The sequence below is a fragment of the Dreissena polymorpha genome, chromosome 16 (assembly GCF_020536995.1).
Source record: "Dreissena polymorpha isolate Duluth1 chromosome 16, UMN_Dpol_1.0, whole genome shotgun sequence".
NCBI classification, from domain to species: domain Eukaryota; kingdom Metazoa; phylum Mollusca; class Bivalvia; order Myida; family Dreissenidae; genus Dreissena; species Dreissena polymorpha.
This window is the reverse complement of record NC_068370.1, coordinates 4,908,992-5,030,887: the sequence shown is the minus strand read 5'-3', so window position 1 is coordinate 5,030,887 and position 121,896 is coordinate 4,908,992. Positions and strand designations below refer to the sequence as shown.

The window sequence follows — 121,896 nt, the reverse complement described above, 5'->3', positions numbered from 1 at the left end:
GGCTTTATGCATGTGCCTATAGTACAGTCCCAGATTATCCTGTACAGTCTGCACAAACTAATCAGGGATGACTTCCCTGATAAGCATGTAGGGACTGCAAAGGCTTATCTGGGATGATACTTTACCAAAATGCAACAAGTCCAGTTTTCCAAAAGTACAGCTCAAGTCCATTTAACAAAACGCAACACAATATAGACTGACAATAACATATACTAGTACACAAAATGAAAGACAACACATACATGTATACCATATGTGAAGTACATATGATCAAATACCGGGTTATCAAATTTTAACACACAAAATATCTAAGATAATGTTGCTTACTCAAGATCACACACAATATACCAATAAAGATGTAAATGATTTTTTTGTTATATTTTATTATTGTATAAAATAGCACATTCCAACATCATATCTTACATTACAAAAGGGACTTAATGTCATTATGAGTATACAGTAATAAACTTGTGAAAAAAAGCAAATAAGGTAGTTGCCTTTAAGGTCTGGTTAATTAAACAGAAATCATGGATTTTATTTAAATCCATTGAATGAGAAAACGGGGCTAAATACATGTGCATAACATGTTGTGTAAGATTTTTCACGGATGACACTTTCATGACATTTTATGTTCAAAGGATGAATCTTTGAAATGCAGATCCAGTCTGGTGGAAAGTGTTGTCCAAGCTTAGCCTATGCGGACTGCACAGGAAAATCTGGCATTACTCCTTATAACATGCATGAAGCCCCGTCTTTTCAGAGCCCGGCTCATATGAATTTAACCCTTTGCATGCTGGGAAATTTATCGTCTGCTAAAATGTTGTCTGCTGAATTTCTACAATTAGCATTTCTTCGATTTTTTTCAAAAAATACTATCAGAATAGCAAACAGTTTGGATCCAGATGAGACGCCACGTTTTGTGGCGTCTCATCTGGATCCAAACTGTTTGAAAAGGCCTTCAAAATTCGGTTCCCGCACTGAAAGGGTTAACACATTGTCATGTTACATGTAAGCCCTAAACGGATCCAGAAAAATATAACTACATTACTAAATCAATAAGCTTAAAATGTACTCAACATCATGTCATATGAATAACTGGATGTATTACTACTTACCTAATGGATTTAATGAGCTCATATACATTCACCATGAAAATGAATAACTCATTGTGTGACAGGGGCACGTTTGAAAAGTACTATTAACACAGTTGTCTCTTTAAAGCGTGAGTATTACTGGCTTTCAAAGTATGACGATTGCGTATTTTAAGGCACAGTTTTCATGTGCATATACAAGTAGAGAATATCCAACTGAACAAGTACAACACGTACAAATATGCATAAGACTACAAACACATTGAAGACAAGATTAAGTTAATCTGCTATTGGATCAACAAGGTCAAGAATATAACAAAGCTATTGTCAAGCAATATGGTCCCCTACCGGCTCCACCATTATCAGAAATTCCACCATTTTCAGAATTTATTTTTTTTGGTTGCCATAGCAACCACAATTTATGCCGTAGGAACAAAATGAAATGACGAGCATAATGTCCATATTGCCATTAATCCATGTTTCAAGAAAAAATATGAAGAACTTTTTAAGTTATCCCAGGATCCAGAAAAAGTGACGGACAGACAGACAGACAGACAGACAGACTGACTGACTGACTGACACACAGAGCGCAAACTATAAGTCCCCTCTGGTTTCACCGGTAGGGGACAATAAATATAGTAAAAGCTAAGTAACACCGGTTATTGGAACATTTTGACAGTTGGGGGCTCTAAGAAATTTTTTATGAAACTTTTTCTCTTCTTGTTCATATATCAAGGTTTGTTTAACACATCTTTGATGAAATATATCATTTGATGGAAATCTGTTAGTTTTCAAAAAACATATGTACACAAAACAACTTAAATTTTTTTAAATACATTTTGCAAGCCTCATTTGTGAAGTAAATACTCATAATTCTAAAAACAAGAGGGCCATGGTGGCCCTTGGTTGCCCACCTGAGTAGTATTTACGTTTAACTCAAGTGATTTCTATAGCCATATCAGGAAAACTGTCCCGCCCCCTGGCAGCCATGTTTTTCAACGTTACAGAACCATTTTGGAATTTAGCTCAGAAATCATTAGACCAAATGCTCTGATGAAGATTAGCCATAAATTTAACTTTTATGAAGATTGGACTCAAAATGTGACTTCTACGTAGTTAACAAGGTTTTATTATAGCTAATAGAGCCATTTAAGGAAAACAGCTATGCCCCTTGGTTGACATGTTTTCAACAGACCAAAACCATTTGTAAACTGTGTTAAGATATCCTTAGGAACTATGCTCCTACCAAGTTTCATGAAGATTGAACTAAAAATGTTATCTTTTATATTGTTAACAAAGTGTTACTATAGCTACTATATTCATTTAAGGAAAACTGCCCCGTCACCTGGTGGCCATGTTTTTCAACAGATTGCAACCAATTTCCAACTCTGCCAAGATATTCTTAGAACAAATTCATGTTCCTACAAAGTTTTCTTTGTTCCTAGATTACCAGAACCATTTTCAAACTCAGCTGAGATAAATTTAGAACAATTTTGCTGACCAAGTTTCATAAAATGAAATGAAAATTTGATTGAAATTAGACTTCTAAAGCGTTTACAAGGTTTTACTACAGCCATAATTATAAGGAAAACTGGCTGCCATGTTTTTCCACAGACCAGAAACAATTTCAAACTCAGCCAAGATTTCATTAGGACGAATGTTGTAACTAAATTTCATGAAGATTGGATAATACATGAGGCCTCCAGAGTGTTAACAAGGATTTATTATAGCCACTTTATCCATATAATAATAAAAACTGCACCGCCCCCTGGTAGCCATGTACTTCAGCGGACTGCAACAATGTTTAAACATGCCCAAGATATCCTTAGAACAAATGTTCTTAACAAGTTTCATGAAGATAGGACTAAAAATGTGATTTCCATATTGTTAACAAGATTTTACTTTAGCTACTATAGCAATATAAGACAAGGGACAAAATTGTCACAAAACGAGGTTTTCAGTTGAAAAAACGTCTGATAAAGGGAGACAATTCAAAATGTGTATTGTTAACCCCCTTGTGTAAAATTGACCTTGACTTCAATAAGAAAAAAAGTCTGATAAAAAGACAACTCAAAATCAAAATGTGCATTGTTACTGATTGTTCATAGTTACATAGTTGTTTCAAAATCAATCTATTTTAAGTTGTGGCGACCTTGACCTTGGAGATATTGACGTAATTCTTTCGCGCCACACACCGTCCAATAATGGTGAACAAATGTGCCAAATGATTTAAAAATGTCACAATGAATGACATATTAATGGCCCAGACAAGCTCATTTATGGCCATTTTTGACCTTCATTTTCAAATTGTGACCTTGACCTTGGCGATATCGACGTGAATCTTTCGCGCGACACACCGTCTAATGATGGTGAACAAATGTGCCAAATGATTTTAAAATCTGACAATGAGCGACAAAGTTATGGCCCGGACAAGCTCATTTATGGCCATTTTTGACCTACAAACTCAAATTGTGACCTTGACCTTGGAGATATCGACGTAATTCTTTCGTGTGACGCACTGTCTAATGATGGTGAACAAATGAGTCAAATGATTTTAAAATCTGACAATAAACGACAAAGTTATGGCCCGGACAAGCTCATTTATGGCCATTTTTGACCTTCAAACTCAAATTGTGACCTTGACCTTGGAGATATTGAAGTAATTCTTTCGCGCGACACACCGTCTAATGATGGTGAACAAATGTGCCAAATGATTTTAAAATCTGACAATGAACGACAAAGTTATGACCCTGACAAGCTTGTTCCGCCCGCCAGCCCGCCCGCCGACACTGCCAATTTTATAACCATTTTTCCTTCGGAAAACCTGGTTAAAAAACTGTCCCGCCCATGACAGTCATGTTTTTCAACAGACTGGAACCATTTTCGAATGCGGCTGAGATATATTAAGAACACATGCAAAGTTTCCAGATGATTTAATTAATGATAAGACTCTTACAGTGTTAACAAGGTGTAGCTATAACCATATTAGGAAAACTGCCCCACCTCCTGACAGCCATATTTTTTAACGGATGGGAACCAATTTCGAACTCAGCCAAGATATAATTGAGGAAAATATTCTCACCAAGTTTCATAAAGATCCGACAATACATGTGCCCTCTTGAGTGTCAACAAGGTAAATGTTGAAGACAGACAATGGACATAGGAGAAACGGCGATCACAAATACTCAACATCAGCATATTCTGCTCAGGTGAGCTTAAAATAAAATAAATATAGCTCATACTTGTAACAATAACTCTTCATACTCTAAGCAATAATTTTGTGTGAGAGCACCAACATACATGAATACAAACCACAAATTGTCAATTACAAATGAAACATATGAAAGATGACTAGCCAAACAAATACTGAGAAATTTTCTTAATATGTGTACAATTTCACAACAAAGGGGATTTAAAACAGGCTTTTAGTTCACATTTAAAATAACCAATTTATCTGTAAATGTATATTATGAATTCAAAAAAACAAGAAATGTTCCCATCGTACATTAATGCCAACAGTAAATGCCACTGGGCACATGAATGAACGTTGGGTGGACAGTCATCATGTAAATTTCTTGTCATAAAGGGCTATAACTCTTAAATATGGGAGCAAGAGTTACGATTCTTGTGCACTGCACAAACCCTCAATAAGTTCTATTTAGCTATGAAGTTTCAAGTTGATACCTCTTTCAAATAACCAGATATGGTCGAATTAAAATATAAATTAAACAAGATATGTTTGTGAAACACTATGTCCCCCATATATTTGACCTTTGACCTTGTAGGATGACCTTGACCTTTCACCACTCAGAATGTGCAGCTCCATGAGATACACATGCATGCCAAATATAAAGTTGCTATCTTCAATATTGCAAAAGTGTATATTAAATGAGCGATTTTGACCCATATATTTGACCTTTGACCTTGAAGGATGACCTTGACCTTTCACCACTCAAAATGTGTAGCTCCATGAGATACACAAGCATGCCAAATATTTAGTTGCTATCTTCAATTTTGCAAAAGTCATGGCAAATGTTAAAGTTTGATGCAAACCAACAAACAAACCACAGACAGGGCAAAAACAATATATCCCCCACTATAGTGGTGGGGGACATAAAAATAGGGAAATTACTCTTAAAATATTGAAGCATCACCATAATGAGATCTACCTACCTGGTGGAATTAGGTAGGTTTTTCAACTTCATTTTATGCTAATTAACATTTTCAGATAGTTTGCTCAAGATCTAATTGCAAATGGTTGAGCATTGACCAAAATGTGTGGAATATACAAAGCAGAAACTATATGAATCACATTGATGGAATAAAAACAAGGGTATAATAGTTTTTCTTTATATACTGGGATTCCTAAGAAGTCATATTTGAAAAGAATAAATACTATTTATGTGGACTATATGCACTTCATGTTAAGATGTTACTACAAATAAAGGCAATTACCTCATTTTTTTAAGCGTTAACGATATCAATTAAATGCCTGTGTTGGAGCTCGAAACTACAGTTCAAGATAAAGTGAAATAGCTTCTAAGCTCAACAGGCTTTTATACATGGGAGTGTAAACGTAATTATATTGAAGTGATAAATTTGTTCATTTTTAAATACACACTTGTTTTGTCAAATTTGATGTTTATTTATAAACAACATTATTATATTTAAATAGTATACAATAAATTTTTTGTGAGCCTTTTTCTGTACCTGGATTTCAGCTCTCATTTGTAAACCATACAATTTACTGTTTGAAATTTTTGACAAAAATATTGTTAATTTAGAATCAACAAATCTTTGAAAAGGCGCTTGTAATAGCTGGTACATTAAAATCCTCTTTCCCAAGAGTGACATTAAGAAAACCTTACAATTAAATTATCATTTACAAAGTCAAGAAAAATCTCATAGCACATTTCAGTCTATAAACTTGTAAATAAAGTCAGACTGGTTTCATCCTCTATCACATTGGTAATGTAAGTCACACTTGATGCTCAGGCGACTGGGGTACAGAACTGCTACCCGCTGTTTGCAGCAACTGGATCGTCATCATCATCACTACAACACTTACTGACCTTACTGCATTTGCAGCACAAAATGCACGGTGCTGCCAGGAGAAGAAATGGCGAGGCAACCAGTAGAAGGACACCGAACCCAGCAAATATCCCTATCACCTGAAAGGCCAAACAATTATGATGTTATAAGCCTTTGTCTGGATGCATGTGTGTAAAGTGTTGTGTCAGATAAGAGTGTTAAGTCCACACAGACTTATCAGCACTTTCCGACCTGACTGGATTTTCATTTACAAGACACGAAAAATTCCAAAAAGGGGACAAATTTTGACGTCCCTGATTTGCCTGTGCCAGTTTAAAAGGCTAATCTGGCACAACACTTTACACACTTCCATATAAATATAAATAGGCAATAATGTTCTTCTGCTTTGGTCAAGTGAAATGCAAGTGATAATCTTTATATAGACAATTCAATATCATGGTAACTATCATGCTACAGCCGTATAAAATGCACAAGATAATCATTATATGGAAAGTTCAATAAACTTGTGTGACTTGGACCTTGAGTGTCTGTGACTGGCTTATGCCTTGTGCATGTTAGTCTCAATAAGCAAAACATATGACCCCAGTTAAATGAAAACCCTTCAAAGGGTATGAGGGATAAGCAGTGGACACAAATAACGGACACAAAAAGGAACTCTAAAATTTTTCCCTGTAAGTTTATGTGTGACCTTCACCTTGAGATGGTGATAAAGCCTCATGCCATCTGCAAAAGTCTCAATGATCTAAACATTAGAGCAAAGTTTCATGAAAAACTTTCAAAGGGTAAAGGAGATATAGAACAGAAACAAAAATGTCATGGGCACATTCGCGGACGGACTGATGAACAAGGCTATTCCTTTAAGCCCCTTCCCAACTTTTCAGCAAGGGATTAATAAAATTTTTTTACAGTATGGTAGATAATTAAAGACTGTGTAAGACCATTTATCTTAGTAAGATAAAACCAAAACAGTATTAACCCGTTGCATGCTGGGAAATTTGTCATCTGCTAAAATGTCGTCTGCTGAATTTCTAAAATTAGCATTTTCTTCGATTTTTTTCAAAGAATACTATCAGAATAGCAAACAGTTTGGATCCTGATGAGACGCCACGTTCTGTGGCGTCTCATCTGGATCCAAACTGTTTGCAAAGGCCTTTAAAATTCAGCTCCAGCGCTTTAAGGGTTAACCATTTACAGATAAGATACTTATTTAAATGGGTTTGCTGTCCCTAAGAAAATAAAAGAAAATTAAAAACCTTTTTTTACTACGTTCAAGACTTCTTTTCCAACCCTAATCTAACTTATGAGCAGAAAACAACATAAAGCCAGAATAGACTGAGTTACTCGCAGGTTGCATATAGTCATTTTCCCCTGGCTTTAAGCGTGGAAGGGTGAATTCATTTATGTTGAAATATTTTTTTCAAACTGTTTCTTTGCCATTTATATTCTATGAATAATATGCTACCTGAGTGCGGTGCCATATCACAGACGCTCTGGAATGACCCAGTTTGTTCTTGCACGGACCTTTGTCGTAGTGTCGCAGGAGAAAGTCATCCTGAAAAAAAAGAGACATAAAATTGAGCCACCATGTACCAACTACATCTTCATGTTTAAAGCCAGTATCTAATTTTTATATGGTTCCAGACTGTGTTTCAAATTTGATTATCAGAACATACTGTTTGAATAAAATATAAATAAACTGATAAGGTCTTTTTCAATAAAGGCTACTTAAAAAAAAAAGCCTCGACTAATTGACTTGACTGTATTTAACACTTACCTTATGATCTCTTAATATCGATCTACATATCAAACATGTAGGTGATATGTGTTGGTTTTGGAGAATTATCCACAAAAATTTTTAAGAGTGGCAATGGAAAAAAATATTTTCATGTCCGGCATAAGACCCGGTGTCAATTAAATATATTTATGACAACTAGTGAAAAAAAGTTATTATTAACTGAAAGCAATAAATATTTTGTATCATTAAAAAAATATCACTTCTTAGATTTTCATTCTAATGCAATTTTCTTTACCAACTAAATTCTTCACAAATTAGCCTGTGCAGTCTGCCCTGCTAATAAGGGATGACACTTTCCCCTTTTATGTTTTTTTTTAAAGGGAGCCTCTTCTAAACAAGAAGAGGACCAAGATGGCCCTAGTCCGCTCACCTGAGAGGAGTCGGTTCATTCAATCTTTACCAAATGTCAAACTTGACCTAGATATTGTCCAGACAAACATCCTGGTCAAGTTTCATCGTTGTTTCATCTGCGAGTCATGATCAATGTACCTATGAAGTTTCATGATCCTAGGCGTAAGCATTCTTGAGTTATCATCCGGATACCATTTTTCTAAGTTGAGTCACCGTGACCTTGACAGCCATTAGGTGAATACTTTTTTGGCACTGTGACCTTGACCTTTGACCAAGTAACCTGATAATCAATAGGGGTCATAAGCCTTCTTGAGTTATCATCTGGAAACTATTTTACTATTTTGGGTCATCGTGACCTTGACCTTTGAAATAGTGACCTGAAAATCAACAGGGGTCATCTGCGAGTCATGATCAATGTACCTATGAAGTTTCATGATCCTAGGCATTAGCGCTCTTGAGTTATCATCCGGAAACCATTTGGTAGACGGACGGACCGACATGAGAAAAACAATATAACCCCTCTTCTTCGAAAGGGGGGAGGGGGATAATGAGAAAACCGCCCCCCTCCCAGCAGCCATGTTATTCAACTGACTGGAACCATTTTTGAACTCAACTCTCGTATCAAGGAAACAAATGTTCTGAGCAAGTTTCATGAAAATTGGGCCAAAAATGTGACTTTTACTGTGTTCACATGTTTTCACTATATACATATAGAGAAAAATGCCCCGCCCACTGGCGGCCATGTTTTTTTCACCGATCCCGACCATTTTCAAACTCATCCGAGATATCAATAAAACAAATGTTTTGACCAACTTTCATGATGATTGGGCAAAAATCGAGACTTCTAGAGTGTTTACAAGGTTTCTCTATAGCCAAATAGGGAAAACTGCCACTATATACATATAGAGAAAAATGCCCCGCCCACTGGCGGCCATGTTTTTTCACCGATCTCGACCATTTTCGAATTCGTCCGAAACATCAATTGAAACAATGCATTGACCAACTTTCATGATGATTGGGCAAAAATTGTGACTTCTAGAGAGTTTACAAGGTTTCTCTATAGCCAAATTAGGAAAACTGCCCCGCCCACTGGCTGCCATGTTTTTCAATGGATCGGACCCACTTTTGAACTCAACCAAGATATCATTAAGACACACATTTTGACAACCTTACATGAAGAGTGGGCATGAAATGTGACTTCTACAGTGTTTACAAGGTTTTTCTTTTTTTTGACCTAGTGACCTAGTTTTTGACCCGGCACAACCCAGTTTCGAACTCGGCCTACATTTCATTGGGACAAAGCTTCTGACCAAGTTTCATGAAGATGGGACAAGAAATGTGGCCTATAGAGTGTGCACGAGCAAATGTTTACTGACGGACGGACATACGACGGACAAAGACCGGTCACAAAAGCTCACCTGAGCAATCAGGCGAGCTAAAAAACCAGTACAGTAGGAAAGTGTCTCCCCTGATTATGCACTACACACCATTCTCCTAGAGCGCAGCATACAATTTACAAGATTTCTTACATCCAAAGACGTGAGGCAGTACCAACAGAAGACATGTTTACAACGCTTGCACATCATCTGTGCGCAGCCATCGTTTCTCTCAATTGGCACATGGCACACTGGGCATCTCTTGATGTTTGACTCTGCCTCACTTGTGAATGGGATCCTGTAAAGAAACCCATCATGCAAACAATGTACCAATTACTGTTTGAACCACATTATGGGAATGTGCTCAATGCCTGTGCATAAAATGTCATCACAGGTGAGCATTTGCAGCAAGCAGGGGCTAATAAGGGACGACTCTTTCTGCTTGTGGGGATTTTTTTTAAGGAGTTATCTTTTAACCGAAAATCCAGTGTAGGCAACAAGTTTTGTCTTCCATTAGCCTATGGGGACTGCACAGGCTTATTTGGGAACATACTTTGAGAACATGCATTAAGCACAGTTGTTCCCAAACCAAGGCCCATTTATTCACCAATAGACAGTCACAGTTATAAATGACTTATTTACGACAAGTTTTTTAATGTTCTTTCCTGTTTATTTGTGCCTTACAAGTATTGTTTTCTCATATTGTATCTTTCGCAACAAAGACCATTTTAGGGATCAAGAAATCATTATCAAGACAAATTTTGTTTAGCTTAACAAATATGCTATTGTGAAAATACAGTTTTGGACCAATACAAAATTACAACATATGTTAAGAAATAAGGCATAACCAGATAAGACCCTAAATTAATTGAAGTGGCATCTTGATAGAAATGTGCAATTAACAACTTACACAGGTATAATGAGCTATCACAACTTATAAACTTTTATGAAACCTTTTTACTGACATTACCGGATTTGCAGTTGCAATGCTTTTCATTTAATAGACAGTAATGTCCTGCATATTAAACCTTCTTTAATGTTATAAAATATTGCACAACAGTTCATAACTGATTATATGTCTAGCTTCTCCTACTGTGAAACCACAATTATTCTAACCAAATCATGCAAAAATGGGTCTTATGCCATATGCGTATACTGTAGCTCCAGACAAGCTCGGGCTTGATAAGTGGCTACCAGTTCCCTAAACATGTACAAAGTTTTGTGGTCCGATTAGCAGACAGGGTAGATCATGGCCAAACTGAGAATGCACGGGCTGGTCTGCAGCTATGCTGGCAAAATATCGCATAAAACACATTTTTTGGCATGACAGATTGTTGTAGATTTTCATGGATCTCCACAACCATGACATCATATGTTAAACAAAGGTACACGTCCAATGTCTTAAAGCATACATTACAAAAAAGAAATTTAAGATGTGAAAATATACTTTTTAATAATTGTCTGAATGAATTGTTAAATGCAATGAATTTTAGTCATTCTGATATTACCCTTGGTCCTCTAATCGTCCCGACATGACCACGTCATTGCAGGACTTTGTGTGATGCCATTTGGACTTGCACACTGAGCAAAACTGTAGCTTGCACTGAAATAACAACGTACATTAACTCAAAGTAGTGAATGCTTAATAGCTTGCACTGAACTAAGAAGTCACATAACCAATAACCAACAGTACATTGTAGATCGCAGTGAATTCTTGAAAGATGAATAAAACACATGTTTTTCCTTGGTTATTCGACATATAAAAATCCTCAGGTGCAACTCGTGCGAAAGACATCGGACCTTGGACTAATCTGATCAATTTTGCTGTGGTCTGACACTTTTCAGTCCTTGCGTCCGACAAAAAAAAATCCAAAACAATATCTAATAAGGGCTGTTTGTAAAACAAGAATGCCCCCCATATGGGCTGTCAGTTGTAGGGGAAGCCATTGTGTGAATACGTTTTTTGTCACTGTGACCTTGACCTTTGACCTAGTGACCTGAAAATCAATAGGGGTCATCTTCCAGTCATGATCAATGTACATGTGAAGTTTCATGATCCTAAGCATAAACATTCTAGAGTTATCATCTGGAAACCATTTTACTGTTTTGAGTCACTGTGACCTTGACCTTTGACCTATTGACCTGAAAATCAATAGGGGTCATTTGCCAGTCATGATCAATGTACCCATGAAGTTTCAAGATCCTAGGCGTAAGCATTCTTGAGTTATCATCCGGACACCATTTTACTATTTCGAGTCACTGTGATCTTTGACCTAGAGACCTGAAAATCAATAGGGGTCATCTGCCAGTCATGATCAATGTACCTATGAAGTTTCATGATCCTAGGCCTAAGCATTCTTGAGTTATCATCTGGAAACCATTTTACTATTTCGAGTCACTGTGACCTTGACCTTTGACCTAGTGACCTGAAAATCAATAGCAGTCATCTGCCAGTCATGATCAATGTACCTTTGAAGTTTCATGATCCTATGCCCAAGTCTTTTTGAGTTATCATCTAGAACCATCTCGTGGACTGACTGACATGTGCAAAACAATATACCCCCTCTTCTTCGAAGGGGGCCTAAAAATTTGAATAAAAATGAACACGAAACTATGAATTTGTAAAAAATAAGGACTATTTATTGTTCATTTTACTTCGATAGATTATTTAACTTTAAAATAAAACAGATTTTACCAACAAGTCAAACTGGTAATATTTGCTGCTGACGTAATATACTCCAAGCCCGATTCTTAGAACCAGTCAATTATTGCAGCTTGTTTCGGGACGAAGGCGACACAACACATTTTTGAGTGGTTGAAATTGAACTTTACAGGTTAAAAATTTTTTCGAAGCGGGATCACAAAATTACAGCTCCTGCCAAGTAGATTCATAGCGAGTTAAGTCGTTATATAAAGCGAATATTAATACGAAATAAACGTGAATCACTTTCTTACTGATATTGTTGGGAAATGAGCGGCATTAAGAATAAACACAATAAATAAAAGGGTATACAACGGCGAAAAACACAGGTTTTGGAACAGACATGGCCATCTTGAATGTCATGTGATTACCCTCTCTGTGAGTACTAATATTTTATATAGCAGTTTAAAATTACTTGTAAACCCATTAAAACATCACAAAGCTTTCTTCACTTTCAACTTCAAAATAAAGGGTTTAAATTAAGTTGTTATTTTATTGTACTTAGAATTGTTTAACATTCTGAACCTCATAATAATAAAAAAAACTGTAGACACGGTATTTACTATTGCTTATTGAAGAAGAAGTCCGGTTAATTTTAAATGTCATCGGGCCTCATGTCTGGTAAGATTTTTTTGTCTGTCGCATGGGTTGAGTTGTTTATGTTTACTGATTAAATCCACACAGGCTATAGACCACTGCAAGCGGTCTCATCTTATACCAAGAAATGTCGTAAACATTTTTAGTATTGGATGAACTGATGAAAAACACATGGTGCTATCACAACCCAATTACTTTTAATGACAAACAATATGTCATGATCTGTTTTAGGTGCATACTTTGTGAAAACAGTTGGTTAACAATATTAATTATAGATGTTTGAAGAAATCCAGTATATACATTCTGTTTGTAAGCTGAACATTGTATAATAAGAATAAAATTCAAAGCATTTAAATATATGACAAAAAATAATATAACAACGAAGACTGTCCTTGTCTTGTTAACCTTTTGGTAAACAACGCAATTTACTGATTTGCCATACACTTTACCAGACAAACACAACTAAAAATGCCTGAAATTATTTTTGGTTCAATGAATTTAATTAACAAACATGGTAACTTTATGCAAATACCCCCAGTAATTGTCATCAGTGTGAAGATGTTTTTTTACATGCCCCCTTCTTAAAAACAAACAATTTAATTACAATACATAAAGACACTTGATACAAATGCAATTAACCCTGTTCAGAATGTATGCATATGCAAGTGCTGATAGTAACATTCACCAGATGTTGTCTATTGAAAATTCTACCACGGCACGTGACTTGTTTTCTATATACAAAGAAGAAAAACTACTGTTGGTTATTACCCCGATATACCAACGGTTGTTTAAAGTGATGTCACTTTGATTGTCCGCGCACATTTTATGAATGAAGACGACGTCATTTGATTGTAATTGTTGTGGTGACGTCACGTTTTCGCGGAAAAGTGGAGGACGTTCGGTTGATATAACTCTCGTTTATAACCTTTAAATTGCGGATAACTTATTAATGAAAACGTGTTAGAATCGAAATAATCCACGGGTAACCGTTGATTATTGCGGTAATAACCAACGGTATGTTGTTCCGATGCTTGTTATCAAACCACTCGGGTAAGCCCTCGTGGTTTAATTCATACGCATGGGAACTCCATACCGTTGGTTATTACCGCAATAACCAGCGGTTACCCGTGGATTATTTCTTAAGTAATTGATCAGTCATTTTTAGGTGGATTTTGGACATTTGATCAGTAATAATTCATAATAATCAATCATTTTGCATATTATTGGTACTCATTATTTTTAATCATGACCTTTACTAAAAGAATAAACCATAATGACTGCAAATTATGGCAAATATTGCAGATCTACATGTATAGTATATATATATGATCCAAATAGTATACCGATATCAAATCAGACCTTTTTCTGTCTATTTGGGAAAAGGTACCTAGCAAAATTGGGATTTTTCGAGTCACGAAATCTTCCAAATTTCCAAACAGCAAACGGATATAGGTTTGCCCTACCTTAGGACAGTCTACAGGTCTAGGTTTGCTGAAGGCCTACCTTAGGACAGTCTACAGGCAGTCTACAGGTGTAGGCTTGCTGTAGGCCTACCTTAGGACAGTCTACAGGTGTATGTTTGCTGTAACCTGAGAACAGTCTACAGGAGTAGGTTTGCTGTAGACCTACCTTAGGACAGTCTACAATTGTAGGTGTGCAGTAGGCCTACCTTAGGACAGTCTACATGTGTAGGTTTGCTGTTACCTTAGGACAGTCTACAAGAGTAGGTTTGCTATATGTCTACCTTAGGACAGTCTACATGTGTAGGTTTGCTGTTACCTTAGGACAGTCTACATGTGTAGGTTTGCTGTTACCTTAGGACAGTCTACATGTGTAGGTTTGCTGTTACCTTAGGACAGTCTACATATGTAGGTTTGCTGTAGGCCTACCTTAGGACAGTCTACAGGTGTAGGTTTGCTGTTACCTTAGGACAGTCTACAGGAGTAGGTTTGCTATATGCCTACCTTAGGACAGTCTACATGTGTAGGTTTGCTGTTACCTTAGGACAGTCTACATGTGTAGGTTTGCTGTTACCTTAGGACAGTCTACATGTGTAGGTTTGCTGTTACCTTAGGACAGTCTACATGTGTAGGTCTGCTGTAGGCCTACCTTAGGACAGTCTACAGGTGTAGGTTTGCTGTTACCTTAGGACAGTCTACAGGAGTAGGTTTGCTATATGGTCACCTTAGGACAGTCTACATGTGTAGGTTTGCTGTAGGCCTACCTTAGGACAGTCTACAGGTGTAGGTTTGTTGTTACCTTAGGACAGTCTACATGTGTAGGTTTGCTGTAGGCCTACCTTAGGACAGTCTACATGTGTAGGTTTGCTGTAACCTGAGAACAGTCTACAGGAGTAGGTTCGCTGTAGACCTACCTTAGGACAGTCTACAATTGTAGGTTTGCTATATGCCTACCTTAGGACAGTCTACATGTGTAGGTTTGCTGTAGGCCTACCTTAGGACAGTCTACAGGTGAAGGTTTGCTGTAGGCCTACCTTAAGACAGTCTACAGGTGTAGGTTTGCTGTAGGCCTACCTTAGGACAGTCTTCAGGTGTAGGCCTACCTTAGGACAGTCTACAGGTCTAGGTTTGCTGAAGACCTACTTCAGGACAGTCTATAGGTGTAGGTTTGCTGTAGGCCTACCTTAGGTCAGTCTACAGGAGTAGGTTTGCTGTTACCTTAGGACAGTCTACACGGTAGGCTTGCTGTAGGCCTACCTTAGGACAGTCTGCAGGTGTAGGTTTGTTCTAGGCCTACCTTAGGACAGTGTACAGGTGTAGGTTTGCTGTAGACCTACCTTAGGACAGTCTACAGGTGTAGGTTTGCTGTAGGCCTACCTTAGGACAGTCTACAGGTGTAGGTTTGCTGTAGGCCTACCTTAGGACAGTCTATAGGTGTAGGTTTTGTCCTAAGGTAGGACAGTTTACAGGTGTAGGTTTGCTGTAGGCCTACCTTAGGACAGTCTACAGGTGTAGGTTTGCTGTAGGCCTACCTTAGGACAGTCTATAGGTGTAGGTTTGCTGAAGGCCTACCTTAGGACAGTCTACAGGTGTAGGTTTGCTGTAGGCCTACCTTAGGACAGTCTTCAGGTGTAGGTTTGCTGTAGGCCTACCTTAGGACAGGGAATAGATGTAGGTTTGTGATACCTTAGGACAGTCTACAGGTGTAGGTTTGCTGTAGGCCTACCTTAGGTCAGTCTACAGGTGTAGGTTTGCTGAAGGCCTATCTTAGGACAGGGAATAGATGTAGGTTTGTGATACCTTAGGACAGTCTACAGGTGTAGGTTTGCTGTAGGCCTACCTTAGGACAGTCTACAGGTGTAGGTTTGCTGAAGGCCTACCTTAGGACAGTCTATAGGTGTAGGTTTTGTCCTAAGGTAGGACAGTCTACAGGTGTAGGTTTGCTGTAGGCCTACCTTTGGACAGTCTACAGGTGTAGGTTTGCTGTAGGCCTACCTTAGGACAGTCTACAGGTGTAGGTTTGCTGTAGGCCTACCTTAGGACAGTCTACAGGTGTAGGTTTGCTGTAGGCCTACCTTAGGACAGTCTACAGGTGTAGGTTTGCTGTAGGCCTACCTTAGGACAGTCTACAGGTGTAGGTTTGCTGTAGGCCTACCTTAGGACAGTCTACAGGTGTAGGTTTGCTGTAGGCCTACCTTAGGACAGTCTTCAGGTGTAGGTTTGCTGTAGGCCTACCTTAGGACAGGGAATAGATGTAGGTTTTTGATACCTTAGGACAGTCTACAGGTGTAGGTTTGCTGTAGGCCTACCTTAGGACAGTCTACAGGTGTAGGTTTGCTGTAGGCCTACCTTAGGACAGTCTACAGGTGTAGGTTTGCTGTAGGCCTACCTTAGGACAGTCTACAGGTGTAGGTTTGCTGTAGGCCTACCTTAGGACAGTCTACAGGTGTAGGTTTGCTGTAGGCCTACCTTAGGACAGTCTACAGGTGTAGGTTTGCTGTAGGCCTACCTTAGGACAGTCTTCAGGTGTAGGTTTGCTGTAGGCCTACCTTAGGACAGGGAATAGATGTAGGTTTGTGATACCTTAGGACAGTCTACAGGTGTAGGTTTGCTGTAGGCCTACCTTAGGACAGTCTACAGGTGTAGGTTTGCTGTAGGCCTATCTTAGGACAGTCTACAGGTGTAGGTTTGCTGTAGGCCTACCTTAGGACAGGGAATAGATGTAGGTTTGCTGTAGGCCTACCTTAGGACAGGGAATAGATGTAGGTTTGTGATACCTTAGGACAGTCTACAGGTGTAGGTTTGCTGTAGGCCTACCTTAGGTCAGTCTACAGGTGTAGGTTTGCTGTAGGCCTACCTTAGGACAGTCTTCAGGTGTAGGTTTGCTGTAGGCCTACCTTAGGACAGGGAATAGATGTAGGTTTGTGATACCTTAGGACAGTCTACAGGTGTAGGTTTGCTGTAGGCCTACCTTAGGACAGTCTACAGGTGTAGGTTTGCTGTAGGCCTACCTTAGGACAGTCTACAGGTGTAGGTTTGCTGTAGGCCTACCTTAGGACAGTCTACAGGTGTCGGTTTGCTGAAGGCCTGACTGGAGGAGGTGCTACACACGTGACACACAGTCTCACACCCCGCCTCGGGACAAAACGTCCTGTCAGGATCTAGGTCAACTTCTGCAACACAGAGTCCATTCTTGCTTTCAGTAGAAAAAGACTTAAAATTATTAATTTCAACAGTTAATGATAAATTGGCTAAACGTTACCTGCTAACCTGTAATCACATCCTTTAAACCCAGTTAAGATTTAAAACTGACGCTCATTCATTGACAGTTATTATCATGTGTGCAGATTTTAAACCCTTCAGTGTAAAAAAAACTTATTTGATCCTTTTTGCAAAAGTGTCAAAAGTGTCATTAAAAGAAGAACAATTTCAAAGAATAAAACCCCACATAAGAGCACTGACATAAAGGAAGTTTTCTTTAACATTATTACACATTATATGCTAGATGATAAACAGCAAACAGTGAATTTAACAGCTATCCTGTGTACTAAAGAACTACATGTATAGGCTGATGAACTCTTGGTAATTATTGGGGTTAAAATTGACACATTTTTTGGATGGGGCGTGTGCTCTTTTATGTCACGTTATCACAATGCATTAATATGGATTGCAACACTGATAACATGTGTTGCAATCCTCATCCAAGCAAAAACTATCAACCCCGAAACAACTAACATTCAGGAATACATCTACATTGTAAAGCAATAACCAATGTTGGCATGGTTATAATTTCTTGAGTGAAATGCAAATTTCACATATCTTCTGATGGATGTTGCAGGAGAGGTACTCTAAACCAATAGCTCACCAACCATGTTAAATTCATGCTAGCTGCAAATCAACATCTTAACTTATAATACCTTTCTGGAATTTCAGTTTTCTGTATCTGGCAAAGTGTTTCTCATCTACCAGGGTCTTCACCTAAAAAAAAAGTTAATATTTGAGTCTTGGATAAAAAAAACTCAATGCATCTATGTTAAGTATATTTCAATATTAGCATGTGCAGTCTACACAGGCTAATCAGTGAGGATACTTTCTGCCTGGACTGGATTTTCATACAGAAGAGACTTTCCTTTAAATGAAAAATTCATTAAAACGACTGCAAAAACTGACACTTTACACATATGAAATGAGTCCTGTTTCCCAAACACAGACTCATAAAGTTATTAAAATTTAAAATCATTTTGTTGACACCAGGTAAACTGGTAACATGAGTTTGTGCAGAGAAAGGCGTGTGCTGAGAAGTATTTAATTCAGCAGACTCTTGACTGGAAACAAAAGGCTACAACTTAGTACAAGATGTTTGAAACAGGATATGAACAGGACACTACAAAGCGCTTTATATGAAATTTGAACTTTATATTCACATACTTCACCACTTGTGAGCATACATTTGATACAATATGCAGGATTAGCATGGGGCAAATGTACAATCCAACAGAATATGATTTCAGCAGGAGACCAGAAAATGATGCAATAGTTTGTACATATAGTGAAACATGTCATACTTTGAATACTATTACATTAACAGAACTTTAGTCATTTCATCTATATTTGTCTACCTGCAATAACTAATATCTTCCTACATTGGAAAATAAATGGGCCCAAATAAGCACATCAATTTTTGATGTTTCTGCACGTCTTTTTTATATCGCATTCATACCACTTTACAGATCTTCAAAATTACACTAAGCTAGATAAACAACCATTGATTATTATTATAAACACTTGAGGACTATCTCAAACAAGTGTTCAAAACTAAGAATCAAGATCATTGAACAACACATTATTATTTGGTGTTACCTCTGAGAACAGTATTTTCCCCTGTTTACGGCACTGAGCATCAGGACATGTGATGGAGACCACATTTCCCTCGTAAATCATCACCATTACATACTGCTGGACACACTGAGAGGTAAAATGTGAAATTATCTTACATATGCACAATTCACTACAAGTATTATAAATATCATATCTGTTAGATCTACTGTGTACCTATGTAATGTGAGCAGCATTCTAAGGAACAACTATGTGTTATGTTGTTGTTTTTTTGTGTGTTTTTTTTGTAAATCAAAACAAACAGGTGCAAAAAAACATATTTGCAACAAAGGCTGATTTGCCTTGTGCCTAGCAACAGACAAGATACAAATTAAACATAGTTATAATAATTGTGTGTGGTCTTTAATAATGATGTTTGTTTTACGAATGTCCATCATGGTCGAACATTTCAATTTACAATACACATTACAAGAATGAACTCTTTGAGTACAGTAATAAACTCTGCAAAAGATGCCATGTTTTTGACAGCTATCATAACAGAGAAAAGCAAATGCTGTTTTGGTTTATTTTTTGACAAGTGAAATTCTTATCTACAGTATGTGGAATTCAACATTTGCCACACAATCTTAGATGATCAAACAGATAAAAAGATAAAAATAAAAACGATTAAAATGGTTTTTATTGTGATTTTATCAAAATGTTAATGAGATACATCAATATAATAAGCAATAAAAAACACGCATTTTGGACATTATCTCAAACATTAAAAATAACAATAAAAAAAATATACATAAATATTTATCTAGCAATCATGCAGATGATAATAATATGAAAAATGTCACTTAAATTATCAATGAAATGATAATGTACACTGATTGCAGTAGCACATGTATAAAAGAAAGAGCATCTCATCATAGACATTGCTTCTTTAACCCTAACACAACTGTTAATCTATAATTGTCGGTTTCCCAAGGATGTGTCAACAGGTATGTGCGTAATCATACTATATACATTAACATGTATCTTTTTCACACCTGTGAATATCAACTGATTTGTTAAGGTACCTATACAAAAAATTTATACAAGGTTTATTTATCCTGAACATTTACACTTAATTTAAAATAACATTTTAATTCTTAGTTTTTTTATATCACACGAAAAGGAAAGGAAGTATTTCAAAAGATCTTAACTACAATAATACATTACATAACGCTTTATATTATCATTTAAAAAAATTAAATGCACAAATACAAACTATGTGAGATTTATAAACAAATTATAACAACTTTTTATAACAAGAGTTACTCATTCATCTACTTTGCAAAATTGCAAATGCATCTTCTCAATGTACTAAAATAGCAAAAGGGTTTATAAGTGGGAACACTGGAACAGTGTTCTAGCAGTAGAATGCTGACCTAGAAATGGAAAGGTCCCTGGTTGAATCCTACTGACTCAGACCATTACTATTTGTTGGGGGCAAAGCATTTATTCCACGCCCACTCTTATCCACAAAGGTGTATGAATGGGTGCCTGTGTGAATTATAAGTAAATGTGCAGTGGCTGCACCCTATGCCAAGTGTAAAGGGATGACTTAAACCCAGTGATCAAGGGGTTAAACTGACAGTCAGGTGAAGATGTACCATCACTTAAAGACAATAAACCTGATCCTTACCTTTTTCCAGTAGACATATTTATTTATACATACTTCTTTACAATAAAGGCATCCACAGTCTTGAAGAGTATACATGTCATGTGGAGCATACTCTGATAGGCAAAGACGGCATGTAATTAACGGGTCTATAGCAAGGTCCACCACCGTCATGCTGGTGGAAAAAGTTGCCATTCTGTAAAATACATAATTAAAAAATACATGTCAATACATGGAACATGTTATTTGCATTTAAATATAAACACACAATCATATTGATTTGTTTTACAATACATTTAAACAAATACTGTTGATTGGAAAATTAATGTTGAATGAAAATGCTTTATTTGATTGTGAAAGAGATCTTTTTTATTAAGCCAATAACAGACTAGTTCCTGCATTTCATTAAATTTTGTAAAATGTGAATATTCTAACAGAATGCTATCGATAAGTGAAAATTTTAATTTTGCTAAATGATCACATTTATTGATAGTCTAGCCTTTTATCATGTTTACAGTAGGCTTTCTTGAAGTATTCTCCATTACTGCAAGGTGTAAATTACCCATACACATTTCTATATAATCAAGAAATGCCAATAACACAAAAACCAAAACAACCCATGCACATGTTTCTATTTTGACCATGGACATTTGATAACAATTTTTATATGATTTTTGTCCTAACCACATGAAGCCTTTGACGCTTTAAAAAAACAAAAACATTAATAAAATGAAACTGAGACCCTTAAACTACCTGAAAAAATAAGTATATGGTCAATTTATATCATTAAGATAATAGCCTAGTTTTTTGCTTTTTCATTGTCCAATATTCAAGTTGATAAGTGCTTATGTCTGAAAGTAGAACTTAATTGACACGTTTGTACTTGTATACATTTTATGTTACCTGTTAATCTTGAACTGAATTTAAGAATTGTTTTGAAGCGAAATATTTCTTTTAAAAAGAATAAACCAGATAAAATTTGTGGTCATTTTTTAAGGTTTCCAGCTGTCAAAACATTTTTTTGACTGTACGTAGTATAGTGTCAATGTCAAAAGGCGTTTTTGAATTATTAAAAAAAACCAGTCTCTTTTCCCCAGTCTACTTTCTAGCGAATCAAAACAACGTTAAAAATGCATTGTAACCGTAGTTTTGATTGGTCCAAAATTGGAGTCGCCATTTTACCGCGATTATTTGCCGCAAACAAAAAATAAACGTTGTTTCTCTTTTAGCGCAATGTCAGATCAGGATAGTGAACCGTCTTCCCCCAAAACGGTATTATTTAATCGCATAAACATATAACTTTCTCTAAACTATTATTATAACCATGTTTTATTTTTGTAACTTTCACTTCATTAAATTGATTAATGCATGCCCGTGGGTCGGTCCAAAAATCATTAATAACATTAATGATCGCAAAATATTTTATTGAATTGGACCTGCTTACTTTAAATGGTAACATTGCATCAATCTTAATTTCATATTCTTTTTAAGAACAAATATTGTTTTATTACAAACATGCAGTCGCTTTCAATATGCGTAACTAGTGCACTAGTTATCTGCACCTAAAAAAAGGCAACAATTTTGAGGCAAATCCATTTAAAAATTGCATTGCCAAAACAATGATCAAAGGTTAATAAGCTCCTCTGTTTTGACAGAGAGCAACAAAACAATAATCACTGTTTGATGGGGTTTCGAATCTCCTTATACAAATGAGGTTGATGTACATGCATGTCAAGGGTGCACCTCATATCGTTTAATGTCATTTTGCAATAGCATTGTGCCAACATAAAGTAATGTTGAAAGCTTTAACAGCTGCGAATTCACAAAATAGCGCAGAATAATAATGCAAGAATTATTGAAACATACATTATAAAAATGTTACTTTAAATTGCATTAGAAGAATTTTTTTAAACAAACAAGTAATGATATTCTAGGTCTGAAAACACTACCACTGTTCCAGTTCGGTACCTGTTTCAATTCCATTTGTTGCCTTATAGCGCTGTCTCAATTGAAAGTTGCATAGTGTTAAGTGATTGGTTGGTTAGAAATAACTTATTTTTCATACATTGGATTGGATTTAGGTGAAATGAATAATTTGGTAATTCACGTGGAATGTCATATCAGGGCCCTTGCTCCACTTTGGGGGATTGGGGCCGGAGTCCTTACAGGGGGGAATTTCGCGTCATTTTGGGCAAAAAGGGGAATTTTAAAAGAACATTTCTCCATCCATTCAACACTTAAAATTGCTATATTTTAATGTAATTTACATAAACCTACATTGAATCAAAGGTTAATAGCACAATACCAGCTGGCAACATTTTTTTTTTGAGGGGGGAACTTTAAGCTGAAATAGGGGAAAAAAGTATACTATTTTAAGGGGGGAATGGGGCCTAATTTCGGCCCAAAAAACAGCCAAACGAGGGCCCTGCATCAGGCCTTTTCCGCCCTATGCCACGGGTCCGAATATCGGCCCCATTCCCAATGCAATCTGGTTGTTTTTTCCCCAATCAGGGTTTTTTTTTACTAAGAAAGTGACGCCGATATTCGGCGTCTTCCCCTACCAGAATTTTTCCCCTAAAAATACCATTTCCCCTCCAAAAATATAATTTTTCACCAAAATATAATATTTTACCCTCAAAGAAATGTTTTTTTTTCTTTTGGGAAGTCGACACTTATCCAATTTGTACTATGTACAACGATCTCGCTCTCTCTCTCTCTCCCGACGGACACTCAAATCTGGGAATCCCAGTGATTCTATATATAGCTCTTAAATTACGTCATGGAAACCGGGCAACTAATCGTATTAATCATGTGACTATTTTACCGAATTCCTGTCTTGCGCGAGAAGGGTGTTTCGTCAATTAATTACCGGAAACCAGTCGAATTTTCATCCGGGTTATGTGAAAGCCAAGATATAAACGTTAAAACAGAAAAAAGTCTCACAATTGGCGTTCATACACGAACAAAATAAAACGTTCGGACTCGGAAAATATTAATTGAGTTGGCGCATTTTTCAAGAATGAATCATCAAAAACCGTTGAAACCCAGCAGGATTCGGAGGTACATGTAATCAACATCGATTAATACTGTCGGATTATTGTGAAAGTGAAAGTAGACAATCGGCAACTGCCGCACCTTTCCTTTCCAATACTGTAGCTGATCTAGATCGTCAACCCATTCATAATGAAATTGAAATCATAATATTGACATCGTTCCCCGGCCCCAGTTGAAAACATTTCCCATTATTAGATCTACACCTGCAACTTTATTTAGGACTTTGACTTTAATATCATACTTGTTCATGTGTTTAAGAGCAAAAAGGCCAGAGACATGCCTCTTTTTCTTAAAAAAAACCCCTTAAGTCTGTAGGTGAGTTATAGACATTGAAATGAACAGTTTATATTTTTCCCCAAATATGTCTCTTTCGCGCTTGATTTTCCCCTTTTACCCAGCGTCCAGCGTCTTCCCCTCTTTCTAAAAAAAACCCCTGCCAATTGAAAAAAAAATCACAATTCCAAAAAAAATAAATATTTTTATGTCCCCCACGACTATAGTGGGGGACATATTGTTTTTTTCCCTGTCTGTTGGTTGGTTTGCGCCATTTTTAACATTTGCAATAACTTTTGCAATATTGAAGATAGCAACTTGATATTTGGCATGCATATGTATCTCATGGAGCTGCACATTTTGAGTGGTGAAAGGTCAAGGTCATCCTTCAAGGTCAAAGGTCAAATATATAGCTTCAAAGCAGCGCAAAAGGGGACATAGTGTTTCTGACAAACACATATCTTGTTTTTTTAACCTTTAAATATATAAGTTAACCTGATCCAGTGAAGAAAATAGAAAAATATTGCATACTTGAATTATCTGTTGCATTTAATGTGTTTAAAAAACAGTAAAATATGTTAAATTGATTATTTAAGACTTTCCTTATTTTCCCCTAAATCCGGCGTTTCGTGCGATTTTTTCCCCTCAAAAAGGCAAGGCCCTTTCCCCAAAATCAGATAAAAAACCTGCACTTATCACACATGTTCATAATATTTCGTAAAATATTAATACTATGTTATCAAAATACTTGTTATTTACCAGTTAACGGCTTCTTTGAAATGTAAGAAACACTATAAACAAATTTAATATGCAATTATTTTTCCCAATTGAGTCAGTTTTGCTATTAATTTTATTTTCGATACTTCTTGTTACTTTAGTTTACGTTGTTAAGTATAGTTTTACCAATAACATGCCATGATACATATTTCGTTGGATGATCATCATCCAATATGTCGTTTTTATGTTGTTTTTTTCGTAGCGGCTAAATTTTCTCCGGACCGGACACATGCTCCCGGTCTCTTACAGAATAAGAGAGATCACTGCGCAGGAGAGTGCCCGTATTTTAGCTTCATTGCTCCACAAATTGCACTGACAATGTAATCGCGTGTCAACATCCGGTTTTGTAAAAATTAATTACGGCTTAAATTCAATGTTTTTTTTGTATTCCTCGACCCGACTGGTTGTCCAGGGACAACTTAATTGAAAAAGATCAGTTGCCCAGACAAGCAATGTACGACTCGGGCAATTCGGACATTTGATTTCACCACCCCTGAAAAGGCGAGGGCCTTTCCCCAAAATCAGATAAAAAAACCTGGACGTAATTGGTAGATTATGCCTAATAATTGAGACTAGGATTAGAGACTGCCCCAGTATTCTCAAATATACCTGTTTTTATTAATCAATATTTCATAATTTTTTTCTGACTTAATACAGGTTGTTTTTTTCCCACTTTTTGGACAGATAGCCCATGGCTTTGGAATTGGGAATTTTATTGGTATTTTTATGAAATTGGGAAAATAAATTCATTAGCCTTTTTTTCCACACGAAAAGTCCACTGATTAGGGAAATACTGAATTTGATATAACTCTTTATAATCATTCAAATTAAAAGAACAAAATCATATAATACTTTGTTAGATGCAATTGAATTAAAATTGAGATAAAAAACGCATTAGACACTTCTTTCTAAAAAAAAATATTTTTTGGGGGGGGGGGGAAATTGGGAATTTTTTGCCACATTTTGGGAAAAAAGTATACTTTTTGGGATTGGGAACATAGCCGAATTTCGGCTATAAAATCGGCCAAAACCCTGTAATATAATATGGGATGTTATGGTATTATTGTGATCCTGTATGTTTACCAAACAGAATCTGGACTGAGGTTTCAACAAACAATAGTTACATTAAGATTATTGTTCACAGTTGTATTTTAAAATCGTACACTTAAACACGATTTGCAACCTTCAGGCAGAACAAAACAAAATGGAGACTGAAGAAAATGGTAGCAATAAAGAGGAGCCCATATCAGACACAAATGAGCAAAGTTCTTCAGAAAAGGAGGATCATGATGAATCGATTGGGAAAGATGAAGAAAAACAGAACACATCATCTGAACAGGACGGTGAGAAAGACAACAAAGATGAAGACGATGAGGAAGAAGAGTCTGATGATGAACCCCAAGGTATGATCTTATAATCTCAGATCTCTTTGTCTTAATACACTGCTAGAAATCTTATTTGTTTTAATGTTTAAAAGGCAGTTGTTTTTCTTATTATTAACTTGGGAACAATAATTGTTACAAATCAACCTACATACATCAAACTGAGAATCATCAATCATTGTTTAAAAATAATCTATGATAATGAAGATGATTCAGAATCAGAATATTAATGAAGAAGAAATAATCATTGGTGAATTGTATATTTTGTAACATTTTGTTATAGTTGGAATGTTAGAGAGACCCTTGATCATCGAAGATGGAAAGAAACGAGAAAGGAAAAAGGTGGAAAGGATGTCAGATATCATGAAGGAGTCATTGGATGCCAAGCCCGTCGAGATATTGGAAGGGAAAGGACGAGCTCTGGGAGATATTCCATTCAGTAAGAAGCTTGATTAACAGGGTCTGTGAAAGTTTGAACTGAGCATGTTACCAAGAGGATTATAAGAATGTTTTATCAGGGATCCTGATGCCTTTATTATCCACTATTTATTATTATTTAATAATTTTCGGTAAACAAACGGCATAATGCAATGTATATTCATGGCAGGTTATGATTTAGGAATGTCAACAAAATGGCTCTTAGTTTCAAAAAGTTGCGACAGAATTGTAAAATGGCATCAATGGGTGCCAAAAGAGATTAAAACCCATCAAGAGCCCTGGTTTTATGGTTAGCTGAATATGGTTAGTTTTCCATTGATTTCAGAAATATAAAAAAACCTTGTAAAAGTGAAATGGCAACACAGCGTAAGAATAATATGGTACTGAAATCAATGAAACTGTACATATATTAGTACTAAGTGATATAATGTAACTTTTTTTCAGTTGAGCACAAGATCAGCCGAGCAAAGCCAGAAGATCTGAAACTTTTATATCGGGTTCTGTTTAGGAAACCTGGAAAGGTATAAACCTAGTTATCAGTTAATTGAAGAAAATACTTGAAAGGATGTTTGTGTTATTTTACTAGTCCCCTACTGGTGTATCAGAGGAGACAATAGGTTTTCCCTGGCCCTTGCGTCTTCCCGTCCAATGGATACCTAAAAAATTAATAAAGCTACAGTGCTTTGGCAAAGTCATGAATGGAAGGTTACAGCAGCACCCTTCCACCTCTGACCCCTCCCAGCCCTTTTTTTATGTGATCACATCATACAGACAAATGTTAATTGATTTCAAGTTCAATATATCAACTCAAATGCTCACAGTGAAACTAGTTTAACAAATTATGTTGAGAAAGAAAACCTTAAAATATAACTAAAATTGCATGTTATATGAATTATAATTATGTCACAAACATCATATTGAGGAGATGCCAGAGGGATAGTATGACTGTACTCCCTTAAGTGCCCCTTTTGACAAAAAAAACATTTTGTTTCTCAAATGGAATACATTATTTTTATTTATTTTTTAGCTCGACTATTATATATAAAATATATAAAGTGAAGCTATCCTACTCAGCCCGGCGTTAGCGTTCCCGATAGCGTGCGAATGTTAAAGTTTGCGTACCACCCCAAATATTCTCATTGTCCCTTGACATATTGCTTTAATATTTTGCATACTTCTTGACCAACATGACCCCAACCTATAAACAAAAGCAGACAACTGTATCAAGCATTTTGTAAGAATTATGGCCCTTTTTTCACTTACACTATGCATATTATTGATAAATCTATGTTAAAGTTTGGGTACCACCTCAAATATTTTCATTGTCCCTTGACATATTGCTTTCATATTTTGCAAACTTCGTTACCAACATGACCCCAATCTTTAAACAAGAGCAGACAACTGTATCAAGCATTTTGACAGAATTATGGCCCCTTTTATACTTAGATAATTGAACATTTGGTTAAGTTTTGTGTTTTGGTCCATTTTACTCCTAAAGTATCATAGCTATTGCTTTTTAGACTTGGGAAACTTGCTCACTATCGTAAGGGGATTATACAGGGCAAGTTGCATAACTCTGATTGGCTTTTTGATGGACTGATGGCCCTTTTTTGTCTTCGTTACTTTGAATATTTTGTTAAATTTTGTGTTTAAACATTACTTCTCAAGTATCAAGGCTATTGCTTTCAAACTTCAAATACTTTCTTGCTGTCACATGTTACTGTACCTGGCAAGTTGAATTTGACCTTGACCTTTGAATGACCTTGACTCTCAAGGTCAAATTAATAAATTTTGTTTAATTGCCATAACTTCTCTATTTATGATCACATTTGATTCATACGTTGACAAAACAACACTTACCTGACATACCACAATGGACTCCACCCAAACCATCCCCCACGTCCCTCCCCAGAATCCCCCCCCCTCAAAAAAAATAAAAAAAAACACTTTCTTTTTTATGAAAGATCATCTATTAAATGACCACACTCCCACATTATACCCCCCTCTCCATGATGGCTTACGTTATACTGTCAAGCACTCGGAATAGTCGAGCGTGCTGTCCTTTGACAGCTCTTGTTACTTTATTTTGCAGCAATTAGAACTCCGGAAACACATACGGCAGTTCTCTGGATTTCCATTCCCCAAGACTGATGACGAGTATAAGAAGCGATTGGAAATTTTGAAGAAACTGTAAGTGAAAATGTTTTAACACCTTTCTGCCAGTAGTAACAGTGCTTTTCATCAGGAAATTGGGAAGAGGGCTAGCCTTTTAAATTGAGAATATCATGCGCGATAACTGCTCATTTTGGGAAACTGTGTTTTTAAAAGTTTTTGGAACAGGGTCTTTTTCATTGTGCAGAAGTATTAAAGACACATTGTGGTGCATTCTTAATCATATTAGAGCTAATTGCTTTCAATTTGGGAGATGCCCAATATGTCTAAGTAAAAAACAATAAAAAATGTTGTTTTGTTTTACAATTTGGGAAACTCCTATCAATTTTAGGAAAAAATGACCTTATTTTTAATTGGGGAGGGGACGAATTTCGGCCCCTTTTATATAATAAGGGTGAAAAGCCCTGAGTAAAAATTAGCACAATGACATACATAGAGTTACTGTACTTTAAACTGGGCTTGTTGAGTACTCATTTTCTTGGTGGTGTTTGTGAGGTTTCCCTGCTCTCAAGTAATAGATTGTATACATTTTGTCAAAAATAGGAGAATATAATTTGAGCTGCGTTCTTGGTGTAAAGAAAAGTGAACAGACTATTCAGGGATGACACTCCATTTTTATTAAATTATTCCTTTGGATTAGGTCTTTTTTAAATTAAAATTCAGTCATCACTGATAAGCCTGTGCGGACTGCACAGGCAAATATGTGATGACACTTTAGATACATTAATTATACCCCCACAAACAAAGTTTAGGGGGTATATAGGAGTGAACTTGTCTGTCAGTCGGTCGGTCTGTCTGTCGGTACGTATTAAGTGTCCGCTCTCTTATTTAAGTAGTTTTCATCTGATCTTCACCAAACTTGGTCAGAAGTTGTATCTAGATAATGTCTAGGCCAAGATTAAACATGGGCCTTGCTGGGTCAAAAACTAGGTCACAGGGTCACTTAGTGCGTTTTAAACATTGAGCATGTTGTCCGCTCTCTAATTCAAGTAGTTTTTATCAGAGCTTCACCAAACTTGGTCAGAAGTTGTATCTAGATGATGTCTAGGCCAAGTTTGAACATGGGTCATGGCAGGTCAAAAACTAGGTCACGGGGTCACTTAGTGCGTTTTAATACATTGAGCATGCTGTTCGCTCTCTAATTCAAGTAGTTTTCATCCGATCTTCACCACACTTGGTCAGAAGTTGTATCTAGATGATTTGTAGGTCAAGTTCGAACATGGTTCATGGCAGGTCAAAATCTAGGTCACAGGGTCACTAATTGGGTTTTAAACATTGAGCATGGTGTCTGCTGTTTTTTGTGAAGACAACATGCAAAATATTCTAAGTCAATGCGGCATGTGGGGGTATTCGTCACATCTGTGACAAAGCTCTAGTTTAGCTGAGAGCAATGTGGGGGTATTTGTCACATCTGTGACAAAGCTCTAGTTTAGCTGAGAGCAATGTGGGGGTATTCGTCATGTCTGTGACAAAGCTCTAGTCAAGCTGAGAGCAATGTGGGGGAATTCGTCATGTCTGTGACAAAGCTCTAGTTTAGCTGAGAGCAATGTGGGGGTATTCGTCACGTCTGTGACAAAGCTCTTGTTAAGCTGAGAGCAATGTGGGGGTATTCGTAGCATCTGTGACAAAGCTCTAGATTAGCTGAGAGCAATGTGGGGGAATTCGTCACGTCTGTGACAAAGCACTTGTTTAGCTGAGAGCAATGTGGGGGTATTCGTCACCTCTGTGACAAAGCTGTAGTTAAGCTGAGAGCAATGTGGGGGTATATGTCATGTCTGTGACAAAGCTCTAGTTTAGCTGTGAGCAATGTGGGGGTATTCGTCACGTCTGTGACAAAGCTCTAGTTAAGCTGAGAGCTATGTGGGGGTATTCGCAACGTCTGTGACAAAGCTCTAGTTTAGCTGAGAGCAATGTGGAGGTATTCGTCACGTCTGTGACAAAGCTCTAGTTTAGCTGAGAGCAATGTGGGGGTATTCGTCACTTCTGTAACAAAGCTCTAGTTTAGCTGAGAGCAATGTGGGGGTGTTCGTCACGTCTGTGACAAAGCTCTAGTTAAGCTGAGAGCAATGTGGAGGTATTTGTCACGTCTGTGACAAAGCTCTAGTTAAGCTGAGAGCAATGTAGGGGTATTCATCACGTCTGTGACAAAGCTCTAGTTTAGCTGAGAGCAATGTCTGTGACAAAGCTCTAGTTTAGCTGAGAGCAATGTGGGGGTATTTGTCACGTCTGTGACAAAGCTCTAGTTAAGCTCTAGTTAAGCTGAGAGCAATGTGGGGGTATTTGTCACGTCTGTGAGAGGGCTCTAGTTAAGCTGAGAGCCATGTGGGGGTATTCGTCACGTCTGTGAGAAAGCTCTAGTTTAGCTGAGAGCAATGTAGGGGTATTCGTCACGTCTGTGACAAAGCTCTAGTTTAGCTGAGAGCAATGTGGGGGTATTTGTCATGTCTGTGACAAAGCTCTAGTTTAGCTGAGAGCAATGTGGGGGTGTTCGTTATGTGACAAAGCTCTAGTTAAGCTGAGAGCAATGTTGGGGGTATTCGTCACATCTGTGACAAAGCTCTAGTTTAGCTGAGAGCAATGAAGGGGTATTCGTCACGTCTGTGACAAAGCTCTAGTTTAGCTGAGAGCAATGTGGGGGTGTTCGTTATGTCTGTGACAAAGCTCTAGTTAAGCTGAGAGCAATGTTGGGGTATTCGTCACATCTGTGACAAAGCTCTAGTTTAGCTGAGAGCAATGTGGGGGTTTTGTCACGTCTGAGAAAGCTCTAGTTAAGCTGAGAGCCATGCGGGGGGTATTCGTCACGTCTGTGACAAAGCTCTAGTTAAGCTGAGAGCAATGTGGGGTTTTTCGTCATGTCTGTGACAAAGCTCTAGTTAAGCTGAGAGCAATGTGGGGGTATTTGTCACGTCTGTGACAAAGCTCTAGTTTAGCTTAGTTTTGTCAGACTGAGGCTCTGAATTTATTTCAGGTCCTTCACAAAAAATATGATCCAGCATTGCTGTGAAATCCTAGATGTCCCCAGGACTGGAAATAAAGAGGAGTTGATAGATAGACTCATGGAATGGCTAGAAAAACCTGCTGACTCTGGCAGAAATGTTCCAAAATCAAAAAAACGTAAAAGTACTTATTAATATTTTACGAATATATTTTCTACATCATATTTTAGTGGACACTTGAAAATTAATATTAGTATGCGGGTATTACCATGAACTTCTGTATGTTTGTCCCTCTGTAAGTCAGTTGAGAATTGTACGACTAAAAAAGTTCACCTATGCTTATCAACAGAACTGCATTCCAGCTAACAAGGATTATGATATGATGTTGTACATGTGCCATATTTATTGTCCTATAAGAACAATTATTGTCCACTTTAAACTTAGTTTTTCATACACTAAAATCAAAAAGATCTATTTGACTTAAACCACAAGGCTTAAACGTTTTCACTAAAGGCTACATTTATTACACAATTTTAATTAAACTTATAACATTTGGCCCAAAAAGTATTTTTGCCTTATTTGAAACTGGGTCATGTGGCTTTGATTTCAATCTTGAAACATGGAAATCATGAAAATTTGTCCCATAGCCACCTGGAGGCAGGGCAGATATTTTCAAGTATGGCTAATGTAAAACCATTTTAATTTGCAACAATTCACATTTTATGAAATTTCTCAAAACAGTTAATGACTAGACTAGTAGTTGCGTAGGTGGTACAATTATTTTTTTCATTTGTACAATGAATATAATTTTTTTTATAAATTGTAAAAAAATAATTACTCTTACCTGTGCCAAAATTTAATGCTGCAAGTTCAGATTTGGCTAGAATAGTATTCTTTATCCCTCCTCTACACTTTATTGACTAAATTGGGTACTTTTTTTAGGAAGCAAATCTACAGATGGAAAGAAGAAAAAGGGGGCATCAAAGGGAAAGAAAACGGACAAGAAGACCAAGAAATCAGATAAGGCTGAAAGCAGCGATAATGAAGATGATGATGACGCTGATGGTGATGAAGAAGAGGAAGAGAAGGAAGAGTCTGAAGATGAGGCTGAGAAATCAGAGGAAGAGCAAGCATCAGACAGTGAAGATGAGGTAAGTTTATATGAGCCTCATTCTGGGAAAACAGGGCTTAATGCATGTGCCTAAAGGGTTGTCCCAGATTAACTTGTGCTGTCTGCACATGGCCCATATTCACAAAATCATAAAGATTACAGATTTTAAAAATACTTGGGATCCTAGGTGCAAGCTTCCTATTGCTATTGTCGTAAGGCATAAGCAACTGGGCCAAAAACAAGTCCATGTGTGCGAAAATCTTAGACATCTATACCTGGCTAAACATTCTGAAGCTCCATCCAGTCAACCTATGGCCCCTTCCTTAGTAGGATACTACTAGAAAGAAATGAATGAACTATTTATTAAAAAGGAGAATTTGCCAAAGACAATAATCATGGACTTATCCCCACACAAAATATTCTTAAGCATATGCATGTGAAATAGACATTTATAGGATGACTACTTTTAGTTCTTATTCCTGACATAAGAACCTTACTAGAGTTTACTTACCTCTGTTATTGTTAGCTCACCTGAGCACAACGTGCTCATGGTGAGCTTTTGTAATCGCTTTTTGTACGTTGTGCGGCGTCAACATTTGCCTTGTTAACTCTAGAGGCCACATTTATTGTCCAATCTTCATGAAATTTGGTCAGAAGATTGGTTACAATGATATCTTATATGAGTTCGAAAATGGTTACGTTTGCTTGGGGCGGGGCATTTTTCTTTACATGGCTATAGTAAAATCTTGTTATCACTCTAAAGGCCACATTTATTTCTGATCTTCATAAAACTTGGTCAGAAGATTCATCCCAATAATATCTTAAATGAGTTTGAAAATGATGCCGGTTGGTTGAAAAACATGGCCGCCAGGGGGCGGGGCATTTTTCCTTATATGGCTATAGTATAACCTTGTTAACACTCTAGAGGCCACATTTATTTTCCAATCTTCATGAAACTTGCTCAGAAGATTTGTCCCACTGATATCTTGGATGAGTTAAAAAATGGTAACCTTTGCTTGAAAAACATGGCTGCCGAGGGGCGGGGCATTTTTCCTTATATTTGGCTATATATGGCTATAGTAAAATTTTGTTAACACTCTAGAGGCCATATTTATTGTCCAATCTTCATGTCACTTTGTAAGAAGATTCATCCCAATAATATCTCGGACGAGTTCGAAAATGATGTCGGTTGGTTAAAAAACATGGCCACCAGGGGCGGGGCATTTTTCCTTATATGGCTTTTTATTGTAAAACATTGTTAACACTCTAGAAGCCACATTTATTGTCCAATCGTGATGAAATATGGTCAGAAGATTTGTCTTAATGATATCCTGGATGAGTTTGAAAATGGTTATGTTTGCTTAAAAAACATGGCTGCCAAGGGGCAGAGCATTTTTCCTTATATGGCTATAGTAAAATCTTGTTAACACTCTAGAGGCCACATTTATAGTCCGATCTTCATGCCACTCAGTCAGAAGATTCATCCCAATAATATCTTGGACAAGTTCAAAAATGATGCCGGTTGGTTGAAAAACATGGCCACCACGGGGGCGTGGCTATTTTCCTTATAAGGCTATAGTAAAACCTTGTTAACACTCTAGAGGTCACATTTATTTTCCGATCATCATGAAACTTGGTGAGAAGATTTGTCCCAATGATATCTTGGATGAGTTCAAAAACTGTTTTGGTTACTTTTAAAACATGGCCACCAGGGGGCGGGGCATTTTTCCTTATATGGCTATATATGGCTATAGTAAAACCTTGTTAACACTCTAGAGGCCACATTTATTGTCCAATCTTCATGAAATTTAGTAAGAAGATTGGTCTCAATGATATCTTGGATGAGTTAGAAAATAATTGTTTGCTTGAAAAAAATGGCTTCCAAGGGGCGGGGCATTTTTCCTTATATGGCTATAGTAAAATCTTGTTAACACTCTAGTTTATTATATCCTATCCCATATTTGTATAATTAATAATGAGGCAAACTTTTTAAATGCTTTCCTTCGTAATTTTTTTTTAGCTCACCTGATTGCTCAAGTGAGCTTTTGTGACCGGTCTTTGTCCGTCCTCCGTCCGTCCGTTGTCCACATTTGGTTTGTAAACACTCTAGAGGCCACATTTCATGTCCCGATCTTCATGAAACTTGGTCAGAAGATTTGTCCCAATGATATCTCGATCAAGTTCGAAACTGGGTCATGCTGGGTCAAAAACTAGGTCACTAGGTAAAAAAAAAAAAAAATCCTTGTAAACACTGTAGAAGTCACATTTCATGCCCAATCTTCATGTAACTTTGTAAAAATGTTTGCCTTAATGATATGTTGGTCGAGTTCAAAAGTGGTTCCGGTCCGTTGAAAAACATGGCCACCAATGGGTGGGGCTGTTTTCCTGATTTGGCTATAGAGAAACCTTGTAAACACTCAAGAAGTCACAATTTTTGCTCAATCATCATGAAAGTTGGTCAATACATTGGTTTTATTGTTATCTCAGACGAGTTTGAAAAAACATGGCCACCAGTGGGCTGGGCATTTTTCTCTATATGTATAAAGTGAAAACATGTGAACACTCTAGAAGTCACATTTTTGGTCCAATTTTTATCAAATTTGGTCAGAACATTTGTTTCCTTGATATGAGAGTTGAGTTTGAAAATGGTTCCGGTCAGTAGAATAACATGGCTGCCGGGGGGGGCAGTTTTCCTTATTTGGCTGTAGAAAAACCGTGTTAACCATCTGGAAGTCACAATTTTTGCCCAATCATCATGAAAGTTGGTCAAAACATTGGGTTTATTGATATCTCAGACGAGTTCGAAAATGGTCCAGATGGGTGAAAAAACATGGCTGCCAGTGGGCGGGGAATTTTTCTCTATATGTATATAGTGAAAACATGTGAACACTCTGGAAGTCACATTTTTGGCCCAATTATCATGAAATTTGGTCAGAACATTTGTTTCTTTGATATGAGAGTTGAGTTTGAAAATGGTTCCGGTCAGTTGAATAACATGGCTGACTGGGGGGGGGGGGGGGGCAGTTTTCTTATATTTATATAGTAAAAAAAGCTTGTGAACACTCTAGGAATCACATTTTTGCCCAATCATCATGAAACTTGGTACAAAGATTGGTTTAATATATATCACATAATTAATGCCATAATCATTGCCCTTAGATTGTCCCAAGTTTCATTATATTATACAAAATCCTTGTGAACACTCAAGAGGTCACTATTTTGTTTCAGATTTTATGAATCTTGGTCATAATATTCATTTTTGTAAACAAAGTTTGATGTTTGGTAAGGGGGGGTCAACTCAAAATATAGGTCACCAGGTCAAATCTTACAAAAACAAAAACACTCCATATGCCAGAGTTTTGGTTCAATAATGATGAAACTTGACCAGGATGTTTATCTGGACAAAATCTAGGTCAAGTTTGACGTTTGGTAAAGATTGAATGAACTGACTCCTCTCAGGTGAGCGAACTAAGGCCATCTTGTTTTATAAGATTACAGAAAAAAATCTTACCAAAAAAATAATATTGTGAACAATAATAAGCTTAATATCTAAATACATTTATTTTTTAGCTCACCTGAGTAAAACGTGCTCATGGTGAGCTTTTGTGATCGCCTTTTGTGCGTTGTCAACATTTTGCCTTGTGAACACTCTAGAGTCCACATTTATTGTCTGATCTTCATGAAATTTGGTCAGAACATTTTTCCAGTGATACTTCGACTGAGTTCGAAACTGGGTCATGCTGGGTCAAAAACTAGGTCAAAAAAAAGAAAAACCTTGTGAACACTGTAGAAGTCACATTTGATGCCCAATCTTCATGTAACTTTGTCAAAATGTTTGTCTAAATGATATGTTGGTTGAGTTGAAAAATGGTTCCGGTCCGTTGAAAAACATGGCTGCCAGGGGGCGGGGCAGTATTCCTTATATGGCTATAGAGAAACCTTGTGAACACTCTAGAAGTCACAATTTTGCCCAATAATCATGAAACTTGGTCAAAACATGGTTTCATTGATATCTCGGACTAGTTCGAAAAAGGGCCAGATCGGTGAGAAAACATGGCCGCCAGGGGGCGGGGCAGTTTTCCTTATATGGCTATAGTAAAACCTTGTTAACATTCTAGAGGCCACATTAATTGTCCAATCTTCATGAAATTTGGTCAGAAGATTGGTCTCAATGATATCTTGGATGAGTTTGAAAATGGTTACGTTTGCTTGAAAAACATGGCTGCTAAGGGGCGGGGCATTTTTCCTTATATGGCTAAAGTAAAACCTTGTGAACACTCTAGAGTCCACATTTATTGTCCAATCTTCATGAAATTTGGTCAGAAGATTGGTTTCCATGATATCTTGGAGGAGTTACGTTTGCTTGAAAAATATGGCTGCTAAGGGGCGGGGCGTTTTTTCCTTATATGGCTATATATGGCATAAATAAAATTTTGTTAACACTCTACAGGCCACATTTATTGTCCTATCTTCATGAAACTTGATCAGAAGATTCATCTCAATAATATCTTGGACGAGTTTAAAAATGATGCTGGTTAGTTGAAAAACATGGCTGCCAGGGTGCAGGGCATTTTTCCTTATATGTCTATAGTAAAACCTTGTTAACACTCTAGAGGCCACATTTATTTTCCAATATTCTTGAAACTTGGTCAGAAGATTTGTGCCATTGATATCTTGGATGAGTTCAAAAACGGTATCGGTTGCTTAAAAAACATGGCCACCAGGGGGCGGGGAATTTTTCCTAATATGGCTATATATCGTGCTTTAGTAAAACCTTGTTAACGCTCTAGGGGCCACATTTATTGTCCGATCATCATGAAACTTGGTCAGATGATTTGTCCCAATGATATCTTGGATGAGTTCGAAAATGGTTCAGGTTGGTTTAAAAACATGGCCGCCAAGGGGGTGTCGCATTTTTCCTCATATAGCTATAGTTAAACCTTATTAACACTCTAGAAGCCATATTTATTGTATGATCATCATGAAACTTTGTCAGATGATTTGTCCCAATGATATTTTGGACAAGTTCGAAAATGGTTCCAGTTGCTTGAAAAACATGGCCACCAGTGGGCGGGGCATTTTTCCTTATATGGACTTGTGAATCTTCATGAAACTTTGTCAGTATATTTGTTTAAATGATATCTTCGATGTGTATGAAAATGGTTCTGGTCTGTTGAAAAACGTGGCTGCCAGGGTGTTCACTAGTCATAAAAATTGGTAAGAATATTTTGTTCAAATGACATCTTGGGCTGCACAGAACAGGTCAATTCCTTTGAATCTCAGGTGAGCGACTTTGGGCCTTTCAGGCCCTCTTGTTTCAACACAAACTCCTTATGCTCAATTAGTTAAAATCTGGCTTATTGTTAATATAACATATATAATATGTATAATATTGATGTTTCTGAATCAAGGCGCCTCCTAAAAAGAAAGCTAAGAAGGCGACACCAAAACCTAAAGCTGCCAAGAAAGAGAAGAAGGAGGCATCCAAACCAGCTAAAGAGAAGAAGAGTTCACCCAAGAAGAAACCTACCCCGAAAAAGAAGGCGGCAAAGGGTATGTTTTTGAGCTGCATTCTTAGAAAACTGGGCTTGATTCATTTGCCTTAATTAATAAGTGTTGTCCCTGATTAGCCTGTGAAGTCTGCAAAGGCATATCAAGGACTTCATTTTGCTTGTAAACTGGTTATTCACTAAGAAGAATATTTCTTTAAACGAAAAAATGCAATTAAAGGCGCAAATGTCGTCGCTGATTAGACTTTGCAGACTGACCTGGCTAATCTGGGACGACACTTTAAGCACATGCTTTGAGCCCGCTTTTCCTAGAGAGCGACTAATTTTATAAGCTTAGCACCGTTGTTATGAACATTTTTATTCTGTGTAATTTTATGCCCCAATAGGGTAGCATATCGAAGTTGCACTGTCTGTCTGTCTGGAAATATTTTCTGGAGTTTTTAACCAGGTTTTTCGAAGAAAAAAACTGGTTATTAGATTGGCGAATGTCGGCGGGCTGAACAAGCTTGTCCGGACCGTAACTTTGTCGTTCATTGTGAGATTTTAAAATCATCTGGCACATTTGTTCACCATCATTAGACAGTGTGTCGCGCGAAAGAATTACGTCGATATCTCCAAGGTCAAGGTCACACTTTGAGTTCAAAGGTCAAAAATGGCCAGAAATGAGCTTGTCCGGGCCATAACTATGTTGTTCATGGTGAGATTTAAAAATCATTTGGCACATTTGTTCACCATCATTGGACGGTGTGTCGCGCAAAAGAATTACGTTGATATCTCCAAGGTCAAGGTCACACTTTGAGTTCAAAGGTCAAAAATGGCCATAAATAAGTTGTCCAGACCATTACTATGTCATTCATTGTGCAACTTTTAAAAAAATCATTTGGCACATTTGTTCACCATCATTGGAAGTGTGTGTTGCTCAAAAGAATTAAGTCAATATCTCAAAGGCCAAGGTCATACTTTGAGTTCAAAAATCAAAATGGCCTTAAATGATAATTGCATAAAAACTGTAACTCCAATATAGCGCGGTCAATGGGGTCCAAGCCGCGAAACAGCGTTATAACGGATCCGCGTTATAGGTTTTGAGCTCATTTACTGCAGGGCGCTATAAAAAAAACAGGTATAGAATAGCCTATAATATATGTCATGTATATTGCCATGCTGTGTTGACGCAAACACATGCATATAGACCTAATCGTATCGATAACAGTATACATACCGCTTTTCTTATGTGCACATTTATGCTATAATCCAATAAAATTGCAACATCACTTAAAAAATAATAATCTTGAACATTAATGATGATATATGTTTAAGAAATTCGTAAACACAACCGTACACATATATGCCATTTTTAGAAGTGTTAAAGAGTACAGTGCATTATGGGGCAGAGCTTTTATTGGACTAGCGACTTTAAATTTTGATTGAATGCAATAGGACTCATGTACAAAAAATTGTTTTATTGCGTCATACGCATGCAAAAAACTTGTTTCCCGGGGACTTTCTGATACCGCGCGAAAATGAAAGTGAAACTCTGTTAACAATTACCGGTACACTGCGTTCGCATGTAAATAAATCGTCTGCATTATTTAATTTCTTATACAAGAACTGAAAGATTAAATGACATATAATACTAGAATGATAATGAAATGACAGAAAAAATTGTTTTATACAGTAGGCAGTATATTTCACAGCCGCTCATTTAAGATAGTCAAACTGCAACCATATCAAAGTAAGAATGTTTCAATCGTTTTGAATTACTTTAATTGTATAACTATCCCGCTTGCACTTAACTTATGGAAATTATCGCACTGAACCAGTCTGATGAGGAATACATGTAATAAACACTGACACGCGAGATTTTCACACCTTTACTGACATTACACAACAGATTAACACCAATTAGCTGTCTGTGTTGTTTAACCTCGAGGCGATTATAATCGGTTCAACGGACGGTTGAATAAAGCAATCAACAGGTGATTGCCGCCATCTTTGAATTGTCTGAAAATACATAAAGTTGCATAATACGGATTTGAATCAGAAATCAAATGGAAGGTTGGAGAAAAAATGGGATCCAAGCACCCTCCGCGTTATATTGGATTCAGCGTTATAACGAGCGCGTTATATTGGAGTTACAGTGTAATTCTTAAAAATCGCCACAAATTAGCTTTTCTTGTTATGTGAAGACAGCATGCAAAATATTCTGTGTCGATGCAGCATTTGGGGGTATACGTCAAGTCTGTGACAAAGCTCTTGTTATAAATATTTTTTATAGAAAACCTGGTTTTGTGACAATTTTGTCCCTTGTTTCCTAAATGCATCAGATATTTGCCTGATTTCTGTGATCTGATGTGCATGGCTTACAGATTAGGTTTAAGTTAAGATCTGTTCCATTGATTTTGAGTGAAGTTATGGGACCGCTAATTTTTCTCTAGAAGACAAATTTCTGGACTTTTCTTAAACCCTTGCAGATATTGACATGATTTATTTGTGTGAGTCGACCTGCATTTGTAACCGATTATGTTTGAGTTTCATTCTTTTGACTTTTGGCGAATTATGGGCCTTGGACATAACAATTTTCTCTTTAAGGAAGGACGAAACTTATGGCTTGTATAGAATTTTGCTTAAAGGGAGTCTTTTCCTAAAAAATCTAGTTTAGGCTGTGTGGTCCAGGGGTGGTATTCCTGAAGCATCTTAAGTTAAATTTTACTTTTATCCTTAAATTGGGAATTTTTCTTAAGTGTTTCATTTCATACTGCAATAGTTAGGCATCAAAAATTACATTAAAATAACATCAGTATGTCAATGTCATTTGAGAAATACCGAAACAAACATGCCTGTCTTTATTTTGTAAAGAAATACAAAACATTGTAATTTTGAACTAAAGTGAAAATATTTAAGAAATGACTTAAGATGTTTCTGGAATATGACCCCAGGATAAGACTTTAGACATATGCACTTAGCCCAGTTTTCCCAGAAAGAAGCCCAAATTCAGATTGTATATGTGTTTACCCATTGATTGTATATGTGTTTACCCATTGGTATGTTCAGCTAAACCAGCTGAGGATGAAGAGGAGGAGGTGTCAGATATCAGCTCGGATTCAGAAGACGAACCTCTTGTGAAGGAGAAGGAGAAGAAAGAGACCAAGAAAAAACAGCCACCTACAGTAAGGCTTTAAGTATTTAAACGTGTCAATGAGATGCATTTTCGGATGTACTGTTCAAATCCACAAATAGTAACCTGAATGAAAACTTGCTTTCAGTTTGTTAATTCTTTATACAATTAAATGACTCAAAAATGCATATTAAGTCTAGCAAAGCCCATGCGAATGTCCTTACTAAATAGAGATGCAACGATTCGATCCGTTGCATCGAAAATCGGTTTTAAATGCGTCAATTCGATTACGATACCAACCCTACCAAAGTCGATTATATTCTTTAACATATAGACATAGATACGTAAAGCGTGTTGTACTCTGACTATTTGATACGGGAAGGTATAGGTTTTATATTTACCTGTAATTATGACGCGCGCGATTGGTTACTTATTACTTTAGTCATCCAATTAATAAGCGTGTTAGGGTCTACTTTCGGAAAAAGCGTCAAAATTGCTGAAAAAGTTGTGGCCAACTAATTGAAATTATCAGATGCGCCTAACAAGCTAAAATCAAAAGTGTGGCAGTATTTTGGGTTTCAGGATGGTAGCCCTACCAATAAAGCTATGTGTAAACTGTGCTTCACTCACGTGGCGTACCCAAGTCCCGCTCAACCACTAATCTAATGCAACATGTCAAACGCAAACATAACGTTGATTTAGCAGGAGGTAGCACCCATGCAACTACTCAAGTCGCCAGCCTTATTATTATTTATTGTATTATTGTGTAGTCAACACAATCTTCTAGTCAGAAGTTTATTGATGTGTTTTATTGAAATATTGACAGAAAATTGGCAGTTTCTTGCTAAATATTTCTTACAAATGTTAATTTAACCTACTTTCAACAGATTTTAAAACACTGTTGAACCAACCAAATTATATCTAACAAACACACAAATGCCCAAGATATCTAGGTATGCAACACATTTGAACAGAAAAGTTTATTTTGAGGCAGAAGAGTAAATATATGATAAAACTAGGTTGAAAGATGAATCGAATCGAAACAATCAGTATCAGGGCTCAACATTAACTTTAAAACCAACCTGCCCTGCCGGGCAAGTACTTAGAAAATCTACTTGCCCTGAACGTAAAGCCACATTCCCAAACATGAAATATCACATTAACTGTAAACCTCATATTTTTTAATAACGATCAAAATGATACACAACAAAACATTTTATATCTTTGAATATTAAACAAAATGATTACAGCAATTAAAGTCTTATTTAAGTCTAAATTAAATTCTCTTTGTTCTTTTTTGCACTTGCCCGAGCGGACAACTAGATTATAAAATAACTTGTCCGGACCCAACTTTTACTTGCCAGGGGCAAAAGGACAACCGTTAATGTTGAGCCCTGAGTATCAGACTGTCTGAAATCAAATAGATTCGGGCTGTTGGTGAATCGTTGCAGCTCTATTACTAAACTGGTAAAGTATTCAAAATGTGTGATATATGTCAGTTATCTTTCTTGAGTAATGAGAATCACATTGTCTCTGTAGATAGTGGGCTTGGTTTTAAAATTGTGGATTTGAATAATGGTCCGTGCTCTAAAAAAAATGTCCTTATTATAAACATATATTGAATTGTTTTTTACCAGAGAACAACATAATGACCAATACGATTCAACAATATCACAATCAAACTCTCAATAAAAAGACAGTGATTCCAAATAATTGGAGCCATTTAGAATCTGGTCGCCCCTTTGATTCCAAGGGAGACTATTAGAGAGCCACTAAATTGCTTAATCCTATCATGATTTTAAGTTATATATGTTTTTCTTATTGTTTAGCTTTATAATTAATAACAAAAAAAATGCTTGCTCACTCTGGCCCTTCAGCGCTAATTTCAAGTAGATAAGAATGATCGTCTTACCCAGTTGCATATTTGACCTATGTCATGATAGAGGGTCTTGTAACATTTACTACAATCATTTGCACTGTCTGGTCAGGTGCTAACATGTCCGTTTGAAAGTCATGCAAGGTTTACTGGTCTAATAAGCAGACAGAGTTGCTCCTGACCAGACTGAGCTAACCTGGCAGCATTTGGCATAAGACCCAATTTTCTCATCGATTAAGTCATTCCTTGTTGTGTTGTAGAATGAAGAAATCAAGGATCTCATTAAGAACATGCTTGATGATGCCAATCTGGAGGAGGTTACCATGAAAACAGTGTTAAAAGATGTAAGTTACTTTGTGGCAGTGTTTTTACGGACAACAATTCAGTGCCAACAACTGGGCCCTATACCTCTATTTAAACAGAATTTATTTTCCCTTGATATAAAAATTTAATTTCCTTAAGTACGTACCCTTTTACTTAAAAAAAAGAACTTAAGTTCAGTTAAAAATGTAAATAAATACCACTATGTGCTTCATTCACATTTTGTAAAAAAAAAAGTTGATTAATTTTGAAAATAATGATTATTTTAATAAAGGCAATATTGTATCATGTGTATATAATACACATTTTCGCTTTTTCAGGTTTTTGCAAAATACCCCGGTTTTGACTTAACAGACAGAAAAGAATTTATAAAAAATACAGTGAAAAAGGTAAATATTATTTAAAATGTGGTTATGATAGAGCTAATTTTTGCTTTCATGGATGCAGTGTTTAGTACCATAACATAACTAAGTGAACAATTTGAAATCAAACATTAATTTCTGTAAGTTATCATGTGCTTAAAGTTGAGCATTATATCTTAGGTTTTAATTAAGTTTATTTCGCTTGAGTAAAGACATCTGATGCACATGTAGTAGTGAAATGTGCATCAAAGTTAGTAAAAAGATATAGTAAAATAGACTTTGAATTTATCAAATAATGAGCACACTATTGTTTGCATATATAAGATTGATGTGGCTTCTGGTTTACAAACTGCAAACTCTACATTCTACTACTACTTAAGCTCTTACTGTTCATGTTTTTTCAGCTCATCTCATGAAGTCTTAGTGCTACAACATGCTCTCGGACATAGGTGTCCTCTCACTGAAATACGATGTTCTCTACCGGCAGCTCAAAGAGTTGCCCCTTGTCCCCAGCTTTCATGCTGTGGGCAAACAGACTAAATAGAGCCATAATTTAAGAACATCTTGGAAATATTTATAAAAATATGTGTTGATTTTTCATGTCTAGACTCGGATCTTGAAATGATGTTTATTTAAGATGTCTTTTAAATATGTGTAAGAGTGCCATTAAGATTGAAATGGTTGAAAAGGTAATGTTGAAGTTGTTCGATAATTTAAAAAGTGCAACTGATTTCTGAGCTCTTATTGTCACATCATGTTAAATAAATCGTGTCACATTTTATGACAAGACTGTTGATTATATTTTTTCAAAACCATGGGGGGACTTTTTTTTTACACAGTTTTTAATTCCTATAATTAATAGTGTATATGTTTTATATGGTATTTTATCAACGTGTATTGTCTGTGTGATTGTGTTGCTTCATGTCTTCTGCTATTGTACAGATATGTGTCATTTACTTATTTTCGATAGGTTGAGAGTAACTGATATGGCATACATATAATATTGATTGTGTGTAGAGTTGAGTAATATTCAACATACAAATGTAGTACAAGACAAAATGTTTAATTTGATTCACATCTTGCAAAAATGCTCCATGTCATATGCGGCCTGCTGGTTCCAGACCAGCCTGTGGAATCATGAAGCTTGGTCAGGAGCTATGCTGTTCGCTGCTTAGTCACACAAGGTTCGATGGTCTTTTTAGCGAACATGGTTGCCCCTGAACAGACTGCTTGCCTGCGCTGGTTGGTCTGGAGCTATCCAGGCTGCATAAGGCATAAGACACATTTTCGCATGACGCTGCTCATTTGTACTGATGATGTCAATATGTCAGCATATTTTTTAATATACTGGTCTTATTATTGGTCCATGAATCTAATTATGTTAGAAAGTGATGTTATTACTACTCAGACTTTGTGCATATCATTTCTCATTATATAAGTTGTAAGCATTTTAAAGTGTCTGTCTGCCCTACTTAAGAGCATTCTTGTAGTTAGTAATGGTCTTATTATTGTCCCATGCTTATATAACATGCTTCTAACACCAATTAAAAAAATTGTAAATAACAGATTTTTGTGAGTAAGGTATCTCTGCATAGTATAAGTACATACACTTCATTGTATGAATTGGACAAAATGTTGTGGTAGTGCTACTTACAATAAATAAATGAAGGCAGTAATTCTTATTAATTTTAATAGGTGTGATTTGTGTTGTTCATATTAGTACATCAAATATAAGTACATCAAATATTTCTTGCCATGCATTTCGCAGTCAACCCTTTTGGAGCAAGTAATAAATAGCATATTGGTATTTTTGCTGGTAAAAATTATTTATAATCTAGTAACGGTCTTTTATGGTAAGATACCATTTACAATCAGTTATCAGAACTGCAACAACGTGTTCCTAAATTTAACAATTTGCTTTTTAATATTTATAATGATAGGAAGTTTGCACTACACTGTATTATCAATTAGTATGTGTTCTTGCATTTCTATATCATTTTTCACTCATTTATCATTTAGCAATGTACAATTTTCATAAAAATAAATACACAAAAGTGATTGTTTTGTATTGGAAGAACAGGTCAATTAAGACAAAGGATACTTGTCGCTACCTGTAAGTTATATATAGATTGCGCTATATCTGAATAGATTTGATCTCGCATCTGTGGAAAAACTTGTCCGGACCATCAATATACAACATAAATGGACACATGCGTGCCCACTTAACAAGTTAAGAGATCGTCAGTGTCTTGCCTGAATATTGTTCATAAGGTCTTACCCACATGCGGCATGTGATTTAAAGCTAAAGAAACACAATGGATTTAAATTCTTCCTGGTTTCAATATTATTTTCAATCGGACAACTCAATTGGAATCCATTAAAAGGCAAGGTGGTACTCGGGCGGATAAAGTCAAAATTAAAAGAAACCCTTTATTTACCGAAGTTTCTTAAATTTATCAAAAACCTAGGCCTTAATAGTTTTGTACTTCCCGCTGGGTTTGTATTTATTGCTCAGATAATGTTGTTGGTAGTAAAATTACGCCTATTGTTTCATAAATGCCGTCTATGTTTATGCAAAGAAGGCGTGGTTTTCCTGACTGTTAATATGCTGGCGAAATGCAGACAATTGCTATTGTTAATGCTAAAAACAATACAAACAAATAATTAACATAAACGAAATTGTTTCAACATTGAGCACATGTGCCTATGACGCCAAGATTAACGGTGCATACAACATATTCATTTCCGCAAAGAAAGAAAGCACTGTAACGATGAATCGATTGTATTTATGCCCCCGAAAGAGGGCATATAGTGATTGGACCGTCTGCCTGTCCTTCTGTCACACTTTGCGTTTAGGTTTTGAAAAATGGTCATAACTTCTATGTCCCTTCACATAGCAACTTGATATTTGGCATGCATGTGTATCTCATGGACCTGCACATTTTGAGTGGTGAAAGGTCAAGGTCATCCTTTAAGGTAAAAAAAAACAAAATCAAAGTGGCACAGTAGGGGGCATTGTGTTTCTTACAAACACATCTCTTGTTGTTTATGCCCCGGGATCGAAAGATCGGGGGCATATTGTTTTTTGCCTGTCTGTCTGTCTGTCATTCATTGTGTGTGTCACAAACTTTAACCTTGGTTAAACTTTTGCAATAACTTTTTGAATATTGAAGATAGCAACTTGATATTTGGCATGCATGTGTATGTCATGAAGCTGCACAATTTGAGTGGTGAAAGGTCAATAGTAAAAAAAATCAAAGGGAAGTAACAAGTTTTGAAAGGGAGATAATTTCTAAACCTGCTAAATGATATATTGAAATTTTATTTCAAAGCGGCGCAATAGGGGGCATTGTGTTTCTGACAAACACATCTCTTGTTTTATAAATATGATTGGTGACTTGGTATCATGTTCTACAAGACGAGTCTGATATGGCGGGACCAAAAAACGATCAGTCATTGCTATGTTTAAAGATGGTGTTCTCTTAAACAAAATAGTGGAAAGAACAAGAAACTCTCGGCTAATATGGTATCTGGAGTTTCATTGTGTGCCATATAAAACGTAATAAATATTTTAAAAAAACTCTTCGGCAGTAACCACGTAATCTCTATATGCCACGGCATATAATTGATATAAACCGGTACTTGCATCCGACCTGCGACGTTACAGAACTTAGATCAGTAAATAGGATAGACCTAATGACCTCAAATGCTGCCATTCACCGTGTTCCGATTTACGAACCCTCGTTTGATATGTAGAGTCTAAAATCATCTTACGGTGGAATAAAAATAGCCTTGAGGTTGTTTTCTGATGAACTTTTGATTGGTCATAAATTGAACGATGGTTTCAATTAGAAATCGTACACATTTTGTTTAAGTGACATGTCAATCACATTAGCCCGATCTGCAGATCACAGATGACTGTCGCCCTTTTAATGTCCGACGTAGAAATGAGCCTTTTGCTTTTCCGAACTTGACATGGCAACTATCTGCGTGACCTAGCTTCGAAGATAAAAGGTTAAGGACATAAAAAGGTGTCAAGGGTATATCCATCGGTCGATAAGAGTTTGCGTGGCTCCAAAACTAGGCCAGAAACTACCAGTTGTTGCTAAACAAAGGTCGCCTAGGGTGATATACCGATCTGGTTGTATTAAGCCTATACTCAAACTTATACTCTAGATTAAATAGTTTTGCTTCATAAATAATAATACATTGTTTAAAAGAAAATTGATGAGTGACAAATAGTGCTATATTGATTCTCTTTTACTGGCAAAATACATTACAAAACACATATTTTATGCAGTTGATATGATATGATATGACACCTGCAAAAACCCCTGTGTTCTTCAATTTATTTTTTAGAAAGGTAATTCAATATATATTTTTCAAATCCTGATATGTGACGAATATCTTTTTTTTTTAAAGATAATTATAATTCCGGCGGAGTTTTTCTGATATCCAAAAGCGCATTCTGCTTTCATTGAACTCTTTTTCAATGTCATTTAGAAAAAAAAGATTTGTTAGCAGAAACAAACGCTCTATCATGCTATCATTATTAAAATTATGCTAACTCATTATCGATAGGTACTATCAATATATTTCTGTGTCGTAATATAGTGTTATTTCTTCGCTCCTTTATGTACTTTTTCACAAAATATTTGATTTTTTTCGCCAATCCTTTTAAGAAGCTAGGTCGACACTGCATCCTCGGAGAGGGTGTCAATTTCTTTGCTAATGGATTCTATAATTTCTATATCTCAATACATTATCCAGTAGTACAAAATACAAGACTGACGAGTTAAAATACATCGGATTGTATTATATTGATTGTGTTGATCTTAATAGTCAATCTGATACCATTCCGTAAAATTCTTTGACAAAGACCTTTAAAGTCAGATTGAGTAAATTGAAACATTTACTTTTTCAATGTTCTGCGCAGTCACAAGAGAACATTGGTCTTTACAATTGTTCTGTAAAAAGCCTTATACGTCTGTTTTTCACGGGACCCGTCGATTTATGATTGTTTACAATTTTGCTCGGTCGTATTAACAAACAGAAATTCACATGCGAAAATGTACTTTATGCAATAACGCGAGATTTGTATTTCTATTTTACAATCATATTTTTAATAAGGTGAGTGCTCCATTGCAGAATATATAATAAATTATTTATTTTTTACGATCTCATTGCCACATGTTTTCGTTTCATGTAACACTGATCGTTGCGCACAAATACAACAAAACCACAGATATTCAAGTGAAAAATGTTCGGCTTGAGGTGGGTATGAAAAAAAGATTATTTTCTTTTTATAACTACATTTTATATCGCGGAAGGCTCCAAAATATTCTCATTTTCATGTCTTATTTAAGGTTCCTAATACATGCCTTTCTTTTCCACAGCAGAAATAAAGATAATGAAAACATATATAATGACCATTTAATGACTGTTAAATCAAATGTAATGCAATGTAGGTAAATTCAAAACTTGTTTTACACACTCCTGTCTTCCATGTAAGTTAATTTTACCGGAACTCTGCTAATACGCACCGTATTGTTTCTAACCTAATAAATGTCTGGTGAAATAAAATAAACGCTTATAAATGTTATATTATTTTGTGATGAAATAATTGTTTTTAGTGATTTTAGTAGTCGTAGTAGATGTTGCAGAATTTTCCGTATCAGTAGTTAACAGAATAAGAAATAGTAGGCTTATTTGTTTTTCTTATATTTCTTATATTTAAGTTTATTTATATTAATACTACCGATAATATAAACTAACATCATTTTACTCATTTGATCTTTTTTTTCGATTTTTTACGCGATGAATGCGCCCCGCGGCGCTTTGGAACTATCTCTTTTAATGAATTGTTTTTACTTTTTTTTCTAATAAACAATCCAAAACAAAAAAGCCATTGAGTGATGTAACACAGAAAACTGTTAACCGTATGCTTCGATAACTTAATAGTAGAACATTCACAATACATTCAAATTTCTTGTCAGATTTAAAGGAATCTGGTGTAATGCAATATACTTTTGCTCTCGGACATAGGTGTCCTCTCACTGAAATACGATGTTCTCTACCGGCAGCTCAAAGAGTTGCCCCTTGTCCCCAGCTTTCATGCTGTGGGCAAACAGACTAAATAGAGCCATAATTTAAGAACATCTTGGAAATATTTATAAAAATATGTGTTGATTTTTCATGTCTAGACTCGGATCTTGAAATGATGTTTATTTAAGATGTCTTTTAAATATGTGTAAGAGTGCCATTAAGATTGAAATGGTTGAAAAGGTAATGTTGAAGTTGTTCGATAATTTAAAAAGTGCAACTGATTTCTGAGCTCTTATTGTCACATCATGTTAAATAAATCGTGTCACATTTTATGACAAGACTGTTGATTATATTTTTTCAAAACCATGGGGGGACTTTTTTTTTACACAGTTTTTAATTCCTATAATTAATAGTGTATATGTTTTATATGGTATTTTATCAACGTGTATTGTCTGTGTGATTGTGTTGCTTCATGTCTTCTGCTATTGTACAGATATGTGTCATTTACTTATTTTCGATAGGTTGAGAGTAACTGATATGGCATACATATAATATTGATTGTGTGTAGAGTTGAGTAATATTCAACATACAAATGTAGTACAAGACAAAATGTTTAATTTGATTCACATCTTGCAAAAATGCTCCATGTCATATGCGGCCTGCTGGTTCCAGACCAGCCTGTGGAATCATGAAGCTTGGTCAGGAGCTATGCTGTTCGCTGCTTAGTCACACAAGGTTCGATGGTCTTTTTAGCGAACATGGTTGCCCCTGAACAGACTGCTTGCCTGCGCTGGTTGGTCTGGAGCTATCCAGGCTGCATAAGGCATAAGACACATTTTCGCATGACGCTGCTCATTTGTACTGATGATGTCAATATGTCAGCATATTTTTTAATATACTGGTCTTATTATTGGTCCATGAATCTAATTATGTTAGAAAGTGATGTTATTACTACTCAGACTTTGTGCATATCATTTCTCATTATAAAAGTTGTAAGCATTTTAAAGTGTCTGTCTGCCCTACTTAAGAGCATTCTTGTAGTTAGTAATGGTCTTATTATTGTCCCATGCTTATATAACATGCTTCTAACACCAATTAAAAAAAATGTAAATACCAGATTTTTGTGAGTAAGGTATCTCTGCATAGTATAAGTACATACACTTCATTGTATGAATCGGACAAAATGTTGTGGTAGTGCTACTTACAATAAATAAATGAAGGCAGTAATTCTTATTAATTTTAATAGGTGTGATTTGTGTTGTTCATATTAGTACATCAAATATAAGTACATCAAATATTTCTTGCCATGCATTTCGCAGTCAACCCTTTTGGAGCAAGTAATAAATAGCATATTGGTATTTTTGCTGGTAAAAATTATTTATAATCTAGTAACGGTCTTTAATGGTAAGATACCATTTACAATCAGTTATCAGAACTGCAACAACGTGTTCCTAAATTTAACAATTTGCTTTTTAATATTTATAATGATAGGAAGTTTGCACTACACTGTATTATCAATTAGTATGTGTTCTTGCATTTCTATATCATTTTTCACTCATTTATCATTTAGCAATGTACAATTTTCATAAAAATAAATACACAAAAGTGATTGTTTTGTATTGGAAGAACAGGTCAATTAAGACAAAGGATACTTGTCGCTACCTGTAAGTTATATATAGATTGGGCTATATCTGAATAGATTTGATCTCGCATCTGTGGAAAAACTTGTCCGGACCATCAATATACAACATAAATGGACACATGCGTGCCCACTTAACAAGTTAAGAGATCGTCAGTGTCTTGCCTGAATATTGTTCATAAGGTCTTACCCACATGCGGCATGTGATTTAAAGCTAAAGAAACACAATGGATTTAAATTCTTCCTGGTTTCAATATTATTTTCAATCGGACAACTCAATTGGAATCCATTAAAAGGCAAGGTTGTACTCGGGCGGATAAAGTCAAAATTAAAAGAAACCCTTTATTTACCGAAGTTTCTTAAATTTATCAAAAACCTAGGCCTTAATAGTTTTGTACTTCCCGCCGGGTTTGTATTTATTGCTCAGATAATGTTGTTGGTAGTAAAATTACGCCTATTGTTTCATAAATGCCGTCTATGTTTATGCAAAGAAGGCGTGGTTTTCCTGACTGTTAATATGCTGGCGAAATGCAGACAATTGCTATTGTTAATGCTAAAAACAATACAAACAAATAATTAACATAAACGAAATTGTTTCAATATTGAGCACATGTGCCTATGACGCCAAGATTAACGGTGCATACAACATATTCATTTCCGCAAAGAAAGAAAGCACTGTAACGATGAATCGATTGTATTTATGCCCCCGAAAGAGGGCATATAGTGATCGGACCGTCTGCCTGTCCTTCTGTCACACTTTGCGTTTAGGTTTTGAAAAATGGTCATAACTTCTATGTCCCTTCACATAGCAACTTGGTATTTGGCATGCATGTGTATCTCATGGACCTGCACATTTTGAGTGGTGAAAGGTCAAGGTCATCCTTTAAGGTAAAAAAAAAAAATCAAAGTGGCACAGTAGGGGGCATTGTGTTTCTTACAAACACATCTCTTGTTGCTTATGCCCCGGGATCGAAAGATCGGGGGCATATTGTTTTTTGCCTGTCTGTCTGTCTGTCTGTCTGTCATTCATTGTGTGTGTCACAAACTTTAACCTTGGTTAAACTTTTTCAATAACTTTTTGAATATTGAAGATAGCAACTTGATATTTGGCATGCATGTGTATGTCATGAAGCTGCACAATTTGAGTGGTGAAAGGTCAATAGTAAAAAAAATCAAAGGGAAGTAACAAGTTTTGAAAGGGAGATAATTTCTAAACCTGCTAAATGATATATTGAAATTTTATTTCAAAGCGGCGCAATAGGGGGCATTGTGTTTCTGACAAACACATCTCTTGTTTTATAAATATGGTTGGTGACTTGGTATCATGTTCTACAAGACGAGTCTGATATGGCGGGACCAAAAAACGATCAGTCATTGCTATGTTTAAAGATGGTGTTCTCTTAAACAAAATAGTGGAAAGAACAAGAAACTCTCGGCTAATATGGTATCTGGAGTTTCATTGTGTGCCATATAAAACGTAATAAATATTAAAAAAAAACTCTTCGGCAGTAACCACGTAATCTCTATATGCCACGGCATATAATTGATATAAACCGGTACTTGCATCCGACCTGCGACGTTACAGAACTTAGATCAGTAAATAGGATAGACCTAATGACCTCAAATGCTGCCATTCACCGTGTTCCGATTTACGAACCCTCGTTTGATATGTAGAGTCTAAAATCATCTTACGGTGGAATAAAAATGGCCTTGAGGTTGTTTTCTGATGAACTTTTGATTGGTCATAAATTGAACGATGGTTTCAATTAGAAATCGTACACATTTTGTTTAAGTGACATGTCAATCACATTAGCCCGATCTGCAGATCACAGATGACTGTCGCCCTTTTAATGTCCGACGTAGAAATGAGCCTTTTGCTTTTCCGAACTTGACATGGCAACTATCTGCGTGACCTAGCTTCGAAGATAAAAGGTTAAGGACATAAAAAGGTGTCAAGGGTATATCCATCGGTCGATAAGAGATTGCGTGGCTCCAAAACTAGGCCAGAAACTACCAGTTGTTGCTAAACAAAGGTCGCCTAGGGTGATATACCGATCTGGTTGTATTAAGCCTATACTCAAACTTATACTCTAGATTAAATAGTTTTGCTTCATAAATAATAATACATTGTTTAAAAGAAAATTGATGAGTGACAAATAGTGCTATATTGATTCTCTTTTACTGGCAAAATACATTACAAAACACATCTTTTATGCAGTTGATATGATATGATATGACACCTGCAAAAACCCCTGTGTTCTTCAATTTATTTTTTAGAAAGGTAATTCAATATATATTTTTCAAATCCTGATATGTGACGAATATCTTTTTTTTTAAAGATAATTATAATTCCGGCGGTGTTTTTCTGATATCCAAAAGCGCATTCTGCTTTCATTGAACTCTTTTTCAATGTCATTTAGAAAAAAAAAGATTTGTTAGCAGAAACAAACGCTCTATCATGCTATCATTATTAAAATTATGCTAACTCATTATCGATAGGTACTATCAATATATTTCTGTGTCGTAATATAGTGTTATTTCTTCGCTCCTTTATGTACTTTTTCACAAAATATTTGATTTTTTTCGCCAATCCTTTTAAGAAGCTAGGTCGACACTGCATCCTCGGAGAGGGTGTCAATTTCTTTGCTAATGGATTCTATAATTTCTATATCTCAATACATTATCCAGTAGTACAAAATACAAGACTGACGAGTTAAAATACATCGGATTGTATTATATTGATTGTGTTGATCTTAATAGTCAATCTGATACCATTCCGTAAAATTCTTTGACAAAGACCTTTAAAGTCAGATTGAGTAAATTGAAACATTTACTTTTTCAATGTTCTGCGCAGTCACAAGAGAACATTGGTCTTTACAATTGTTCTGTAAAAAGCCTTATACGTCTGTTCTTCATGGGACCCGTCGATTTATGATTGTTTACAATTTTGCTCGGTCGTATTAACAAACAGAAATTCACATGCGAAAATGTACTTTATGCAATAACGCGAGATTTGTATTTCTATTTTACAATCATATTTTTAATAAGGTGAGTGCTCCATTGCAGAATATATAATAAATTATTTATTTTTTACGATCTCATTGCCACATGTTTTCGTTTCATGTAACACTGATCGTTGCGCACAAATACAACAAAACCACAGATATTCAAGTGAAAAATGTTCGGCTTGAGGTGGGTATGAAAAAAAGATTATTTTCTTTTTATAACTACATTTTATATCGCGGAAGGCTCCAAAATATTCTCATTTTCATGTCTTATTTAAGGTTCCTAATACATGCCTTTCTTTTCCACAGCAGAAATAAAGATAATGAAAACATATATAATGACCATTTAATGACTGTTAAATCAAATGTAATGCAATGTAGGTAAATTCAAAACTTGTTTTACACACTCCTGTCTTCCATGTAAGTTAATTTTACCGGAACTCTGCTAATACGCACCGTATTGTTTCTAACCTAATAAATGTCTGGTGAAATAAAATAAACGCTTATAAATGTTATATTATTTTGTGATGAAATAATTGTTTTTAGTGATTTTAGTAGTCGTAGTAGATGTTGCAGAATTTTCCGTATCAGTAGTTAACAGAATAAGAAATAGTAGGCTTATTTGTTTTTCTTATATTTCTTATATTTAAGTTTATTTATATTAATACTACCGATAATATAAACTAACATCATTTTACTCATTTGATCTTTTTTTTCGATTTTTTACGCGATGAATGCGCCCCGCGGCGCTTTGGAACTATCTCTTTTAATGAATTGTTTTTACTTTTTTTTCTAATAAACAATCCAAAACAAAAAAGCCATTGAGTGATGTAACACAGAAAACTGTTAACCGTATGCTTCGATAACTTAATAGTAGAACATTCACAATACATTCAAATTTCTTGTCAGATTTAAAGGAATCTGGTGTTATGCAATATACTTTTGCTCTCGGACATAGGTGTCCTCTCACTGAAATACGATGTTCTCTACCGGCAGCTCAAAGAGTTGCCCCTTGTCCCCAGCTTTCATGCTGTGGGCAAACAGACTAAATAGAGCCATAATTTAAGAACATCTTGGAAATATTTATAAAAATATGTGTTGATTTTTCATGTCTAGACTCGGATCTTGAAATAATGTTTATTTAAGATGTCTTTTAAATATGTGTAAGAGTGCCATTAAGATTGAAATGGTTGAAAAGGTAATGTTGAAGTTGTTCGATAATTTAAAAAGTGCAACTGATTTCTGAGCTCTTATTGTCACATCATGTTAAATAAATCGTGTCACATTTTATGACAAGACTGTTGATTATATTTTTTCAAAACCATGGGGGGACTTTTTTTTTACACAGTTTTTAATTCCTATAATTAATAGTGTATATGTTTTATATGGTATTTTATCAACGTGTATTGTCTGTGTGATTGTGTTGCTTCATGTCTTCTGCTATTGTACAGATATGTGTCATTTACTTATTTTCGATAGGTTGAGAGTAACTGATATGGCATACATATAATATTGATTGTGTGTAGAGTTGAGTAATATTCAACATACAAATGTAGTACAAGACAAAATGTTTAATTTGATTCACATCTTGCAAAAATGCTCCATGTCATATGCGGCCTGCTGGTTCCAGACCAGCCTGTGGAATCATGAAGCTTGGTCAGGAGCTATGCTGTTCGCTGCTTAGTCACACAAGGTTCGATGGTCTTTTTAGCGAACATGGTTGCCCCTGAACAGACTGCTTGCCTGCGCTGGTTGGTCTGGAGCTATCCAGGCTGCATAAGGCATAAGACACATTTTCGCATGACGCTGCTCATTTGTACTGATGATGTCAATATGTCAGCATATTTTTTAATATACTGGTCTTATTATTGGTCCATGAATCTAATTATGTTAGAAAGTGATGTTATTACTACTCAGACTTTGTGCATATCATTTCTCATTATAAAAGTTGTAAGCATTTTAAAGTGTCTGTCTGCCCTACTTAAGAGCATTCTTGTAGTTAGTAATGGTCTTATTATTGTCCCATGCTTATATAACATGCTTCTAACACCAATTAAAAAAAATGTAAATACCAGATTTTTGTGAGTAAGGTATCTCTGCATAGTATAAGTACATACACTTCATTGTATGAATCGGACAAAATGTTGTGGTAGTGCTACTTACAATAAATAAATGAAGGCAGTAATTCTTATTAATTTTAATAGGTGTGATTTGTGTTGTTCATATTAGTACATCAAATATAAGTACATCAAATATTTCTTGCCATGCATTTCGCAGTCAACCCTTTTGGAGCAAGTAATAAATAGCATATTGGTATTTTTGCTGGTAAAAATTATTTATAATCTAGTAACGGTCTTTAATGGTAAGATACCATTTACAATCAGTTATCAGAACTGCAACAACGTGTTCCTAAATTTAACAATTTGCTTTTTAATATTTATAATGATAGGAAGTTTGCACTACACTGTATTATCAATTAGTATGTGTTCTTGCATTTCTATATCATTTTTCACTCATTTATCATTTAGCAATGTACAATTTTCATAAAAATAAATACACAAAAGTGATTGTTTTGTATTGGAAGAACAGGTCAATTAAGACAAAGGATACTTGTCGCTACCTGTAAGTTATATATAGATTGGGCTATATCTGAATAGATTTGATCTCGCATCTGTGGAAAAACTTGTCCGGACCATCAATATACAACATAAATGGACACATGCGTGCCCACTTAACAAGTTAAGAGATCGTCAGTGTCTTGCCTGAATATTGTTCATAAGGTCTTACCCACATGCGGCATGTGATTTAAAGCTAAAGAAACACAATGGATTTAAATTCTTCCTGGTTTCAATATTATTTTCAATCGGACAACTCAATTGGAATCCATTAAAAGGCAAGGTTGTACTCGGGCGGATAAAGTCAAAATTAAAAGAAACCCTTTATTTACCGAAGTTTCTTAAATTTATCAAAAACCTAGGCCTTAATAGTTTTGTACTTCCCGCCGGGTTTGTATTTATTGCTCAGATAATGTTGTTGGTAGTAAAATTACGCCTATTGTTTCATAAATGCCGTCTATGTTTATGCAAAGAAGGCGTGGTTTTCCTGACTGTTAATATGCTGGCGAAATGCAGACAATTGCTATTGTTAATGCTAAAAACAATACAAACAAATAATTAACATAAACGAAATTGTTTCAATATTGAGCACATGTGCCTATGACGCCAAGATTAACGGTGCATACAACATATTCATTTCCGCAAAGAAAGAAAGCACTGTAACGATGAATCGATTGTATTTATGCCCCCGAAAGAGGGCATATAGTGATCGGACCGTCTGCCTGTCCTTCTGTCACACTTTGCGTTTAGGTTTTGAAAAATGGTCATAACTTCTATGTCCCTTCACATAGCAACTTGGTATTTGGCATGCATGTGTATCTCATGGACCTGCACATTTTGAGTGGTGAAAGGTCAAGGTCATCCTTTAAGGTAAAAAAAAAAAATCAAAGTGGCACAGTAGGGGGCATTGTGTTTCTTACAAACACATCTCTTGTTGCTTATGCCCCGGGATCGAAAGATCGGGGGCATATTGTTTTTTGCCTGTCTGTCTGTCTGTCTGTCTGTCATTCATTGTGTGTGTCACAAACTTTAACCTTGGTTAAACTTTTTCAATAACTTTTTGAATATTGAAGATAGCAACTTGATATTTGGCATGCATGTGTATGTCATGAAGCTGCACAATTTGAGTGGTGAAAGGTCAATAGTAAAAAAAATCAAAGGGAAGTAACAAGTTTTGAAAGGGAGATAATTTCTAAACCTGCTAAATGATATATTGAAATTTTATTTCAAAGCGGCGCAATAGGGGGCATTGTGTTTCTGACAAACACATCTCTTGTTTTATAAATATGGTTGGTGACTTGGTATCATGTTCTACAAGACGAGTCTGATATGGCGGGACCAAAAAACGATCAGTCATTGCTATGTTTAAAGATGGTGTTCTCTTAAACAAAATAGTGGAAAGAACAAGAAACTCTCGGCTAATATGGTATCTGGAGTTTCATTGTGTGCCATATAAAACGTAATAAATATTAAAAAAAAACTCTTCGGCAGTAACCACGTAATCTCTATATGCCACGGCATATAATTGATATAAACCGGTACTTGCATCCGACCTGCGACGTTACAGAACTTAGATCAGTAAATAGGATAGACCTAATGACCTCAAATGCTGCCATTCACCGTGTTCCGATTTACGAACCCTCGTTTGATATGTAGAGTCTAAAATCATCTTACGGTGGAATAAAAATGGCCTTGAGGTTGTTTTCTGATGAACTTTTGATTGGTCATAAATTGAACGATGGTTTCAATTAGAAATCGTACACATTTTGTTTAAGTGACATGTCAATCACATTAGCCCGATCTGCAGATCACAGATGACTGTCGCCCTTTTAATGTCCGACGTAGAAATGAGCCTTTTGCTTTTCCGAACTTGACATGGCAACTATCTGCGTGACCTAGCTTCGAAGATAAAAGGTTAAGGACATAAAAAGGTGTCAAGGGTATATCCATCGGTCGATAAGAGATTGCGTGGCTCCAAAACTAGGCCAGAAACTACCAGTTGTTGCTAAACAAAGGTCGCCTAGGGTGATATACCGATCTGGTTGTATTAAGCCTATACTCAAACTTATACTCTAGATTAAATAGTTTTGCTTCATAAATAATAATACATTGTTTAAAAGAAAATTGATGAGTGACAAATAGTGCTATATTGATTCTCTTTTACTGGCAAAATACATTACAAAACACATCTTTTATGCAGTTGATATGATATGATATGACACCTGCAAAAACCCCTGTGTTCTTCAATTTATTTTTTAGAAAGGTAATTCAATATATATTTTTCAAATCCTGATATGTGACGAATATCTTTTTTTTTAAAGATAATTATAATTCCGGCGGTGTTTTTCTGATATCCAAAAGCGCATTCTGCTTTCATTGAACTCTTTTTCAATGTCATTTAGAAAAAAAAAGATTTGTTAGCAGAAACAAACGCTCTATCATGCTATCATTATTAAAATTATGCTAACTCATTATCGATAGGTACTATCAATATATTTCTGTGTCGTAATATAGTGTTATTTCTTCGCTCCTTTATGTACTTTTTCACAAAATATTTGATTTTTTTCGCCAATCCTTTTAAGAAGCTAGGTCGACACTGCATCCTCGGAGAGGGTGTCAATTTCTTTGCTAATGGATTCTATAATTTCTATATCTCAATACATTATCCAGTAGTACAAAATACAAGACTGACGAGTTAAAATACATCGGATTGTATTATATTGATTGTGTTGATCTTAATAGTCAATCTGATACCATTCCGTAAAATTCTTTGACAAAGACCTTTAAAGTCAGATTGAGTAAATTGAAACATTTACTTTTTCAATGTTCTGCGCAGTCACAAGAGAACATTGGTCTTTACAATTGTTCTGTAAAAAGCCTTATACGTCTGTTCTTCATGGGACCCGTCGATTTATGATTGTTTACAATTTTGCTCGGTCGTATTAACAAACAGAAATTCACATGCGAAAATGTACTTTATGCAATAACGCGAGATTTGTATTTCTATTTTACAATCATATTTTTAATAAGGTGAGTGCTCCATTGCAGAATATATAATAAATTATTTATTTTTTACGATCTCATTGCCACATGTTTTCGTTTCATGTAACACTGATCGTTGCGCACAAATACAACAAAACCACAGATATTCAAGTGAAAAATGTTCGGCTTGAGGTGGGTATGAAAAAAAGATTATTTTCTTTTTATAACTACATTTTATATCGCGGAAGGCTCCAAAATATTCTCATTTTCATGTCTTATTTAAGGTTCCTAATACATGCCTTTCTTTTCCACAGCAGAAATAAAGATAATGAAAACATATATAATGACCATTTAATGACTGTTAAATCAAATGTAATGCAATGTAGGTAAATTCAAAACTTGTTTTACACACTCCTGTCTTCCATGTAAGTTTATTTTACCGGAACTCTGCTAATACGCACCGTATTGTTTCTAACCTAATAAATGTCTGGTGAAATAAAATAAACGCTTATAAATGTTATATTATTTTGTGATGAAATAATTGTTTTTAGTGATTTTAGTAGTCGTAGTAGATGTTGCAGAATTTTCCGTATCAGTAGTTAACAGAATAAGAAATAGTAGGCTTATTTGTTTTTCTTATATTTCTTATATTTAAGTTTATTTATATTAATACTACCGATAATATAAACTAACATCATTTTACTCATTTGATCTTTTTTTTCGATTTTTTACGCGATGAATGCGCCCCGCGGCGCTTTGGAACTATCTCTTTTAATGAATTGTTTTTACATTTTTTTCTAATAAATAATCCAAAACAAAAAAGCCATTGAGTGATGTAACACAGAAAACTGTTAACCGTATGCTTCGATAACTTTATAGTAGAACATTCACAATACATTCAAATTTCTTGTCAGATTTAAAGGAATCTGGTGTTATGCAATATACTTTTGCTTTTATTCGACTTTAAATGCCACTGGTGCATTTAACAAGGCTGAGACTATTTAAAATGAACATAGATGCTGCGTCTTTCAATCAAACATTTAAAATATTTGTAAAAAAAATCTCCCACAAATTTAACCATACACAGCTTTGACGAATCTATGAATCGAATATGTAAATATTTGAGTTGTATTTTCCGTTGATCTTTACACTTGACCACATGCTGACCAACTCACCCTTCTCTAGCGTTTTTGCGATGCTGCGAAGCAGCTCGTCTAAGTTATCATACCATGAAAAAATTCTTCACAATTGCGACCTATGTAAAAGACCGAGCCAGTCCGATTGAGATAGCTCGATTTTTCTAATCGGAATACCTCGCTGATAATCATTGATAAAGGTATAGGAAGCTCAACTAAAAATAGGACAGCATATTCTGGGAAATTGATTTAATTATAGTTTGAAAACGTTCATTTTAAATCGGCTATATATAACAACTATGCATTTTCTGTAATGTATTTGACATTTGTCGTATTTAGTAAATAAATTTTGAATTAAAACGTGTATAATTAACTTTCAACGCGATCATGAGTGTAAAGAAAACGAATTATTTCGAACCTGCCATTTGTAAACGTTGTAGCGACTATGGTATATAAACAGCATAACAGCCTTACGACGTCTGTGAAACTCGCTCTTATGCGTGCTTTCTCTTTTTGCATATTTAATGAACTTTTCAAACAGAAATTACAGAGCCACATCAGTGCACATACTGTGTTTGATGATTCATTCGTTTGTTGGATATTGTTTGCTGTTTTAAACACATATTAGGTCGTATCGCGGAGATTTAGTTAACCTTACCATGTGTTCATGGGCGAACTCACGTATTCAAGTGCTCTTACGACTATGTGCTCATACCTACTTTCGGGAATCATCATGCAATTATTGCCGTACTTAACGAACAAACATGCCTAAGCTTATTGAATTAGAGAAAAAAACAATAATCAAAAGAGAAAAATTATATGTTCATGCACATGGGCATGTGAAATCACGTCCGTACACATAGAGTCATTAACTTAGGAAAGGAATCAAAGAAATATAACGTTTGTTACGATATACATGGGAAATGAAAGGGCATGATGTAATTAAAGAGCAAGTCAAATTTTGAATTTATATGCTGAAACGTAATGTTATAACCCACAAACGTTTTACTGTAACATAACGTTTTTTTAAGATAAGTGGTACAGAAAGTACGCGTCGAATATCTTTTTAAAGATATTTCTTGTTATATTTGATCGAGAATGTAACCCGCCTCCCAGTTTCGCTGAATGGCTCAAGTTCCCCACGGGTACTACTTAGACGGTGGCATAGAGGTGACATTCACTTCTCTTTTTACGATGGCATAGTGCAATTAAAAAAAAGCGGTGCAGTAAATAAAGGCAGAGTGCATTAAACAAAAGAGGAGAGAATTTTCGCTGTCTCGAGATCCCGAGTAAGTCAGCCAATCAAATTTTGCTTAACATGTGTAAATATTCTGCACGCATATATAGCTGGTCAAAGCATGCAATGACCACACCTCCACACTATACACCCCTCTCCACTCCACCCCTCCCTCCTTTGTGAATAAAATTGAGATAGGTCCCTTCACCTTTAAAGAGAAAAATAGATGAGCGGTCTGCACCCGCAAGGCGGTGCTCTTGTTTAAAACTTGTTATGCCGGAAGTAACGTCATGACGTCATATGTCGTTCTATAAACGTTATAATCGTATCTTTACTTCGCGCTGTGAATACAACGAAACATAAATTAGGACAAACATATTATTAAATACCGGGTAAAAATAAAATCAAAAAAGTTAAACATAGCTTGCATTCTGATTCACCTTAATTTGAAGTGCTCAAATTCAGTGTAAATCGGAACTTGCTCTCCGTTGAAAGTCGTCTACAGTCGTCTGCAATTTACTATAGTTACAATATGCTGCTTGTGCGGGTTAAGGGTAATGCTATTGTCGATGGCGACGATGCTGATGACAGTGTTAATTTGATGTGCTAATTAAGTTCTGGTAATATTTCTGATGTCGGTGGTGGTGATGTGGATTTCAATCGCAGTGCTTCTGATTTATGCTGTGATGCTGTTAATATTTATGCTGATTTAAGTGCAGGTGGTGCTTATGTCGGAGATTGCGACATTGGTATCGGATTTCGGTTGCCCGGAAGCTGATGTTTCCAAACACTGTTTTTAGATTATCAGTTGTATAATACTTATTAGTGTATGTCATTCCTTAAAAAAATATTATCGTATCAATATTTCGTGCTATGAATGCAAAGAAAAATAAAGTTGGAAAACATTCTCACAAGCAGGTGTTTTACATCGCTTTGTGTACTACTACCTCAACCGAGATTTCAATAAAATAGTGAAATATATATAAAATATAATATATAAAATCCCTGTAGTATATGAATCTTTACAAATTGAAAATTAAACGTTTCCGTGACTTTTATTATGTAGTAAGTAACTGAATACCCGTACTCACACTGTTCTCTGAAAAGAATGACAAATAAGGATAACGTTTTCACCGATTTATTTAAATGACGCAACTAGAACATTCGTATGTCATGACCGATACATTTTTATTATTTGTTTTCGCCCATGCAAATATCCTTATTCCGCAGCAGCGCAATTAAGCATATACATTGCTTAATACTTTAATTGTGTTGCATTGTGTTAAACATTCTAATATGCAAAATTATGATTTTGTTAGCTATTAGTTTAATCACCTAAATCATCGCTACGGCAACAACTTTTATTATTTCCACGACTTTAACCTCTATTACTAAGAATACTCTCAGCTTGATTGAAACCCAGTTACCTGCAAATAAGCAGAATTTTGCCCTTTAGTGAACTGCAAAAGTTTGTTAAGGAAAATATTCAACTTCTTCATATCCCTTTGCCACTAAAGGTATTCATTTGAAACTTCACACATGTGTTCGAAAAGATTGTGTGAAGTAACTTACCAGGTGTCATTAATCTGTCATGCAATTTGGCAGAATTACGCCCCCTTTTGCAATTATAAATTGTGTTGAGGTCAACGTAAAACTTCTCCATATCACTATGTCTACTTCAGGTATATAATAAAAACTTCACAAATATGGTTCAGTTAATTGTGTGAGGTCGATGCTTATGGTTGTTTGTTACTCTGGAACATTATTTAGTAGAATTATATAAAAAAACAACAGCGAAACTCAAGAAGCTGCAGCAGTCACAATTTGTATATTGGAAAAGGAAAACGTGCAATTTCTCAATATCACCGTTTTTACTAATGCAGGTCTCCTTATTCTGATCAGCAATTTTGAAGAATACTCCCCTTTTGTACTTATACAATACTGGCTAAATTCTTCGTGCATCCACTTCATAGGATCATACAAAACATACACTGACCAAGAAAAATTACTTTGACAAGCCTTTAATCACGAGTATGTCCCCTTTTTTATAACGAAAAGTCAGGTTAACGATTTATTAGGTTTTTAAAAAATATATATATTTATATATATAAGTTTGTATGAAAACATTGTAACGACCGACTAAAATTGTTACACTATACTTAACACATTGTTGTATTGAAGTACTGGTACATGTGACACTGGCATATGTTATCATTTATAAACGAATACATAACATGACGTAATATAAGTACTGTTCATACTAGAAGCATTAACTGTATTACAGTTTAATCATTGTGCTTTAATATTAACAACAAATATCTTTAAAAAAGATATACGGCGTTGATAGTTCAATGAATGAGATCAAGGATAGCGAATGTCTTTTTCTGTGCAGTTCTTAGCTGCATCACACGCAGTACGGGATGTTACGCGGAGTTTTCGCGGCTTATTTTACATTATTACATATTGCTGGTCATAAACCTATAGATACAAAACGGAAAACCAAAAGAAAAATGGAAGTGAAATTAAAACATATGAGTCAGCCGGCCACACGCGAAGTATCCGTATTTATAGGCGCGTTCTTCGAATAAACCTGTTTTAGTGGTTTGTCGGGCATTGCCATTTGATTCGATTATTAACAGTATCGAGAATAATCGCACTCATGCTTAATAATTAGTCAATATGGTGGAATAAGTATTGTTAAATTAATCAAAAATAATATTTATCATTGTATTGTTGAAATCAAATTAAAAATCTATTATTGACATACCATAATTATATTGCTTAATATCTTCATTTAACATATTTCTGGTCTAAAGAAAATTCCAGATCACCTAGTTCACGAAAGCGTCTTTAATATATAATGATTATTTTAACTGGCCGCGAACTCCGGTGATGACCTGTATATAAACTCTAACATTCACACACTGGCCGCGAATTGACCCAATACCTCGCGGGTTGAAATGCAATGCATTAAAGTGAGGCCTCGCTTCCACTGCTCTTTATACTTTTACATGTTTTTAACATGTTGACAGGAATATGGAAGTAAGTACTAAATATGAGAACATAGCCATTAAGTATAAACACTTTTGCCCTGGCAATCCTCTGAAAATAAAAGATGCAGCACAAACTGTATTGATGCTAAAAAGCATTAAGTTTATAATGGCATCCCGTTGAAGGGATCAACGGCACCAATCATTCTTATGAACATACCAATTGATTGACTTGATCATCACTGCAGTTGTGTCTGATGCAGTGATATCTTCTTGAAGTGTCGCATTTTGAATCAGATGCAGATGCCCTTATTTCTACACAGCTGCAGTCATGCGCAAAACATTGTAACTATTTGATGCACGATGAAATGAAAAATAATTAAGTTTCGGGATTGATGACATATGTGCCTCTATTTTATCAAAGGCGAGACTTAATTATTGTTTATTTCATCATGGGCCCCAGAATGCGGTTTAAACCAACGAGGCTCTATCTTCACAAAGATATAGGTACCTGAACTTTCATAACCGATTCAATTGCCCAATTTACCAACTTTCATCAAAGTCTAAATTATTTAATATACTAGGAAAATATCTGAATTTTAAATGTGATATTTCTTACAAAACTGGCGAAATTAACGCTTCAAAATAGAAAATTGACATAAACTGCTTTTATATTTAACTTTGATCAACATGGAGATAGATACATAGTTAAATATTTTAGTGAACAACAAAATTTACATATTAAACACATAAATATGTACTCTTTATGTTAAATCTCAGACGCACACAACTAAGGCTGTTCTATGCCATAGTCGGGTAACATGTTACCAATAGCAGCTAATGTCCATGTGGAATGCACCTTTTCCCTTGTGTTTTACGAAAAAAGGGTAACATTATTTATTTACACAGGCCCGTTTTTTACTAACTCATGAAGACAATTGACACAGATATTCACCGAAATTATTAATGTTGACAGCCAAAATTACTTCCTTATATTTAAAATTCACATACTATGATCAGTGTCAAGTATAGTTCGTCGATAGCGAAAAACAATGCCAGCTTATCCAGCATGTATTAATATGTGCACAGAAGGTTAAATAAAAAAGCTTGAGCGCGACAAGAGGTCTTCTAAACAATGGTGTGTACCATATAATACCTGGTAGTTACCTGGTTATAAGTATATATAAATGGTATGATCCTCGTCGGCTGGCAATTTTTGACTCTAGAGGCGTCTAAATCTCTGGCCTTGTGGTTTCATAATAAGAATTTAAACTTATCAGTCTTTATAACCTTGTGATCCTCAGATAGTGACCGATGTTTACCCCAGGGGCATAATGTATCAAATATCGAGAGGACAACTATACGATGGTACTGACCAAAATTTAAATATGCGCGAAGTTTCTTTTGCTAATAGTTTATGTTTAAAATCATGAAGTAAACGATTGTCTTAGTTGACAAAGAGCCATAACTTTGGTACTTTTTAACGTACGATGATAAAAATGGCATATAAAACACTTCATGTCATTGGAAAAAGTCCCAGCAAAAAAGTTAAGAAGACCTATAGAGTGATAGCAAAGTTTTATAAGATTTGACCAGGTGATTTAGTTTTTCGACGCATCGAACAAAGAATCAAGCCCAGCATAGATAGTGTCAAAATAATAAGTAATGTTTAATCATGAGTGAGTCATAAATGTAATCTTTAGAGAAATAACTTAAGTTTCATCGATAGTGGTGACAAGATTGGTCTCAGATTTGTCCTGATGACCTACGTTTTAAACGCAATGTCAAGCATTCTGACAAATTTTCTTCCTGATGTGACCCAAAGGGTCGTTTCAAGTTTTCATCTTAAGATTTGACATAATTTACTTGTTTGAACGCTCATGATCCACTTTCGAACTCGGCCTAGATATTGTCATGAACATCATTGTGATCAAATGGAGGTTAAGTCATAAAAGTGACCTCTAGATTTTTTTTCAAGGTTTTTTGAAAACATAGTGTTTTTTTTATTAAAATGATCAAGATTCGCGGTCGACCTTAAACTTTTTTAGACATAGTCTTTAGACAAACGTAAATAAGATTCCAAATCGGCCTATATATTTTCAATATCGACATTCTGATTAAACTTCATCAAGATTGAATGAAAAAAGTGGTCGCTATAGTGGTAACGAGCTAAAAGTTAACGACACTCACCGCACACCGACGGTTACCTAATAATCATAAAATGGCACAATAATACGATTGTAATAACATGAAAATTCTAGCTGGTCGATGTGTATAATAATGTTATATTAATGGTGCTCTTTTGTTTACATACTTTGATAATGTATTCATTGCATAAAAATAAATAGCGAATTTACTATTGTTCGGACAACTTAAACCAAGCACGGAACACCCAATTTCAGCTGCTCCTTTCTTGTACTTTTTCTTTGAAAATCGAATGGCTTGGGTCGCACTATTTCTAAGCTTACCATAATTTTGATAGTCACTATAACTACGACTGTATGCCAAACGTTTCCAGGCTTTATACCTTTTCTTTACCTTCCTGACACAATAATAATCCATCCATTTAGGTTTTTGTATATCCTTTGTTTTGCCAAATTTAGGAATGAAATTCTCCTCACAATGTTTAATATGTTTTTGAAAAAAACAGCCATGAATTTTCTACATTCATCTCTACCATTACATTCCAATCCACAATACTCAAATAGTTTTTTTTAATTTTAGTATAGTCTCCTTTGAAATAGTGTGCCCTGCTTATTGGTTGAACATCCTTTTTTTCCAATAAAAGGAATCTCAAAGATTATTGAAACATGATCACTGGCACCTTATTTGCTATTTAGTGATAGATTTTCAATTTCTGTTTGATTGTCAGTTAATAACAAATCCAAGCAGCAAGGGTCTTGACCCTGTCTATATCGTGTAAAGCCACTTATATGTTGGCTTAGATAATTATCTCTAACACATTCAACGAATAAAAATGATGGATGTGTTATGCTTTTGTTTACTGACCATGTTTCCCAGTTAATCTCTGGAAAGTTGAAATCTCCTAAAATAATAAGATGATCAAAGACCATATTAGAAGCTTGTGATATTAAGTTGTTTAAATTCTTATGATAATCTAGATTACTAGAAGGAGATTTGTATATTCCACCCATTAATATGTTTACAGTCTTAATTCTCAGTGTGCACCATACAGATTCACAAACTTCATTGTCATTTAATATTTCATAATAATCAGCTGATATAGCATCTTTAACATAAATGACTACACCTCTACTGTGCTCCTTCACTCTTGCTGTAAAACACTGGAACCCTTTCAATGCATATTCCTGAGGGTGAACATTTGTCGGTTTGATATTTTTAGGAAACACTTCGGCTATAAGCCCAATGTCTATGTCCTTCAATAACATCATTATTTCTAATTCATCCAACTTGTTCAACAAATTGTCAGCATTTGTGTAATAAAATTTCAGTTTATTTCCTGAGCCAGGCCTTGACATAAACGAATTTTCAGAGAAAAGGTCTGTAGAACTTGTATTCAATGAGTTTGACCCTCCGAGAATAAAATTTCGGCAAAATTTTCTGTAGAACTTGTATTCAATGTGTCTGTCTCTACTGAGAATGAACTTTCAGCATACCCATTCATGTAATTACTAGTATAACTTAGATTTTCTGTAATATCTAAATCAACAATTTCAGTGTCATGAATAAAACTATTTATTAACGAACTGGACTCTGAAAAACTTGAATTTTCAGAATATACATTCAATGAAAAGTCTGAAATACATGTATTATTTAAACTATATGATTTACTATCAGAAACCGCGATCAACTCGATCAGTTAAAACATAAAAACTAGAACTTTCAACATATGTACAGGTTGGAAAATAAGAGTCAATTTCCTTGAAAAGGACGCCGGTTGGGGACATAGTTATGGTCGCCCACACCGTTTCCTACAACAGGTAGTTTGACAATTCTGCCCTTTCTAATGGCTAGGTTTTTTTCGCCATTCTTTTCTCTCCTCCTCTTCTAAGTTCGTAGGTCAAAATAATTTTTTCTTTGGGCTGGTGTCAGGTCGGGAGTCAGATATATACCTGAATATTTTTCATGATTTTTTAGTTAACTTGCTGCACTCAGGATTGAACGTTTATCCTCAAAATTGCTTACTGTGAAACGATGGTGCCTCGGGCGCTGATGAGTTGTTGGGGAAAATTTACCCAATCTAATAATCTTATCTACTTTTACATTCAAATTCAAAGTATCATTAAGAATAATGTTTACTTCCCTTGTGTCCCGCTCTTTTTGTCCTTCGATGCTCTCATTGAGATCCTCTGGAAGAGAATTTACCACAACATTCAGTCTTCTAGATTCACGATCCTGTTCTTCCTCATTATCCTCTCGAATAATGTCTTTAATGATATTCTTGTCACATATTCCATTTCCGAGCGATTTTTCCAACTTGTCCACCCTAGTTTCTAAGGATTCCATTTTAGTTGTTATTTTCCGCATGAAGGGCATCGCGATCCTGCAATGCACACATGAGAACAGAATACTTTCTTCCTTCCCTATTTCATTGAAGATTTGTGTTTTCAATTTAGTACACTTTCGACAGTAAGAGTTTTCACAAAAGCCATATTCAATCCCCTTAAATTTCTGACCAAACGGCTGGTTGCAGTCCTTACATGCGGTCTTACATGGCGTAGTCGAACTATCTCCATCATCCATTTTTGAGCCAACACAATCACACTCATATAGTATTCTATTTATCCTACAATATTTTTTTTTAATTTAATATATTTCTGATGCAATAAAAATAGAAGTCATTAATTTATCAAATAAAAGCAAAAACACATTAAATTAGCTGAATCTAACATTGCGTAGTAATATTAATTGTGATCTTTCCCGTTTACGGAACTCTAAATAGTCCTTAAGAATTCCACGCAAAAGAAGAGTAACGAGACAAAATATCGCTTTACGCCTCGATTCAAATTTAATCAGCGTTCCAACTGTTACACATTCAAGTAGAACACAGACGGTTGTGTTCAAACTACAATCCTGGTTTCATCACTGTGTCACAGGTTGACATTTTTTATATGTCCGTGTTTACCTATATTGAATTTGCATGCGCCGCTCCATAGTTAAAAGTGCACGCGAACGTATAATTGTCATCGCGCATGCGCCGACTTTTCCGTTTGTCCTCGTTTGTCTTTGTCAAGGTGATTTGTCATTGTGTCGTCTGCTGTTGTTGGGTGAATCGGAATACTTCGGATTTATACATTTAACAATGTATATCTACGAAGTCGGCCGAGGCTATCCAACTGCTGCACGTGCTTTCGTGTGAGCACTGTTTACCGTAATTGTTCTTTATTTTTTATGTTTGAATGAAAGTAAGATTGAGAGAAAGGTTCCTATTGGGCTGTTCGTTCACCCTTTTCTTCCTTCCCCGCCAAATTCCTTCGTCCCTCACAACCCTTCAGAACTTTCACAAGTTAAGAGGTTTAGAAATCTGTTACTATTTATATTATTATAAAGGAGATTTATTATTATTAAATAATCGGACACTGTGGCCCGTTTTATACGGATAAATGTAATAAAGATTCTACGCCAGGACTTAGTTGACATATGAAAACAAACCGGTGACATTGGTGGCCATTGGGGTTTCCGTTGGGCCATAGTGTCAGGGACGGCAAGATCCGCGCCGCAGAGGATCGGGCTGGTCAGACGTCGGTCCGGAGGAAGTCTCAAGGCCATGAAGAAACCATGAAACGGTTTTGTAACGTTTCTGGACTTTGATCTGGGTACCAGCGGATGCAGATCCACAGGCGTACACAGGCTCGGGCAGAAATCGGCGCAAGATAATGAGGAGTGTAATCTGCGTGGGGTTCACCTTTCTATTAAGAAACAAAAAAAAAATCACTTACTAACTATTCTTTTCAGCAGAGAAACCCTAAACCTCTTTGTAAGATCAGGTATTGAGGCAACTAACACAGAGTGTGCCAGTATTTTCCATTCTTACTGCCATTACAGATCTTGGCCCACATTGTGTTCTTTTGTCACGTATTTTCGCGACCTTCAATTTTTTTCTTTGACCTCTAAATTTTCGTACTTGTACGATACCTGAAGACAATTATGTCTGCATATACTCTGTGTGTGTTGGGGCTATTGCTCATCCCTCTTCATATTACAAGTGAAGACCCTGCATCTAGTTACATGAAAAATATTCATGAAGTGACAGACCCATCTCACAGTATCAGTCTTTGGTTAAACTTTCCTAAACAGATACCGACAAAGCAGGCAGTTGCTTTATTGAACCAATTTTTCCAGTTAATTAACCATCATAACCCAAATTTAAATCTTAAGTTGTATTTCGGGCTGTGTTCAGGTCTGCTCACTAGAAAAAAGAGGCAACTTTTTGGCAGGAACCGCCTCACTTTATTCTACTTATGTGTATTACTCATCCTATTAGGAAATAATACAGAATCAAATCCAGGTCCAGTTAGTTCAGACTTATGTGGCACTTGCAATTTAGCAGTTAAATGGCACCCAGATAGAGGAGTCTTTTGTGAAGACTGTAATACATGGTTTTATGCAGAATGTCAGGGCATGAGTTCACTTACATATCAGTATCATTGTGATCACTCAAATGAACCATGGCAATGTACAAACTGTGGTGTATTTCATTTTAACTCTACTTTCTTTGATCACACAAAGTCTATGCAAGCAGATCATTCATTATCACATGTCAGTACAGCCAACTCATCCGTCTTTACATGTATGCAATCCCCAGGCCCTGGGCAGCAAGCACCCTTACACTGTAGCACACCAGTCAGTAAACAAACATGCATAACTACAAACACTCAATCTATGAGACACAACAAATTACCAACTCACAAATCACAGTATGTACAACACATAAAAATTGTGACTGTAAACTGTCAGTCTGTTAAGAAGAAAAATTTAGCTTTCCAATCTATGCTAGCTACTGTAAAACCTGATGTTGTTCTGGGTAATGAATCATGGCTCAAGCCTAAAATAAAAAATTCAGAAGTGTTTCCATCTGATTACGATGTTTACAGAAATGATCGAAAAGGCAGGACAGGAGGCGGGGTTTTTGTACTGGTTTCAAATAAGTTTAGAAGTCATGCTCTTGTGGAATTAAAATCTTCATCTGAAATTATTTGGGTAAATATAAAGCAAAATGGTAAAAAAGACCTGGTGGTCTGCAGTGCATACCGACCTGACAGAGATTTTACATGTATATACGAGCTGGATCGTACCATCAGTCTGTCTGATAAATTAAATAGTACAACCCTAATTCGAGGCGATTTTAACCTTGGGGAAATCAATTGGAAAAATAAAACTGTAGACTCTAATGCTTCACACCCAGAAGAATGTAACAAAATTTTAAACTTTGCAGATACTCATTCATTTAACCAAATAGTTGATGAACCAATAAGACTATCTGATACCACTAAGAAATGTCTTGACTTGTTTTTCTTGTCTAATCCTTCTTTAGCCAAAACAGTAAAGGTCATTCCAGGTTTTAGTGATCACTGCATCCCTTTTGTTGATATTTTATCCTCTGCTAGAATAAATCGGAAAGAGAAACGGAAAATACTTCTGTTTGACAAGGCTAACTGGTCGGAAATAAAAACTGGTTTAATAAATTTTATAGATGTAAACAATATTAATGATATGAATGTCCAGAAGCTTTGGGACAAATTCAAAGTCTGTCTTAACACACTTGTTGAAAAATACATACCAACTAAAACTGTTTCTGGCAAGCAGCATCTACCATGGCTGAATTCTGACATTAAAAAGCTATTGAAAAAACGTGACCGGACTTATAGCAAAATGAAAAAGACTAAAAATTACACTTTACTTCCAAAAATTAAGAAGATCAGATCATTAATACAAAAGAAAATTCGTAACTCTTACTGGAACTACATGAACAACATAATATGTGATGAAACAGAACCTAAACATGGGACAACTAAACGTTTTTGGGGGTTCATAAAAAGCTTAAAAAATTACTCATGTGGTGTAGCAGCCTTGAGGGATTATGGGGTCGTAAAATCTAACCCCAATGAAAAAGCTGAAGTCTTAAATTAACAATTTTCTTCTGTTTTTACACATTATACAAACAGCTCATATCCAGATCTTGGTAATAGTCCGTATAAAAACATGCCATCTATTAATATTACGGTAAATGGTGTTAAGAAACTCCTACTCAAACTGAATCCTTACAAGGCCGAAGGGCCAGACCAAATCAAACCCAGAATCGTACGGGAATGTGCAAATGAAATTGCACCTATTTTTACAATTCTTTTTAACAAATCACTTATTTCTGGTTCTGTCCCTTCTGACTGGTCCATGGCTTTTGTAGCTGCTATTTTTAAAAAAGGTGAAAAGTACCAAGCTAGTAATTATAGACCAGTCTCATTAACATGTATTGCTTGTAAATTGCTGGAGCATATCGTTGTTAGTAACATCTTAGACCATCTTGACAACTTTAATATCCTGGTGGACAACCAACATGGCTTTCGAGCCCGGCGGTCTTGCGAAACCCAACTTGTGGGTTTTATCCATGACTTAGCTTCTACCATGCAGAGAGACCAGATGGATGTTGCCATCATGGATTTTAGCAAAGCCTTCGATGTTGTACATCACGGTAGATTGTTGCTGAAACTAGCCCATTATGGCATCACGGGCATTACACACTCTTAGATTCAAGCTTTTCTTGGTAACCGTAGTCAACAGGTTGTTGTAGATGGGGCAACTTCCACCATGGCCTCTGCAATTTCTGGCGTACCCCAGGGATCAGTTCTTGGGCCTCTCCTGTTTCTGCTCTACATTAATGATCTACCTTCGTCTGTGAAGTCAAACGTCCGTCTATTTGCGGATGACTGTCATGTACAGATCCATAAAAACTTTGGCTGACACTATTCAGTTTCAGAGAGATCTAGATAGTCTATCATTGTGGGAGCTGAAATGGAAGATGTATTTTAACATAGAAATGTCATATCATGCATGTTAAGAGAAACCGTTAACCATTAAAAACAGCCTACACTCTTCACAACCAACCCCTGTCTGTTGTAAACTAAGCCACTTATCTTGTCGTTGAAGTAAGCTCAACTGTAAACTGGTCACCTCACGTAAATAAAATTAGTAGTAGAGCAAGCCAGAGCTTAGGATTCTTAAAACGAAACATTCATTCTTCTAAAATGGAAACTAAGGCAGCGGCATATAACAGCATTGTTAGACCATCCTTGGAATATTGCTCTAGTGTGTGGGACCCTTACCATCAGAAAGATATTGATAAAATTGAAAATGTTCAGCGTCAAGCCGCCAGATTTGTAACGAATAATTACAGCAAGACACCGGGCACGGTAACAAATATAATTAAGGATTTGAATTGGAATACCTTGCAATCAAGAAGACAACAAGCTAGACTCATTTTGTTCTATAAAATAGTATATAATCATGTTGATGTCAATCCCCATCACTATCTCACTCCATACATTAGACACTCACCCCATCACCATCACATGGCATACCAAATACCACCAAGTACAGCTGATTACCACAAATTTTCTTTCTTTACAAGAACAGGTGTACAATGGAACACACTTCCATCTTATGTAGTCAGCGCTGATACGATCCCTGGATTTAAATCAGTGCTGTCTACATCAGTGTTCCTTCCTTAGATCACATGATTCTGCTTTTATCCTGTTTTTAACTCGACTAATATTCTCACCACACGCACAGTTGTATATGTATATTTTTAAGTCTTAAGGGCTAAAGGTGTTAGGTTTTGCACCTTATTTTATCACTGTTGATAGGATTTTCCTGAGTGGATTGAGTAACTCGGGAAACCTTTCAATCTATTTCTTTTTAACCCCCCACGCATGGCCATAATCTATCAGTATTGAACATAGCCATTATTATAAAAGAAGAAGAAGAAAGAAGATAGAAGTCCGTAATTGGAGATACGGAAGAGCGAGATCGGGATTGCACGGAGTCAGGTTCGTCAATCGTTGACATATCTTTCTTCGTTGGAATTTTGGATCCATATGGATTTTCCATGATGCATCAGAGTTTGTTGAATTTTTGAAAGCTAGCTAGTGATTTTTTAAGTGCGCGCACTGGTAATTGAACAACTACGGTAACACTGGAGCGATTATCACAACGTGTTATTCTATCGGAGGAACAGCGGAGGACAGTTGAACTCATGGAATTGAATTTCTGAACTTTATAGATATTTGCAGGCATCTCCTGTAGATTATCGGTGTAAACTTGTGTGATTTTAATTGATTATTGTGTATATTGACGGTGAGTTGTGTACTTTGTGTATTTTTCATGTTGTCACGTAATTTGTTGTTTTGTCACATGTTTTCATGGTAAAATTTTGAGTTGAAAAATTTCTAAGTGGAAAATTATTGGTTTTTCTAGTAAAAATTTAGTGTGATTTATAAGATATTTTAAGGAAATTTTGAGCAGTTTTGATAAGATTTTGCCTTAATTTTTTGTCCCAGTAACTGGCCTAAGTTATCATTGCCCAACTATTTAGCACTCTTTCTATACAATACCTTTGCACTGCACCTACCCCAGAGATGTATGATTGAGAAGAGGAGCAAGTGAGGTAAGTGATATATGTTCTGTGTTGTGGTGTCCATTTGTGTTAAAGCTACGTTTAAATCAGACAAGCGTATAATTTTATATATTGTCCGTATTTTTAGCACATCGGTTGTTCGGCTAAATTATTCGACTTTGGCGCCTGAAAATATTATCGCGTGATAATATTTGTGTTTGCAACGAAGGTCTGATATAAATATTATAGCAGAATTTTTTTGTATTTGTTGTGCTTGGTAAGAATACCATACACACGTCTTAAATTTTGGTAGTATTTAAAAGTTGTTTCATTGTAGTATTATTGCAGTTAGTCGATGACTGAACACCATGTAACTGGGTTGTGGATAAAGTTCAGTCAGTCAGTGTGTCGTGTGTACTTTTATAGGGTACTGCAATTGAAGAAAGTTATTTCAATGGAATTTTGTTTCAGGGATATTATATAATTTATATATATATATTAATTGATGAGGAATTCTTCAAGGAGTATATTCTATAGTGGTCTCCAGGTCATATTTAATTCTATTTTCAAATTTCAGCAGCAGTAATATTTTTTCTTATTGCAGCTATGTCCTAAATATTCACACATGTACTTTGAATTGTTAATATTTAATTTTGAGTGTATTTTGTGTTAAACAGTTTGTACTCTTTGAGTCATTGAAGGTATAAACAATGGCAGACAAGAAAGGATCCGATGGCATCATGGATCCAGAGCAGATGCTGATACCTCTTTGTCAGAGGCACAATTAAAGCAGATTTTAGAGGCACTTAAGAAAAGTGGTGATTATGTTGTTTTAACTGAAGAAGAATATTTTTCTATACAGAAACCGTTGTTTACGACAAGTACACCTGGATTTGGGACACATGGTCATGCAGGACCTAGGAAGCCACTTACACAGTCTATTAAAGGGATTATTTCACCATCACATTCTTTTAATAATTCTCAAAATAGTTCACATTTACAGGTGCCCAGGTATGAAACGCCAAAGCTTCCTTATTTTTCAGGTGAACAAAAACCTATGAAGGGCGATGAAACATACGATGTATGGCGGTTTGAAACCAAATGTTTGATTTCAGAGAATTTACCTGAACATGTTGTTTTACAGGTTATCCACAAGTCTTTGCGTGGTTTACTGCCAGACGTGCTCTTATTTCACTTGGTGAACATTCAACCAGTCAACAGATATTAAACAAACTTGAGATTCTTTTTGGTGAAGTTTCAACTAATGAATCTGTTATGCAGACTTTTTACAACGCATCTCAGAAAGTTTCAGAGAATGTTATCGCATATGGATGTTGGCTGGAAGCTTTACTATAAGTTGCAGTAGAAAGCGGTCATGTTTCTTCTGTTGCTAGAAATGATATGTAACGTTCAAAATTTGGACCGGTTAACGAGACGAGAAGCTGAAGATACTAACCAGAAATAAAGATGACTCTATTTTTGATTACCATAGGTTATTAAAAGAGGTTCGATCAGTGGAGCAAGAGTTGTCAGCTCCTATTAGTATTTCAGCAACAGTTAATACAGCTCAACAGTCCACAGCAGTAGACAAGAAAACTGTTGATGAGCTTACCAGTAAACTGGACTTACTCATGAACAAAATGCTTTCTCTTGAAAAACAGATAAAAGAGGAACCAAAGGATGCTGGTTCCAGTAATAATGATTTTTATTGTAGGGACAATAACCAGAACAGACTAGGCAGGTATACACCAAATTGTGGTAATTATCATGGTGCAAATCGTGGTAGTTACCGTGTTACGGTGTAGGAAAGCGTGGTAGATACCGTGGTGGAAACAGCCAGCGAGAGGGTAGTCATAATAACACATCTCAAAATAACCCAAAAGCCTAGACTCCTCAGTTGTTGGGAAAACTGGGGAAGTCAATATTGGAAATCGCCCATAGCAAAGATGAACTTGTTAGCAGACAGGATGGTAGGAAAGCCAATCAAGGCTCAGCAGTAATTTGTGGTGTTACAACAAATGTACTTGTTGATAGTGGGTCAATGGTGGCATCAGTTTCAGAGTCGTTCTACAATTCTCTTGGACTGAAACCAGATTTATGCAGTATGCCATGTTTCAATTTCGATCTCGTTGGAGTGTGAGGTACAAGTTTACCATATTTAGGTTACATTGAGGGTGACATTTTGATTCCTTCTATTTTAGAACCCAGCATTATTGTATCTATTTTGATTGTTCCAGATACAGAATACCGACAGAGTGTACCCGGTATTATTTATACTAATGTTTTGCGTTTTTGCAACAGGGATAAAATTTCAGAAGATCCTTACAGCATTGCTTTAGATGCTATGAATTGTACAAATTATGTTTCAGTGAAGACAACCAACAAGTTTCCAATAGTCATTCATCCTAATGAAGTTTCAACAATTTCAGGTTTTGTTCGGAAACAGAAAGGTGTCAAAACAGGTCTTACAGAGGCAACTGACAAACCTCAATTATCTGGATTGACTGTATGTCCCTTGAAGGTGAAGATGCTACTGCCAGAGTTCCTGTTTGTGTTTGCAATATTACTTGTAAACCTATTAGACTATTACCAAACACAACTATATATTCTCTTTCAGAAGTCAAAATTGTTGACTCATGGAAACATGAAACAGTGACTACTCCTACACCTGTTAATAAAACTTATAACAAATTACAGGAATTAGGTATAAAAGTCCACAAAGAGAACTCAACAGTAGAACAGTACGTTCGAACACAAAAAGTGTTAGGAAATTGGGAGAATATCTTTACAAAATCATCCACAGATATTGGCAAGACAGACTTAGTTCAGCACCAAATCAAACTTAATAATGATACACCTTTTAAACAACCTTACAGGAGAATACCACCATCCACGTTCGAAGAGGTTAGACAGCACTTGCGGGAGATGATTGATTGCGGAGCCTTCAAAGGAAGCAGTTCACCATATTGTAGCAATGTAGTTTTAGTAAGAAAAAAAGATAGCAGTTTACGATTTTGTTCAGATTTAAGGAAACTGAATAAGAGAACCATCAAAGATGCATACAATTTACCGAGAGTTGGAGATATGCTAGATTCACTTGCAAATTCAAAATTCTTTTCAAAATTAGACTTACGCAGCGGATACTGGCAAGTTGAAATAGCAGAGGAAGACAATGAAAAGACAGCCTTTGAAGTAGGAGGATTGGGGTTCTACCGATGTGAGTGGATTCCGTTTGGGTTAACAAATGCATCCAGTACTTTTCAGAGACTCATGGAAACATGTATGGTTGATCTGAACCTTAGAGAATGTCTTATTGTTTTAGATGATGTCCTTATTTTTTCACAGAATTTTGAAGATCATGTCACCAGGTTAGAAGCTTGTTTTGAACGTCTTCATCTCCATGGTCTTAAACTTAAAGCTTCTAAGTGTGAATTTTTCAGCACTTCAGTTTGTTATCTAGGACATGTGGTATCCTCTAACGGAATTCATACAGACACTGAGAAAACAGAGTCTTTGACTACTTGGCCAGTTCCACAAGAAATAAAGTCCCTGAGAATTTTCTTTGGTTTTACAGGGTATTACAGACGATTTGTAAAAGGCTATGCAAAGATTGTCAAACCGCTGAATGACCTTCTTGTTGGTCATCCCACCAACAAAGCTTCCAAGAAGTCCAAGAAGAAGAAAAAACACCATGGATATGGGGAGATGACCAACAGAAGGCCTTCGAGACTATTATACAGATACTTACTAATGCACCTGTACTTGGATATGCTGATTGTTCTAAACCTTTTCTTGTCTCAGTCGATGCGTCTACAGAGGGTCTTGGCGCCGTACTATATCAGGAACAGAACGGTTTGGAGCGTGTCATCAGCTTCGCTAGAAGAGGTCTTCGTGCCAGAAAGAGGAACTACCCTGCGCACAAGCTGGAGTTTCTGTGTCTGAAGTAGGCCATCTCAGAAAAGTTCCACGACTACCTGTATGGAAACACCTTCATCGTGAGAACTGACAACAACCCGCTCACCTATGTATCTAAAACAGCCAAGTTAGATGCGATAGGACACAGATGGTTAGCCGCACTGGGCAACTACAACTTCAAGGCCGTGTACACGGAAGGCGTGTTGAACCGTGATGCAGATGGATTGAGTAGAAGACCACAGCAGCAAGAAGAAGAGGTGTTGTTCACAGATGTCATCAAAGCCCTGTGCTTCGAAGCCATAGCCAGGTCAGATGGACATCCACTGGCAGAGTCTTTCGTCATTACAGACAATGGTAACCTTGGGACAGACACAGAGGATTCTACCTACCAATCTACAGACATAAGTGAGGTCAACTGTAAGGAGGAACAAAAGAAAGACCCAACCATTTCCAGGATTCACCATATCATTGATAACAGACTTCTACTACCGAAGGACCAACTGAAAAAGTAATCCAAGGACATACAGAAGTACCTGAGGCATAGGAGCTCTTTTACCATCAAAGACGGTATTTTATACAGAAAGTGGCAGATAGACGATCAGGATGTGTTACAGCTAGTTCTACCAGAGAGCTACAGAGACTGGGCCATGAAAGGACTCCATGATGAGGTAGGTCACCAAGGGCTAGACAGGACACTTTGGTTGGTGAAGCAGAGGTTCTTCTGGCCAGGCCTGGAGAAGGATGTAGTGAGGAAGGTTAAAACCTGTCCCAACTGCCTGAGGAGGAAGTCATCTACCAAAGCCCAAGCACACCTGGTACCATTTACAAGTACTCAGTCCCATGGAGCTGGTATGTATTACTACCTTTTGCTTAAGAAGTCCAAGGGTGGATACGAGAACATCCTCGTCATCACAGACCACTTCACTCGCTACGCCTAAGCTATACCAACACGCAACCAGACTGCACAGACGATGGCCAGAGTACTGTTTGAGAATTTCTTGTCCCACTACTCGTTTCCAGCAAGATTGCATAGCGACCAGGGAATCCAGTCACCGAGCGCTTCAATGCGACACTACTTGGGATGTTAGGCACTTTGAATCCAGCCGAGAAATGAGTCCCCAGGCTTCTCACCACATTATCTTCTCTTTGGATGGCACCCGAGACTGGCCATAGATGCGTTCCTTGGTGTGAATGACTCTTCAGCTTCATCCACCAGCAAGAACAACTATGCAGCCAAGTTGAAGAAAAAACTGGACTTCGCCTACCAAACAGCCAAGCAGAACTCCGAGAAGCAGTCTAGGAGCCACAAGGCAATATATGACAACAAGGTTCGCCATCCCACGCTCGAGATTGGTGACAGGGTACTCATCAAGAATGTGACGCCTAAAGGGAAGCTGGATGACAAGTGGCGGCGAGAACCATACCTTGTGATGGACATCCCAGACCAGAAGATACCAGTCTACAGAGTGAAGAAGGAGAGTGGCAAGAAACCAGTGAAAACCTTACATAGTAATCTTCTACTTCCCCTGCACTCTATCCCTTATGAAGACACTATCCCGGATATGACAAAACCACCCATACCAAAACAGAAGAGACCAACACCGGAAGTCGACACGACCAAGGAAATCAACTTTCCATCAGAGTCAGAGTCAGACAGCGGTTCTGAGACAAGTGAGGCAAGCCTGAGGTGTATCATACCACATAGGAGAAAACCGTTACCACAGCCCTGTGTCAAGTTTTCCCGACCAGTGTTTCAATAAGTTGAAAATGTATTTTCATTTCACTTTATTATTGAAAAGTTGTAAAATGTTTTCAATTGTCTTATTTTGTAGGTCTGATCTTTTTTAAGTTTCAGATTAAATACAATTATTTTGTGTCAGTTTGAAATTTTCACTTCTTCTGATTATTTTCAGACATCTAAGATGAGTGTCTAACACAGAGATAGTATGTTAACATTCATATATGGTGATTATGGCTACTATTGCATACATTGTATTTTATGTTAAATTTTTAGCCATAGAATGTTTTAACCTTCTTTTACAGTTATTTTAATGTATTGTTTCATTGCAGATGTTTCAAAGGAATATTTACACATAATGTTTATATGATATGTTTTTAATATAAGCCGTACCATTTATTTCAGAAAATGAGCATGCACCTTTAAGAATAAGTGAATATCAATCTTTAATTTTAGGTACTATGTGTTACCACATTTAATTTCATGTGTTTGTGTACCAGTCTTTAAAAGACTTAAATTTAGGGATATAACCTTGAAATATCTGTTGCATGGAAATAATTCCTGTATAAAATGTTGGTATGTCTATTGCAGTTACTTCCCTTGGTTGTTAACACAATCCAATACTAAGCTGAAGAATGTGGCATTTCACAGCATCAACTGATATTGTTCAATTCTTTTCGACAAGTTATTTCATTATGTTTCGCATATACGTATACTGTTTTGTACTGTTTGGGCAATCGGTCACTTGCCTTAAATAAAGGACCAATTAATTGTTTTAATGAAAATTCAATACTGCTCCAGGCAGCTGGAGTTTTACTTCTTTATATTGATATTAGTAACCACTGGAAGAAACTATTTTCAAATGCAAATACTTTTTGAGATATAGTTTTACATGTAATTCAGTTTGTCATTATCTCAAGTTGATTAGTTAATCATAAAGTCAAACTGGGTACTGTATAGTTGTATGTTTTGTAGATATTGTAGGTATCTTATTAGTTAGAGTCATGAAATGTCAGGAGACATTTTTTTCTCTTGGCAGAGGAGAATGTCACAGTTTGATATTTTCTATATGTCCGTTTTTACCTATATTGAATTTGCGCCGTTCCATAGTTAAATTGCACGCGAACGTATAATTGTCATCGCGCATGCGCCGACTTGGTCTTTATCAGGGTGATTTGTCATAGTGTCGTCTGCTGTTGTTGGGTGAATCGGAATACTTCGGTTTTATACATTTAACAATGTATATCTACGAGGTCGGCCGAGGCTATCCAACTGCTGCACGTGCTTTCGTGTGAGCACTGTTTACCGTATCCGTCCAATTGTTCTTTATTTTTTATGTTTGAATGAAAGAAAGATTGAGAGAAAGGTTCCTATTGGGTTGTTCATTCACCCTTTTTTTCCTTCCCCGCCAAATTCCTTCGTCCCTCACAACCCTTCAGAACTTTCACAAGTTAAGAGGTTTAGAAATCTGTAACTCTTTTTATTAACTATAAAGGAGATTTGTTATTATTAAATAATCGGACACTGAGGCCCGTTTTACACAGATAAATATAAGTAAGAACCTACGCCAGGACTTAGTTGACATATAAAAACAAACCTGTGACAACTGTAAAATACCGAAAACAAAAATGGCTTCCATTTTGAAATTTACAAAATGTGTAGAAACCCACGTGAAGTTGTGTAGATCTTTTAACCATGTTTATTTTCGTAAAGTTTAAGTTGCTTCCACGACGAGTTAAAATTCTGGAAACATTTCTTCATCGCCATCCATCTTTTCCATTTTAACGCAAGCAGGAAATTCTTTGTGAATAGACATTCTTTGATCGACTGACAAAGGAACGACTTATTAATCAAAGAAATTACCCTTTTAAATCAACATCGATTCCCTTTGAACAGTTAAAGAACAATTCACTGATACTTTTCTTAAATTTAATCCATCAATTGTTCAACAAAACATCGCGTTATTCGAGTACATTCGACATTTTAACGAATTCGAAAATGCAATCTCACCATTTTCATTTCAGTTTTATATCCCAACACTGTTATTCACATTCATAATCCATCGTAAACGCACACACTAATCGTTCGATGCTTAAAAATATTAAACTGTTAAGTAAAAACCATCCAAGTCCGAATTGTTGTTGTCCTTAAATCAAAGCGTCTAGCTTGTTTCGTCATTTAAATTACGTCACATGAGATACTTCATAAATTGCGTAATCAATTCAATGAAAATAGAGAATACTATTATTTAATTTATCCCACGAGTGAAGAAAGGTTTACATGGCGAGGCTTGCCGAGCCTTGTAAGCCTTTCTGACACGAGTGGGATAAATTTAAGTACACAATCACACTAACATAGTATTCTATTTATCCTACAATATTGTTTTATTTAATTTATTCCTAAAATAAGAGCAAAAACACATTAAATTAACTGAATCTTACATTGCGTAGTAATATTTATTGTGATCTTTCCTGTTTGAGGAAATCGAAATAGTCCTTGAGAATTCCACGCAAAAGAAAAGCAACGAGACAAAATATCGCTATACGCCTCGATTAAAATTTAATCAGCATTCCAAATGTAACACACTCAAGTAGAACAGGCGGTTGTGTTCAAACTACAGTTCTTGTTTCACCACTGTAAAAAACCAAAAAACAAACATGGCTCCCGACATTTTGAAATTTACAAAATGTGTAGACACATACCGTGGCTACGTGAAGCATGATTCAGCATTTATTCCCGCCGATATTGTTAATTTTAGTCTTTAAACAACTCTTCTTTTTACACACTTTATACTTACTTACATAAAATTATTGTTCTACTCACCGAAGTTGTGTAATAACCACGTTCATGTTTATTTTCGTAATTTTTAATTTGCTTCCATGACGAGTTAAAATTCTAGACAAATTTCTTCATCGCCATCCATCTTTTCCATTTTAAAGCACTGGATGTAAGCAGGCAATTCTTTGTGGATAGACATTCTTTGATCGACTGACAAATGAACGACTAAACCATCAAAGAAATTACCATTTTAATTCAACATCGATTTCCTTCGAAAAGTTAAAGAACAATTCACTGACACTTTTCTTAAATTTAATCCATCAATTGTTCAACAAAACATCGCGTTATTCGAGTACATTCGACATTTTAACTAAATCAAAAATGCTGTCTCACCAGTTTCATTCCAGTTTTATATCCAAACACTGTGTTTTTCACATTCATAATATTATAGTAATCCATCGTAAACAAACACACACTCGTAAACTCGTTAAACGGCTGCGTACCCAATGACCTAAATGACGCAATCAGGGGTGAAAGGCCAAAATAACTAGTCCCTACGTAATGTTCTAAAAATAAGTGTGGATGAAACCTGATCTAAAAAAACTGTGGAGAAAACCTTATCTTTTCTTTATGAGTCGTATTTGTTCTATAAAATCATATAGCTGTAGGATAAATATAAGTACAGAAAGCTGGTTCTTCCTAAATTTTAGTGAAGGACCAAAATAGTATGATTGTATGTTTCAAAACCTGTGCCCATCTATAATGTAGTATAAAAGTTAGATATATATTATAGACGTTAAATACCCGGCTGAGCCGGGCCGGGCAGTGATAATCTGCCCCAGGTCGCTAAAGCCATCGGGCCGTTATGCTTCCTGCGGGTCGATTATCACTGCTCGGTCCGGCTCAGCCGTGTATTATCCTCTTAATAATCAATCGCGAACGCACACACTCGTTAACTCGTGCAACGAATGCGTACCCAATGACCTGAATGACGCAATCAGAGGTTAAAGGCCGAAAAAGTAGTCCATATGTTCATAAAATATCTGTGGAATTAACCTTATCTAAAAATAGCCGTGGAGAAAACCTTATCTTTTCTGCATGAGTCCTATTTTGTTCTATAAAATCATTAAGCTGTAGGATAAACTTATATCCAGCATGCCTTAATAACTCTACGTTTTTGGACTTTTACAAATTATATCCAGTCCAAAAATTTAGAGACAACACATATTTAGGAAAAATACAGGTGCCCGAAGATTTAAAGACAAAAAAAATAAGATTTTCGAGAATTTCACATACGTGAATGCAACGTGTGTAGCGTCAATTCTTTCATTAAATTTAAGCACGCGCATGTAAAATGCCACGTAAAATAGTATAACTTACTTTTATGGATGTTTCACATTAAGCTTTTGGGTGAAACCATTGTCTATTACCGGAACAAATGTACATAGCTATTTATCCAATAACACATATATGATGGTCTATGGCCCAAAAGCATTAGCCTGCCAGGTTTTATTACATTAATCCACTTGTATAAACGCATGCTAAAACTAAAAGTGTCACCAGAAAAGCGCAACAGAGAAGATTTTTGGTAACATAGCATTGTACAATAAATTGTCCAGAAATTTAGTAGCATTAATTATAGACGAAAACCCGTATGTGCGGTAATCATCATCATCATCATCATCATCATCATCATCATCATCATCATCATCATCATCATCATCATCATCATCATCATCATCATCATCATCATCATCATCATCATCATCATCATCATCATCATCATCATCACATACTCCTCCTCCTCCTCATCATCATTATCATCATTCATTATAATCCTCATATTGATCCTCATCCTCATCATCACCATCCTCATCATCAACAACATCCTTATCATCCTCCTCCTCCTCCTCCTCATGATCATCATGATCATCATGATCATGATCATCATCATCATCATCATCATCATCATCATCATCATCATCATCATCATCATCATCATCATCATCATCATCATCATCATCATCATCATCATCATCATCATCATCATCATCATCATCATCATCATCATCATCATCATCATCATCATCATCATCATCATCATCATCATCATCATCATCATCATTATCAGCATCATCATTATCATCACCATCATCAGCATCATCATCATCATAATCATCATCATCATCATCATCATCATCATCATCATCATCATCATCATCATCATCATCATCATCATCATCATCATCATCATCATCATCATCACCATTATCCTCCTCCTCCTCCTCCTCATCATCATCATCATTATCATCATCGTGGTCGTCTTCATGGAATCGGATATAGCAACATTAGCATTCAAAACTACCAAAAGACAATACCAAATGCCCCTATGCAAAGCCCAAGAACACAACAGCCAAGTGGTATCCTCATGTCGTCCGGTCCTCACTGTTGCTTTCGCAATACTGATAATTTCATTAATATTAACCGAAGTAATTTGATAACCGTAGTTATTTACATGGTTATGTTTCAGCCGTAATTTTTTCTTAGTATAAACGATGGTTACTGTGCGGTCACCTGACCATTGAGTTTCGTTAACTTACCACAGTAAAATTACCTACAATTCACAACTGAAAATGACACCATATGTCACCTGAGACACATTTAACATATATGGACCGTGATATGTGAAAAGGGGGTTTATTGCATAAAGGGTCGTCCCAGATTAGCCTGTGCAGTAGGCACAGGCTAATCAAGAACGACACTTTCCTCCGAAACTGATTTTTGCTAAGAAGAGACTTTCTTTAATATAAAGAAGTGAAACTCCAGCTGCTGGAGTAGTATTGAATTATTATTATAAACAATTAGTAGGTCCTTTATTTAAGGCAAGTGACCGATTGCCAAAACAGTACAAAACAGGACAATACAGCACAATACAAAACAGCATAAACACAAATAAGAATAAAGCTGGGGTCACCGCCTTGGAACGATCAATGCAAAGCATTGGGGGTTTAAACCGGTTTTTGAGCGCTCAACCTCACACTTGGCCCAGCAATATTCGTGTGTGTGTATTTGAGATTTATTTACAGGTCGTCCAGCGTCTTCTCGACTACAGATTTACCGACCTGCCCCTGTGACCCTTCAGGGGAGAAAATAAGGTCATATTATACATCATAGCACGATGGCCAATGAGACCTTAATGTGACTAGATGCTTTTTTTTTTTTTTAATGGATTATATAGTGGTTTGCCTTTTATCGAAATGGTTTTTGCAGTATTCCTATTATTTCTAGATTAGCATTATCCTTATTGGCATTAATGTTAATTCCTTATAGTTTGTGTGTGGTTTTTGTGCTCTCCGCCCCAAGAGGTGTTAGTGGGGGTTCGAGCGGGATACAGAGGGCGCCCCGATTCCAGAGGCGCCCCTGGTTCTTTTAAGTGCCCGGTGTACAGCACCGATACACTGCACCCCCGTTTAACGTCCCTCGCGGAGGACTAGTTAGTACATAAACATAGATTAGTACAGATATTACTCTACTGCCCTGTGTCTTGGTGTAAATTCACATGGGCTCTCTCTGTTGTGCTATTGGATATTGTCAGGTGTTTTAATGGTGTTGCAAGGGTCAGAATAGTTTTGAAAGGTATTTTAGTTTAATATAGTAGAAAAGGGGCTGCGTTTGTGTGGTTGGACCGAGATGACTGGTTGGTTGTTGGGGGTACAGGGAGGACAATATCTGGTTCTACACTTTCTTTCTTTGGGAGACAACCAGCAATATTCATAATACATGTACGTGTAAATAAAATTTAACCTCATAGCATTGTAACTAAAATTAAACAATAATAAAAGGGAATTAAAACGCATTCAATTTAATTACCATTTAATTACTCAATGGTATTGAAGACACCAAAGCAACAGAGTTACAACTTTTTGAGGAACGATGGAATGAATCATAAAAGCGGATCGCAACGAACAATTACCATAGGTACACTATACATTAATATCCAGGGTTTTCTCCAGGAGTTATTAAAAGAATGCCGGACCTAGACTGTGTGTGTTAGGTAGTATTAAACCCACCCAAGTTGTTAGGACATATAACGTTTGAAGATAATAATGTGTGCCCTGTGGATTATACTGTGATTATACTGTGTTCAAACTTAATATTTGACTTGTGTGCATAACAAATTATATAAACCCAAATCTTTCGCAGATCAAATGTATGAGTCTTTGCATATCTTTGCATAAATACTGATACTGATAGCGTAGGACAGATTTGAAGTTGCTGAAAAAAAGTGATTTATGTGGAAAGAGAGAGATGTTGATTTCCAGACTGATCTTATAGTTTTGAAATCATATCTTACTTTTCCGATTCTGGCTTTGATGTCTGCGTCAGAACTGCCTGTTGATGACACGACGCTGCCTAGGTAAGTGAAAAGTCCACATGCTGGAGTTCATTGTCTCCCATGATTATATACTCCCGTTGTTCTTTTGTTTACGGCCATGGTCTTAATCTTTTCCAGGTTAATACAGGTTCTGCTGTCCGATTATTTCTGTGGCTCAAATGACATTACAGCAATGGATTTTTCTGTGCTTGATGACAGAGTTTCTCGATTGCAGGCTAGAGTTTAATTATGGAAAAATGATCTGAAATTAATATTTTACAAATACACGCTGACATGCATCCTCCCTTAAAGCAATATAAAACACGGTATAGTAATTAGTTGCCACATGTCACATGTGAAATGAGGCATGTTAATATTATATCATTCTTAAAATAACATATAATGCAACTTCAGGGCTATTGAACATCTGTGTTTGAATAAAGGCATTCATTAAATATACTATCCCTCATAAAGTTGGATGTGGGATTATATATATGTATCTATGTACATGTTCACCATATGTTCCCTATTCATTTATGCACATTTTTAAGGCCTCTTGGCATGAAATTATACCAATTTTAATGCAGCACATGTATTGTCCTATACCGCGAAAACTGATAAATAAATAATATTTTGATGCTAGTATTACACACATGTTAATATATCAGCTTTGAAATCTAGCCATGGCTGCCATTGAAGCATGTAATCTAATTAGGGTGTACACAAACTTATTTTTAAAACACGAACGTCAGGCGTCACCTGTCTACACCACGCTCAGTTTTGCGATGGTAAGCGATCTTTTGCAATGATATACAGGTATATCCAAATTACAAATAGTTTGCAAAATCTGCGCAATTGCATTATATTGCATGAACACAATACGATGTTCAACACCAAATGTCAATCCATGACCCATGTGGTTCAAAAGAAGATTTATTAGTTATGTTCTGTTTGAGTCAACATATATTTGTATGTTCCCCCCCCCCCTTCGAGAAGAGGGGGTATATTCTTTTGCTGGATGTCGGTTGGTCGGTAGGTTGGTCGGATGGTCGATAGATCTGTCTGTCGGTACACCAGTTCGTTTTCGATTAATAACTCGTCAACGATTGACCGATTGGCTTGATGGTTCAAATATGCATTGGTCTTGGACAGTAGATGACCCCTATTGAAATTGGGATCACCAGGTCAAAGGTCAAGGTCACTGTCACAATAAGTGTGAAATAGTTTGCGATCAACAACTCGTCAACGAATCGATCGATGGACTTGATATTTTACATGTGCATAAGCCTTAGACAGTAGATAACCCTATTGAACATTGGGTCACTCGGTCAAAGGATAAGGTCACTGTCACATTAAGAGTGAAAATCGTTTCCGATCAATAACTCGTCAATGAAATGACCGATTGGCTTGATACTTCCCACGTGCACTTGCCTTGAACAGTAGATGACCCTATTGAACTTTGGGTCACTCGGTCAAAGGATAAGGACACTGTCACATCAAGTGTGAAAATCGTTCTCGATCAATAACTCGTCAAAGAATTGACCGATTGGCTTGATACTTCCCACGTGCATTTGCCCTGGACAGTAGATGACCCCAAGTTATAATACTATAATTTTCCCAACCCATTTATTTTAACGATGATTTAACAGAAGTGCATAATTCTGTGTCAGCTAAAAACTTATTTAAGTGGCTAAGTCACACTTATATGATAAGATTCACTCCTATGGTCAGTTTTAATGAAGAAAATCTTTTGTCAAGGCCCTGTTTGGGGGGAGGGGGCATTTGTTTCCGACGCAGAGCCCTTGAATATTGTGTGACCCTTGCGCATGGCAAATTTTGACCACATAGGCATGATTTGGTAGAATTGGTACAGGACATATAACTATGTAAATCTATATAAATGTTGTTACCCTTGTGGTTTCATAGATTTTATAAGCAATTAGCTAAATAAGTCTCCATACATATTTCGACCCCTGGGGATGACCAGTTTTAAGGCATGATTTGAACAAGATTGTTAGAGGTCTGTCATGCAATTCCAAAGGACAAATATCAAACCTTGCGGTTTAATAGATTTTTAAAACGTTTTCCAAAATACAAATAAAAGTGAGAACTAGGGCGGGCCCAATTTGGACCCCACAGGCTTTATTTGAAAAAACTTTGGAAAGGAAAACTACACAATATTACATACCGAATATCAAACCATTGACTCTTACGGTTTCAGATAAGAATATGTCTAAGTAATCTACTTAATACATGTAATCTACGGAAGACTAGGTCGTGGCCAGTTTGAACCCCAGGGATTGATTCGAAGAAACACAGAAAAAGACAACTTGATGATGCTACAAACCAAATATTCAGGCCCAATTCGTGTGGTTGTAGAGAAGATTTTTTAAGTTTTGATGTTTTAAAATTATTGTTTGCTCCAATGACCTTTATATGCAATGCACCAAAACGATTAAAAGGGTCATCCAAGGATCATTCAAATGTTGTCTAATTAAAATCTGACAAGGGGTTATAGAGGAGAGACCCATCAGCACTTTTATAGTTTAAGCAGGAGCAGGACATTGAAAGAATAATTGACAATGGAATTACTATAAACATAATTTTGAAATTGTGTTTTCCTAATGCAAAGTGAAATTTCTCTAACCTTACGTCTACATTTTTTATACAGGGCCTTTCGCATGATTTTGACTTGAGGGTGGTCGAGGGGGTAACCAGGGAGCTTTATTTTTTGAAAAAGGTACTTTTCAAGGCTAAGTTTAATGCTAAAACAACTTATTTTGTTATATAAAGTTATGGAATATAACAAGTAAATCAGCACCTTTCTAAAGTTTTAAGCTTTAAACATTGGGTGAAATTCACAGCAATGTTTAAGCTTTAGATTTCATAAATATATGTCGTTTATGAAGAAGGAACGCAAACTTTGAAAATCAAAACATTAAAAAATGTATCTTAAAGTCCGACTGACATATAACCATAAAAGTATTTTCTCTATGAGTTTCACAGTAAATTCATTATAAAATGTTAATCATATATTACACATTTTGACTTTCACCATCACCTACACAGATGAACAAACCATCACAATTGTCTACAATTTCGAAATTAGATTGGACTATTTTCTCTACAATAACCGTTTTCCGGAGGTTATTCACGCAACGCGTAATTTTAGCTAATTTTGGGTTTGTGAGTCTACCTTTATGATCTACCGATGAAGTGTGAATTTTTTTCCGGTCTATTGAGTTTTGGCGAACTTATGGCTTTTGACTTTAACACTATCTATAATAACCGTTCTCCGGGTGATTTTACGCAACTATTTAAGATATTGAGCTGTTTCGACCCCCCTTCCCCCGGTAGGGTGGCATAAAACAGTCGATCTGTCAGTTCGTCCGTCCGGTTATTCATTTTTCGGTCTTTTCAAAACGCTTTAAGATAGTGACCTAATATTTGGTGTGGGAGTCTATCTACAAGAATTTCGTTCTGGTTCATTTTTGCGAAGTTATGGGCCTTAGACTTAGATACAGAAACTGTACGGTTCAAATTCAAGACTATTGATCTTATAACCTCTCTACTTGCTTCTAACATTATTTGGGTGTTTTTTTTTAAAACAAATTATTAACGTCATCAATTTTCAGACCTACGACCTCCTGTATCAGTTGCTCCCATTTGCTGCTTCTCTTTCATTGGGCAATCAAAAGACGTGTTGTACATCAACCACCGATAGATGAATAATTCGGGATCACAGGGTTACTTTACTGATCTGTGTGTACAAGGCGATAAAAAAAGTGCATCTCCAGTGGAGAGTAAATCAGCTCCAATCAGCTTGTTCATCAGGGACACTAAAACACCTCTGCTCTTTTGAATTGAGGGAAAGTGCTCTGAGGGCCCTTTCATGGGTGAACATTTGCAGTAGGCCTATTATGACAAAAAACATTAACTCGACAGCCAGCTAGGGGGAGGCGGGCTGTTATGAATCAGTTATTTATTTGTGAATTTTTACCATAACCTAATTTTTATTACTATTATTATCATCCATGCCATTACACTTCTTTTGTTGTTTTGTTCATTTGGCTGTAAAGCAATTATATGCATAAGAGCTTTTTTATTGTTGATGTTATTTGGTATTGGATAAAAAATAACACGGACTTAATCCGTGTTTTTCAAAAAATCACAGGGTAATGCATATGATTTATGATTTAGGGAAAGTAAATCTACAATCATAGATCGAGGAAAAGCTTCAAGTTATTGTGGCAGAAATTGACACTCGATAGCCTTGTGGGGAATCCATGTACAGCTTTTTGACTTTGACTAGTAAATTAATTCTTATCGTGATACACGTTATTGTTTGCTAAAGTAGTACTTGTAATGAATGTTTTTAAATTTTAAGCAATTATTTTTTGTGAACTTTTTTGCATGTGGTATAAATATTCAAATTCATTTGCCTATACATTCAAACAAGTCCTTATCACTCATAGAACATTAAATGTATCGCATAAGTAAAGTAACCAATAATATCTATACAATCTGTTATCTGCTTGAAAAAGCAACTCTAAACTGCACGTGAACGTCTTAACAGTCAGCGGGAGCTGTAATTTAATGACCCTCTAATTTATTTCGCAGCGAGTAAAGTCGAGATGTAGATGGAATATAACTTCGATCTAAACGCTAAACACATTTCTTGCCGATATATCCGGGAAGTGAGCGGCATTTTAACAATTAATAAAAGTATTAAAGAGTACAAATATCTGCTAAAAAATGCTGTCTCGGCATGGACGTCACCATTTTGTTTGTCACGTGATAACTCCATCTGTTAATAGTTTTACAAATTTCATCCAAAGTAAAATAGCAGTAACGTTTAAATACTAATATTCTGGTTTGTGCTGCTTTATCCCCCGCCTTTGGAAAAGTGATGTTGTTTTGTCGTTGTCCCTCCGTATGTCCATACGTTCTTCTATTGCCTTTTGTTTGTCCAGAACATTTTTGTGTCTGGAGCCATATCTCGGAACTGCTTGGGCCGATTTTACTGCACCTAGTTATGCGTGTATATATGTATAAGAAGAAGATGCATGTCAAACGCTGTAGCAATCCTTTTTTCCAAATAACGGAATCATAGTCCTTTTTAACATTAAAAAACACATGTTTATTCCTGGAGCAACATGCGGGATCCTCTTTAGCAGTTTTAATTGAAACTTGGTATTAGTGTATATATGGATAAGAGGATAATGCACGTCACATTTCAACGCAAAAAAATTGTAAAAAACGGCGTAATGGATTTTTTCAAATTGAAAAGTCCCCTTTTATATAGGAGTTTTTTTTTCTGTCTTGATGTGTATCTCCAAAAACAGTTATACAACTTACCACAGTTGTTCTCGATCATCTGGGTAACATGAAATATACATTGTCATAGAGGCATGGTCAATGTCAAACATTGAAGTCAAATATCACAATTTCAATTCAATTTTCATAATAGATGCAAATATGCATCAAAGTGTACTGTTATTACAATTGTTCTCCCCTGCATGGCCGTTATTCCGTTGAGCCACCTCTTGTTTGAGATGCAATAATAAATAAGCCAATGCAACTTCCAAGGCGGCGTTTAGGACCGTATGTTTTTAAATTATATTACGAATACAAAATGGTGAGTTTGTTTCTTTTTTTATACATACATTGTATATCGTTTAATTTAAAAACCCGGACAGAGTTGTGCGATTACAACTATATTGGGCATATAATCACAACCTATTTGGAAACGTTAGGACATCTATAAGACAGACATAGAGTATTTAAAAGCAAATCGATGTTTTGCGCATGTGTGACGACGTTATTTCCATCCAATCAAATCCCTAACGACATCAGACGATTGCTTTCTACATACAACGGAGGCTGCATTCACAAACACATTGGCTTCTTGCCGATGAATAGATAATTTTGCATTTTGCAAAAAGATGAAACGGCAATGCAAATAAGATGTCACTTACAACAGGAGGAGGCGCAAATGCTCAATATATATGATTTTACAAGCGGATTACAATTATATAATCACATGACTTAACTTTTATAGACAAATGCTCCTTTTGATATCATTTTAGTTTTATTGTTTAACGTAAATGCATTAAATCAAATCTATACAGAATAAACACGCGTTCTGTAAAACAAAAATATGTATTTTTTTAAATAATTTAGGAACAACATAAGTTTAGAAGTCATAAACATGAATACATCAGATTGTTAACCCCACATATGTTATACTTCATATGTAACATTATTTTATTAGCCTCATTTTTTAAGTCCAATCGAATATTTAATTACAGAGATTGAAAGATTTCTGATTTCTCTGCAACACATGTTTCTTTATAATTATTTTGTTTTATTACTATTAAGTTTGCGATTTTAGTTTATACTGATAAAATAAATAGAAAAGACCGAAAACTCAACCAAAAGAGTTCGGAAAGCAATATTTACACGAATGTATAATGCTCTCTAATTGTTGGAAGAAATCAAGCAGTATAAGTTTTCCAGACTTTTTCTCTGCATTTTATTGTTATAAACGGAGTTAGCGAAAAATATATCCTTTATGAAAGCATTGAGGTCATATATGATTACCGGTTATGTGAACATTTATGCTCTAACACATGTTGTCGTGTTATAATATATTGTATCAGACGAGTTATGATGCAACGTGCTAGAAATCGGCCCTTCGGCGAACTTGTATTCAAAAGATATTTGTGGATATAACCCTTTTTCTGAAACGTGAACAAATTAATAAACCCTGAAATAGTTCCCATGTTGTCACAAAATGTGTTCATATACATGCGTATTCAATTACGCGTTAATTTAATTTTAACACAGTTGGCTCCGTACAAATATATGTCCTGGAAATCATAATGTGTAAAAACCCTTACATAAATATTCTTCAAAATTTAAATTGACGCCTCTTAATGTTTTAGCGCCTCCTCCTTTGCATTGGCTTCATCTCTTTTGGAATAATTCAAAATTATTCATATGATCGACAAGTTAATGTGTTTGTGAATGCAGCAATTTGCGTATATTGAAAACCATCGTGCAATGACGGTAGCTATGCAAATGGGTAGAAAAATGCTCGTCACAAAAGCAAAACACATCGATCTGCTTATAAACCTCCACCATTCCACAGCCTATAAAGTTAATTACTTTTCCAAATAGGTTGTTATCGCATGCTTCTTTACTTTTGTAGATTAATTAATATTCGCCTAATCGCAATGAACTGTCCGATTTCTTTTTAATAATACGAAATATGTTGAAAAAAACACCTATAAAACTTACTTTTCCTGTGTACTTCTCCGTGCATATTAAGCATATCCGGTCCTTAGCGCCAACTCGTAAGTTGCTTTGACTCGTTTTTTAATGCATCTCCAAAATGAGTGACACTCGTGATGTACGGTTGTGATCTCGCTGTATGTTAACGGTAAGACTCAGATATCTAGGGTCAAGTTCAATATCACACAATGCGGTCAAATATTACTTTTTTGTATAAAAACTGCCTTATTTCACTAGGATTTTACCATACATCAAGGGTTTCTCAAACGCCCTGCTGTAAGTGTTCATCGTTATCAGGAAGTGATAACATATGCAGACACTTGCCCATATAGCCAACTGGATTTTTGTGTTTTTACTTGTTGTTATCATCATCATCATCATCATCATCATCATCATCATCATCATCATCATCATCATCATCATCATCATCATCATCATCATCATCATCATCATCATCATCATCATCATCATCATCGTCATCATCATCATCATCATCATAATCATCATCATCATCATCACCATCATCACCATTATCCTCCTCCTCCTTCTTCTCATCATCATCATCATTGTGGTCGTCCTCATGGCTTCGGATATAGCAACATTAGCATTCAAAACTACCAAAAGACAATACCAAATGCCCCTATGCAAAGCCCAAGAACACAACAGCCAAGTGTTATCCTCATGTCGTCCGGTCCTCACTGTTGCTTTCACAATACTGATAATTTCATAAATATTAACCGAAGTTATTTGATAACCGTAGTTATTTACATGGTTATGTTTCCGCCGTAATTTTTTCTTAGTATAAACGATGGTTACTGTGCGGTCACCTAACCATTGAGTTTCGTTAACTTACCACAGTAAAATTACAACTCACAATTCACAACTGAAAATGACACCATATGTCACCTGAGACACATTTAACATATATGGACCGTGATATGTGAAAGCAGTTTATTGCATAAAGGGTCGTCCCAGATTAGGGATCAGGCTAATCAAGAACGACACTTTCCTCCGAAACTGATTTTTGCTAAGAAGAGACTTTCTTTAATATAAAGAAGTGAAACTCCAGCTACTGGAGTAGTATTGAATTATTATTATAAACAATTAGTAGGTCCTTTATTTAAGGCAAGTGACCGATTGCCAAAACAGTACAAAACAGGACAATACAGCACAATACAAAACAGCATTAACACAAAAAGGAATAAAGCTGGGGTCACCGCCTTGGAAAGGTCAATGCAAAGCATTGGGGGTTTAAACCGGTTTTGGAGCGCTCAACCTCACACTTGGCCCAGCAATATTCATAATACATGTACGTGTAAATAAAATTTAACCTCATAGCATTGTAACTAAAATTAAACAATAATAAAAGGGAATTAAAACGCATTCAATTTAATTACCATCTAATTACTCAATGGTATTGAAGACACTGAAGCAAAAGAGTTACAACTTTTTGAGGAACGATGGAATGAATCATAAAAGCGGATCGCAACGAACAATTACTATAGGCAATCTATACATTAATATCCAGGGTTTTCTCTAGGAGTTATTAAAAGGATGCCGGACCTAGACTGTATGTGTTTGGTAGTTTTAAACCCACCCAAGTTGTTAAGACATTTAACGTTTGAAGATAATAATGTGTGCCCTGTGGATTATACTGTGATTATACTGTGTTCAAACTTAATATTTGACTTGTGTGCATAACAAAATATATAAACCCAAATCTTTCGCAGATCAAATGTATCAGTCTTTGCATATCTTTGCATAAATACTGATACTGATAGCGTAGGACAGATTTGAAGTTGCTGAAAAAAAAGTGATTTATGTGGAAACAGAGAAATGTTGATTTCCAGACTGATCTTATAGTTTTGAATTCATATCTTACTTTTCCGATTCTGGCTTTGATGTCTGCGTCAGAACTGCCTGTTGGTGACACGACGCTGCCTAGGTAAGTGAAAAGTCCACATGCTGGAGTTCATTGTCTCCCATGATTATATACTCCCGTTGTATTTTTGTTTACGGCCATGGTCTTAATCTTTTCCAGGTCAATACAGGTTCTGCTGTCCGATTATTTCTGTGGCTCAAATGACTTTACAGCAATGGATTTTCCTGTTCTTGATGACAGAGTTTCTCGATTGCAGGCTTGAGTTTAATTATAGAAAAATGATCTGAAATTAATATTTTACAAATGCACGCTGACATGCATCATCCCTTAAAGCTATATAGAACACGGTATAGTAATTAGTTGCCTCATGTCACATGTAAAATAAGGCATGTTAATATTATATCATTCTTATAATAACATATAATGCAACTTCAGGGCTATTGAACATCTGTGTTTGAATAAAGGCATTCATTAAATATACTATCCCTCATAAAGTTGAATGTCGGATCATATATATGTATCTATGTACATGTTCACCATATGTTCCCTATTCATTTATGCACATTTTTAAGGCCTCTTGGCATGAAATTATACCAATTTTATGCAGCACATGTATTGTCCTACACCGCGAAAACTGATAAATAAATAATATTTTGATGCTAGTATTACAAACATGTTAATATATCAGCTTTGAAATCTAGTCATGGCTGCCATTGAAGCATGTAATCTAATTAGGGTGTACACAAACTTATTTTTAAAACACGAACGTCAGGCGTCACTGTCTACACCACGCTCAGTCTCGCGATGGTAAGCGATCTTTTGCAATGATATACAGGTATACCCAAATTACAAATATTTTGCAAAATCTGCGCAATTGCATAATATTGAATGAACACAATACGATATTCAACAACAAAGGTCAATCCATGACCCATGTGGTTCAAAAGAAGATTTTATTAATTATGTTCTGTCTGAGTCTACATATTTGTGTATACCCCCCCCCCCCTCCCTTCGAGAAGAGGGGGTATATTCTTTTGCTGGATGTCGGTTAGTCGGTAGGTTGATCGGATGGTCGATAGATCTGTCTGTCGGTACACCCATTCGTTTTCGATTAATAACTCGTCAACGAATTGACCGATTGGCTTGATGGTTCAAATATGCATTGGTCTTGGACAGTAGATGACCCCTATGGAAATTTGGATCACTAGGTCAAAGGTCAAGGTCACTGTCACAATAAGTGTGAAATAGTTTGCGATCAACAACTCGTCAACGAATCGATGGGTGGACTTGATATTTCACATGTGCATAAGCCTTAGACAGTAGATGACCCTATTGAACTTTGGGTCACTCGGTCAAAGGATACGGTCACTGTCACATTAAGAGTGAAATTCGTTTCCGATCAATAACTCGTTAATGAATTGACCGATTGGCTTGATACTTCCCACGTGCAATTGCCTTGAACAGTAGATGACCCTATTGAAATTTGGGTCACTCGGTCAAAGGATAAGGACACTGTCACATTAAGTGTGAAAATCGTTCTCGATCAATAACTCGTCAAAGAATTGACCGATTGGCTTGATACTTCCCACGTGCATTTGCCCTGGACAGTAGATTACCCCAAGTTATAATACTATAATTTTCCCAACCCATTTATTTTAACGATGATTTAACAGAAGTGCATAATTCTGTGTCATCTAAAAACTTATTTAAGTGGCTAAGTCACACTTATATGATAAGATTCACTCCTATTGTCAGTTTTAATGAAGAAAATCCTTTGTCAAGGCCCTGTTTGGGGGGGGGGGGCATTTGTTTCCGAGCAGAGCCCTTGAATATTGTGTGACCCTTGCGCATGGCCAATTTTGACCACATAGTCATGATTTGGTAGACTTGGTACAGGACATATAACTATGTAAATCTATATAAATGTTGTTACCCTTGTGGTTCCATAGATTTTATAAGCAATTAGTTAAATAAGTCTCCATACATATTTCGACCCCTGGGGATGACCAGTTTTAAGGCATGATTTGACCAAGATTGTAAGAGGTCTGTCATGCAATTACAAAGGACAAATATCAAACCTTGATTCGAAGAAACACAGAAAAAGACAACTTGATGATGCTACAAACCAAAAATTCAGGCCCAATTCGTGTGGTTGTAGAGAAGATTTTTTATGTTTTGATGTTTTAAAATTATTGTTAGATCCAATGACCTTTATATGCAATGCACCAAAACGATTAAAAGGGTCATTCAAGGATCATTCAAATGTTGTTTAATTAAAATCTGACAAGGGGTTATAGAGGAGAGACCCATCAGCACTTTTATAGTTTAAGCAGGAGCAGGACAGACGGATTGAAAGAATAATTGACAATGGAATTACTATAAACATAATTTTGAAAGTGTGTTTTCCTAATGCAAAGTGAAATTTCTCTAACCGTACGTCTACATTTTTAATACAGGTCCTTTCGCATAAATGTTGACTTGAGGGTGGTCGAGGGGGTAACCAGGGAGCTTTATTTTTTTGAATAAGGTACTTTTCAAGGCTAATTTTAATGCTTAAACAACTTATTTTGTTATATAAAGTTATGGAATATAACAAGTAAATCAACACCTTTCTAAAGTCAAAAGCTTTAAACATTGGGTGAAATCACAGCAATGTTTAAGTTTTAGATTTCATAAATATATGTCGTTTATGAAGAAGGAACGCAAACTTTGAAAATCAAAACATAAAAAAAAATGTTAAAGTCCGACTGACATATAACCATAATGGTATTTTCTCTTTGAGTTTCACAGTAAATTCCTTATAAAATGTTAATCATATATAACACATTTTGACTTTCACCATCACCAACACAGATGAACAAACCATCACAATTGTCTACAACTTCGAAATTAGATTGGACTATTTTCTCTACAATAACCGTTTTCCGGAGGTTATTTACCTAACGCGTAATTTTAGCTAATTTTTGGTATGTGAGTCTACCTTTATGATCTACCGATGAAGTGTGAAATTTGTTCCGCTCTATTGAGTTTTGGCGAAGTAATAGGCTTTTGACTTTAACACTATCTATAATAACCGTTCTCCGGGTGATTTTACGCAACTATTTAATACATTGAGCTGTTTCGACCCCCCTTCCCCCGGTAGGGTGGCATAAACAGTCGATCTGTCAGTCCGTCCGTCCGTCCGGTTATTCATTTTTCGGGTTTTTTCAAAACGCTTTAAGATAGTGACCTTATATTTGGTATGGGAGTCTATCTACAAGAATTTCGTTCTGGTTCATTTTTTGCGAAGTTATGGGCCTTAGACTTAGATACAGAAACTGTACGGTTCAAATTCAAGACTTTTGATCTTATAACCTCTCTACTTGCTTCCAACATTATTTGGGTGTTGTTTTTTTTAAACAAATTATTAACGTCATCAATTTTCAGACCTACGACCTCCTGTATCAGTTGCTCCCATTTGCTGCTTCTCTTTCATGGGCCAATCAAAAGACGTGTTGTACATCAACCACCGATAGATGAATCATTCGGGATCACAGAATTACTTTACTGATCTGTGTGTACAAGGCGTTAAAAACATTGCATCTCCTTTGGAGAGTAAATCAGCTCCAATCAGCTTGTTCATCAGGGACACTAAAACACCTCTGCTCTTTTGAATTGAGGAAAAGTGCTCTGAGGGCCCTTTCATGGGTAAACATTTGCAGTAGGCCTATAATAAAAAAAAACACATTAACTCGACAGCCAGCTAGGGGGAGGCGGCCTGTTATGAGTCAGTTATTTATTTGTTAATTTTTACCATAACCTAATTTTTATTACTATTATTATCATCCATGCCATTACACTTCTTTCGTATATTTGTTCATTTGGCTGTAAAGCAATTATATGCATTAGAGCTTTTACATTTTTTATTGTTGATGTTATTTGGTATTGAATAAAAAATAACACGGACTTTATCCGTGATTTTCAAAAAATCACAGGGTAATGCATGTGATTTATGATTTAGGGAAAGTAAATCTACAATCATAGATCGAGGAAAAGCTTTAGCAAAGTTATTGTGGCAGAAGTTGACACTCGATAGCCTTGTGGGTAATCCATGTACAGCTTTTTAACTTTGACTAGTAAATCGATTCTTATCGTGATACACGTTATTGTTTGCTAAAGTAGTACTTGTAATGAATGTTTTTAAATTTTAAGCAATTATTTTTTGTGAACTTTTTTGCATGTGGTATAAATGTTCAAAGTCATTTGCCTATACATTAAAACAAGTCCTTATCACTCATAGAACATTAAATGTATCGCATAAGTAAATTAACCAATAACATCTATGCAATCAGTTATCTGCTTGAAAAAGCAACTCTAAGCTGCACGTGAACATCTTAACAGTGAGCGGGAGCTGTAATTTTATGACCCTCTAATTTATTTCGCAGCGAGTAAAGTCGAGATGTAGATGGAATATAACTTCGATCTAAACGCTAAACACATTTCTTGCCGATATATCCGGGAAGTGAGCGGCATTTTAACAATTAATAAAAGTATTAAAGAGTACAAATATCTGCTAAAAAATGCTGTCTCGGCATGGACGTCACCATTTTGTTTGTCACGTGATAACTCCATCTGTTAATAGTTTTACAAATTTCATCCAAAGTAAAATAGCAGTAACGTTTAAATACTAATATTCTAGTTTGTGCTGCTTTAATCCCCGCCTTTGGCAAAGTGATGCTGTTTTGTCGTTGTCCCTCCGTCTGTCAATACGTTCTTCTATCGCCTTTCGTTTGTCCAGAACATTTTTGCATGCTTGGGCCGATTTTACTGCACTTAGTTATGTGTGTGTATATGTATAAGAAGAAGATGCATGTCAAACGCTGTAGCAATCCTTTTTTCCAAATAACGGAATCATAGTCCTTTTTAACATTAAAAAACACATGTTTGTTCCTGGAGCAACATGCGGGATCCTCTTTGGCAGTTTTAATTGAAACTTGGTATGAGTGTATATATGGATAAGAGGATGATGCACGTCACATTTCAACGCAAAACGGCGTAATGGATTTTTTCAAATTGAAAAGTCCCCTTTTATATAGGAGTTTTTTTCTGTCTTGATGTGTATCTCCAAAAACAGTTATACAGCTTATCACAGTTGTTCTCGATCATCTGTGTAACATGAAATATACATTGTCACAGAGGCATGGTCAATGTCAAACATTGAGGTCAAATATCACAATTTCAATTCAATTTTCATAATAGATGTAAATATGCATCAAAGTGTACTGTTATTACAATTGTTCTCCCCTGCATGGCCGTCATTCCGTTGAGCCACCTCTTGTTTGAGATGCAATAATAAATAAGCCAATGCAACTTCCAAGGCGGCGTTTAGGACCGTATGTTTTTAAATTATATTGAGAATACTACATGGTGAGTTTGTTTCCTTTTTTTATACATACATTGTATATCGGAGAGAGTTGTGCGATTACAACTATATTGGGCATACAATCACAACCCATTTGGAAACGTAAGGACATCTTTAAGACAAACATAGAGTATTTAAAAGCAAATCGATGTTGTGCGTATGTGTGACGACGTTATTTCCATCCAATCAAATCCCTAACGACATCAGACGATTGCTTTCTACATACAACGGAGGCTGCATTAACAAACACATTGGCTTCTTGCCGATGAATAGATAATTTTGCATTATGCAAAAAGATGTAAAGGCAATGCTAATAAGATGTCACTTACAACAGGAGGTGGCGCAAATGCTCGATATATATGATTTTACAAGCGGATTACAATTATATAATCACATGACTTAACTTTTATAGACAAATGTTCCTTTTGCTATCATTTTAGTTTTATTGTTAAACGTAAATGCCTTAAATCAAATCTATACAGAATATACACGCGTTCTGTAAAACAAAAATATGTAATTTTTTAAATAATTTAGGAACAACATAAGTTTTGAAGTCATAACGTGCATAAATCAGATTGTTTACCCCACATATGTTATACTTTATAGGTAACATTATTTTATTAGCCTCATTTTTTAAGTCCAATCGAATATTTAATTACAGAGATTGAAAGATTTCTGATTTCTTTGCAACACATGTTATTTATAATTATTTGGTTTTATTACAATTTTGTTTGCGCTTTTATTTTATATTGATGAAATTAAGAGAAAAGACCGAAAACTCAACCAAAAGAGTTCGGAAAGCAATATTTACACGAATTTATAATGCGCTCTAATTGTTGGAAGAAATCAAGCAGTTAAAGTTTTCCAGACTTTTTCTCTGCATTTTATTGTTATAAACGGAGTTAACGAAAAATATGTCCTTTATGGAATCATTGAGGTCATATATGATTACCGGTTATGTGAACATTTATGCTTTAACACATGTTGTCGTGTTATAATATATTGTATCAGACGAGTTATGATGCAACGTGCTAGAAATCGGCCCTTTGGCGAACTTGTATTCAAAAGATATTTGTGGATATAACCCTTTTTCTGAAACGTGAACGAATTAATAAACCATGAAATAGTTCCCATGTTGTCACAAAATGTGTTCATATACATGCGTATTCAATTACGCGTTAATTTTATTTTAACACAATTGGCTCCGTACAAATATATGTCCTGGTAATCATAATGTGTAGAAACCCTTACATAAATATACTTCAAAATGTAAATTGACGCCTCTTAATGTTTTAGCGCCTCCTCCTTTGCATTGGCTTCATCTCTTTTGGAATAATTCAAAATTATTCATATGATCGAGAAGTAAATGTGTTTGTGAATGCAGCAATTTGCGTATATTGAAAACCATCGTGCAATGTCGGTAGCTATGCAAATGGGTAGAAAAATGCTCGTCACAAACGCAAAACACATCGATCTGCTTAAAAACCTCCACCATTCCACAGCCTATAAAGTTAATTACTTTTCCAAATAGGTTGTTATCGCATGCTTCTTTACTTTTGTAGATTAATTAATATTCGCCTAATCGCAATAAACTTTCCGATTTCTTTTTTAATAATACGAAATATGTTGAAAAAAAACCCTATAAAACTTACTATTCCTGTGTACTTCTCCGTGCATATTAAACATATCCGGTCCTTAGCGCCAACTCGTAAGTTGCTTTGACTCGTTTTTTAATGCATCTCAAAAATGAGTGACACTCGTGATGTACGGCTGTGATCTCGCTGTATGTTAACGGTAAGACTCAGATATCTAGGGTCAAGGTCAATGTCAGACAATGCGGTCAAATATTACTTTTTTTGTATTAAAACTGCCTTATTTCACTAGGATTTTACCATACATCAAGGGTGTCTCAAACGCCCTGCTGTAAGTGTTTATCGTTATCAGGAAGTGATACATATGCAGACACTTGCCCATATAGCTAACTGGATTTTTCTACAACGTTTGGTGTTTTTATTTGTTGTTATCGTCATCATCATCATCATCATCATCATCATCATCATCATCATCATCATCATCATCATCATCATCATCAGCATCATCATCATCAGCATCATCATCATCATCATCATCATCATCATCATCATCATCATCACCACCATCCTCACCATCCTCACATTCATCCTCCTCCTCCTCCTCCTCCTCCTCATCATCATCATCATCATCATCATCATCGTCATCATGTAATTATTAAAATAATAATTATAATAAAAATTATAATTATTATTATTTTGGTCATTATTATTTATTTTCTTCTTTTTCTTCTTCTTCTTTTCTTCTTCGTCTTCTTCTTCTTATTATTATTATCATTTAAATTATTATTATTATCATTATTATTATTATTATTATTATTATTATTATTATAATAATAATAATAATAATAATAATAATAATAATAATAATAATAATAATAATAATAATAATAATAATAATAATAATAATAATAATTATAATAATTATTATTATTATTATTACTATTACTATTATTATTATTATGTTATTATACTTTATTATACTAATTTTTCTTCTTCTTCTAATTATTATTATTATTATTATTATAATTATTTGATTTATAATCGCCGTCTTCTAATTATTTTACCATACAAACAAAGTTTCCAAACATCAACAAAAATACAAATACAAAAATACAGGGAGTATACTTTAGTGAAACTTATATTACAAGGACATCATATTCTACGTTCGAAAATCAGCAACTCGAGAGAATTCTTCTTTAGCGTTGTCATGAAGGTGTTCGGTAATTTCGTAATTCAAGATTGGCAGTAAGGAAAACAAGCAACTAGTAAGAAGAGTCATTTAGCCATGGAAGCAAGGACCTCGCTAATTTCGCCACACAGCCTTTGCAGTAAGGACTTTTGCCATTGGTGGAAAGGTAGTAGGTTCCGTTAGGGGGTTGCTGGCTGTTGGAGTTGTAGCCCATGTTTGCACATCCAGCACCGCACGTGTTACACCTGCCGGCCTGGAAGTCAGCGCGGCTGCTGCACGGTTGCGCCCGGAAGTTGCAGTTGGAGATGATGGACTCGATGAATAACTCAAGGACGCGCATGTGACTGCAAGCAACACCGCCGGTCAACGCTGAAGTAAAGTAAGAAAAAAATAATTACTTAATCATGAAAAGTTATCTTAAAAGATGACTTGTCTGCAGGTGACAGCCAATGCAATATAAGTTAAAAAACTAAACAGGCTGCTTTAATGTACATTATAGATAATAACATGGTGTCAATTACACGCCTGTGTTGAATCAACAATATGTTGCAGTTTGAAAATTATAAACTATAAATGTGACGAAAAACCATCAGCTGTAATATTAAAATTTATTCAATTCATGTCAATTATGTGTCGTATCACTCTCTTCACATGTTCAATAGTCATAAGGTGAAAAAGAGAATAAGAAAGGCTAAGAAACTGAAGTCTTTACCTTCAATGCCCCCTGTTTTAAGGTTGAACCAATGTTGCCCTAACTCGCTGGGACAGCCCGGCTGATTTTCTCCGCCGTTAGGGTAGTAGTCCACGTGACCTACTGGCTGCTCGATTCCGATCCCGAAACCTGAACACAGATGTATCAGTCATTTTTATATGAGACAATTTTTATAAATCCGTGTTTATTGGTTTATTAACAACATTTTAAAGTTGTGATGTAGTGTTGCGCTAAGATTAACAAGAGGACCAGGGCTCCTGAGGCGCTCACCCGGACAATATATGTGGCAAATATACCGTTCACAATGATTTACTATAGCCATGGACGAAATATTGCCCGGAAATATTACAGAAATATTACAAAATGGAATAATTTTCGAATTCGGTCGAGATACCACTTGAACAACTTTTCCCACCAAGTTTAACGAGGATAACTGCCCCCCTCCCCCATCCCTGGCGTCCATGATTTATGACAAACAAGAATCATTTTGAATTGAAACATAACCAAGCTATTAAACAAATGTCCTGTTCATGTTTCACGAAGATTTAGCTTAAAGTTTGACTTCTGTATTGTGAACAATGTTTCACTAAAGTCATACGAGCAAAACGCCCCTTTCCCATAGAGACATGGTTTTCGAATAATCGGAACCATTATAATGCTTAATCGACGCAAAATTAGCAAAAATGTCTTTACCAATTTCACGAAGATTACACTATAAATTGTCTTCTAGAGTGTCAAGCGTTTTTTTAAATTAACAAAGTGACCTTATTGTTGACCTCATAAAACCCAGTTTCGAAATCGGACAATATTTCATTCGGACAAAATGTCTGACCACGTTACATATAGATCGAACAATAAACTTAAGAGTGTTAACAACGTAAATATTGTCGCAAGACGAGACAAGACAATTGACGCACGAATTATGATCACCATAAGAATTCTGTGCTCTATAATAATAATAATAATAATAATAATAATAATAATAATAATAATAATAATAATAATAAAATAATAATAATGATGATAATAATAATAATAATAATAATAATAATAATAATAATAATAATAATAATAATAATAATAATAATAATAATAATAATAATAATAATAATGAATACCAATATAGTTATAGATCGACATCTTTTTTATCGAAAACTTTAATGCTTTACTTGTGTACGGAGTCTTTTGAATAAATTACATCACTATTGCGTTTCTTTACCTACCGAGTTGAAGGAGTAAGTCGGCGTTCGTATGAATGGCGTCGACAAACAAAGCATCTGTAGGGTCCAGACGAACCTTGGGGTCTGTTTTCTCGAACTGGGGACCGGCCGGATCAAGGCCTGCAGCGAGTATATTGGCAATATTTAAAGCTAGGGTCACTCGTTGTACCGATAAATAAGGGCAACACAGTCAAGAGATTATGTTAATAAAATATACAATTAAATATTAACAATAGAACATCGAATAAGGCCACTCAAAGTTACATGTTAAAGGATAATTAAAAAAACACGCTTTAAGAGGCGCGTTAAGTGGGCATTAAGAAGAATTACACTTTCTAAATAGTCCATATTAAATAAAGGACAATAACATTCGATATATGTACTAAGCACACAGACCGGTTATTCGACCGATTCTGGAAATCCTTTCACCGGCGTAACCGCAAATATGGGCACCAAGACTGTGACCAATCAAATGGAAGTCGCCATATTGCGCCTGCGTAGTGGTGCGAAGTTGTGTTATAAATTGCGCAATCAGAGCCCCGACGACCCTGGTATTCGCCACCGCCTGCAGGTAATGGAAGTTGTCAGCTCCTTTCGACCAATCCACTGCAAACACATTTGCGTCTTCCTGCGTATTAAATGCGAAAACGTTCAAATATCTCCTCGAACTTAATTAACAACGATAGCAAAAAACATACACTATTGAAATGATACAGTAAACAAGGAAGGGGGCAAGTTGTGTGCAGAATAATGGAAAACACGCAAGACTTTCTCACGATTCAAATCTTTTTCTGAGTAATGTCGAAGTAAATTAGTATTCTACATTTAATTACAATATAAAACATGCATCTTGAAAACTTGGTATCTTCCCAGGCTGCATTTATAAGATCATTCGCACAGTCCTTGATTTGTGTTTCCTTTGAGCACATTCACATTAAACAATGTCGGCTTTTGAAGTCAGGGTGGAAGAAACATACATTTGTTACAAAACACGATACAACTTAAACCCTTTTCTAATACTGATATTTCGCCTGTCTATTAAATTTAGACCATTTTCAATACAAACATAGTTCGTTTTGCTTTAAATGGTCTCTATATTATTAATGTAATACAGGAAATGAAGCTAAAATAAAAAACAAGTCAAATCGAAAAAAGCAAATTTATCAGTCGATATTCCTTTCTAGGCCAGTTGAAGCAATCAGCCCACGTTCTTGCTATTGAGATTTTACCCTTTCGATTATAGCCTGTGCCATTTTGATCATCCATGGACCGTGTTTATCAGTGTAGCCGTGGATGATGAACTTAGTCTTTCTGGTGCTGGAGAAATTCGACGCCTGGATGGAGAGGTTATTGTTAGTCACGATCTCTGGCGACAGGGAGTTCGCACGGGTGTACAGCAGGAACTTGACCTTAAAATGACACGAGAATGCCATACACCAGTCCGATGGAAGTTATAGAAAACTCTAACGTGCATGTAACTTGAATTAAACACTGTGGAAAGGGCAAACGTGTATCACTCTTTGAAACATGGTTTAATATTAAATATCGTGTCGTCCACATTTCTTCCACAGGTGTTAATAGTGTATTTTAAAAATGTAAATGCATGTTGTGAATTACTTGGGTACTTTTTGTTAATGAATCAATATTATGCACAACATTCTAGTGAGGCTCATTTTAAGTGACATTATGGGTTTCTAGCAGTTTATAGGTGTCTATCGCAACCGTTGTTTATTTTTGGTGTTTTCACTTCAAATACACTTATATTTGTTAATGCAGCATCAACATACTAAAACAATATCTTGGAAAGAGAAAAATAATGCATTTGAATATCAACCGTACTTTCGTTTGACAACTGATCATGCATGTACGATGTGAACCTAAATTTAGTTTTAGTGCAGATTCGTTCATACGACACAAAGACAAAATTTTGTTTTACTGATCATTTCGGCTTAGAGGACTGGGTGAGTCACGTAAGAATATCGACTATAAAATAATATTTATAAACAACTGGTCGCAAGATGAGTTGTAGATAATTGGACAATTACCACATTTTAACTAACTGTTTTGACCTGTTAATTCATTTCAGCTAAATGCAATACTGAAAAATGCCCATAATATCACTTTAACAAATATCTAAGACTTTTGTATAATATCCTTAATGACGTGTTGTAGATTCAATATACTATTATTCTTAAATGAAACGACGTGTATTTATAGGTTGAAATTAATGCACGCAGTTTCACAGAATTTTACTGTCGCTAGAACGGAGCGTCTTCATAAAACTACTTATTTTGAGCAAGTTCTTTACCTGAATAGCATTTGGCGACTCTGGAATTTTTACAATTGGCGTTGTCATATGGTTTGGCGTTGCTGAAGCATCCGATTCCGTCAGCTTTGTAACAAACCTCCTTTGTAAGTGACCCCCAACAACCTGGAATATGAGGCCATATGCTTATAATAAAAGGTTAATAATAATAATAATAATAATAATAATAATTATGATAATAATAATAATAATAATAATAATAATAATAATAATAATAATAATAATAATAATAATAATAATAATAATAATATTAATAATGATAATAGTAATATTATTATTATTATTCCTTCAATTAAAAACGTTTATGTCGCCATTTTGGTATGATTCCTGTTTCTGCTGCTCGGCCTTCGTTTGGGAAAAGGGCATTACGATGTGATGTGCAAATATTATCAAGGAGAAGTTAAATGAACAATTTGCAAGCGATAACCATGTTAATGAAATATGCAAATTAGTATGCATGTCAATAAATACCTCAATATTACTAGTAACTAAAATAACTACGGCAAGCAAGAAAAATAACCCTGTCACTAGACCTCTGTGTTATGATCGTTTGAAGTAAGACACAACAACTCTAAAAAGTAACATTTACTAGCTTGTTTAATGAATGTATCTATACAATGTCTTCCTTATTGCGTAATAATAAACTGTCCGTTACCTGTTGTAACATGATCCATGTTTCTTACCCGTATACAAAACCAGCATGATTTATGTTTTATAGATAATACACTATATTACTTATGCGATAGTGTTTTAAACATATTGTAATGTTTTCTTATTATTGTTTCATACATGCAGTGAATGGAATATATTACATTTATCATTTATTCAACTGTATTTCCAAAGATAACATCACTTTGTATGCATCTAACTTTTTATATAAGTTGGTGACATTGTTTTACTTAATGTATTACTATTCTTTTACTAATTCTTTTACTTGCAACTAGTTTGTAAGTATTGTTCTGATATTCATACATTTCCAGGTACTTAAGTTAGCGTGTATGTTTTGATTATACTATATTTTCATGCTACTTATAGCAGCTATGCCAGGTCAGTCCATGGTTAGCAAATAAATAAACTAATATTATTACAGATATATGTATGTGTGTTGCTTGAGTTATTGGCATGTATAATTAAAGAAATATTCATGATACAACTTTACGTTTGTTTGCCTTAAATTCAATAAAATACAACTAGAAACTAAGTGTATGAATTGTATACATAGATTATAGAATAGCTAAAAATGGTCCATATTTTGGAGATACCGGTAATACATTATTTTTTAACTAGGGACGATAGGTGGCGAACGAAATTTATTCTCAGCGAGAAACCTGCATTTATGAAAAACATTCAGTTTAATTGCATATAATTCCGTTTTATCATAATAAAATAATAATAATAATATTAATAATAATAATAATAATAATAATAGTAATAATAATAGTAATGATAATAATAATAATAATAATTATAATAATAATAATAATAATAATTATAAAAATAATAATAATTATAATAGTAATAATAATTATAATAATAATAATAATAATAATAAAAATAATAATAATAATAATAATAATAATAATAATTATTATTATTATTATTTAAAATGATAATACTGATTATAATGATGATGATGATGATTATTTTAATATTTATAAATCATCATCGCCATTATCGTCACCACCATCATCATCGTATTAGCATTCGTCAAATCACTACTCTGAACAATTTAGCATCATTATTATTAAAAACTACCAATAAAAAGACAAAAACTTCTCTTAAATTAATACCAAATGCCCCTGTGCAAAGCCCAAGAACACATAAGCCTATTGTTATCCTCATCTCGTACGTTCCTGACTGCCGCGTTTGCAAAAGTGATCGTTAATATAAACCGCAATACCTTAAATTGACCAGTCGCCAAAGTATCGATCGCTCCGCCCACATTCTTCGATCAGCCAATCAGATATCGATTTTTCACACACCCTCAGCAACGCTTATCTGGCCGCCATTTTGTCCGACAAACAAAGCGTATCGTACATATGGAATGGACGTAATTTTAAGAGTTTACACAGATTTTATATCAAATGCATAATCATAACTGTTCGATTATTTTTCAAAATTGTAGGTGCTATACATACTTTATAAAAGGTTATTATTTTATCTTTATTTCTTGAACATATGAACAAGAATTGAGAAAACAAACACAATAAATAGTGTAACCACACCAGTTGTGTGTTCTATAAAACGTGTTATACCGTTTGATGCACAATATTATTAAGCAGTTTGGGCAACATAATAATTGCCACACGTGCTTATTAATCTCAGCGTAATTGTCGATGATTAATAAATGACAGTATGTTGCGTGGATCTCAGAATGAATGAACATTAAGGCATTGTTAGGTACTGTACACAAGAAAAGAACTACATGTATTTAATTACTTAAATGATTTCCAATTATATATTTATTTTCTGTGGATCATAAACAATGGAAATCATTATAAATTGTTAACTTAAATATTGTTTTAACTAAAGTAAAAACAACAAAAAGGTGATTTCAACGCGGCTTAGCTAGCTTAAAGCGACTTCAAATGTAAAATGTATTGCTTATAATACAACAACAACAACAACATTTTTAATACAACATATATTGATACGGGGAGAAATGTGAAAATTGCAATTAACATATAAGGGCCATCTTGCTATAAATAAACAAATGCATAATATGCTAAATGTATTCAATTCGAATGTTCGTGAACAGCACCGTAATACCAAAATTTCATTTTTCGATAGTGAAATGAAGCAGGTTCCCATTAAACATAAATGAAATAAAATGCATATTAGATCTGTTAATGAAACGACGAAATTAGGCCTGTATTATATTATGGTTACAATCAAAATTTAATTTATACCTAAATTTAAAAAATCTGTATCTTTTTAAAAATAACACAATAAAACAAAGATCTAAATATTTTTAATAAACAAAAAACCCATCATGATATGGATGTGTTATATGTATATGCATTTAAAGCGGGTATATACGATCTTGTCAAATATTTATTAATTAATATAAAATGTGTAAAAAACTTATTATACATATATTTCAATATAAACTAAAATAAAAGTTAAGAAGAACATGTGTCGAAAAATGCTAAATAAGCCAGATATTTAATTCTGAAATCGAAAAAGGCTGTACAGCCGAATTCGCCAGCATGTATATCATGCATATACGAGGTGAATCTAAATTTAGTTTAACGGTTCATTTGAAATTCCTGCAGCGATATCGATTCATACGACACATTTGCTGCATTTTATGAAATTCGTCTTAAATGTATCATTTTTCTTGCATATTGTGTGTTATTATAACATATTTGTATCAATATTTTACAATTCAGCACATATACAAATCGTATATACCCGCTTTAATAAAAATATTTTAAAAATTATATATGAATAGCAACCGGATTCACTGGCAGACGGTTTAATACAAGTTCAAAATCAATATGAAATAAATGCTCATTTTTACCACTGATTTTTCATCAACTTCCTATAATATGTATAAGAAACGTTTCTGATAGTTAATTCATTTATTTTGATTACGCCATTTCTGTCTAAAGCATTTATCATTGTATTAAAGTTGTACAAAGCAGTTTAGTTTAGTGTGCGGTTTAAATAAAATGAGCATGATACATCGTTACAAGTATAGTATTTCACTCACGTAATGCGCTATAATTGCGATCTACTTGTCGGAGTTTTCTAATCACTAGACCACGTGACTATGCGGGCGGAGCGATCGATAATTTGGCGACTGGTCAATACCGCAGTTATTTACATGATTATGTTACCGCCGGGTATGTTTGTTTGTATAAACGACGGTTATTGAGCGAAAACCTTAAGTTACCGAGATGAAACGACGGTTATTGAGCGAAAACCTTAAGTTACCGAGATTGTGGATGTTATAATAAACTTGAAAAAATCAGCATAAACTCAAAGCAAACCATGACTCGGGCAATTCGGGCATAGTGGCGAAAATCAGGCTGATATGGCATGAGCTCTTGTATGTAAACAAAACTGTAATGTCACCGTTGCTCTATAAGTATGAAACTGGCTTTTATTCTGACAACCGTTTATTAAGATACTTCGATGGGGAACATTTAGAAGAAAGAAGACATAATCTCTACGATTTATCATGTGAGCTAAAAACGGTAAAAGGCGATATTGGTAGTAGGAAAAGTTGTTTCTATGTTTATATTTATCCATGTTTACAACATTGGCCACAGCGAACTTATCACATGATTTTTATAGACTTATTTAGCATAATACTTTTAAAATCCTTCTGTGAAACCACAATGTCTACAGGTTTGATATTTGGTAGATGATATCAGTTAGTGTTCCACTAAAGAGAATGTTCAAGTTTTTATCCCAGGTTTCAAGATTGAACATGATCAAATGTCACTTCATTGATATAGACATACATAGTTGAAAAATCTTCTCTAAATGCCAAGTCAGAGGTGAAATATTTGTTTACATCATCTTTTGGGGTGAAAATAGGCTCTCTTTGTTAATGTGGGAATTTAAATCTTTTAAATTAAATTACATCGCTTAACAACATACAAAACACAAAGCACAAAGCTTTGATATGCGGTATGTGGTATATTATTTTGGTCCTCTAGAGAGATTGTTTGCAACATTTGACCTGGTGTCCATTTGCCACGCCCCATTACACAGATGATCAACTGCATTTTTGATTCTCTTGTCTCAAACATTTCATTAATTAAACATTGTTCCATGCTAACTTCCTGCTTGAAAAGAAGTAATATTATCATGAACCAATAAGGGAGTCAACTCGTGACGTCACACAAATCTGCATTTATCAGCGTTGAAATCATTAATTTATAAATGAGAATCAAAATAATACATTTATTAACTAGTAAAAGTCAGTAACATCAATTCTTTGGGCGCAATTTTCGTGTTTTGCGGAAACTGCGACGTTTTGTTTTTTTCTGAAATCGACGATCAGTAATTAATGTAACCACTCAGAAAATTCCAGAAGACATATTTTCCTATATATTCTCTTGTTTTCCTCATATATTCTACCCAAAAATTGTTATTAACCAATATACAAATAATTGTCAAGGAATATGTCCTTGCTTTGGCGCGGAACACTGTCTATAACTGCTTAAAAATACGCCTCAATGCTCAACTTGAGTGCATACAATGTTGATAGAAATATCATTGTTCAGTTTATCCCTATTTCCCATAGTTCCATCAATTCCTTTAGCTCGGCCACACACTAATTTTGAAAATTCTGACAACAATCTAATATAATTTGAATTACTTATTTTATCTTTTATTTAGAAACCTCTATCACAGAAATGGTATTTTTAGTTAAAAAAACGTCGATGGTCTGAAAAATTCAAGGCAAATAGTACACAGGTACTATACAATTCAAATAATTTTGAAAATATTCGCTTTTAATGAGTATGTTTGTTAATAACAATATCACTTCATTGATTTATTTAAAATTTATTAGGAACATTTAATGTTTTCTAATAAGATGATGACACAACATATTGATAGGAAGATATGAACAAAGCAGGGTTGCAAGGGTTCCCGCCTAGAATGTTCGTGTTAGTATGGAAGAACTTGATATCTTAATTTATAAGCCTCTTTGTGTTGTTGATACATACATTATTTATTTTAATGTCTTATATAATAAAAAAATATTATCATTTAGTAAAAAATGTCAAGTTACTCTTAAGTGGCTGAGAAGACCTTATGGCTGAATATACAGAAAAAGAGGATAATAATAATAATAATAATAATAATAATAATAATAATAATAATAATAATAATAATAATAATAATGATAATAATAATAATAATAATAATAATAATAATAATAATCTCTTTATTTTCCGAAGGTAACTCATAAAGACAACACATTGATTAAAAGTCATGCAAACAGTTTAACAATGGCAATCTTATTTTCAATGAGGCCTTCAAACAACTATGGTATGTATAATGCATTTCTACAGTATAATGCAAACATGTAGACATTTGCGGACATAAGAGTACTGCAACAGTGTAATAGAAGTGTCATAAAAAGCAAGTATATTATATGACTTCTCTTATACCATTAAGTTCCCTTCTAATATTGAAATGGTCTCAAGGAACAAATATTTATAAACAGAAAGTATTTAAGAATATAAATGTATTGTTGATTACATTTTCCCATATGCACACACTCTAACGCACGCACGCACACACACACGCGCGCACGCACACACCTTTACACACACACACACTTATACAATTACTATATCTTAATTAACGCGACCAATAACGATAACAAAAAGTTAACAAAAACAGCCGCGTACATTATTGTACAAAGTCAGATTTTAAAAACGTGGAATACATTATTCTTGAAATAGATTACGATTGATAGAAGTGGCTGATATACACAAATATTATAATTACAGAAAACAAAATTCATGACCAGTGTTGTTCACAATAGGATATGAAATTACACAACTGTTATGAAGAATAGCCTGCACCTCCTTGCTATATAAATAGTTTGAAAAAGCAATATGTATATTTGTTTGCAAAAATTAAATCTACAGTAATCATTACGACACTTATGGAGGAGTATTTGACTTTTGAATAAGAGGAAAACAGAAAAATGTTACTACGCGTGAGACTCATTTTGCGCCTCAAAGAGGAAATATTTCTTAAGCCAATCTTAAATTGTAATTATTGTTTTTCACCAGTTTTATCAAGTCGTCAATATATGTGGGCGTTAAATTATATGAAATTCACTGCTTAAACAATACTGGAAATATAAAGGCATACAATTCCTTTTCATATTTAATACCATGTCCTTGACAAAGTTATCATTTTATTGTATTGAAAAGTTTAAGTTGCTAACATACCATAGTAGAAGAAAACCAGATTCGAAGAATCTTTTAACTAGACAATAACAATATTTGACAGAAACGACTGCAATAATCTACGTCTTTACCGACACGGTATTTTAAATAAAATCGTGTTTCCAGAATAAGAGCGTTCTTCTACGAGTTAATATTTTATCGTACGTTTAACTAGAATTAAAGTACATAGCATCATTTAAGTATCGCAAACAGAAACTATACGAGAATTGTTTGCTGTTAATCAAAAGCCATTCATTAGAATTTTGTTTTGATTTGACGCAAACTAAGTCTACAATGTTTCATTTAATGAACACGCATGTGTTTAAGTGGTTCACAATCCATTCTACTGTAGTCTCTGTGCGCTCGAGCATGTATTAGACATACAATTAAGATTGTTTCACATAACAATGGTATAACGTATCTGATTCGGAAAAAAAACTGGTCGATGTAGCAATTAAGAAAATTATTAAATATATTCGATATTAATAATCATTCAATTCAGTCGCATGAACGAACTGTAACAAGTGTTACTCAGTCACCAATTGAACATCCTTTTGCAACACGATATGTGATATAAATTGTTTAAACCCTATCAATCTATTTCTAAGAGTTGAATACAATCGATATAAAGTAAATCAAACAGCTTACCGCATCAAATTGTATATATACAAAAGCAACTTATATCTGACGAAAGCAAATGAGCCTCGCTCTCGGAAAACGGGTTTTAATGCATGTGCGTTAAGTTTCGTCCGTACTTAGTAAAGGCAGTTTTTTTCATATGTCTATAGTAAAACGTGTTAACACCTTAGAATGTATTTGTATTGCCTTATCTTCAGGACAGTTTGTTAAAAAAATATATCACCATTTAAAATGATTTGCCGCAAGAGGAACTTGGCAGTTTTCGTTATTTATTTTTCATATTTTTTCTTCTTATAAACCGCAAAGGTAAGGGGTTCAAATATTAAATCCCTGGACGTTTCAAAGGTTATTTTGGAATGTGTTTAACATTTGACCTATAGATGTGGCTGTTTTGTTACACAAATGACATGATTTGAACTGACTTGGAAGGGGACTATGCTTTGTAAGTTGATAAAGACGATTTGACCGCCACGGTGTGCCAGTTTTAAAAGCACTGGACTTAAACAATAAAAACGTAGACCACAATGACATATGACAATCTAAGTATTTAGCTTCTGGGCGTTTGAATTTGATGTCTATATTTCTCACGTTTTAACTTATTAAAGCTCCGGGGACCTTTATATGCGACGGGTCGGAACTTAAGGGTTCGTAATTGATAGTTCTCGTTATTTTAGCATAAATCCTCTTGGTTATATAGATGGCGATGAAATTAAAAGTAATTAATACATAACAGGTACCATACGATGGACGATACTCGACGACGGACGGCGATCAAGCACGCATCGTATCAAATAAGTCGTGTTTTGAGGAAATGTGTCTTATTTCATAAAGAAACGTCGTAGCTCCAAAACAAAGGATCTTTCTGGTCAGGAGCTGACCTGTCCGCTTATGAAATCGAGCTAAGCTAATAACTTCAATGAAGTAGAAAAGTCGTGATATAACGCCTTGTACACGCGGGTACCATAAAAGCCCTAGGATGAAACGAAGATTCGAAATCTAAACACTGAAGCAAATAAAATTGCCGTAGGTAGAACGATAAGAACCTATGATGATGATGCGTGATAGTTTGGGTCGCTGTTAATACGCCAATTCTTTCAGGCAGAAATGTGACTCTCTTACTTTCGTTATAATGTAAATGATGCGAAAGACACCAGTAACTACCTTATTGAACCGTAAGTAAAAACTCTGATTAAACGAAGATAGTGTTTTGGATGCATGGTTTTATGTCCTAATTGTGCGTTTACGCAAATGATGCGCAAATGATGCGAAAGATACCGATGATAAAATTAAATGATCCTTAAGAATAAAATATCTGATGAATCGCAGAATCTAGTCATGCGTTAGTGTAATCTTGAAACGCCGCGTTTATTGTCGTATATGCAAAAAACAAATTCGACGTGATTAGTTTTGAGTGTTTATCAACAATACTAAATTTAAATGTTTTTATTGTTAAATTAATGAAATGATTTTATTATGAATTTAAATGTTTCACATACAGACAAAACAATAAATTACGATTTTATTTATGTTTTCTTTAACTGAAGATCGTGGTGTTATTGCAAAAATTTAGACATTTGTGTTTAAAAATGTCAATTTTTGTTATTTCAATATCCTTTTTTTTTAATAACAGGAACTTAAAAAGTATGTTTCCTCTAAAATGAGCATAAATAAAATCTAAATGCGTAACAACACTTAACACATATGTAAAGGTGTTTTTATTACTAACAAGGCGTAGTAAATATACACAACCGGACCAAGTTGATAAAAAACAAAACAAATAAAGGCACATCAAGATTAACAGTCTTTTACTTAATCATTTATTTAGGTACATTTAATGTAAGATTGCTAAATGGTGTTCTATAAAATGTCAACAGCATTGAAGAAAAACTCATCTCATTAAAACGGTGATAATTGTTAAATCGTTCAAGTAAATAAGTACCCATAATTTCAGTTCATTTTTCCCTATTAAGAATGTGCATATGATTAAATTAAATCAATGAAGCGCTTCAATGACAACTTAATAATATTCAGTAAAGCAAAGCATTATGCACGACATGTTTTTTTAATAGCTAAGACCGAAGTAAACCACTCACCCATTTTCCGTCGTTGGCGAAATATAAGGTTTGCATCTGCAAGAATTCAATAGTGCAGTATTTACTACAATCTCCAATTGTAATATCAATATGTATTATTGTTCATTTCATATGATCACTGACCACGGATCACAACTCCGACCTTTAATTTAGCAGAATACAACCCTTGCGTTCTTACTTAAATCGATGAAACTGTTAATGTGGGTACCATACTTGCTTATTAGGCGCTGGATTGTATTTGGGATCATTAGTGGGGTCAATATTATTGCAACTGAAACTAGAAAAACGAATTATCTAAATTACTGTATTTTGGATGGCAGTATTTCGCAATTATATTTAGTGAATGTAACGTACATGCAGACATTGCTTGAGATTGCATTTGGGGCCATACAATAACAATATTTGCTGTGAAATTCCGTTTGTGCTACGTCATTCATGATCAAAAGTTTCACACTTCTAAATGTTACATAAATGCATACACATATCAATTTAATCGATAAATTAGCAAGCTGAGTATGTTGAGAGAACAAATAAAAATCTCGTATACAGTCTATTGACGTTGTTGTATAGTGATAAAATACATCAATGAAGGACAAGCGTAAATATAGGCACGTGACATTTCGACATTTAATATCTTAATGTACATGCAACTTCGAATTTATTTATATCCCGGGGTATAGATCTGTAAAATGATTGTCCGCACAGCGCAAAACAAAAGCTTTATATAACTAGGCCGTGCTCTGTGAAAAGGGGGTTAAATGCATACGCGTAAAGTGTTGTTCCAGATTAGCCTGTGCAGTCCGCACAGGCTAATCAGGGACGAAACTTTCCGTTTTAATGATATTTTCCGTTTACAGAGAGTCTTTTCTTCGCTAAAATCCAGTTTAGGCGGAAAGTGTCATCCCTGATAAGCCTGTGTGGTCTGTGCGGACACATGCATCAAACCCCTTTTTCACAGAGCACGGCCCAATTGAATGGTTTCACTTTCTGGTTCTTACATTACTCTTGGAGGCGCGAGTTGAATAAGACTAATTTAACTGGCATGACTGTTAATGACTCGTGCATTAAAACTTATTTAACTGGTATGACTGTGTGAATGACTCGTGCATTAAGACTCATTTAACTGGTATGACTGTCTGAATGACTCGTGCATTACAATATTAAGCTTTACGGTTTAGGAAAAAAATATCTTAAGAATATCTAAACTAATTACAATTCATGAAATGAGGAATAATACAAATTGTTTATTAAACCAATTACCGATTTAAAGGGGCCTTTCACGTTTTGGTTAATTGACAAAATTAAAAAAAATGTTTCAGATTCGCAAATTTTCGTTGTAG

General features: G+C 35.4%; 3 protein-coding genes across 5 annotated transcripts in view; 1 reads left to right on the top strand and 2 right to left on the bottom strand.

Moving 5' to 3' along the window:
- Window positions 1-363: 363 nt before the first annotated feature.
- Window positions 364-21,954, bottom strand: LOC127862484 (probable E3 ubiquitin-protein ligase RNF144A). Its single transcript, XM_052401637.1, has 9 exons — window positions 21,811-21,954; window positions 20,965-21,103; window positions 19,284-19,388; window positions 18,341-18,401; window positions 17,475-17,596; window positions 11,174-11,268; window positions 9,819-9,963; window positions 7,606-7,695; window positions 364-6,262 (listed from the first exon to the last, which is right to left on the bottom strand). The coding sequence occupies exons 2-9, from the start codon at window positions 21,100-21,102 to the stop codon at window positions 6,107-6,109; spliced, it is 912 nt and encodes a 303-aa protein (XP_052257597.1). The 5' UTR covers window position 21,103; window positions 21,811-21,954; the 3' UTR covers window positions 364-6,106.
- An 81-nt stretch (window positions 21,955-22,035) lies between these two features.
- Window positions 22,036-57,490, top strand: LOC127862482 (protein DEK-like). Of its 3 annotated transcripts, none has more exons than XM_052401635.1 (13): window positions 22,036-22,179; window positions 26,201-26,414; window positions 26,677-26,832; window positions 27,276-27,352; window positions 28,924-29,021; window positions 31,972-32,123; window positions 32,882-33,090; window positions 38,462-38,603; window positions 41,612-41,727; window positions 43,812-43,895; window positions 44,193-44,261; window positions 44,639-45,815; window positions 57,014-57,490. In XM_052401635.1, exons 1-12 carry the CDS (start codon window positions 22,141-22,143, stop codon window positions 44,648-44,650), a joined length of 1,368 nt encoding a protein of 455 aa, XP_052257595.1. In that variant the 5' UTR covers window positions 22,036-22,140; the 3' UTR covers window positions 44,651-45,815; window positions 57,014-57,490. The 3 variants fall into 3 exon arrangements, with proteins under 3 accessions (XP_052257595.1, XP_052257596.1, XP_052257594.1); XM_052401636.1 differs by lacking the exon at window positions 57,014-57,490 and adding an exon at window positions 51,412-51,888 and having other exon boundaries at window positions 31,972-32,117; XM_052401634.1 differs by lacking the exon at window positions 57,014-57,490 and adding an exon at window positions 51,412-51,888.
- A 49,110-nt stretch (window positions 57,491-106,600) lies between these two features.
- LOC127862486 (lipase member I-like) overlaps window positions 106,601-121,896 on the bottom strand; it is a 27,390-nt gene continuing 12,094 nt past the window's right edge. The window contains exons 2-5 of the mRNA XM_052401643.1: window positions 108,969-109,200; window positions 108,576-108,692; window positions 107,353-107,481; window positions 106,601-107,009 (exon numbers count right to left, since the gene is read on the bottom strand). Of these exons, the coding sequence (XP_052257603.1) occupies window positions 106,714-107,009; window positions 107,353-107,481; window positions 108,576-108,692; window positions 108,969-109,200 (774 nt within the window). The 3' untranslated portion in view covers window positions 106,601-106,713. The remainder of the gene's footprint in view (window positions 107,010-107,352; window positions 107,482-108,575; window positions 108,693-108,968; window positions 109,201-121,896) is intronic.

Coding starts and splice junctions, on each gene's coding strand:
- LOC127862484 (XM_052401637.1), bottom strand. CDS start 21,102: ATGGCAACTTTTTCCACCAGCATGACGGTGGTGGACCTTGCTATAGAC. Junction 9,964..11,173: donor GGACGATTAGAGGACCAAGG/GTAATATCAGAA, acceptor GTTTCTTTACAG/GATCCCATTCACAAGTGAGG. Junction 6,263..7,605: donor TGATATGGCACCGCACTCAG/GTAGCATATTAT, acceptor TTGGCCTTTCAG/GTGATAGGGATATTTGCTGG.
- LOC127862482 (XM_052401635.1), top strand. CDS start 22,141: ATGTCAGATCAGGATAGTGAACCGTCTTCCCCCAAAACG. Junction 26,833..27,275: donor TCTGGGAGATATTCCATTCA/GTAAGAAGCTTG, acceptor ACTTTTTTTCAG/TTGAGCACAAGATCAGCCGA. Junction 43,896..44,192: donor TGAAAACAGTGTTAAAAGAT/GTAAGTTACTTT, acceptor TCGCTTTTTCAG/GTTTTTGCAAAATACCCCGG.